Source organism: Rhinolophus sinicus, linkage group LG06 (assembly GCF_036562045.2).
Source record: "Rhinolophus sinicus isolate RSC01 linkage group LG06, ASM3656204v1, whole genome shotgun sequence".
In the NCBI taxonomy this organism is placed as follows: Eukaryota; Metazoa; Chordata; class Mammalia; order Chiroptera; family Rhinolophidae; genus Rhinolophus; species Rhinolophus sinicus.
Genome location: NC_133756.1, coordinates 79,696,805 through 79,840,983, shown reverse-complemented (window position 1 = coordinate 79,840,983; position 144,179 = coordinate 79,696,805). Strand labels below are relative to the sequence as shown.

Genomic DNA, 144,179 nt, shown 5'->3' with positions numbered 1-144,179 from the left:
CTCTAGGTGCTGCATTTCCAATACCTTGGGCCAATAAACAGGCAGATGTCAGCGTTTGGAAGGGGCCTATATTAATCATAGTGAAATACACACCTGTCAAGAATCCAGCCAAGATGCTTCAAAGAGCCCTGGAGGAGAATTGGGGGACCAGGTTGATCCTGGGGCTGACAAGCATGCTGAGGAACTATACAAGAGCATGGAGTCCTCTCTGTGGTCTCAGACCTGTATTGGAGGGCCTCAGGGGGCCATGGAGACAGTATAAAACAGTCCCTGACCTCACCTCATTTATGACCTATATTAGGAGTGTGACACACTGGGCTTTAAAATGCTTGCAAAGCAACATACAGACAAGTGCAGAGTAGTGAATCAGGGTTGAGGAAATGGTGAGGAGAAAAAAATATTAGGTGAGAAGCAGACTTGGGAGGTGGGAGGGTGGGGTTGGAAGAGCCCTAGAGATGGAGTAAAAGAGGAAGTTATGCCCTATTAGTAGGGAGAGAATTGACAGGGAAGAAGGGGAAGGAGAAAGGAGAGGAGGAGAAGGAAGGGGAGGAGAGGAGAAGAGACTTTGCATGTAGTAAGTAAGGGAAGTATTGTTTTATGAAACTTTTGTTTCAGTTTTGCGTGTGTGTGTGTGTGTGTGTGTGTGTGTGTGTGTGTGTGTGTAGGACCCTGATATAAAATTCATTTCCTGCCTTGAATCAGTCTAAAAAGTGTATGCATCAAGGAAGTCAAAGCTCTGGGTGTGAGATCAGCACTGCCACTGACTCCGGCCCACGTAACTTGGGCAAAGGCACTTTGCCTTTCAGAAAGAGTTCACCATCAGAAAAATGTGAATGACAAACCCTGCCTCAGCTCTCTACCTTCCTGAATTTGCTGTGAGGCTGAAACAAGATAATGCATGTGAAAGGGCTTTGTACACTGAAAAGTTCAAATAAGGATAATCCATTATCACTAGGTGAAGTCAATCAGAAACGTATTCAGAAGAGGTGAATTTATATCTGGACTTCGAAGGAGATGATGGTAGTGGTGACCATGACAGCTCACATTTAGATGGTGCCCACTGTGTGTCTGTGCTGTTCTATGGAGGGATGGAAAATGGACTGTGGGCAAGGAGGGCACAGCTCTCCATGGCCAGGGCATTGGGACCAGGCTAGGTAACAAGAAAGCCTGGTTGCTGGGCCAGCAGCTTGTGGTGAATCACACCAAACAGAAATGGTAAGGTTGGGTGCTAGGTGCCCTTGCCACAGGGCAGCTAATCTGGAGTATGAACTGGCTATATTTGGGTATCCTCCTGGGGAGGAGAAGTGTGCTGAAATGTGTCTGTTGGTTCCCTCCCTCCAGGACAGAGAATAGCAGCAGTCTTGCTCTAAAGCATGGTTGTTGGCCCTTAGCAAGTAGGGAAGAAACTGTCAGATGTGAATTACATCTGTCCAGAGATTCTATGGAGATATGTCAGCCTCTCCTGTCCTCAGAAGATCCAAAGGCATCACTCCAGACGTCTAGGCCACCTGGGTCCCAGGAGGCACCTGCTTCATATGGGCTTGTAAAGGAGAAATCCCAGACCCCAGTTAGAAGCTTGTGATCAGGGAGCAGTTGAAGACTTGCTGCAGGAAATTGGAGCTGCCAATCTCCTAATAATTGGAATATTTTTGCACTCTGCATTTCACAAATGTATGGTAAAAGCCTGGAAATCACAAATGTCCTATAAATGCTCTGTATTACAAGTCAAATCCTGTTACCACAAGTACCATAGCAATGAAACTTTCTGTATTGCAAAAGCAGTTTCCATGTCCTAGCCAACGGCGCACTTATTTCTAGCAATATCCAATACGCCAACAGTGAGTTCTCCCTCTGAGCGCTTGGTTCACTGATTGCTCATCTTGCTCTCTGCAACACACGCAGGCAGCATCTTGTGCCACTCACCACTGTCATGCTTATCAGTCTCGCTTTCCCATCTGGATGAAGAAGTCTGTAAGTATGGCTCTGCTCCTGCCCTTGGGTACAGCACGTATGCACATGACGTCTGCCAGGCGTTCACTGGACCCTGCACCAGATGTGTTTTGCTCACCAGGTGTGAGGTGAGCATGCCAGGAAGGTGAGGATGCTGTTTTCCAGGGCTCACAGGCTGACAGGGGGAGCAGACAAGTGAACCGCCAGCAGGACTCAGTATGAGGCCCATCCTGCAACAGGCTCCGAGCTGGGGTCCATGGACGTGTACCTAACATGGACTGAAGAGGTTCAAAAAGACTTCACCCCAATAAATTTAATAAAATAAAATTAAAAAAAAAAAAAAAAAAACTTCCTGGATGATGTGGCAAAATAAGACATGAAAGATAAACGGAGGTTATCTAAGCAGGTGGGGAAGGGGGAGGCTCAAGGCAGTGGTGGGAGCTGGACTAGAATTCCAGGTGGTTGGATCAGCACAATAACAGCAATCTCTCACTTTTATTGAATACTTGCAATTTCCAGGCACAAAATAAAGGCTCTGCAGATATTATTTCATTTACGCTTCACATTAGCCCTACTATCCCCATTCTATAGATGAGGAAACTTAGGCTGTGAGAGGTTAAATATTTTGCTTAAATAATTTGTGCAATCTATGTATTGTCTGTCATAATTACCATAATCATTACTATTACTATTATCTTCAAACTCCAAGTCTAAATTCTCTTCTTCTGGTAAGTAAGGTTTCTGAGTAATCTCACCTAATGACAAGTTTGTAGTGCTAGTAATGGACAGTGTCAGGATTTGAACCCAGTACTTAATAATACTCCATAGGTGAGAGAAAGCACCAAGTTGGGTTTAGAAGGAAGGGCTCACTCTGGCCCAGCATGGTGTAGAAAGGGGTGAGAGAAAAGTGAGATGAACAGGGATGGTCATGAGGGGTATGAGGCCATGGAAAGATAGCTATCTAAGTGGTCCAGGTGAGGAAGGACATGCCAGACTGTGGTTTTAGAAATGTTCCTCCAACTTCATTATAAAGAATGGATTCCAGGGCACAGATGAAAGCAGAGGGACATTTTAGGGTTGTTTTCTCTTCTGAGCAAGAGATGTGGGCAGCCTGAATTCAGGCCTTATGGGCACTGAGAAGTGAGAGATGAGAGAGTATTTTAGGATGTGGACTGGATGCGACTCCAGCCACACAGGTTAGGGGGGAGGAGAAGAAGGAAGCTGGCACAGGCAGGGTGAGGCAGGGAAGAGACCAAGTTATAGAGGCTGGCTCTGGAGGGGTGGAGAAGACATAGGAGGTCTCACTGTCCATGCCCAAGAGGGCTAGAGAGGCAGGAGGGGCTCTGTAGGTGGCAGGCTGGTGGTGGGGTGGATGTTTGGAGGGGAGTTTATGCTTGGAATCAAGAAGTAATGGTCTGGTGGTTCTGCAGGAGCAGTTAGTTCACTGCAGGTGAAGCACATAGTCCCCTGGGGAGGGTAAGGGTGGACATCAGATACAGCCAGGCAGGCTGGTTTCCAAATAGTAGGGAATGAGAAAATGAAGACCAGAACACAAAGACTAACTGGATCACCATGGGCAGGTTGGGGTAGGAAGTGTTAGGGTTGCAATGCCAGGGTTTCAGGTGGTACCTTGCAGGATCCACGAGTAAAGGCAGAACTGGCCTCATGGTATACTCAAAGCAGCTGATGTCCTTCCTGAGAACCAGGGCACCAGTGACTCCATTTGTGTGGGCTGACAGGGGAAGTGTACTTGTCCTCTGTTGTTTTGCTTTCTTACCCAGGGCTCAACCCAGAGGTGGGAACATGGTGAGTACTTGGCAAACATTGGTTAAAATCAGTCCAACATCATGTTTCAATGTATATCCCCACCCCCAATGATTGAAGTTTGTGCTATTGAGTGTGTAGAGTTTGGAAATCCTAGAAGACAGAGTGCTCAAGGGGATTATTCTAAAATAGGTAGTGAGGCTCCCCAACCAATATTTTGTGTGTTGTGGGAAGATAAATATTTCTAAAGATAATGACATCAGAATGCTACAGGAATGCTCTAGAGAGTTTAGCGCCTCTGCGTCTCTTCGCTCTCTCATTAGGAGAGAGCAGTGATGTTTTAAATTCTTTAAAGTGGCTCTTTAGTCAAGAAGGAGTTTAAAAAAATAATTTCTGCAGCAGGGAGTACAGAGGGTGACAGGCAATAGCTGGACATGGTGTTGAGAGGGCCAGGAGGGAAGCCAAGAAGGCTGGAGGCAGGAGCTGGTGGGTACACAAGGCAGAGCTCTTAACCCCAGAGTAGAGCAGAGGAGACTCCACCATGGACAGCAGTGGGCAGCTAGGAAGCCTGGGGAAGAGAGAGCTCAGTAGGCTGATGGCTGGCAGGCTCCCACTGCTGGCCTCTCAGTCCTTTAGGACCAGCACCAGGTAGGTTCACTCCTAGTCCATACAAGGCCTCTGCAAGCATTAGGGAAAGATGCAGCTCTGCTGGGAAACATGGCTCAGCTGTCAGGATACAGCTAAATCTCAGTTCCCCAGTGTCTCTCAGACAGGTGCCCTGATGTAGAAAAAATCTGTACTACTGTTCGTGGCAGTTCAGGGGAGAGACAGGGATGTAGCTTGATGAAGCATTGGAAAGCAGAACCAAAAGCAAAACTGGAAGTCATGGCAACCGAAGAGGAATGAAGGCATTTCAAATGAAAAAAAGATAAAAGTGTAATTTCCGGTCCAGAAGCAGTAGGGGCTCCTGATTAGCCAAGGCAACTATGGGGCTTTCGCGTGTCCAGAAAAATCCCTTCCCCTCCAGAGCAGGCTGTCATTGGCCCTGTGCTTTGCCATGCCTGGTTCCATGACATCAGCACTCATGAAACCTGGTGGCAGGGGGTTTTGTAGAGGAGGAAGCCACAACTTAGAGGTCTCATGAATTGCCCAAGTTCTCTCAACAAGCAAGGGAGTAAATGGGACTTAAACTTGGGTCATCTGACTTCAACCCCAATCCTTTCCTTAGACAGTGTGGTAGGTTGTCTGCAAAGATGGTCACCAAAATGTCTCCAATCTCTGTACATATCTGTCCCTTCCCTATTAAGATGTGAAATTCATTTCCCTACCCCTTGACCTAGGCTGTCCTTGCAATTTGCTTTAACCAATGAAATGTGGCATAAGTGACACCACACCAGGTTCAGGCCTAGGATCCCGCAGCCATGCAGAGATGCACCAGCTGGACTTTAGGTTGCCTATACATAATACTGCTCAGTGGGGCACATGGAGAGGGAGAGGTCAGGCAACCCTCTAGCCACCCAAGGTGCCAGATATGGTAGTGAAGCTATTTTGGGAGTTCCAGTCCCAGCTAAATGCAGTCTCATGAATGAGCCAACCCGACATCTTGTGGAACAGAAGAGCTGCCCAGTGGAGCCCAGCTATACCATGAAATTACAGTATATATTAACTCACTATTGTTTTTTGTTTTGCATAACTGAGACACCCAATTAGTTCCAGACCCTCCCTCTAGGGTCCTGATAGTGGAAGGACTTGCCCAAGCCATCTTCCTGGCTCTAATAACTGAACAACACCAACCAGGATTGATCTATAGAGACTTGGCTGCCACTCATCATGTCCTTGTTTATCTAGAGACACTGCTCTGTATCTAGGATTGTGCCTGCCCTGCCCCTTCTTCCTCTATGTCCTATCACCTACCTTTGGCGGGGAATTCCATGAGGACAAGACAGTGTTTAGCCTCTGCTTTCTCTCCATACTTAGGGACAATTCTCTACGCACAAAAGGGTTTGGTCATGATGTTGGTCTGTTGGTCTGCTTGTTTAACTAACTAACTATTAAGTTAAATGCCCAAATCATACTCCATTGATAATCTACTGGAAGGCACATTCTAGTGGGTGACTTATTTCAGCGCAACAATTGAATTTCATTTCATATTTTGTTGCTAGCCAGGAAAGCTTGGTTCAGCTGAGGTGAGCTGACTTTTTGGCTTTTGCTGTGTTGGTCTTTGCTCCATGGGAGCCATCGTAGGCAAGTCAGAGGTTTCAGAATATCCCTCACCCCCACCCTACCATCCCCTAACTGGCTGTACCTTGTCATGCTCGCTGTGCCCTGGTTAATAATGTGTTGTCATACAAATTAATTACAAAACAACTAAAGTCAATTTCCCTTTCATCAGGGAAGACAGAAGGACTGGGGACCTGGGAGGAGAGAGGAGGACTGTAAATGAAGCTACATCTTTTTCATAAAGAGAACACTCCACAGGACCTGGGCACTCCCACATTTCTCCACCTCTAGCCACCTCTGTGAGCCTCTGCAGGGAGATTTTTCTGCATAATGGAACATTTTCCCATTTTAATCAGATGCAATTTTGCAAGCAGTTTTTATGATTTAGCAAGTCCATTAAAACCGGAATTTGTTCTGCTCTGACACTAGAAAGGGGCTCCACAGAGCATAAACATTGGAAATTACATGTAGAGAAAGACAATATTAAAATTCCCCAGCCTGGTCTTGTTGTCTGAGAAATTCTGTTATCAAGCATCATGCCAGCTACCATCAGAGGCACTTGAGATATATTCTGCTTCCTCTTTATGCACTAGCTGGGGGCACTGGAACTCAGGAAGCAATAAAGACTGGATGTTGTTATCTTTCAGCACTTTTGGCATCAGGAGACAAATGGGTATTACAGGGAACTCGCTGGAAGGGCAGGTCACAAAGCTCAAAATCTCAAGGAAGAGGGTGGGTGAGCCCATGCGTAAGGGTGAGCCTGGAAATTACTTTCCTGCCCACAGTGCATTATAGGGCATATTGGCACATAATTAAGAAGGTCAGTTTATCAATTTCACTTGTAATTAGTGTACTGACAGATGACCAGGGTCAACTGAAAACTCTAATGAAACTCTCTCTCTGCTTCCCATTAGGTTTTTCTTTCCTTATAGAACCAAAAATAGTAGTAGCAGTGAGTCTTTGAAGAGCATTTCCACTCTCCCAATCAAAGAAGAAGCAATAGAAAAGACTCACAAAAGGTAAAACCTAGGAGATCAACTCCATAAAATTATGAATTTATGTGAATAACAAACTAATAAAACACTATTATAAAAAATATCAAAGACTGAAGACAAATATTTGTTTCCAACCATTCAGACCTAGTGTTAATGTTTTAATATAAATAATTGACACATAAAGGAGCATTCTAAAAGTCAAGATGGGTGGGGTGAGTGAGGAGAAAAAACACAAAAGAGGTAATGGATATGATACGACAGAAAGAGTTTTATAAATGAACGTATGTTAAAAAGTGCAACCTCACTTGTAATTAAAGAGACACGAAGATTCGCTACTATTTGGACTTCCAGCTAAACATGGAGGACTGAATATGTGTTTATTTCCTCTCTCTTCTATATGCCCACTAAAATGAAATTGAAGAATAAAAGAATGGCATAAACTTACAAGAACCCAAAGAACAGGAGTGGAGACAGCTGAACATAAAAGATGCTGATCAATAAATGTCACACAGAAGAAGATGGAGGAGTGGTGATTGGTGGAGGAAGCCAAACAGAAAAGACTGACAGGAAGACTGAGGTTCACAACAGAGGGCCAAGGCAGTGGAACTAGAGGACACTCTGGCTCAGGAATGGGCCAGGAAATATTCAGTGGCAAATCAGAGGCTTCATGGGTTGGAGAGAAAGCTCTAAGGGGTCCTAGTGGAATCAAGGTTGAGGAAGAAGGGGCAGGACTTTGGTGGCTTAGCAGTGTGGTGGCCTAGCTAACTAGGATACATGCCCAGGACAAAGACCTAGAAAGGCCAAGAATCCTTTAGATGCCTAACTGACACTTAAGAAAGTAAGAAAATTTACCCAGGAGCCAGACACAAAGAATCTGGAGCAGGGAGCACTTGATTTAACACTAAAGCAGTTGCATGATTTTGCAAGCTTTGGTAACCCAAGCACATAGGATTAGTGCTCATGTGGAGCCCAAGGATTAGGTTTTGGGCTTTCTGAAGAGGAGTGTTAGAACTGGACCTTTGCATAGAGCCTTGACCCATAAATGGTTATACTCCCACCAAAGAATCGGATAAGAAATGTTCTCTGCTAGTCCAGGAATTTGACAAGTTTGTCTGTCTCAGCAAGAGTGTGGTAAAGGTCTCATATCCAAACCGAAAAATTTATAGTGATGGACCAACTCCTCATGCAAAATTGGTCTTTGACCTTACATGGTACAGAAACAAACAAGTTGATAATTTTATATTATAAAGTTGTCCAGAGTTAATGGATGCTTTGGGGACTCCTAACATAAGCAAACACAACATGATATTAGAACATACAGGTAACCCCCATATAACATGGCACTTCTATAACATGGTTTTGTTCTAACACGGTTCGAGAATTGGGGAAAACCCTCATACAACATGGCATCCTAGAACATGGTTTCACTCTATTACGGTTTGAGAATTAGAGAAATCCCCAAACAACATGGAGCGTAATACGAGCTTTTAAGAGCAAAAAACATCTCCTTTAAAATTAGGGAAGTAATAAGAGCGAAAGATATCTCATTTGAAATTAGGGAAATCCCAGAATAACATGGAATGTAATAAAAGCTTTTAAGAGCAAAAGATATCTCATTTGAAATTGTTCACTGGGCCGTGGATATCATATCAGATTTGACTGCAGAATTTTAAAATTTATTAGAATTTTAAATCCATTTTGTTTGTGGAGTATTAAGTTCAGAAGATGAAGATATCTTGTTGAAAATAAAATGCCCTTGCTTAATGGTACTTAGTAGTGATGACAAAGAAAACATTATTTAACACATATTAATATGTTATACTTTTGGTGAAAATTGCTTTAATAAAGATATTTCTCTTAATTATAACAATATAACAGTGTTTTTTTCAATTTTTGGAACATAACCCCCTTTTTTTGTACTAGTTCTTTGTTTCATATAACACGGATTTGCATAATCCGACATTTTTAGGAACCTAACAACCGTGTTATACGGGGATTACCTGTATTCTTGTCTATGATTGCCTAGGATCCTAGAGATAAAATCTTGTTGAAGTTGAGTTTACAATTCAATTTAAAAACACATGAAAGAAAATAAAACACATGAAGAACAGACAATCATGAAGAAGGATTCAAGATGGTGGATTAGGTAAATACTATGTCTACTGTATCTCAGGATCACACTAAAATTACAAAAAAATTATAAAACAATCAACCTCAAGATACATCTGAACACTAGCTGAGCAGAACCACTATGACTAAGGATATAAAGAAGCACCACATCAAGTGGAGATGTGAAACAGGCTGACCCCAAACCCACAGAGAGAGGTTGAATGTTGGGAGGGAAACCTTGGTGGCAAAGGTCCCACCTGAAGAGGAAGGGACCTCTCAGCCCCATGCCGGGCTCCCCAGTTCAGGAGTACTGTACCAGAAAGAGGAGTGTCCATGGCATCTGGCAGTGAAAATCAGCGAGGACTCTGTCTTCCCTTTCAAGTGGGGCAGAAAGTGACTGGAAACCCAGACACCCTCTTGTAGAACTGACAGATGGACTTGCTTACTGGTGGGCACTCACCTGGTCTCTGGTGGAAGGATGGCAGCTCAGGAAGCCCAGGGATATGTGGGGAAGGACTGAACTGAGTGAGGGACTTTGGTGTGGGAACTGGAGAGATGGGAGCCATTGTTTTTCCTGTGTGGAGCCTGCACATGTGTGCCTTACAAGGGTGCGCCATATTTTCAGGGTTAAGTCCTCCCTCTAAAAGCCAAGTCTGGGACTGCATTGATCTGGTGGAATCCACACACATGAACAGTGCCTTGGTGATGCCCTGGGAGCCCACCCTCTATACAACTGGTACTATGTCATCGAGAAACTCTTGATTGCTAGACTGCTGGCTGCAGACTAAAGTCGGCTTAGGGGCTGGGGCAGCCCAGGAAACATTTGCTGGAGGACAAGAAGTCCAGAACTTTGCCATAGCATAGACAGGCAGTGGCTTGGGGGGACTGAAGTGGGCAGTGTCTGGCCAAAGTGTTCTCAGGGGGTTTTTGTGAAGTGGTCACAGGCTCAGCACTAGTCCAGGAGCTGAGTCTGCACTGAATATGCAGAAACTACCCACCACATCCCTAACTCCCTAAAACTCCACACCACCCACCTAGAGTTGCATTGTCAGGAGCACTCTGGGTACCTAGGTGGCTGGCTCTGCCTCCACAAGCTGTGGAGGAAGGTTTTACAGCAGTGGACAATCCACAACAGTCTGGGAAGAATTTTGGTGGTGGAGGTGTCCTAAAACCTTCACCACAGCTACTTGGGGGCAGTCTCAGGAATTTGCAAGCCTGAGGTAGTGGCTGGCTGCAGTGTTCTCAGTGTGCTGTGCAAGGTGATCATAGGCCAGGTATTGGCATAAGAACTGAATCTGCATTAACATTGTAAAAACCAATGGTCATGTTTTGTGACTCAGTTGAACTACACGCAGCCCAGCTACTGCTATATTGCTGAGGGCAGTCTCAACACTGGGTCAACCAGCCTGGCACAAACACCTAAGGAGCCTCTTTAAATGACTGGGCCTTACAGGAAACTGGCAGATGGCAATAGACCTAGGGAGCCCTGGGCCTTTTGCTAAGTTGCTTCAGGCCCACTACTGGTAGCAGCAGGCCTCAGTTCACAGTAAGGCTAACCCCACATACTACAAGATCCAGCAAAGGCAGCAACCAACCACATCTAACTTTGAGGGAACTACCAGGTAGTCACAGCCAGTCACAAGCAAGGCTGAAATTGCCCTGCATGGGAGCCCCACCCAAGAGAACCAGAAGCAACACACCCAGAGACCAGCTCCAGACCACACCAGACCACTACCTGGTTAGCCCCACAAATGGCACACTCAATGGGGGGGGGTCTCAACAGGCACAAGAGCCCACAGGGGCGAAGCCTCTTTTGAACGGTCAGCCCCCACACAACAGCTCATACACTACAGGTGTAACCAATCCTCATAGTTAGTCAGCCTGTGAATCAATTCCATCCACTGACACACCAAAAGCACTCAAGGTTTAACTACAACAGGAGAATACACACAACACAAGGGACACCTCTGGAACACATGCAAAGGAGATTAGGGAGACTGCACAATTCGACTACATAGGACACAAATACATAAGGTCACCCAGCAAAGACTAAAAGAAGTAGGATATTTATATAATAGATAGAACCAAACACAGGGTGTCAGTCAGAATGAGGAAACTAAGAAACATGTCCCAAATAAAAGCACAGAAAAAACCTCCAAAAATGGAACTAAATGAAAAGGAGGAAAATAACCTACGAGAGACAATTTAAAATATTGATTATAAGAATGTGAAGGAATTTAGTGAGAATTTCAACAAAGAGGTAGTAAGCATAAAGAAGGACATAGAGCCCATGAAAAATAAGCAGTCAGAAATAAAGAACACAATAACTGAAATGAAGAATACACTAGAAAGAATCAACAGCAGATTAAATGAAGCAGAGGATCGAATCAGCGATTTAGAAGACAAGGTAACAGAATACACACAATTGGAACTAAAAAAGAAAAAAGAATAAAAAACAATGAAGGTAGTTTAAGAAAACAGTGGGACAATATCAAGTGCAACAGCATTCACATCTTACGAGTACCAGAAGAAGAAGAGAGGGAGCAAGGGTTTGAGAACCTATTTGAAGAAATAATGACCAAAAACTTCCCTAACGTGGTGAAGGAAAATGTCATACAAGCCTAGGAAGCAGAGTCCCAAACAAGAAGAACCGAAACAGGCCCACAACAAGACACAACATAGTTAAAATGACAAAAGTTGGGGTGGCCAGATGGCTCAGTTGGTTAGAGCGTGAGCTCTGAACAACAAGGTAGCTGGTTCAATTCCATCATGGACCAATGAAACGTGTCCTCCACAACTAGACTGAAAACAACAGCTTGAGCTTGGAGCCGAGCCACCGGTGGATGGCTGGTTGGCTCATTGGTTGGAACACGGTGCTCATAACATGAAGGTCGCAGGTTCAATTCCCACATGGACCACTGAGAAGCAACGACTTGAGCTTGGTGCTGAGCCGCCAGTGGTCAGCCAGTTGGCTCAGTGGTTAGAGTGAGGTGCTCATAACGCCAAAGTCTCCACTTCCAGTCCCACATGGACCAGTGAGCTGCACGCTCCATAACTAGATTGAAAACAATGATTTGACTTGGAGCTGAGCTGCGCCCCCCACAACTAGACAGAAAAACAACGACCTGACATGGAGTTGATGGGTCCTGGAAAAACACACTGTTCCCCAATTTTTTAAAAAAATTGACAAAAATTAATGACAAAGAGAGTATCCTAAAAGCAGGAAGAGAAAGACAGCTACTTATTTACATGGGACCTCCCATAAAACTATCACCTGATTTTTCTACCGAAACTTTGCAGGCTAGGTGGGAGAGGCAAGAAATATTCAAAGTGATGAAAAACAAGAGCCCACAACCAAGACTGCTCTACCCAGCAAGGCTGTCATTTAAAATTGAAGGAGAGATAAAGAGCTTCCTAGAAAATAAAAAATTAAAGGAATTCATTACCACAAAGACAGTATTACAGGAAATGTTAAAAGGACTTCTTTAAGCATAAGAAAGGAGAAAACAAACCAACCTACGAAGATCAGAAATACAAATAGTGGACAAATAGTCATAAAAATGACGGCGTGAGGTGAGCCTCTTGAAATATCCCCTGGAATTTATAATACATTGAACAACTATAACCCCAAAATGGACTCACTGCACAGCAGACAGGCAAGACTAAGAGGCACACTACTGAAATAACCTAAAGGAGGGCAAATAGCATGATCAGGGGAGGAAGAAAGGGAGAAGTGTGGAGACAGGGTCACGCAGGCGCAGGATGCAGACCTAGCTCAGTGCCCTGAGCTCGCTGCATTCCAGAACTGAAGCAGCTGGTCAGACTGCTAGGGCTCTGCTTATAACGCACAGTGCTGAGGGCACAGCATATAACACAGCCGAACCCAAAACTCACAGCAGAGACCTTGGAGCAAAGACTGAAGGAAGAGGGCTGAAAATGGTGGTTTAAGCTCTCACTGCTGAGCAGAGAATGGAAGCATAAGGCACTGAGACTAGCTGGTCCTCTCTACCCTCCCAGAGCTCACCCTGCAACAACCTGCCCAGTGCTAGAAGCGGAAGAGTAGCAGTGTCAGATCAAAAGAACAGAATATTTGCAGTTCTGAGAACTGTGGTCCGCAGACAGAGATTGGCAGCCCAAATAGTTCTGGCAAAGGGGAGGGAGCTGTGGAAGGAGGACTGGCTGTGGTGGTGGTCGCCGCCATTGCTCTGGGCCACCTCTCACAATCCACACTACCCCTGTCCCTACCTATCTGGGCGGATCCCTGCAGGAGTAAACAGCTGCTGAAACACACAGGCTCTGAATGAGGTACAGGAAAAGCTTTGGAACATCAGAAGCTTTCTGCATCACAACACAGAGGCGGCGCCTTATGACCTAAGCCAACTGTTCACAGAGGAGAAGCCCACCTTCCAGGGAATGCCCCCATTGTGTGAGAAGACAGAATAGTGCAAAGAAAATATAACACTACAGTGTGAGAGAGGATAAAAGTCTGCAGATTGGATAAAAAAACTAAACCCAACCATATGCTGTCTCCTAGAAACACATCTCAGCTACAACGAAAAGCATAAACTCAAAGTGAAAGGGTGGAAATTGACATTCCAAGCAAATGGTACCCAGAGAAAATCAGGTGTAGCCATAAAGATATCAGATGAAACAGACTTCAAGGTGAAAAAAATAAGAGACAAAGATGGACATTTCATAATGGTGAAGGGGACTATACAACAAGAAGACATAACAGTCATCAATATTTAGGCCCCTAATCAGGGACCACTGAAAATACCAAGCATGTACTAACAGAACTAAAGAGAGAAATTGACCAAGCCACAATTATAATAGGGGGTCTAAATACATCATTGACAGCTATGGATAGATCATCCAAACAGAAAATAAATAAAGAAATAGCAGCCCTAAAGGACACATTAGATGAAATGAACATAACTGACATTTATAGAGCACTTCATCCTAACACATCAGACTATACATTTTCTTGTAGTGTACATGGAACATTCTCAAAGATAGACCATATATTGGGACATAAAACTAGCCTCAGCAACTTTAAGAAGATTGAAATCATATCAAGCACATTTTCTGATCACAAGGTTTTGAAATTGGATATCAGCTGCAAAAAGAAAACAGGAAAAACCACAAATATGTGAAAATTAAACAGCATACTTTTAAAGAATGACCTTGTCAAAGAAGAAATAAGAGGAAAGACCAAAAGATACATAGAAACAAATGACAATGAAAATACATTCTACCAAAATGTTGGGGATGCAGCAAAAGCAGTTTTAAGAGGGAAATTTATATCATTACAAGCCTATCTCAAGAAACAAGAAAAATAAAAAATAAACAACCTAAAGTTACACAGTAAAGTACAAGAAAAGGAAGAACAAATAAAACCCGAGGTCAACAAAAGAAAGGAAATAATAAAAATCAGAGCAGAACTAAATGAAATATAGAACAAAAAGACAATAGAAAAAATTAATGTGACAAACAGCTGGTTCTTTGATAAGATCAATAAAATTGATAAACCCTTGGTTAGACTGACTAAGATAAAAAAAGAGAAGACAATGGAATTTATAGATGGTGTAATATAGAATTGTACACCTGAAATCTATGTAATTTTACTAACAATTGTCACCCAATAAATTTAAAAAAATGCAAAAAAAATAAAAAGAGAAGACACTAATAGCAAAATCAGAAATGAAAGAGGGGAAAGTTATCACAGATGCCACAGAAATACAGAGGATCATCCAAGAATACTATGAAGGACTATATGCCACCAAATTCAATAACCTAGAAGAAATGGACAAGTTCTTAGAAACATATAGCCTTCCTAAGCTGAACCGTGAAGAACTGGAAAATCTAAATAGACCGATCACCAGTAAGGAAATTGAATCCATCATCTGAAACCTTCCCAAAAGCAAAAGTCCAGGACCAGATGGCTTCACTAGTGAATTCTCCCAAACCTTCAAAGAGAATCTAATACCAATCCTGCTCAAACTATTCAAAAAAATAAAGAAGAGACAGTACTCCCTAACTCATTTTATGAGGCCAACATTACCCTGATACCAAAACCTGGTAAGGACAACACAAAAAAAGAAAACTACAGAGCAATGTCTCTGATGAATACGGATGCAAAAATCCTGAACAAAATTCTAGCAAATCAAATGCAACAATACATTAAAAAGATTATTCATCACGACCAAGTTGGGTTCATCCCAGGGCCCAAGGATGGTTCAACATATGCAAATCCATCAATGTGATACATCACATAAACAAAATAAAGGACAAAAATCATACAATTATATCAATTGATGGAGAAAAAGCATTTGATAAGATACAACATTCATTTATGATTAAAACAATAAAATAGATATAAAAGGAAAATACCTTCACATAATAAAGGCCATCTATGACAAACCTCAGCTTATCTCATAAATAACAGTGAAAAACTGAAACCCTTTTCTCTACATTTAGGAACATGACAGGGCTGTCCCCTATCACCTCTTCTTTTCAACATAGTGTTGGAAATCCTCGCCAGAGCAATCAGGCAAGAGAAAGAAATAAAAGGCATCCAAATTGGGAATGAAGAAGTTAAATTGTCATTCTTTGCAGATGACATAGTGCTATATATAGAAAACCCTAAAGACTCCACCAAAAAGCTATTAGAAATAATCAACAAATACAGTAAAGTTGCCGGCTACAAAATCAACATACAAAAGTCCATTGCATTCCTATATATTAAAAATGAAATCTCCTATATCATCTTTTCTTACCGCCGAATAGTATTCCATTGTGTATATATACCACAACTTCTTTATCCATTCATCTATCGAAGAACATTTTGGTTGTTTCCATGTCTTGGCCACCGTAAACAAAGCTGCAGTGAACATTGGAGCACAAGTGAAAAGATGATATAGGAACATTTGTGACAACATGGATGGATCTTGAGAGTGTAATGCTGAGCGAAATAAGTCAGACAGAAAAAGCAGAGAAGCATGTGATTTCACTGATATATGGTATATAAACCAAAAACAACAAAAGAACAAGACAAAAAAATGAGAAACAGAAACTCATAGACACAGACAATTGTTTAGTGGTTACCAGAGGGTAAGGGGAGTGGGGGGTGGGGGGTGGGAGATGAGGGTAAGGAGGATCAAATATATGGTGATGGAAGGAGAACTGACTCTGGGTGGTGAACACACAATGGGATTTATAGATGATGTAATAAAGAATTGTACACCTGAAATCTATGTAATTTTACCAACAATTGTCACCTCAATAAATTAAAAAAAAAAAGAAATCTCAGTAAAAGAAATAATGAAAAAAAGAATTCCTTTTGCAATTGCAGCAAAAAGAATAAAATACCCAGGAACAAACTTAACTAAGTATGTGAAAATTCTATATGTTGAAAACTACAAGACATTTTTATAAGAAATTGAAGGAGACACAAAGAAATGGAAAAATATTCCGTGCTCATGAATTGGAAGAATCAACATAGTTAAAATGGCCATATTACCCAAAGCAATATACAGATTCAATGCAATCCCCATCAAAATCCCAATGGCATTTTTTAAAGAAATAGAACAAAAAATCATCAGATTTGTTTGGAACCACTAAAGACCCCGAATAGCCAAAGCAGTTAAGAAAAAGGAACAATACTGGAGGAATCACATTTCATGACTTTAGCTTGTACTACAGGACAAAGTAATCAAAACAGCATGGTATTGGCAGAAAAACAGACACATAGACCAATGGAATAGAATTGAGAACTCAGAAATAAAACCACTTAAATATAGACAGATAATTTTTGACAACGAAGCAAAAAACATACAATGGAGAAAAGACAGCCTCTTCAATAAATGATACTGGCAGAATTGGAAAGCCACGTGCAAAAGAATGAATCTGGACTGTTCTCTGTCACCATGTATCAAAATTAATTCAAAATGGATCAAAGACTTAAGCATAAGACCTGAAACAATAAATTGCATAGAAGAAAACATAGGTACTAAACTTATGGACCTTGGGTTCAAAGAGCATTTTATGAATTTGACTCCAAAGGCAAGGGAAGTAAAAGCTAAAGTACATGAATGGGACTATACGAAACTTAAAAGCTTCTGCACAGCAAAAGAAACCATCGACAAAATAAAGAGGCAACTAAGTGAATGGGAAAGATTTTTACAAACATTACCTCCGATAAGGGGCTAATATCCAAAATATAAAAGGAACACATGCAACTCAACAACAAAACAAACAACCCAATTGAAAAATGGGCAGAGGACCTGAAGAGACATTTCTCCATAGAGGACATAAAAATGGCCAATGGACATATGAAAAAATGCTCTTTGTGACAACGTGGATGGATCTTGAGAGTATAATGCTAAGCAAAATAAGTCAGACAGAAAAAGCAGAGAACCATATTATTTCACTGGTATGTAGTATGTAAATTAAAAACAACAAAAGAAGAAGACGAACAAATGAGAAACAAAAACTCATAGACACAGACAATACTTTAGTGGTTACCAGAGGGTAAGTGGTTACCAGAGGGTAAGGGGAGTGGGAGATGAGGGTAAGGGGGATCAAATATATGGTGATGGAAGGAGAACTGACTCTGGATGGTGAACACACAATGGGATTTTTAGATGATGTAATACAGAATTGTACACCTGAAATCTATGTAATTTCACTAACAATTGTCACCCCCAATAAATTAAAAAAAAAAAGAGGAAGAAAAAAAAAAAGAAAAAGTGCTCAACATCATTAATCATCAGAGAAATGGAAATAAAAACTGCAATGAGATCACCTCACCCCAGTTAGAATGGCTATCATCGATAAGACAGATAGTAACAAGTGTTGGAGAGGCTGTGGAGAAAAAGGAACCCTCATACACTGTTGGTGGGAATGCAGATTGGTGCAGCCACTATGGAAGGCAGTGTGGAGGTTCCTCAAAAACTTAAAAATAGAATTACCATATGGCCCACCAATCCCTCTCCTGGGTATCTACACCAAAAATCTGAAAAAATTTATCCATAAAGACACGTGTGCTCCTATGTTCATTGCAACTTTATTTACGGTCGCCAAGATGTGGAAACAACCAAAATGGTCTTTGATAGATGAGTGGATAAAGATGTTGTGGTATATATACACAATGGAATACTATTCAGCAGTAAGAAAAGATGAAATAGGATCATTTGTGACAACATGGATGGATCTTGAGATTATAATGCTAAGCGAAATAAGTCGGACAGACAAAGCAGAGAACCATATGATTTCACTAATATGTGGTATATAAACCAACAACAACAAAAGAACAATACAAACAAATGAGAAACAAAAACTCATAGATACAGACAACAGTTTAGTGGTTACCAGAGGGTAAGAGAGGAGGAGGGTGGTAGATCAAAGAGGGTAAAGGGGATCAAGTACATGGTGATGGAAGGAGAACTAACTCTGGTTGGTGAACACAGTGAGTTTTACAGATGATATAATACAGAATTGTACACCTGAAATCTATGTAGCTTTACTAACAATTGTCACCCCAATAAACTTTAATTTTTTAAAAAAAGAAAGTTTGATATTTGGAGTATTCCATTTTCTTCAGCTTGCTTAATTTCTCCATTCCCGTGTTCTGGTTCAGGCATTTACTCTCCCCTTTTTTATGTTTTACTTGCTACAAATATTCCCTGTTGATGGCGGTCGAATAGCTCTCTTTAGTATTTCTTGTAGTGCAGGTCATGTATTTGAAAATTCTCTCAGCTTCTGTATGTCTAGAAAGGTCTTTATTCCTTCTTCATATCTAAAGGATATCTTTGCTGGGTATATTATTCTTGGCTCATAATTTACCTCTTTCAATAGTTTGAATATTTGTTTCCACTCCCTCCTGGCTTGTAGAGTTTCTGCTGAGAAATCTGATGATAATGCACCTGGATTTCCTTTGTAGCTTACCGTCTTCTTTTCCCTGGCTGCCTTGAGGAGTTCTTTCTTTGTCGTTGAAATTTGACAGCTTCAATACAATGTGCCTTGGAGAAGGTCTGTTGGGATTAAGGTAATTAGGTGTTCTATTTGCTTCTTGGATTCAAGGATCCAGTTCTTTCCACAAATTTGGGAAGTTCTCATCAATTATTTCTTTGAATATACTCTCTGTTCCCTTCTCCCTTCTGTTTTTGTTTTTTTTCCCTGTACGTGTTGGGAGAATGTTTTATTTTTCTCTCCGACTGCAGCATTTTTTCCTCTCTCACACTGTATTGTTATGTTTTCTCTGTACTTTTGCAGCTTCTCACACAGTGGGGGGATTCCCTGGAAGGCGGGCTTCTCCTCTGTTAACAGTTCACCTGGGTCATAGGGTGCCGCATCCGTGTGGGTATGCGGAGAGCTTTTGAAGTTCCAAAGCTCCTCCTGCTCCAGATTCGGAGTTCGTGTGTTTCAGCAGTTCTGTTTACTCCTGCAGGGATCTGCCCAGATAGGTGGGGACAGGGGCTGGGTGGGTTGTGAGAGGTGGCCCAGAGCAATGACAGCGACCACCATCACAGCCAGTCCTGCTTCCACAGCTCCCTCCCCTTTGCCAGAATTAGTTGTGGTGTGAATCTGTGTCTGTGGACCACAGTTCTCAGAACTACAAATATTCTGTTCTTTTGATCTGACACTGCTACTGTTCTGTTTCTAGCACTGGGCAGGTGGGGGCACGGTGAGCTCTGGGAGGGTAGGGAGGTGTGGCTTGTCTCACTGCCTGAGGCTTCTGTTCTCTGTGGCAGTGAGGGCTTAAACCACCATTTTCAGCCTTCTTCCCTCAGTCTTTGCTCCGAGGTCTCTGCTGTGAGTGTTGGGTTCAGCCGTATTATATGCTTTCCCCTCTGCCCTGTGGGCCATAAACGGTGCCCAAGCAGTCCAAGTTCTTCTCTCTTCCGCAGCTGCAGTAGTTCTGGGATGCAGCGAGCTCGGAGCACTGAGCTAGGTCTGTGTCCTGCGCTCGCGCAGCTCCGTTTCCGCACTTCTCCCTTCCGTCTTCCCCTGCTCATGCAATTTGCCCACCTTTAGGTGAATTCAGAGTGAGCCTGTTTGTCTTGCCTTTCTGCTGTGCAGGGAGTCCTTTGTGGAGTTATAGTTTGATTTGTTGTAAATTCCAGGAGAGATTTCCAGAGGCTCACCTCACGCCACCATTCTGATGACGTCACTCACTCCATCTGGTTTCTTAGACATCTCTCTCCTTGGGTCAGCTGAGCTCAGCCTTTGGCAATCTTGACCAGGAAACTCCTTGCTCTGAGAAACCCTACTGGCATGAGTTTCATCCTCCTGCATTCTGGTGGGAACTGTCAAGAATATGGATGGTGTCTTAGTCCATTCAGGAGGCTATAACAAAATACCCCAGCCTTGGGGCCTTAAACAACAGATACTTATTCTTCACAGTTCTGGAGGCTGAGAAGTCGAAGATCAAGTTGATGGCAGATTGGATAATGGTGAGGACTCTCTCCCTGGCTTATACATGGCCATCTTCTCACATAGTGGAGAGAGATAGCTCTGGTCTTTCTTCTTCTAATAAGGGAACTATTATTCAGGCTCCAACCTCATGATCTTATCTAAACTTAATTATCTCCCAAAGGCATGACCTCCTAATGCCATTACATTGGCAATTAGGGTTTCAACATACGAATTTTGGGAGGACACAAAGATTCAGCCCATAAAAGGTAGTCTTGGTCCTCCTTAGCAGATTCTTGGGAGCAGGTAAAACCCAATCCCAGGGGACAACTGCTTTTATATCTCTAAGCCCCTCCAACAGACAATTAATCCCTTTTCAAGGGAGGTTTTCCCACTCTCACATGTCTGTGAACCCACAGAACATGAGCAGACAGCATGTGAACACAGGTGCACACACACCTGCACATATCCTGTGTCTTCCAGAAACTTTCTGAGGGTAGGGCCACAATTTCTCTACACCCCCTGTCCCTAACCTCCACCTTGCCTACACATGGCAAGACCAACACACTGGGGGCAAAGATGTTCCCAGATACCCTCGAACCAGACATTCCTTGGCATAGTGGGTTTGTGCCTGCCACTTCTAGGCTGTGTGGCCTTGAGTAGGTCGCTTAACCTCTCTGGGGCTCAGCTTCCACTTCTATAAATTGGAGATAATAATAACACCTGTTTTACCTACTCACGGAGGACAAAAGTTATGTAAAGTAGGATTATAATGATTGTGTTCATCATAATCCTTATAACTGACTGGTCCAGGTCATGGGGGGAGCAGGGAGGGCATCCTCCTAGTTAGAGCTCTGGCCTTAGATTTCTTCAGTCCTCCCTGAGGATTGCAGAAGGAGGCCTTCAGCCTATGCCTACACTAAGGGTCTCTGCCTTCTGCACACACTCCCCAAGCCTGTCTCTGGGATTGGCTGGTCAGCCCCGTTCCTTGTAGGGTAGACAGGTCCAGGATGTGTGCCACGGGTAGACCGGCAGCCAGCAGCCCACAGAGGAGCACCTGTGTCTGTGTTGGTGGAACTGTGGGTGGCTATTTGAGCAGAGCCTCCATTGCTCTGAAATAGCTCTTTAGTGCAACAGTGATAGGGACAAACTAGTACTTGTAGTCTGGGATGAGCTGCCACCTGAGGGCTGCTAGGGAAACCATGGCTGCAAGAGCCCCGCCCCCCAACTCTGCCATTCGTCTCTTTGCCATGGAGAGAGCAAGACAGAAGCAACAAGGATAACAAAATAGGTGGCCCTCACCACGGACTTCGGGAAACGACAGTGGACCCCAGGCCTATAACTGGAGGGAGGGGTGACCTTAGGATCAATTTTTCCATTACAAAACTATGTCCAAATGTCAATCTTTTCTCTTCTGGTTCCGGATTTCTCACCTCCATTTCGTCTATCTCTCTCCTCACTCTTGTGCCTCACTTGTATTTCATGTTAGCGCAACACTGATCTTTGAAGAATGAAATTTGGCAGCAATTGAGTGCCTAACATGACCTCTTCTTGTCTGGTATATTCAGGGAAAGGGCACCTCCTGAAAGGGAGGGGAGTTTTGGGGTGCTGCACAGGATGAGAAGCCAGATTCATGTAGGATCTCTAGATGCAAATGGGAGCCTGTCCACAGTGTGGATGAGGGAGTGAAGCAGCTCTTCTCTTCTGTCAGACCCTGAAGCCCAGTTCATTACCATCGAAGGAAGACCATTAGTATGGGCCAATTCTAGCACTTTCCAGAAAACTTTTCCAACTTTATTTCATAGCACCAGCATTTCCTTTCCCGTCCTTCTGAGGTACCTGGAGGTCGCTGGTTAAAAACTGGGTTCCTACCCAGACCTGGCCTCCAGACATACCTCTACCAGTGTCCAGGACGAATGGCTGCTTCCTTCAGGGCTCACCAAGCCTCACTCACTGCAATGCAAGGCCCTGTTCTGGGGTTCTGGGCTCATCAGAGAGCAAGAGGGTGCTAACCAGCTCCTCAGAATGAACCACCAGACCTATGTGTGAAAAATGACGCTTTCAGTCTTCTCCCCACCATTCCATTTACATTGGTCCTTTCCAATTTTCCAGACCCATAAGACTTCGTTTGTATAGAAATGTTAGTTTTTGATTTTTTTTATGTTTATCATGAGTCATTGGCTATTTCTACAGATATGAGGAGAATTGAGAGCTGTTGACTCTTGGAACTCACCAAGTTATTGGGAATGGTTCCCCTTGTTTGCTCCTTACATTCTGACCTCTCAGCTGTCACCATGCCCAGCCCACTGCCTCCTCCAGCACAGCCCGCCACCCTCAGTTTGGTTCTATACCACACCAACATCCATGTGCCTTCCCCTACCTACTCTGGGTACCAGGTTGTCAGCCAGCACACTCTGCCCTTTTGCCCCACTCCACCCCACCCTAGCCATCTGTCCATCTGTTAAGTTCTCTTACTTGTCCCTGATTTTTTTTTTTAATTTTATTAAATTTATTGGGGTGACAATTGTTAGTAAAATTACATAGATTTCAGGTGTACAATTCTGTATTACATCATCTATAAATCCCATTGTGTGTTCATCACCCAGAGTCAGTTCTCCTTCCATCACCATATATTCGATCGCGCTTAACCTCATCTCCCACCCCCAACACCCTTACCCTCTGGCAACCACTAAACTATTATCTGTGTCTATAAGTTTCTGTTTCTCATTTGTTTGTCTTGTTCTTTTGTTGTTTTTGGTTTATATACCACATATCAGTGAAGTCACATGGTTCTCTGCTTTTTCTGTCTGACTTATTTCACTCAGCATTACTCTCTCAAGATCCATCCATGTTGTCACAAATGTTCCTATATCATCTTTTCTTACCGCCGAATAGTATTCCATTGTGTATATATACCACAATTTCTTTATCCAGTATCCAGAATATACAAGGAACTCATGCAACTCAATAACAAAAAAACAAACAACCCAATTGAAAAATGGGCAGAGGACTTGAAGAGACATTTCTCCAAAGAGGACATACAAATGGCAAATAGACATATGAAAAAATGCTCAACATCACTAGTCATCAGAGAAATGCAAATCAAAACCACAATGAGATATCACCTCACCTCAGTCAGAATGGCTATCATCAACAAGACAAATAGTAACAAGTGTTGAGAGGCTGCAGAGAAAAAGGAACCCTCATACACTGTTGGTAGGAATGCAGACTAGTGCAGCCGTTATGGAAGGCAGTGTGGAGGTTCCTCAAAAAATTACGAATAGAATTGCCATATGACCCAGCAATCCCTCTCCTGGGTATCTACCCAAAAAATCTGAAAACATTTAGAGATAAAGACACGTGTGCTCCAATGTTCATTGCAGCTTTGTTTATGGTGGCCAAGACATGGAAACAACCAAAATGTCCTTCGATAGATGAATGTCCCTGATTTTTTGATGTTTAAGCCATAGGCTATGATAATCATATCTGATCATTAACAATTCAATAATGGAATAGTGATGGGAGAGACACTTGGATAATCAGCAAGCACAGGCTCATTGGTGGCACAGAGCAATCACAGTGATATAATAACAGATCCCAGGAAATTTCAATTAAACCTGGAACTTTATTAGGGTTTCATTTTAATTTTAGCACAGAGAAGGATAGCGTAATTGCAGTCAACTAAAGCCAATGCTTTAAATCTCTTCCAAAAGAGACCCTCTTCCCCTGGGGATGCAAGGAATAAGTACCACTCTTCCTTATCTCCTGTTCATGTTAATTCCAAGCCATTTGATGAACTCTTTCTCTGCCCTGAAGAATGTTCCAATTGAATCCCTGGCTATGCTTAACAACAGGATCACTCTGGCCTTAATGATAAGGACGATGGTGCTCAGGATTAGTGTCCATCGAGAGCTCATGTGCATGGCACTGTGCTAAGTGCTATCCGTGGATCATATCATTTAACACTCACTACACCTTATTGACATACTGATTAATATCATCAGTAGGGTTTTCAGGCAGAAATTACCGCCCGTTCTCAGGAAATTTTTCGCTTTCCTGTTCCTGAATCCCGAGAAAAGTTGGTTGGGAAATCAGGAAAAGCAGCTCCTTGAACCCAGTGATACCCACAATGGGAAACAAATGTACTACTCACAATGTATCTGTTAGACATTTTTCCTATTTAATGCTAGGGTTTCCGGGCAGAATTCCCACTAGTTCTCAGGAATTTTTTTCGCTTTTCCGTTCCTGAATCACAATAAAAATTTGTTGGTAAATCAGGAAAATCGGCTCCTTGAACCCAGGAGGTTGGTAGTATTGCCCGTCACTTTGTGGAAAAGATTCATCATGGAAAACAGAAAACAGTGTGTATCTCAGGATTTGGGAACAGGAAAGTGAAAAAAATTCCTGAAAACAGACGGGAATTCCCTAATCATCATTTTATCTACAATGTCACTGCATCTCAATGTTAAAAAAAGATGCTCTGGGTGACCCACCATGTAAATATTAGTGATGAAGCCAGAACCCCAAGCCAGACCTGCCTAAGTCCAAAGCCATTGGACTTTTGGTCCATTGCTGCTCATTCTCACTCTTTCTTCTCTTCTTTTCTCCTCCTCATCTCTTTCTTCCTTTCTCTCTCTCTCTCTGTCTCTCTGTCTGTCTCTCTCTGGATTAGGTATTGGGGGAGCCTAGAAAATGCTGAAGAAGGATGGGGTAACCCAAGAACAGTAAGACCTAAGCATCTCATGTAGGGTCTTTGGTCTCTAATTGAGGGTGGGCAGCTGGGCAGATTTTTAGAGAAAAGTTTCCCTGAATCCTGCCCCCAAATCAAACCACCCAATCAGAATCTCTGGACATCAGGTCCAGGTATCTACATTTTTCCACAGCTTCTTAGGCAATTTTGAAGACCATGTGTTTAAAACCTCACCCAGTGCTTCTTTTTTTTTCTTTTTCTTTTTATTTTTTAATTTATTGGGGTGACAATTGTTAGTAAAATTACATAGATTTCAGGTGTACAATTCTGTATTACATCATCTATAAATCCCATTGTGTGTTCACCACCCAGAGTCAGTTCTCCTTCCATCACCATATATTTGATCCCCTTTACCTTCATCTCCCACCCCCCACCCCCCTTACCCTCTGGTAACCACCAAACCATTGTCTGTGTCTATGAGTTTCTGTTTCTCATTTGTTTGTCTTGTTCTTTTGTTGTTTTGGTTTATATACCACATATTAGTGAAATCACATGGTTCTCTGCTTTTTCCGTCTGACTTATTTAGCTCAGCATTACACTCTCAAGATCCATCCATGTTGTCACAAATGTTCCTATATCATCTTTTCTTACCGCCGAATAGTATTCCATTATGTATATACACCACAACTTCTTTATCCATTCATCTATCGAAGGATATTTTGGTTGGGTCCATGCCTTGGCCACTGCCCTTCTTGCACTTCAGTTTGACATCTGCAAAATGGTGTCATGTGACAGAAGGCACAACTGGGCTTCACTGTGATATGAGCTTGCTTTCTCCCACTTCCTCAGCTCTATCATCACAGGGAAGGGGTGGAACTAGCTTTCAGAGAAGAGAAGCCATACGATTGTGTGGTGATTGGAGAGACCTCAGAAAGGTCCTTGGACTTCAAAGTAGTAATCTCTCCAAACTTACATGAGACACCTGATCTGCCACCATTGGCAACTTAGAGTTCTGGGTTTAGAGACCATTTAGATTATCAGGGCCTCATTTCCTCATCTGTAAACACTTGTTAATCCTCAGCTGGGCCCTAACAGAAATCTAACCCAGCCCTGCTGTCATGGAGCTCCATTCCAGCCATAGGGACACACATAAACAAAGGTATATGCAATACTATACTAAGTGCTAACTCCAATGGGGTGAGCCCTGGGCAGGAAGAGCCCTGGCCAGCATAGGGCAAATCTAGACACTCAGCATGTGTTCACTCCACAAACTCCTTCCCCTCATTCCTCAACCCAAACAGTGCCGACACCTGCCCTGAATAAAATGTGAGCACTAAGTCTTACCTATTTGGGGCCCGTTTGTGGTAGCTTGTCTAGAGGTTAAGAGTACAAGCTTTGAAGCTAACCCTGACTTAACATTTATGTCACTCATAACAGAGTATTTACCTTCCTCATCTTCAGTTTCCTTGTCTGCAAAATAGGGGCCCTGTAAGGATTATGTGAGACGGTATCTGTGAAGCGCTTAGCAGAGCACATGAAAGTGTTAGCTCTCCAGAACCATTATTTGTAGTGATTTTTTTTCTTCTAATAGAAATTCTAGTTTTGGAATGGCACAGACCTGTATTCAAATGCCAGATATACAACTTGCTGTGCATATGACCTTTGAGCCTTGTGTTCTCATCCATAAAGAGGGGTGATAATAGTGGCCTCTTAGGCAAGGATACAAATGCAAGGTCCGTAATGCTGCCCATTTCCATCCATTGCCTTGGTCTGAGAGGAGGTCCCATGCCCAGCCAGCATAGGGCAAATCTAGACTAAAGACTCTGGGTTTACCTTCTACTCTGCCTCACACCCAGCCCAGAGTGGCCCTTCTCAGATGTTCTTGCTTTTTTGATGATCACTTGCATCATCATCCGGAGCCCCACGTCACTGAAAGGACAGACCCATCTTCCACTGCTGGATCAGGGCTGGCCACTCAGTATGGGCAACATTGCTGCTGACCATAACAGGGGCTTCTGCAGTCCAGAGAGGAGTGACAGTTATCCCAGGCGAGGTCAGGGTGGAGGGCTGTGGGAAGAGGGAGAAGGCAGAAGGAAAGAGAAAGATACATCCCTTCTCTTTTCCTTAATCCCCATTTCCTCCCTGCTCATTTAAACCCACACCAGCTCCTCAAAACCATTCCAGAGGCAGCCATGGCACAGAAGAGAGACCTGGAACTTCCCATAGAAGACATGTGTTTGAACTCTGTTTGTGCAATTGCCAGGTGAACTTGGACCTCCCCGCTCATAGTTGCTACCTCTACGAGGTCTGACAATTAAGTTCATGAACTTGTTGCAATGATGTTACTAACCTTTTTTTTAAAAAAATATATATATATATATATATATATATATATATATCACAGGGAATATTCATTATGAATTTGTACCAGCTGGACAAACAGTTAACCATGTTTACTATTGGGAAGTGCTGAAAAGGCTGCGTGAAAAAGTTAGACGACCTGAACTTTTCACCAACAATTCATGGCTCTTGCATCACGACAACGCACCAGCTCACATGGCACTGTCTGTGATGGAGTTTTTAGCCAGTAAACAAATAATTATATTGGAACACTCTCCATACTTATCTGATGAGGTGCCCAATGACTTCTTTCTTTACCCAAAGATAAAGGAAATATTGAAAGGAAGACATTTTGATGACATTCAGGACATCAAGGGTAATATGACAAGAGCTCTGTTGGCCATTCCAGAAAAAGAGTTCCAAAATTGCTTTGAAAGGTGGACTAGACACTGGCATCAGTACATAGCTTCCCAAAGGGTGTACTTTGAAGGTGACCGTAGTGATATTCAGCAATGAGATATGGTGCACTTTTTCTAGGATGAGTTCGCAAACTTACTTGTCAGACCTCGTATAAAGAGAGGTGGCAAAGCTCTATTCCAAGGGTTACTCTGAGGAGTAAATAAAAAGAGTGAAGAGATGCAGGCTTGTGCTCTTCTTCCCTTCCTCTTCTTTGAACCCACAGCTTTTGAAAAGCTGTAAACTTTTTTATCTCCTCATCCTTCCCACATCTGAGGCCCCTCTCCGCTTCCCCAGCCAGGACACCCTCATCATCACCCAACTGGGTGATACAATAGTGCATATTTTCAGGTGTCATGAGCGCCCCAAAAATAAAGACATTGATAATGTAATCAATTATCCCCTTCTGGGCTCAGGCCAGAGCAGACCTGAAGGCCCCTTTTTCAATGACTGGAGTAGGGAGAGGTGTCTCCTAAAGCAGGAACACTTACACCAGAGAACATGAATGAACACGTAATTCCTCAGAAAGTCTCACCACCCTGTCCCTTGCTCCTGGGCCATGAAATGCCCTCTCCTGACAGCGCTGGAACTGCCATCTCCCTCATCTGTCATTTCTGGCCAGAAGCAGACTGGTCCTCAGTCCACTCTGCAGCACCCCACACTCCATACAAACAAGAGCCTGTCTGAAGCAAAAATCCTTTAGCAATTACTTATAGAAACAGGATGGAGAGTGCTGTAGACAGAAATAATAATTTATTTATTGGTTCTCTGTGCTTTCGTTTAGTTTTTAAATTGTTCTTCAGTGGATAAAGACATCTCTCCAGCAGCTCATCCCCAGATCCTAGCAGCTAATCTGCACCTGGCAAACCAAAATGGCCTCCAAACCAGATGGAGACTCAGAGCCCATCAGGAAAACAGAACCAGTTCTAAGTGAAAGTGGGGATTTAAATATTGGATATGGGCTACCCATGGCAATTTTGGATGAAGCACTTTGCTACCTTGAGCCTCTCCATCTTCCTGGTCTGTAAATTGGGATTACGATATTTATTTCTTAGGGTTTTGATGAAGCCTAAGATAAGGAATGTGAAGCACTGTGCTATAAGCTGAATGTTTGTGTCTCCCAAAATGCATATATTGCAAGCCTAACCCCCAATGTGATGGGATTAGGAGGCGGGGACTTTGGGAGATGATTAGGTCATGAGGGTAGAGCCCTTAGGAATGCTGTTAGTGTTTTCATAAAAGAGGTCCTGGAGAGCTTCCCTGCCCCTTTCACTATGTAAGGACACAGCAACAAGGCACTGTCTATGAACCAGGAACTTAGTCTACCAGCATCTTAATCTTGGACTTCTCAGCTTCCAGAACTGTGAGAAATAAATGTGTGTTGTTTAAGCCACTCAGTCCATGGTATGTTGTTTTGGCAGCCCTAACAGATGGAGACATACCCGGCCCAGTGCCTGGTACTTTGGGAACTGAACAAATATTTGCCCCTTATTTCTTCTATACTTCTCCCCTGGAGTCCACCTTGGGGAAGGGTGTTTAGAGGGGCATGGTGAAACTTGCTTGATAAAAGAGGAAAAGTTCAGTTTGGGTCCCCACACAGTTTGACATAAACTTGACTAATGTAAATTTAATCCCATAGACCCCTGGAAAGTTGACCTCTCATTTCCCCCCAGTCCTCAGGATGAGGGAGCAGAGGAAGGGAGGGACCCCTCAAGCCCTTCACTTTCCTAGAAAGTCCTCTCATGTAAGCTCTCACATTTACTGTGAGTTGAGGCAACGAGAGAGGACAAATGGGAAACGAAAGCATGTTGGAGCTCAGGAGGAGGAAGTGCAGGGTGAGGGGTGGGGTCCGAGACTACAGCTGTGTTCTGTTTCTTGGCACTGCAAAGGACCTGCCCCACAACATCTCATGTCACCTTCACTGCTGGATGAAACAGTAGGCTTGAGGAAACAGGGCCAACCACGGCCAGGTGCTGTCTGCTTTCCTGCTCCTCCTCCTGACCAAGCAGAAGATGGAGACTTCAGCAAGTCCTGACTTGTGCAAATTTCATTTTCTACTCTGTGCTTAAAAGTCTCTATCACCTAAAATTTCTCCAAAGGATGAGTCACTTTGAAAAGCAGGAACAAAAATTAAGGCAAATGTCTTAATTGAAACCTCCCTGCCTATAGCAAACAATCTCCAAGTCGAAGATAATTCTGGTCTACTGCTGAGACACAGCACGGTAACCATCTGGTTTGGGGGTCTGCTTTCCTACTGGAATGGGAGCTCCGAGAGGGAAGCTCTGGTCTTGGATGCCCAGCTCAAAACCTGACCGGTAGTTGGTAGGAAGACAGGCTGGAAAATGGCAGGGAGGGTGGGTGGGAGCCAAGTGCTGCATCCGGTGGCACAGGGCTCGTGCTGGTCCTGGGAAGGATGCAAAGCCCAGGTCATCTATCCAGGTCCAGCCTGTGTGCCTCACTCTGTCGAGCACTCCCTGCAGTAGCCTGCCTTCTCTGCCCTGGCCTCACCTCCTGCTCACATGTTTCTCCGTGGCCAATCCTCTGGGACAGCTGCAACTTAATGAACTGCAGAGTTGCCGAGGCTGCCTCTGATCCCAGCAGTTCAGCGAAGGAAATTGGAAATCAATACCATTAAAGAAGGAAATCTGGGTTGTGATGTGGAGATTTGGGATGCACCTGGTAACCTTCTGGGGATGGAGCAGAGAGGACACAAGGAGAGTCTCCTGGGACTGAACCCAGAGGGGGACTTGACAGGGGCAGTGGTTTCCCGGCCAGAACTGGGTTACGGTCAGAGATCAGAGTGACAACCTGAGAAGGCATAACATGTGAGAAGGGAGAACCTGAGTCAGTGTAGCCAGCACAGTGTAAAGTGTGCTGGAGAAGGGAGAGGGAACAGAGGAGAGGAAGATGGAAGAGGTCTGGTTGGCAGTAAGAAAGCAAGGAAGAGCTCCAGGGAAGATGCTGGCATCCAACAGCCCAGGGACCGGAGCAGCAATATGCACGTGGGAATTAGTGAGCAGGATGTGGCTTTAGCAAATTCCATGCTGATAAGCAATGCAGCCTGGTAAGGAATCTGAAATGGTGGAATCTCAGCAGTGGGCACATTGGGGTCAACTGAGGAAGAACCTGAGCACCACAACGCAGCCCTGAGAGAAGGAAGCAACACAGAGTGAACCATAACATGGTCCTGTTTTGCTCACACGGCCAGCATTTCCTCACCACCCTCCACACTTGGCTGATGTATTTTGTCGCTGTAAAGTTCCCCCACTCAGGGACAGTGCCAGGGCATGGACTTAGTCAGTGTTTGAATCAGCACCCTGGCTCTGTTTTGCCAGGCACGTGTTCTGTCTCTTTTTTCCTGCCACCCTGTAGCTCAACACAATGGTAACAAGGCCTGCAAATAGCTCCTAATGGCAGCCTGTCTACTGAGTAAGACTCTCTCCACCCAACCCTCCTACCCTCCCCCTCCATCTGTGCACCATAGTTGGGATTCAGGGCCATGTACTGCTCTAGACTCATCAGAGAGCCAGCAGGACACAGACTCCTTAGCCCTCCAGCCTTCCTTGTGGGCTCGGGGCTGGGACACAGCTGCTCAGCCCTCACAGGTCTCCTGGTTCGCACATTAGACCCAGAGAGCCCACACAGGAGAGAGCCTATGATTGCTGTGTGGGAGGGAAGAGGCCTACGCAGAGAGGCACACCGGCACCAGGGCCTGCTCAGGGGACCTGGCTTTGGGCCCGTCACTGCTCCTCCCAGGTCCTTGGTTTCCTCACTTATAAGGTACATGGTAGTAACATTTTCCCTGCCTCTTTATAGGACTCAGTGGACCCCTTAAATGAGAACTGAGATATGAAACTACTGCATGAGATGCTGGATATATGCAGTTTTTAATGTCATGAGCCACATTTGCATGGCTTCTTATTCAATCACACTATACAGGAGTTCCTTCCTAGGGGCCAGAATGAATGCTCTGAGAGGCACCTCTGACCCTGAAGGCGTTTATGGTCTAGAGTAGGAGGCATGGCAGAATCAGAGTGAAATCATGGGAGGAAACATCAAAAACATACACAGAAATGTGTGATATTGCTCTGTGGCCCCTCAGTCCCTGAGGGTGGAGTTTCATGGCCCCAACTTGGAGAAACAAATGCTCAGGCTCTGCCCCAGGATATCCAGTGGCCCCCTAGGATAGCAGACACCAAGACATTGGTTGGAGGCTGGTGTCTCAGCCAAGGGGTCTGGTGATATGCTCAGTGTCCTTGGCCTTGTGGTCGGTAGAGAGAAGCAGTCTGGAAAGAAAGGGCCCGTGCACTAGCCAGAGGTCAAGATCACTCTGTACCTTGTCAGGCCCTCAGACGAGGTCTGGGGGTATCCACAACCCAGCCAGGAACACCTAGGTGGAGCCCCATGCAGTGCTTTGCAAGCTCCCAATTCTCACACCTGGAAGAGGCATGGTGAGAGCTTAGTGTTCTGGTACATCCTGACAACAGCATAAAGATCAAGTCTGGGTGTGCAAATGATCTCCATCCCTCATTGCTTTTCCCCCATTGTAGTCACAGTTAGGCACCTTGCTAATATGCAGAAACCACTGCCACCCTGTGCTGGGAAGAATGGGGTTAGGTGTTCCGAGGCTTGGAGCCAATGAGCTGTTCTCAAAATAGGCAGGGCAGGGTTCTGATGTCCAGAAAGGATGCCAGCCAAGGGGATTCATGCAGCTGGGACTTATTAGAGGCAAGTCTTGGCAGGGTTGTTTGCTCAACATCCTGGAAAAGCAGCCCCATCTTCCTCTCCAGCTCCCTTGGGGTTTCCAGCCAAAACCCCCACCTACCCTTCTTAGGACCCTGGGCCCAGGGCCAAGTAATGGCCAGGGAACAGCAGCTCCCTACAGCACCCTCTTGTCATACAGCCCCACAGTGGCAGAGATGACCTCCATTTCTTCTACCCAGCCTCTGAGCATCTTCAGCCTCCTCTCAAGATTCTGGGCCCTCAGCCATAGCCATGGCCAGGGAATCTGCTTTTCCGATTAGCAATGAGAAGGCAGAAAGATTTTTAAAGATATAGTTTTCTCATTGTTTAACCACCAGAATCAGGATGGTCTCGTGGCCAAAGTAAGGCTGTCAAACCTGGAATCATAGCCACATCAAAGCTGGAAGGATCTTTACAGTCATCTGTTGCACATCCTTCATTTCAGAGACCAGAGGGGCAGGCATGCCCAGAGCACAGAGCTGGTAGGGACAGAGCCAGTCCCAGAGGGAGCCCAGCCTGTCTCCAGCCTCTTGCCCACTTGAGGCCCCCTCTTCCTACCTGTCCCTCTGGTTCTTGGGATGGGCATCTGCAAGGGCTGAGTGGTCAGGGGCTAGGACGGACTCCATCTGATGCTGCCGAGTAAACATGCTTCTCAAAGCGGTGAGAGAACCCCCTCGGGACTGGTGAGAGTGGCAAGACTGAAAAAAGGAGCCAGTTGGAGATGCTAGCCCTGGCCAGGGCTGTCCAAGTCATTCTCCCATGAGTTGTGGAGTCACAGAGGAAACACTGGCCTTGAGTTAGGAGATCCAATCTGCTATTTGAAGCTGAACAACCTTGTAGCTACAAGGTATGGAATATCTCCAAGCCTCAGTTTCCTTGTCTGGAAAATGGGCATGGTGTACCTACTTCCTAGACTCATTGTGAGGATACACAAGTGCCCACATGTAGACTGTGTAGCTGATAATAGGCACCTGACTACCATTCGCCTTTTCCTCTTTGCTCTTCCCTTCCCCTCTCTGGACTTCAGTTTCCTGACCTATAAAAGATAGAAGTGAATTAAAATGGTTTCCATTGTATTTATGACCACCATCTCTAACCCCCAAGTTGTTTAAAAAATTTTCTAGTGATTCAGAGCTGGCACACACACTCACATCCCTTTGCCATATTCACACACAAAGACACACCAGGCAAACTGACTCTGTCACAAAATAGAATTGAAAATAGAATTTCAATCTAGGGTTACACATGTCCTGTGAATATAGTATTCATAGGTTCTCAGGAACTTTTCAGATTTATGCTTGCTTATCATCCAAATTGACATTTTTAGAATGAAAGTGTTGCCAGGACAACAGGTATAAATGGGGAATGCCCTGGGAATCCTATGACTACTCCAAGGGGTCTTGACCTATTAGGGTAAAGCAACCTTCTTCCCCATGCTCCTGCTTGGGGCACTCACGACGCTTTGAGTCTCTGCTCTCGGATGTCTCCTGAGCCTCCAAGCAGGTTCTGTGCTCCTCCTTTGACCATCTTGGCACCTCATGCTTTCATCTCTCTTCACAATTAACTGCTATTTCATTATCACCTATTTGCTTCTCTGCCCGTCACACTGACCATGGGCAACTTAGGCATGGGAAACCCCATAGTGGCCTGACATGTAGTAGGTGCCCAATAAATGTGTATGGGAAGAAAAAATGGATGAATGCCCTAGCTAGGAGAGGGAACTAAGGCAGAGTGTAGGTGGATAATGCAGCTCCTGGTGGAAGCTGGAAGAAGTTAGTTTAGCAATAAAATGGAGAGCTGTTGTTTCCTCCCAGGCGAGCCAGAGCAGGCTTCTTCTGCAGTCTCCCTTCCATCCCTCATGCACACATAGAGATGTGTGCAAATAGCACCTGGTGGTTGGCCAGGGAGCTGACATTTTCATGCCTGCAGGTGAAGGGCTGAGAGAACAGAAAGTGCTTTGTTGAAAGGCCTTCAGAGCTGGAGTCTCTACATGCAGAAGAGGAAAAGCAATCAGAACACTTCTGGGACTGCTCCCTCCCCTGCCAGACAGATCTTACCCCATCCTGGGCATCCAGAGTGAGTCTCCTGTGCACTCTAGAAGGTTACCTATGTGTCACCACTTGTCACTTGACAATGGAGAAGGAAGTTTCTCTATTTTTTCGCTCAGATGAGCTTTCGAAGCCTCTCTCCGGCTGTGATATAAATCCATTGAAGAAGTCCTGGAGGGAGCCCCTTGCAAAGCCCTAAATTGGACACTAAAAACAGATAAAAGCCGATGGTTTAAAGGCTTTATGTGAGCTCCATTTGGGGGAAGAAATGAAAATAGGGATTTAGTTTGTTCTCTCCCACCAACACTCTGGGCAGCTGTGGCCTGAGATTTTAAATCTTTTGTGTCCCTGTTGCAGGGATCCCAGTGGCCAATGACCTGATGGCGGGTGGAGCCCTGGAACTAAGACAGCATCACAGGGCTGCTTCCTTGGCCGTTTCACCCCCACCAGCCAAACCCTACTCGGATGGCCAAGTGCAGTGCTTAACCCTGAATGATTGAATGGGTGATTCTGGCCCTGCTCCAGCCCAACAACTGCGCCAGGTCCAGGTTAGCTGCATTTCCTTAGGGTTTCTGCAACCCAAGGCCCTCCTTTCCACAGGTCCAGTCGGGGGAGAGGCATGTTAACTAACAAGATTTTGTTGCCTGCTTGGACATTGCCTTCTTGTACACCACTGTTTTTCATAGCTGCTACCTTGCAGCCTGCAGACTTGGAATTCGGGAAGATGGGAAAGCCAAAATGAAAATTCCAAGAGGTTTTTGGCCTAATACACAGTATTGAGTGCAACCTGGAATTACCAAGGGCACACAGCAATCCTGCCTCCCCTCTTTGGAGTAAATAATGAAAGTGTAGCTGTTCAACTTCCAGGTTATACCCCAGACCAAATGAAATCAGAATCTCAGGGGTGAGACTCTGGCATCAACAATTTTGAAAGAACCCAGGCTATTTCAAAGCACAGCCCAGCGGAGAACCACTGTTCAATTAGCTATACCTACTAATGAGCATATGGAGGTGGGGAGTCAAGGGCTCCCACATTTCTCAAGACCCTTGCTATTCCTGCCTTCATTCCCACTTTTTAAATTAGACCTAAAGTTGAGGTGGAGATGGCTAGCGGGTCGACCAGTGTTGAAGTTCAAGTTAGGAATGCCACTTTCTCTTTCTCCCAGGCCTGGTGAGCCTGACCTTGGTGTGGTCTGCCTCAGGGCTTGCAGGATATGGAAGCAGCCCACAGGAGTTTGGGGTCATGTCAGATCTGAAAGGGAGGTTGCAAATCATACAGGTCCACCATCCCTCTAGTTTTACAGGTGAGGACACAGAAGAGAGTAAGTGTGTGTCCTAACTAGTATCACTGAGCACTTGTCTGAGTTTTAGGCCCTATCCTTTTTATAATAACGCTTATTTCAGGGTTTCTGGCTCTTTGGGACTTCCAGCTCTGCCACTGGTGAGGACCTGGGACAGAAAAAGCTTTCGGCTTCTGGTAACCTCTCCCTGAATGCAAGACAGGGAAGAGAGGAGGAGTTGTGATAGCACCAAGTTAAACTAACTTGTTCTTGAATTTTGGCTCTGCCATTTAGAAACTCTGTAACCTTGAAGACCCTCTCAGCCTCTCTGAGCTTCCATTTTACTCTCCTACAAGATGGGTAAATTAATAACTGTTACACAAGATTGTTAGGTAAAGGTTAAATGAGATGATATATCTAAAGTGCCTGAGCTATATATAGAGTTTAGCAAGTCCTAGTCCTTTCCTAGAATTGAGATGATGCTTCCTGCAGGCAAGATCACTGCCCTTGGCCCCTGGAAGCTGCACTGGCCTGGGCCAGTGTACGATGTATGTCCCCAAAGTGGACAGGATGGAAGCTTAAGGACCTTGCTCTTTCCCCAAGGAAATCCTGTGGATTATAGTAGAATGGGTGGGTCGAGTTCCTTCAGGTTTCATAAGAATGTCCCCAGGAGTTCAGGCCTCTGAGCAGAAGGTTCAGAGTTCCCAGCTGGCCCCTTCAGCCCCAGATGTGGTATCCTTCATGGCCAGTGACCTAATTTACCAGGAATTAAATGAGATAATTAATTAACTAAGTCATCAACAAGTACCATTTGAGCGTCTCTTCTGGACCAGGAATAAAGGAGTGACAAGACAGACATGGTTGCTGTTTTTATGGAGCTTCCAGGTAAAGACAGATGTTAGACAGGTAATTTCATTTCAGGGAGTAAGTGCTATGATGGGGAAAAGAGAGGGCACTTGGGAGCACTAATGAGGGGAACTTACCCAGATTTAGGGGAGGTCAGGAAAATTTCCTGCAGGAGGTGAACATTAAGCTGAAAACTGAAGGATAAGTAGGAATTTTCTATGAAAACACTTAGGGTGCTGCATGATGTTACAGGAAAGGAGAAGAATAAACATGAGTGATGAAAGTCCTAGGTAATAGATAACTTTGTGCCTCTGAAGAGATGATGAACTGTTGAGAACTGCTGAAATGAGCAATCAAGAGCCAGCTCGTGAGAGACCTTCTAGTCTAGTGGTCCTCAAATTCAAGCATGCATTAGCGTCACCAAGAAGGCTTGTTAAGCACAGACTGCTGGGCCCCACTCCCAGAGTTTGTGATTCAGTATGTCTGGGGTGGGACCTGAGAATTTGCATTTCTCACAAGCTCTCAGGTGATGCTGATTTGCTGGGCCCAGTACTGCACTATTCTAGGCCATGTTAAGTAGTGAAGACTTTAGAGAAAAAAGAACAATGAAGCATTTTCAGCTGAGAGGTAGTCATATGTGCCTTTTAGAGATCCCACCTGGTTACAGGGCAAATAATGATTGTTGTGAAGTGAGCGGGTGCTTGCTAGGGGCTACTGAGACCCTGACATCTCCTGTTGTCCCCTATTGCATCAAGGGTAGATTCAGCTCAGAAAGCTTTCTGCTCTAGTTTGAGAGAAGAGCACTCTGTGGGAAGATGGCTTTCCAGTCTTATTTCATTTTTGCATGTCTCGCTATTAACTGACTTTGTTCTGAACTATCTTTTGAAGAATGTCTGTACAGCGAACAGCCTTGGTAGACAGTGTCTCTTTGGAGCAAAAGAAAAGTTAGCTTAGTGTCAGTATAATAAAGATAATGTCGTAGAGGAAGGTGGTCAAAAGGTACAAACTTCTAGTTATAAGAAATAAGTACTAGGGATGTCATGTACAATACGATGACTATAGTTAACACTGCTGTATTGTATGTAAGAAAGTTTTTAAGAAAGTAGATTCTAAGAGGTCTCATTACTAGAAGGAAAACATTTTTTCTTTTCTTCTTATTGTATCTATATGAGATAATGGATGCTAAGTAAACCTATTGTGGTAATCATTTCACAATATATGTACCATATTTTGCTATGTATAATGCACTCCCATGTATAACGTGCATCCACGTTTTTGGACCAAACTTTCAGGGAAAAAGTCTTTCTTTTTAATTTTTTAATTCAAATTTTCATTTGTTTACATTTAGGTACTTGTTTTTTGTATTATAAAGGAATTTAAGCATTTATTTTTAAACGTATTGTGGTATAAGAAATTTTCTGTAACAAATAATTACGAAACACAAGAACAGATACAAGGTACAAGAAATTTTGTGTACCAGTAACAAATTTATGATATTTACGTGTCATAGAAGGCCAATAATTCTTTGTTGTTCTAAGTTTGTTGTAAGTTCAACAAAATCAATTATCGTATTCCAGGGTACTATTTTGCATGCGGATATCGTTATTGATTTCTAGGGCTGCACTTTTAACTCATAAGTATAAATAAAATAATTAAAAGCATCTATATAGATATGGAATTAACACTACCCATGTATAATGTGCACCCTTATTTTTCCCTCACAAATTTGGGCAAAAAAAATGTATTATACATGGCAAAATACAGTAGATCATGTTGTATACCTTAAACTTATACAATGATGTATGTCAATTATTTCTCAAAAAAACAGGGGGGAAAAAGATGTCTTTCTGGGGCAAGAGTCAAGCTGACTTACTTCCTATTATAAAAGATTCAGGTTCCCTAAATTCAGGATTCCTGCCTGGCAGAACAACCAACTGCATGTGTGTTGCCACGCAGCAGCCTGCCCGTCTGTTTCCTTGTACCTGCTCCCAAAGAAAGGAGAGTCTGTGAGATGGATCCTTTCAGGGACCTTGCTTCACCTTTGTGTTTGTACCTTATGTCTCCCTATTTGGCCCCCAAAAGATGGCTAGGCAGCCAATGACGAGTAAGATTCCCCACGGGTGGCGGGACAACTCAAGTCAGGCACAGTCGAGTGGGGACCAACAAGAGAACCCACGGGGTTCATAGAGGTGGGCACAGCCCCCCACCTTCCCCCAGCTAAGGAGAGCCTCTGCCTCTGTGGCTGCATTCCTTCCCAAAACCTGCAAGGGAAGTGATTCAATGGTGTGCTCTCCATCTATTCATATGCATATAGTTTTTTCCCTTGGGGAAGTACATACATCCTGAGACTTATGGTTCTGCTGCCTGCAGGCAAGGGTGATTGGCTTGAATCAGTTTCTTATTATAATGTATGATATTCACAGATCTTGAGATTGACAAGTTTTATCCTCACCTAACTAATAAAAGCTAATGCGTAGGCCCAATTAGGCGTGTCCAGTACTTGAGGCCCGCTTAAACTCTATTCTATGGCTACTGTCTTTTCTTAATCCTGCGCCACCCTCCTCGCTCCCCACAACCCTCGTTGCATGGGACAGCACACATGTGCAGGTTTCACATTGCCCTCTTCCAGTCATCCTGTAGGAACTGGGGCTTGGGGAACCGTGCACATGCTGACACTGCCTGCTGCTATTGCTGTGAGTAATCACCTACATCTCTGATCCAAAAGTTTTGTGTATTCTGCTGGCATCCAGGAAATTGGCAGGCTAACTTGTTAGCTTGCAAGTAGGGTAAAATACAAGACCCTTCACAATTTTCAGTACATTCCCATCCTATTCCATCCTTCTCCATCCTTCTGCCTCTTCTACCACCTCTCTGCTATAAATGAAACTGTACCAGCCCAGCCTCCAATTCACATTCTGGAATTTCCAATGTTGCAGAATCCAAGATTGGAAAGAACCCAAGCGGCACTCAGAGAGTTAGGAGAGTCAGCTTTATTATGCAGGCAGCCTCAGCGGATCCTTTCCAAAAGACTGAGCCCCTAGCAAGGTTTTGAGCAGGTTTTTATGGGTTGGGGACTTCCTTGAGTTGGGGAAGGGGTAGGTGTCGTCTGGTGATTGGCTCGGGGTGTGGCTTGGAGGGGGTTATGCGGAAGTGGGCTGGGGCTTAGGCTGAGGACTTCTCTCTCTGCTTGGGCCACCATTTTAGCTCAGTTCCACATGGCAGAGAAAAATTTTAAGGTCAGTTTCCCCATCATGTCCCCCCCTGTTGATGATCGTAAGTGGTAACAATTTAGAGATCATCATATTGGCTAAGAGGATGATAACCTCATAGGGCAAGGATCTGGGCGGTAGCCCGACGGGTGACAGAGGTCTCTATGAAGTGTATGACAGCGTTAACTATGCATGGCCTGATGGTAGCAAGGAGGAGGACTGTGAGGAGTGGGCCGGCCATGGGTAGGAGCCAAGAGGACCACGAGCTGGGATTGAATCCCCAAGAGCCATGGAGGTCATCTCTGCATTTCTGTATGCAGTTGCGAATTCACGAACTTTAGCGGTGACGATCCCTGACAGGTTGAGAAGTAACAGCATTCTTCTCCTAGGAACAGACAGGTGCCTCCTGTCTCAGCAGTGAATAGGACTAATGCCCGCCTGTTCTGTAGGGCGACTGCTGCGAGGCTGTTGAGTTGGGACTGGAGGGTAGTGAGGGAATCGGCCACTCGGTCCATGTCATTGTTGAGTTCCTGGGAGAGACTGTGATAGAAACTGAGGGAGGATCCGAGCCTGGCAGTCCCAGTAGCAACCCCAGCAAAGATGCCTGCTCTGAGTAGGAAAGGGGTTGCGGCAACACGTTTCTGGCATGGGGTAAGCCTGGCCTCCAGCTCAGAGTCAGTATACAGAGAGGTCTCAGGGGTGAGGAAAATCTGGATGCAAGGATTGGTGAGATTGGTGTCTACACAGAGAAAAACAAGTCCATTACAGAGGAGAAAGATGCCAGGCAAGGCACAGTACGGGACACCTGAGGGAACTGAGAGGTTATGGGAGCATAAGGAGGGCTGTAGTTTACCCCAGGAAGTGACACTGGGGGAAACAACACAGGTATAGTTGGGCATGGGGGCCGGGATTTGGGTAGCTATTGGCCCGAGGGTGTAGGTGACATTGTTTGGGCGGGTATCGTTGTCTGGGCTCCAGTCAGGGGTAACCAGGATCCCAATATAACTGGTCCGGGTGAGGGGTAGGAAAATCCAGCAGGTGGGGGTGGAGGCAGGGTTCCCGGCATTTAGTCAGGTGGTCGCCCACAAGCTATAGGTGGTGTTCAGGAGGTGCCAGGTGAAAAGCGAAGTATCAGGGACTCAGGTTAGTCTCTGCAGGGAGGTTAGGTTGAGACCTCGGTAAAGGGGGTGATTCCCGACAGAGAGGTTGGCAACTTGATGGACCTTGTCTTTGATTAGTTGGGCGAGGGCCAGGTCCTGGACTCCTCCCCCATCAAAGTGACCGATGTGGGTAAGATAGGCCCAACATGCCTGTTGTCCTAGTACGCCCGGGCAGTTAGGGCTAGTGATTTTTCCCGTCCAATAGCGCTTGGAACCATCGTAGTAGACGGAGGCTGTGGTGTAACACTCCGAGGGCATGAGGGTAAAGTACAAGAAGGTTGGGTGGCCAGCAGCTTTTCCCTGGCAGCCTGAGGGACAGCAAGGGGAGGCGGTGTCTCCTCCCTGGGGAAGAGATAGTATAAAGAAAAGCCAAATCATAGTCACTGTCTAAAACAAGTTATGGAGAGGAGGCAAGCAACCCAGAACAGGAAACGGAACCCCAATAGTCCTTTCTCTAGCAGTGACCAGCTCGGTGGAGTGGATGTAATAAGCAAGATGAGGGCTAGAAATACTAGGAGTCCAGTAATAGCAAGGATGGAGGCCGGGCAGATGATGGCGAGGCTCATCCGGGCTGTTTCTCGTCGGTCAGGAGGAGTGGATGGGTTGGGTCAGGCTGAGCGGTCCAGGCGTTGGTCTCTGGCTGGGGTCCTTTAACCCGGGTGTGATGGATCCACGGGACAATGCCTGAAACTTTAAGAGCGGTGGGAGTAATGAGTATTACAGTATGAGGGCCTGTCCACCTGGGCTGGAGGGGTTTGTGTTTCCAATCTTTGACCCAGACCTGATCTCCCAGGGAAGAGAGGGATCTCCGAGGGAAATGGAGGCCCTTTCCAGAATGTAAGCACGTACATCTGTGAGGACCTAGCCTAGCACGGCCATCGGGTTTTGGAGGCTGGAGAACCCCAGCTGGCGAATGTCGCCAGGTTGACTTGTTAGCAGGGAGAGGGCCTCCTGAACATAATTTCAAGGTGAAAATCCAGATTTGCCAGGGATGCAGTGTGCCCTAAGGACGGCTAGCGGTAGGAGGTCCACCCACCCTAGGGAGGTCTCCTGGTGGAGTTTAGCCAATGTCTCCTTGAAGGTACGGTTCATGCGTTCAACTTTCCCTGAGCTTTGTGGGCTGTAAGCTGTATGGAGCCTCCAGTTGATGCCCATAGCTCTGGCTACAGTCTGGAAAAGCTCTGCTCTGAAGGCTGGCCCATTGTCACTGTGTATGGAAAGTGGAATCCCGTAACGGGGAATAATTTCCCTGAGGAGGACCTTAGCTACTTCGTGGCTTTTTTCAGTCCGAGTGGGGAAAGCTTAGACCCACCCGGAGTAGGTACAGATCAAGACCAGTAAATACTTAATGCCGCGGCAGCTTGTCATGTCAGTGGAGTTGACTTCGAGGTCTTCAAAAGGTGCAGCTCTGCTCCTTTCGATCCCGGGAATGGGGCTAGGGCCGGACTTTGGATTGTTCTTTGCACAAGTGAGGCAGTGTTCTCTGATGGACTTGCAAAGAGCTGACAGACGGCTAATGTAGACGTTTTTGGCTAAGAGGCCTTGGAAAGCAGTTTTTCCTAAATGGGTTAACTTGTGGTATTCAGCGGTTACTTGAGGACCCAGCAGGGCCAGGATGAAGAGTCTTCCTTCGGGTAGTTGCCACCACCCTTGTGGCAACCTGGTGGCCCCTTCTGACCTTGCCCATCTGAGTTCTTCTGTGTACTGCGGGAGGGACGTGGTGGTGGTGTCAGTGACCAAGAATAGTTCACTAGGGCTTCCCATCGCCGCTGATTTGGCCGTGGTTTTGTCAAGCCTGTTCCCAACTGCTGAGGGCTCGTTGCCCCTCTGGTGGCCCCGACAATGGATAACCGCAACCTGCTGGGGAAGTCAAATAGCTTGCAGGAGCTTAAGAATTTCTTGTTTATTTTTAGTAGTTTTTCCCTCCGTGGTCAGAAGGCCTCTTTCCTTGTCTATAGCCCCATGGATATGGACGGTAGCAAAGGCATACCGAGAGTCAGTGTAGATGTTGACTTTCTGGCCCTTGGATAGAGTGAGGGTTCTTATTAGTGCCCACAATTCAGCCCTTTGGGCTGACCACCCCGACAGGAAAGCCCCTGCCTCGAGTACCTCGTCTGTGGTGGTTACTGTGTACCCCGCATGACATTTTCTGTCCATCCGGAAGCTGCTGCCATCAGTGTACAGTGTAAGGTCCGGGTTAGGATGTGGGCTGTCCCGAAGGTCGGGTGGTCCCTGGTGGCGTAGACCTCGTCGATAACTTCTGTACAGTCATGTTCTGGATCCCCGTCCTCAGTTGGCAGGAAAGTGGCTGGGTTCAGGGTGCACACAATTTCTAACGAGATCCAAGGGTTTTCCAGGAGCAGCCCTTGATACTGAGTCAGCCATGCATTCGATAGCCATCGGGGTCCTTGACTGTTCATTAAGGTGGGGTACTTTAATTATGAGTCTTTGGCCTAAGGTGAGCTAGTCTGCCTCTTTGATGAGAATCACAGTGGCTGCTAGGGCCCGCAGGCACGGTGGACAACCCACTGCTACAGGGTCTAATTTCTTTGAGAGGTAGGCAGGGGGACAGAGCCATGGTCCAACTGTTTGGGCCAGCAGGCCTAAGGCTATTTTGTCTCTCTCATGAACGAATAAGTGGAATGGCCTCTCAGCATCAGGTAACCCGAGGGCTGGGGCCTGTCCAAGTGAGCTCTTGAGCTGCTGGAAGGCGTTTTCTTGATCTTCTGTCCATAGCATGGGGTCTTTTCTTGACCATCTAGAGCCTCATATAAGGACCAGGCATTGCCTAAAAGCCAGGAATCCAGAGTTGGCAGAAGCCGACGGCCCCGAGGAACTCACAGAGCGCCCTCCGGTTGGTGGACCAAGGGGGAAAGGTGATGACTTTCTTCCACTTGGTGCTGAGGGCCCACTGTCCTTTGGAGAGGACAAAGCCCAAGTATTGTACTTGTTTTCTGCAGAGCTGGGCTTTCTTCCAGGAGACTCTCTACCCCGTCTTGGCTAACTGGACAGGAGTGCCCGTGTCGTGGTTTGGCACTGGTCTCGGTGGCACAGGCTAGGAGCAGATCATCCACATATTGCAATAGAGTGCAACAGTACTCTTCTCTAGGGAAGGTGGCTAAATCTGAGGCTAGCGCTTCCCCAAAGAGGGTTGGGGAGTTTTTGAAGCCCTGTGGGAGCCGAGTCCATGTCAGCTGGAGCTGCCGGCCGGTATCAGGTTCAGTCCATTCAAAGGCGAACAGTGATTGGCTCTGGGGCACCAACCGAATGCAGAAGAATGCATCTTTCAGGTCCAGGCAGATGAACCATCCGGACTCCGGGGGTAGCTGACTGAGGAGAGTATACGGATTTGGGACTATGGGGTGTAGGGAAACTGTAGCTTGGTTCACCACTCTTAAATCTCATACTGGCAGGTGTTCTCCATTAGGCTTCCTTACCAGCAGAAGGGGCGTATTCCATGGCGATTGGCACTCTACAAGTATCCCTGCTGCTCTGAGACAGGCGAGGTGTTTTTGGATCGCTGCACGGGCTTCCTTGGAGATGGGATATTGGCATAGGCATTGGCGTTGAGCTCTGGGTTTTAGCTCCACCAAAATTGGGGCCTTATGTTTTGCCAGCCTGGGTGGATTATCTTCTGCCCAAACCTCCGGGAAATCGGCCCTGTAGGCTTCTGGGTTCTGTTCTACACTGCTGGTCCCACAGAGTCTCCATTCTTCTTCCCTCAGGGTGGTGATAGACAGAATAAATCCTTCCGCCAGAGGCTGCAGAAACATGGTGGCTTGGCCTGATGGTTCGAAGGAGATTTGGGCCCCTAATTTGGTGAGGAGTTTGCACCCCAGGAAAGGAATTGGACAGTCTGGTAAGTAGAGAAACTCATGTGACACGGTGTGGCCTCCTATTTTACAAGTCCTGGCCTGGCAGAACATCCGGCTCTTAGCTTGATCCCCGGTGGCCCCCATTATGGTGACTCTGCGGTCCCTGAGCGGTGCCACCGGTGTGGTGACTACCGAATGTTCTGTTCTGGTATCTACCATGAAAGTCACTGTTTGGCCCCTTACATCTAAGTCGACCGTGGGTTCATGGGGGCCAAGTTCGAATGAGCCCCATCCCCTTCATTCCGACTCGATTCCTGCTAATCCTATGAAGTCGGGCTCCTGGCTAGTTGGGTTGTGACCACGGGGAGGTTGAGGCTTCCCTCTCCGGTGGTTGGGACACTCATTTTTCCAATGGCCCAGTTCTTTACAGTACGTGCATTGGTCTTCTTTTAGTGGGGTGTGGGAGCAGGGGTCTGCCTGCGGCGGGGAGGTCCTTTCCTTCTAGGGCCGTCCCCACCCTGTTGGAGCACAGCCTCAAGGAGTGTTACCTTTTCTCTCATCCTCTTATCGTTAGCCACAACCTCACGGTTTTTATAGACCTTGTTAGCCACTTCCAAGAGCTGGGTGATGTTCATTCCTGTTAACCCCTTGAGTTTCTGGAGTTTTCGGCATATGTCAGGGGCTGTCTGAGCAACGAAGGCTGCGTTTATCATCCTTTGATTTTTGGGGCTTCGGATCGAATGGAGTCTAGACCGGAACACCTCACAGAGACGTTCATAGAAGTCACCAGGAGTCTCTTCCCGTTTTGGGTCACAGCGGCTGTTTTGGACATGTTGGTTGGTTTTTGGGCTCCTGCCCACAGCTCTCGTAGGAGAGTGTCTTGGTATTGGCAGATTGTGCCTTTCCCCACTTCAGTATTAAAGTCCCAATTAGGCGATGCATCTGTAGCAGCCTCGGTCGCCCAGGTGGCAGCATCCAGGACTTCCCCAGGGGCCACTTCTTCTAGCCACTGCTTTGCCCCCTGTATGATCCGTTGGAGCTCTTCAGTGTTGAAGAGCATTTGGAAGAGCTGCTGACAGTCTTCCCAGGTGGGGCGATGAGTGTGGATGACAGACTCTATAATGTCTATCATGGCTTGTGGTTTCTCTTAGTATGCTGGGGTATGATGTTTCCAATTTAACAGGTCAGTGGTGGAGAACGGCTAGTAGTAGATGATTGGGCATCCTGGCTGGAGGGTCCCATCGTCTCCTACTTGGTCTGGCCCTCTGGTCTCTCAGAGGGGCAGCTGAAGTGGAGGCGTATCCCTGGGTCTAAGTCGGCTACCAGGTCCTGGTGAGGGTTGGTGTTGAAGATCAGGCGCCTCCTGGGGAGGGTTTGGGAGGTCGGGTGTCAGCTCAGGGGGTTCGGATGCAGGTGGAGTGTCTGGGAGTGCCGGGGACGTGTTAGCCGTTGGCCATGGAGCATATGGAGGTGGTATTGACTCTTCATCAGGGTCTCCCTGGTATATGGTCTTAGTCGCCTCTCTCTGGGTGCGGGCTCACAGATTCCGTGCAACAAAGATCCTGGACTGTCCCTTATTATTGGAGCAGAACCATACCCAAGGAAGAGGGTTCGGGCTATTTCCAAGCATGAGTCAACGTAAGGGAACTGGTCTGGATATCTTGGGGTCCCAGTGACAACTATGTAGACTCAGAGAATCGTGGGGAGGTCAAGAGTGCCTTCTGGGGGTCATCCCATGTCAAAACCTGGCCATTCCAGCTCACATAAAGCGCAGAGACATCCAGGGGTCATTTTGACCCTGTAGTCGCCTCCGAAACCTTTCCTGAAATTCTTTAACATGCAATCTAGAACCGTGGGCTTCCTGTGTTTCCCTCCCATGATGTTCGGTGTTACACAGACAGGGAGGGGTTTCAATCAGGCACCTCCCTGGCCGTCTCCCTCATGGAAACTTAGGGTATGTCTTGGCTAAGGTGTGCCCATATAAACCCCCGGCCAGGTTGCACTCCGAGAGTGTGAATCACCATTATGCTGTATGACGCTACCGCGGAAATGCAGGCTGGGGCACACTCGGGTTCTGTAGCCGACAGGCCGTGGATCCACATAGAATCCCATTGGGGACCAAGCACACACACACTCATTCAGGGAGGAAAGACGCCCTCCCCAGGAACGGCCCTAACTGGAGTCCGAAGTGGGACTCAGCGGGAGGTGATCAGGCTCCCCTTCTGCCCTTAGGCAGGCCTAACTGGGTCCGGGCCCGGGGGTCTTACTGTGTCTGATGTCCTGGTTGGTTGTCCATCCTTTCTCCCTACTGGGGTCCGGAAGGGAGCCACAGGCTGGAGCCGGCGGGAGGTTGCCAGTCCCGGGCCTGCCGAAATCAGCAGGGCGCTCCTAGCCCGTTCGACTCTCCCACCACCCCTGCTCTCCCCCAAATCAGTGGCTCAAGGGGCCAGTGCGGTTAGGGTTCCCAGTCAGGGAACCAGGATCCCAATATAACTGGTCCGGGTGAGGGGTAGGAAAATCCAGCAGGTGGGGGTGGAGGCAGGGTTCCCGGGATTTAGTCAGGTGGTCGCCCACAAGCTATAGGTGGTGTTCAGGAGGTGCCAGGTGTAAAGCGAGGTATCAGGGACTCAGGTTAGTCTCTGCAGGGAGGTTAGGTTGAGACCTCGGTAAAGGGGGTGATTCCCGACAGAGAGGTTGGCAACCTGATGGACCTTGTCTTTGATTAGTTGGGCGAGGGCCAGGTCCTGGACTCCTCCCCCATCAAAGTGACCGATGTGGGTAAGATAGGCCCAACATGCCTGTTGTCCTAGTACGCCCGGGCAGTTAGGGCTAGTGATTTTTCCCGTCCAATAGCGCTTGGAACCATCGTAGTAGACGGAGGCTGTGGTGTAACACTCCGAGGGCATGAGGGTAAAGTACAAGAAGGTTGGGTGGCCAGCAGCTTTTCCCTGGCAGCCTGAGGGACAGCAAGGGGAGGCGGTGTCTCCTCCCTGGGGAAGAGATAGTATAAAGAAAAGCCAAATCATAGTCACTGTCTAAAACAAGTTATGGAGAGGAGGCAAGCAACCCAGAACAGGAAACGGAACCCCAATAGTCCTTTCTCTAGCAGTGACCAGCTCGGTGGAGTGGATGTAATAAGCAAGATGAGGGCTAGAAATACTAGGAGTCCAGTAATAGCAAGGATGGAGGCCGGGCAGATGATGGCGAGGCTCATCCGGGCTGTTTCTCGTGGGTCAGGAGGAGTGGATGGGTTGGGTCAGGCTGAGCGGTCCAGGCGTTGGTCTCTGGCTGGGGTCCTTTAACCCGGGTGTGATGGATCCACGGGACAATGCCTGAAACTTTAAGAGCGGTGGGAGTAATGAGTATTACAGTATGAGGGCCTGTCCACCTGGGCTGGAGGGGTTTGTGTTTCCAATCTTTGACCCAGACCTGATCTCCCAGGGAAGAGAGGGATCTCCGAGGGAAATGGAGGCCCTTTCCAGAATGTAAGCACGTACATCTGTGAGGACCTAGCCTAGCACGGCCATCGGGTTTTGGAGGCTGGAGAACCCCAGCTGGCGAATGTCGCCAGGTTGACTTGTTAGCAGGGGAGAGGGCCTCCTGAACATAATTTCGAAGGGTGAAAATCCAGATTTGCCAGGGATGCAGTGTGCCCTAAGGACGGCTAGCGGTAGGAGGTCCACCCACCCTAGGGAGGTCTCCTGGTGGAGTTTAGCCAATGTCTCCTTGAAGGTACGGTTCATGCGTTCAACTTTCCCTGAGCTTTGTGGGCTGTAAGCTGTATGGAGCCTCCAGTTGATGCCCATAGCTCTGGCTACAGTCTGGAAAAGCTCTGCTCTGAAGGCTGGCCCATTGTCACTGTGTATGGAAAGTGGAATCCCGTAACGGGGAATAATTTCCCTGAGGAGGACCTTAGCTACTTCGTGGCTTTTTTCAGTCCGAGTGGGGAAAGCTTAGACCCACCCGGAGTAGGTACAGATCAAGACCAGTAAATACTTAATGCCGCGGCAGCTTGTCATGTCAGTGGAGTTGACTTCGAGGTCTTCAAAAGGTGCAGCTCTGCTCCTTTCGATCCCGGGAATGGGGCTAGGGCCGGACTTTGGATTGTTCTTTGCACAAGTGAGGCAGTGTTCTCTGATGGACTTGCAAAGAGCTGACAGACGGCTAATGTAGACGTTTTTGGCTAAGAGGCCTTGGAAAGCAGTTTTTCCTAAATGGGTTAACTTGTGGTATTCAGCGGTTACTTGAGGACCCAGCAGGGCCAGGATGAAGAGTCTTCCTTCGGGTAGTTGCCACCACCCTTGTGGCAACCTGGTGGCCCCTTCTGACCTTGCCCATCTGAGTTCTTCTGTGTACTGCGGGAGGGACGTGGTGGTGGTGTCAGTGACCAAGAATAGTTCACTAGGGCTTCCCATCGCCGCTGATTTGGCCGTGGTTTTGTCAAGCCTGTTCCCAACTGCTGAGGGCTCGTTGCCCCTCTGGTGGCCCCGACAATGGATAACCGCAACCTGCTGGGGGAGTCAAACCGCTTGCAGGAGCTTAAGGATTTCTTGTTTATTTTTAATAGTTTTTCCCTCCGTGGTCAGAAGGCCTCTTTCCTTGTCTATAGCCCCATGGATATGGACGGTAGCAAAGGCATACCGAGAGTCAGTGTAGATGTTGACTTTCTGGCCCTTGGATAGAGTGAGGGTTCTTATTAGTGCCCACAATTCAGCCCTTTGGGCTGACCACCCCGACAGGAAAGCCCCTGCCTCGAGTACCTCGTCTGTGGTGGTTACTGTGTACCCCGCATGACATTTTCTGTCCATCCGGAAGCTGCTGCCATCAGTGTACAGTGTAAGGTCCGGGTTAGGATGTGGGCTGTCCCGAAGGTCGGGTGGTCCCTGGTGGCGTAGACCTCGTCGATAACTTCTGTACAGTCATGTTCTGGATCCCCGTCCTCAGTTGGCAGGAAAGTGGCTGGGTTCAGGGTGCACACAATTTCTAACGAGATCCAAGGGTTTTCCAGGAGCAGCCCTTGATACTGAGTCAGCCATGCATTCGATAGCCATCGGGGTCCTTGACTGTTCATTAAGGTGGGGTACTTTAATTATGAGTCTTTGGCCTAAGGTGAGCTAGTCTGCCTCTTTGATGAGAATCACAGTGGCTGCTAGGGCCCGCAGGCACGGTGGACAACCCACTGCTACAGGGTCTAATTTCTTTGAGAGGTAGGCAGGGGGACAGAGCCATGGTCCAACTGTTTGGGCCAGCAGGCCTAAGGCTATTTTGTCTCTCTCATGAACGAATAAGTGGAATGGCCTCTCAGCATCAGGTAACCTGGGGGCTGGGTCCTGTCCAAGTGAGCTCTTTAGCTGCTGGAAGGCGTTTTCTTGATCTTTTGTCCATAGCATGGGGGTCTTTTCTTGACCATCTAGAGCCTCATATAAGGACCAGGCATTGCCTAAAAGCCAGGAATCCAGAGTTGGCAGAAGCCGACGGCCCCGAGGAACTCACAGAGCGCCCTCCGGTTGGTGGACCAAGGGGGAAAGGTGATGACTTTCTTCCACTTGGTGCTGAGGGCCCACTGTCCTTTGGAGAGGACAAAGCCCAAGTATTGTACTTGTTTTCTGCAGAGCTGGGCTTTCTTCCAGGAGACTCTCTACCCCGTCTTGGCTAACTGGACAGGAGTGCCCGTGTCGTGGTTTGGCACTGGTCTCGGTGGCACAGGCTAGGAGCAGATCATCCACATATTGCAATAGAGTGCAACAGTACTCTTCTCTAGGGAAGGTGGCTAAATCTGAGGCTAGCGCTTCCCCAAAGAGGGTTGGGGAGTTTTTGAAGCCCTGTGGGAGCCGAGTCCATGTCAGCTGGAGCTGCCGGCCGGTATCAGGTTCAGTCCATTCAAAGGCGAACAGTGATTGGCTCTGGGGCACCAACCGAATGCAGAAGAATGCATCTTTCAGGTCCAGGCAGATGAACCATCCGGACTCCGGGGGTAGCTGACTGAGGAGAGTATACGGATTTGGGACTATGGGGTGTAGGGAAACTGTAGCTTGGTTCACCACTCTTAAATCTCATACTGGCAGGTGTTCTCCATTAGGCTTCCTTACCAGCAGAAGGGGCGTATTCCATGGCGATTGGCACTCTACAAGTATCCCTGCTGCTCTGAGACAGGCGAGGTGTTTTTGGATCGCTGCACGGGCTTCCTTGGAGATGGGATATTGGCATAGGCATTGGCGTTGAGCTCTGGGTTTTAGCTCCACCAAAATTGGGGCCTTATGTTTTGCCAGCCTGGGTGGATTATCTTCTGCCCAAACCTCCGGGAAATCGGCCCTGTAGGCTTCTGGGTTCTGTTCTACACTGCTGGTCCCACAGAGTCTCCATTCTTCTTCCCTCAGGGTGGTGATAGACAGAATAAATCCTTCCGCCAGAGGCTGCAGAAACATGGTGGCTTGGCCTGATGGTTCGAAGGAGATTTGGGCCCCTAATTTGGTGAGGAGTTTGCACCCCAGGAAAGGAATTGGACAGTCTGGTAAGTAGAGAAACTCATGTGACACGGTGTGGCCTCCTATTTTACAAGTCCTGGCCTGGCAGAACATCCGGCTCTTAGCTTGATCCCCGGTGGCCCCCATTATGGTGACTCTGCGGTCCCTGAGCGGTGCCACCGGTGTGGTGACTACCGAATGTTCTGTTCTGGTATCTACCATGAAAGTCACTGCTTGGCCCCTTACATCTAAGTCGACCGTGGGTTCATGGGGGCCAAGTTCGAATGAGCCCCATCCCCTTCATTCCGACTCGATTCCTGCTAATCCTATGAAGTCGGGCTCCTGGCTAGTTGGGTTGTGACCACGGGGAGGTTGAGGCTTCCCTCTCCGGTGGTTGGGACACTCATTTTTCCAATGGCCCAGTTCTTTACAGTACGTGCATTGGTCTTCTTTTAGTGGGGTGTGGGAGCAGGGGTCTGCCTGCCGGCGGGGAGGTCCTTTCCTTCTAGGGCCGTCCCCTCCCTGTTGGAGCACAGCCTCAAGGAGTGTTACCTTTTCTCTCATCCTCTTATCGTTAGCCACAACCTCACGGTTTTTATAGACCTTGTTAGCCACTTCCAAGAACTGGGTGATGTTCATTCCTGTTAACCCCTTGAGTTTCTGGAGTTTTCGGCATATGTCAGGGGCTGTCTGAGCAACGAAGGCTGCGTTTATCATCCTTTGATTTTTGGGGGCTTCCGGATCGAACGGAGTCTAGACCCGGAACACCTCACAGAGACGTTCATAGAAGTCACCAGGAGTCTCTTCCCCGTTTTGGGTCAGAGCGGCTGTTTTGGACATGTTGGTTGGTTTTTGGGCTCCTGCCCACAGCTCTCGTAGGAGAGTGTCTTGGTATTGGCAGATTGTGCCTTTCCCCACTTCAGTATTAAAGTCCCAATTAGGCGATGCATCTGTAGCAGCCTCGGTCGCCCAGGTGGCAGCATCCAGGACTTCCCCAGGGGCCACTTCTTCTAGCCACTGCTTTGCCCCCTGTATGATCCGTTGGAGCTCTTCAGTGTTGAAGAGCATTTGGAAGAGCTGCTGACAGTCTTCCCAGGTGGGGCGATGAGTGTGGATGACAGACTCTATAATGTCTATCATGGCTTGTGGTTTCTCTTAGTATGCTGGGGTATGATGTTTCCAATTTAACAGGTCAGTGGTGGAGAACGGCTAGTAGTAGATGATTGGGCATCCTGGCTGGAGGGTCCCATCGTCTCCTACTTGGTCTGGCCCTCTGGTCTCTCAGAGGGGCAGCTGAAGTGGAGGCGTATCCCTGGGTCTAAGTCGGCTACCAGGTCCTGGTGAGGGTTGGTGTTGAAGATCAGGCGCCTCCTGGGGAGGGTTTGGGAGGTCGGGTGTCAGCTCAGGGGGTTTAGACGGAGGCGGAGTGACTGGGAGTGCTGGGGTTGCGTTAGCCGTTGGCCGTGGAGCATATGGAGGTGGTATCAGCTCTTCATCGGGGTCTCCCTGGTATATGGTCTTAGTCGCCTCTCTTTGCGTGCAGCCTCACAGGCTCCGTGCAACAAAGATCGTGGACTGTCCCTTACTATTGGAGCAGAACTGTACCCAAGGACGAAGGGTTTGGGCTATTTCCAACCACGAGTCAACATAAGGGAACTGGTCTGGATGTCCTGGGGTCCCGGTGACAACTACGTAGACTCGGCGAATAGTGGGGAGGTCAAGAGTACCTTCTGGGGGCCATCCCACGTCAAAACCTGGCCACTCCAGCTCACATAAAGCGCGGAGACGTCCGGGGGTCATTTTGACCCTGTAGTCGCCTCTGAAACCTTTCCTGAAATTCTTTAACATGCAATCTAGAACCGTGGGCTTCCTGTGTTTCCCTCCCATGATGTTCGGTGTTACACAGACAGGGGAGGGGTTTCAATCAGGCACCTCCCTGGCCGTCTCCCTCGCGGAAACTTAGGGTATGTCTTGGCTAAGGTGTGCCCATATAAACCCCGGGCCAGGTTGCACTCCGAGAGTGTGAATCACCGTTGTGCTGAACGACGCTACCACGGAAATGCAGGTTGGGGCTCACTCAGGTTCTGTAGCCGACAGGCTGTGGATCCACACAGAATCCCATTTGGGACCAAGCACACACACACACTCATTCAGGGAGGAAAGACGCCCTCCCCCGGAATGGCCCTAACTGGAGTCCGAAGTGGGACTCAGCGGGAGGTGATCAGGCTCCCCTTCTGCCCTCAGGCAGGCCTAACTGGGTCCGGGCCCTGGGGTCTTACTGTGTCTGATGTCCTGGTTGGCTGTCCATCCTTTCTCCCTACTGGGGTCCGGAAGGGAGCCACAGGCTGGAGCCGGCGGGAGGTTGCCAGTCCCGGGCCTGCCGAAATCAGCAGGGCGCTCCTAGCCCCGTTTCGACTCTCCCACCACCCCTGCTCTCCCCCAAATCAGTGGCTCAAGGGGCCAGTGCGGTTAGGGTTCCCAGTCAGGGAACCAAATGTTGCAGAATCCAAGACCGGAAAGAACCCAAGCGGCACTCAGAGCGTTAGGAAGGTCAGCTTTATTACGCCGGTGGGCTCAGCGGGATCGTTCCCAAAAGAGTGAGCCCCTAGCAAGGTTTTGAGCAGGTTTTTATGTTATGGGTTGGGGACTTCCTTGAGTCGGGGAAGGGGTAGGTGTCGTCTGGTGATTGGCTCGGGGTGTGGCTTGGAGGGGGTTATGTGGAAGTGGGCTGGGGCTTAGGCTGGGGACTTCTCTCTCAGCTCGGGCCACCATTTTAGCTCAGTTCCACGTGGCAGGGAACCATTTTAAGGTGAGTTTCCCCATCACAACTGTCACAGTCTCCTCTCTAGGATTTTGCACAGTGTTTTCTGCACCCATGTTCATCTGCAAGTGGCTTGTCTCTGGAAGCTTCCCACCCCGAGGAATCCAGTGCTCAGGGGTAGCCAGGACATTTCCATAATCCCACTTGGATTTGGGCTTTTACAGATTGTTAGGTAGTTTTGCATCTGTCATTGTATTTGACCTTCCCAGTAACACTGTATGGGAGGGCTGATATTCTCCCATTTTTCAGATTGAGAACTGAGATGCTGAGACATCCAGACTCCTCTTTACCAGGGCAAGACCAGCTCCAAGTCTCATGCTCTTTTCAAAATACCACAGTTGCTGCTCATTTTCATGTTTTAATATCAACCTGAGTGATTGGGTACATAAGCCCTGATGGAAGTAAAAAAAAAAAAAAATCCTAGAAAGCCAAAGAAAAATGTTTGGGGAATTACATTATTATTAATAAATTAGTAATTGAGAACTGACTGCCTGTACATTAAAACATTTCCAGGCCTAGCTTTTACCCAAGGCTGGGAACAAGAGTATGGGCCTCATCACATGCCCTTGCACAAGCATGTGGTTGTAGGTAGTGAGTTTTTCCCTTTTAACAATCCAAGAGAAGAAGCTGTGCTTCCCAGGTGGTAGGGGGTAGGCTGTAGGTTCACTCCAAGCAGCCCGATTTGTTTTTGAACTGTAGATTGCCTGGTTTGAATGGAAAGTCAGAAGTCTAGCCAGGCCCCCTGCAGACCTATTTGTGTAAAACTGGTTTCCTCTCAGAGACTGAATAAACACCAGAGACTACCCAGACTGTTGTCAAAGCAGGTGACAATGTCAAACTAAAGCTGAACAGTTGGGGAGCACTGGAACTCTGAACAGCCCCCACCCCCAGCCTGTGTGCATTCAGAATTTTCTTTACATGCTTCCAGGCTGCAACCAGCCATGTGAAACTATTAGCATCTACTACCTCCTCTTCAGCTCCTGTTAAATCCGTTCCTTCTTTCTCCTCCACCACTTCCATTTCCTCTCTAAATGATCTAATGTTAATGTTCTCGTCATTACAGCATTCAGAGTAAAAGAACAGGTTTTGTCCACAGACAGGAGTTGATAAATTAATATAATATTTGTTCAGGATTGATTTCAAGCTGTAATCTCTGCTGTCAGAGAGACCCATCTGTTTAAAACTATCAGACACGAATTACCCAGAGCTCGAGCACAAGAGCAGGATCGAGGAGCATGTCCTGATACTTCCACACATACTTGCAACTTAGCATTGTTATTTATGAAAGAAAAAAGTATCCCAGTGAAGATGGATCTCCCATCCACTTGACTGGCAAAAGTTCCCAGAAGACTAAAGATCAGGGAAGAAATCTGAGGAATTTCTTGATCAAAGACGACCAGGAATTGCATTCAGCATGTGATAAAGGCCACCTTCATTCCAAACTCTCTTCCTCTCACTTCTTTGACTCAGTGTGGACTCCCCACCAAACCAACTCTCTGGTACCAGTTAATAAAGATACCACCATCCTCTGGATAAACCAGTGTTGAAAGCACTGATTCATCTTTGAAAGTCCTCTTTCTTTAATCTTCCTGAATAAGTCCTATGAAGCCTATTTCTACCACTTCTCTCACATCTGACCCTGTACCGTTATCTTCAATGCTGACACCAAAGTACTTGGACAGGAGCCCAGCTCCGGTCTCCACCCACTTCTAATCTGTTACGCTCAATTGTACTGTGATTCATCTGATAGGAAAAGGAAGAGGAAGGTAAGGAGGGGGAGGAGGAAGGAAGAAAAAAAGAAAATCAGTGCAGTACAGCTAATTAAGTCATTCACTTGTTCAAAAACCCGCAGGAGCCCCCAAGTCAACAAATAATTGGATATTTAACACCCTCCAAGCTTTGGCCTCAAGGCATTTTCAGTCTTTCTTCTTCCTACTTTTTTCATTCTGTAAATGTATACTCTGGGGTAAGTGGACTGCTCTCGTCCCCACGTTCACTGTAGACTTTCTTGCACCTTCTCCTTTAAGTCAATTTTTACTAGGTATATGAAAAACCTGACCCAGCTCCCTAATGCTCCTTCCTTCTTGCCACAGCCAAATCTCCCTCCCTTCTCCTATGATACACTCTGGTGTTCTATTTGAGCTCTGCTTTATAGCACCTACAATTTGCTTAATGTATGTACTTGTGTTCCTGTCATATTGGCCCTAATAGACTGAACCCTCCTTTAATTGGTAACCAATACTTATGTGACTCTTGTCCTGTACCAGTATTCTGTATCCTGTTCTGTATCAGGCACTGGGAACTTGGAGTAGATGAAATAGTCATGGTTCTTTTATGAAAAGTACAGTCTTTTATGAAGAGACAGATGATAACTTAATCACTAACTTAGCATTGTGAGAGCACAGACTGAAGCAGGGCCCAGCTGGGCCCCGTGTATTCAGAATGCCTCTGGGATGCCCCAGCCCTGTTCCAGCTCCTTATCTTAGAAGATCACCTTGTAGATGCTTGATAATTACAAACTCTATCACTTAGTATTTTCCAGGTTACTCCCCCAGCATTCCCAACTGATGGCACCACAAGAGATACAATGACAGTGGGGGGGCATCATGAAAGGAGAACAGAACTCTAGGACGTCATGCAGCCTCTGGAAGAGTGCCCTGATTTTCCCTTAAATACCCCCAGTAAGTCTGAGAACGTTAAGACAGTTTTTGGAGGTGTTAACCCGCTGCCTTCTCAGACCACCGGTGCTCTGGTAATAAATCTTTATTCTATGACCCAACTCCTGTGTGGGTCTATTGGCTGAGCAGCGCAGGCAGCATGAGCCCCAGACTTATTTGGCCTCTGGTTACAAGACTAGTACCAAGGAAGAGTTCTGGATTTTAATTGGGAGACATAACTAGACTGGGATTGGGAAATATCTCTGTGAAGAAGCAGGGTTTAAGGTAGGGAACATGTAGTTTGTGTTTTTTATCTGCAAAAAGCAACATGTATTAAGGCCTTTCAGCAATCACACACAAGTTCTAGAAAGCTCCCATTGGAGGCAGTGTAGAGGATGGATACCATGGGAAGTTTCAAAAAGGGGAATGGGAATGCGGGGAGGGCAGTGAGACTGGACACTGGTGACTCAGAAGCCTATCACAATAGTTCAAATGTGAGATAATAATGACCTAAACTCGGCTGGAGAGGAAGGTTAGAATTTCAGACAAATTAAGGAAAAAGAATCACTAGCACTTAATTTCCAATTGACTGTTGGTGGAAGAAGAGGAAAAAGTCCAGGATGGCTCACAGGTTTCTAAGTTCCGGGTGGATGGTAGTGTCCCTAACCACTAGAGAACACGACAGGAGTAAGAGTGCATTGGAGGTAGAGCAGAAGAGGAGTTCCATTTTGGATATATGAATCTGAGGTACTGGAGATGTTAGAAGGAAACCTAGCCCTTTCATAGGACCTGCATGGTATTATTTGTAACAGTTTTATTGAGGTATAATTGACATACAATAAGCTAAGCATGTTTAAAATGCAAAGTTTGATAAGTTTTAATATACGACAATTAAGTTTGTGAACTCATCCTAGAAAAAGTGCTACATGCCTCATAGTCAAGTTCGAAGTACTGCCCTTGGGAAGCTATGCACTGAGACCAGTCCCAGGTCCTCTCGTCAAAGCAAATTTGGAACTCTTTTTCATGGAATGGCCATCAGAGCTATTGTTGGATTACGCTTGATGTCCTGAATGTCATCAAAATGTCTTCCTTTCAATATTCCTTTTATCTTCAGGTAAAAAAAGAAGTCATTGGGGGCCAGATCAGGTGAGTAGGGAGGGTGTTCCAATACAGTTATTTGTTTACTGGCTAAAAACTCCCTCACAGACAGTGCCGTGTGAGCTGGTGCATTGTCGTGATGCAAGAGCCATGAATTGTTGGCGAAAAGTTCAGGTCATTTTCGTCTTTTTCTTTTTCTTTTTTAAATTTATTTACTTAAATTTACTGGGGTGACAATTGTTAGTAAAATTACATAGATTTCAGGTGTACAATTCTGTATTACATCATCTATAAATCCCATTGTGTGTTCACCACCCAGAGTCAGTTCTCCTTCCATCACCATATATTTGATCCCCCTTACCCTCATCTCCTGCAACCCAGCCCCCCAACCCTCTGGTAACCAATAAACTATTGTCTGTGTCTGTGAGTTTCTGTTTCTCATTTGTTTGTCTTGTTCTTTTGTTGTTTTTGGTTTATATACCACGTATCAGTGAAATCGTGTGGTTCTCTGCTTTTTCTGTCTGACTTATTTCGCTTAGCATTATACTCTGAAGATCCACCCATGTTGTCAAAAGTATTCCTATATCATCTTTTCTTACCGCTGAATAGTATTCCATTGGGTATATACACCACAACTTCTTTATCCATTCATGTATCGAAGGACATTTTGGTTGTTTCCATGTCTTGGCCACTGAAAACAAACATGCAATGAACATTGGAGCACACGTGTCTTTCTGTATAAATGTTTTCAGATTTTTTGGGTAGATACCCAGGAGAGGGATTGCTGGGTCATATGGTAATTCTACTTGTAGTTTTTTTTTTTTTAATTTTATTTTATTAAATTTATTGGGGTGACAATTGTTAGTAAAATTACATAGATTTCAGGTGTACAATTCTGTATTACATCATCTATAAATCCCATTGTGTGTTCACCACCCAGAGTCAGTTCTCCTTCTGTCACCAAGGTGCCCTTTTTAAAAGAGGAAGAGACACCGGAGCTCTCTCTGTCATGTGAGGACCCAGCAAGAAGGTGACCATTTGCAAGCCAGGAAGAGAGCTCTCAGCAGAAAGTGAACCCTGCCAGTGTTTTGATCTTTGACTTTTCAGCCTCCAGAAACTGAGAAAATAAATTTCTGTTGTTTTAGCCACCCAGTCACCACAGTTTCTTGATCCAGTCATCTACCAATGGACATTTCGGTTGCCATGTCTTGGCTGATGTGAATAGTGCTGCAATAAACAGGGGTGCATAAATTTCTTTGAATTAGTGTTTTGGATTTCTCTGGATAGATACCTAGTAGTAGAAATGCTGGGTCATAAGGTAATTAGCCATCTTGACTGGTGAGGTGATATCTCATTGTGGTTTTTATTTGCATTTCTTTAATGGTTAGTGAGGTTGAGCATTTTTTTCATATATCTGTTTGCCATCTGTATGTTCTCTTTAGAAAAATATCTCTTTAGGTCCTCTGCCCATTTATTAATTGAGTTTTTTTGTGTGGGTTTTTTTGGTGTTGAGTTGAATGAGTTTTTTTTTATATAAGTTTGGATATTAACCCCTTATCAGATATATCATTGATAAATATTTTCTCCCATTCAGTAGGATCCCTTTTTGTTTTATTGTTGGTTTCCTTTGCTGTGAAAAAACTTTTTAGGTTGATGTAATCCCACATGTTGTTGTTTTTCTCTTACTTCCCTTGCCGAAGGGGATATATCAGTAAAAATATTACTAAGGGTAATGTCTGCAAACTTTCTTCCTATATTTTCTTTTAGGAGTTTTATGGTTTCAGATCTTACATTTAAGTCTTTAATCCATTTTGAATTTATTCTTGTATATCATGTAAGGAGGTGGTCCAGCTTCATTTTTTTTTGCATGTGTCTGTCCAGATTCCCCAGCACCGTATATTGAATAGACTGTCTTTACTCCAACATAAATTTTTGCTTCCATTGTCATACATTAAATGACCATATAGGTATGCATTTATATCTGGGCTCTCTATTCTGTTCCATTGATCTATGTGTCGTTTTATATGCCAGTACCATGGCGTTTTGATTGCTATAGACTTGGAGTACAATTTGATGTCAGATATACATACCTCCCACTTTGTTCTTATTTCTCAAGATTGCTGTGGCTATCCAGAGTCTTTCATGGTTCCATATAAATTTTAGGATTATATGTTCTATTTCTGTGAAAAATGTGCTTGGTAGTTTGATAGGAATTGCATTGAACCTGTATATTGCCTTAGGCAGTATGGACATTTTAACCACATTAATTCTTCCTATCCATGAGCATGGCATGTGTTTCCATCTATTTGTATCTTCTTTAATTTCTCTATTCAGTGTCTTATAATTTTCTGAGTACAGGTCTTTTACTTCTTTGGTTAAATTTATTCCTAAGTATTTTATAGTCTTTGAAGCAATTGTAAATGGGACTGTTTTTTTAATTTCTCCTTCTGATAGTTTATTATTGGTATATACAAATGCAACTGATTTCCAATCTTAATTTTGTATCCTGCTTCTTTACTAAATTCATTTATCAGTTCTAGTCATTTTTTGGTGGAGTCTTTGGAGTTCTCTGTATACAATATCATGTCAACTGCATATAATGACAGTTTTACTTCCTCTTTACCAATTTAGAAGCCTTTTATTTCTTTTTCTTGTCTGATTGCTGTGGCTAGAACTTCCAGCACTATGTTGAATAGAAGTGCAGAAAGTGGACAACCTTGCCTTGTTCCTGATCTTACGGGGAATGGTTTTAGCTTTTACCCATTGAGTATGATGTTTGCTGTAGGTTTATCATATATGGCCTTTTATGTTGATATTGTCCCTCTAGTCCTACTTGGCTAAGAGTTTTTACCATAAATGCATGCTGGGATTTTGGCAGGTGCTTTTTCTGCATCTATTGATATGACCATATGATTTTTATTTTTCATTTTGATAATGTGGTGTATCACATTAATTGATTTGCGGATATTGGACCTTGCATATGAGGAATGAATCCCACTTGGTCATGGAGTATGATTTTTTTAATGTATTGCTGAATTTGGTTTGCTACTATTTTGTTGAGGATTTTTGCATCTATGTTCATTAGGGATATCGGCCTGCAGTTTTCTTTTTTTGTAATGTCTTTGTCTGATTTTGGGATCAGGGTGATAGTGGCCTCGTAAAAATTGCTTGGGAGCCTTCCCTCCTTCTGGATTTTTGGAATAGTTTGAGGAGAATAGGTGATAATTCTTTTTTGAATGTTTTGTAAAATTCACCTGTAAAAACATCTGGTCCAGGGCTTTTGATTTTTGGGAGCTTGTTGATTACTGATACAATTTCCCTTGTAATAATCAGTCTATTCAGGTTTTCCTTTTATTCTTGAGTTAGCCTTGGAAAGTTGTATGCTTCTAGAACATTATCTATTTCTTTCAGGTTGTCTAATTTGTTGGTGTATGATTGCACATAGTAATTTCTTAAAAATTTTTGTATTTCTGTGGTGTCTGTTGTCACTTCTCCGCTTTCATTTTTTTTTTAATTTATTTTTTAAATTTATGGGGGTGACAATTGTTAGTAAAATTACATAGATTTCAGGTGTACAATTCTGTATTACATCATCTATAAATCCCATTGTGTGTTCACCACCCAGAGTCAGTTCTCCTTCCATCACCATATATTTGATCCCCCTTATCCTCATCTCCTGCAACCCAGCCCCCCAACCCTCTGGTAACCAATAAACTATTGTCTGTCTCTATGAGTTTCTGTTTCTCATTTGTTTGTCTTGATTTTATTAATTTGAGTCCTCTCTTTCTTTTGATGAGTCTGGCTAAAGGTTTGTTAATTTTGTTTATCTTCTCAAAAAATCATCTCTTGGTTTCATTGATCTTTTGTATTGTTGTTTTGGTCTCTATTTCATTTATCTCTGTTCTGATATTTATTATCTCCTTTCTTTCACTCCCTTTTGGCTTATTTTGCTGTTCTTTTTCCAGATACTTTAAGCTTAAGGATAAACTGTAGATTTGAGGTTTTTCTTGTTTATTTAGGTTGGCCTGCATTGCTATGAATTTCCCTCTTAGGACTGCTTTTGCTGCATACCATAGATTTTGAGTCATTGTGTTTTCATTTTTGTTTGTCTTGATATGTCTTTTGATTTCTTCCTTGATCTCATTGTTGACCCATTCACTATTTAATAAACATGTTATTCAGCCTCCTTGTATTTGTGTGTCTTCCAGTTGTGTTCTTGTAATTGATTTCTAATTTCATAGCATTGTGGTCAAAGAAGACACTTGATATGATTTCAATTTTCTTAAATTTATTGAGACATGTTTTGTGGCCTAACATGTGCTCTATCTTGGAAAATGTTCCATGTGCACTTGAGAAGAATATGTATTCTGCAGCTTTGTGGTGAAATGCTCTAAAAATATTGATTAAATCCAGCTTGTCAAATGTGTCATTTAAGGGCACTGTTTCCATACTGATTTTCCGTCTGGAGGACTTGTACCTTGTTGTCAGTGATGTGTTGAAGTCCCCTGTGCATAGATGTTTACTAGGGTTATGTCCTCTTTTTGGATCAATCTCTTTATTATTAGGTAGTGACCTTCTTTGTCTTTTAATATATTCTTCATTTTAAAGTCTATTTTCTCAGATATAAGTATTGCTTTTTTCTCATTTCCATTTGCGTGAAATATCTTAATCCAATCCTTCACTTTCAGCCTGTGTATGTCTTTTGATCTGAGGCGAGTATCTTGTATATATCACATGCAAGGGTCTTGTTTTCTTATCCACTCATCCACCCTATGTCTTTTGATTGGAGCATTCAGTCCATTTGCATTTAAGTGATTATTGATAGGTATGTAGCTATTGCTATTTTGTTATTTGTATTTCTGGTCTTCATTACTTATCCTGTGTCCCCCAAAATAAGACCTAGCTGGACAATCAGCTGTAATGTATCTTTTGGAGCAAAAATTAACCTAAGACCTGGTCTTATTTTACTATAAAACTGGGTCTTATCTAACATAATATAATATAAGACTGGGTCTTATATAAATTTTTGCTCCAAAAGATGGATTAGAGCTGATTGTCTACCTAGATCTTATTTTCTGGGAAACACGATAGATTGTTTTCATCTTTCTTCTGCTTACAGAAGCCATTTTAACATTTCCTGCATGTCTGGCTTAGTGGTAACAAATTCCTTTAGCTAATTCTTTTCTGAGAAGGTCTTTATCTCCCCTTCAATTTTAAATGATAGCCTTTCTCGATAAAGAAATGTTGGTTGTAGTCCTTTGTTTTTCGTCACTTTGAATATCTCCTGCCACTCCCTCCTGGCCTGCAAAGTTTCTGTAGAAAAGTCATTTGATAGTCTTATGGGAGTTCCCTAGTATGTAACCTAATGTCTTTCTCTTGCTGCTTTTAGGATTCTCTTTTTGTCTTTAACCATTGCCATTTTAACTATATTGTGTCTTGGTGTGGACCTGTTTTGATTCATCTTGGTTGGAACTCTCTGCACTTCCTGGGCTTGTGTGTCAATTTCATTCACCAGGTTAGGGAAGTTTTTGGTCATTGTTACTTCAAATATGTTCTCGATCCCTTGCTCCCTCTCTTGTCCTACTGGTACTCCTGTGATGCACATATTGTTGTGCTTGATATTATCCCACAAGTCTCTTAAACCATTTTCATTGTTTTTTATCCTTTTTCCTTTTTGTTGTTCCACTTGGGTGACCACTGCTAACTTGTCTTTTCAATTGCTGATTCAATCCTCTGCTTCATCTATCCTGCTGTTTATTCTTTCGAGTGTGTTCTTTATTTCATTTATTGTATTCTTTAGCTTTAACTAGTTGTTCTTTATGATTTCTCTACCCTTCTTTATGTCGTCACTAAGCTCCTTAAACATTCTTATCATCAGTGCTCCAAACTCTGTCTCTGATATGTTGGTTACCTCTATTTCATTTAGTTTCAATTCTGAAGGTTTCTTCTCTTCCTTTATTTGGGACACGTTTCTTTGTTTCCCCATTCTGGCTGGCTGACTGTTTGCTTTGATGTATTAGGTAGATCCCCCTAGGGTTCTCAGTCTTTGCTTGGTGGTCTTATCTAGTATGTGTCCTTTATATTTGAATTGTACTGCTTCCCTATTCTCCTGTGTGTGTGCCCCAGAGGTGACCCTTGTGTTGTGTGTATTCTCCTATTGAAGTTGAGCTTTAATTGCTTTTGGCTTGTCAGTACGTGGGATTGACTCCTAGGCTGACTAGTTGTGAGCATTGGCTATGCCCACAATGGATGAGCTGCTGTGTGAGGGTTGATCCCTCAGATGAAGCTTGGCCCCTATGGCTCTTATGCCTGTAGAGAATTCCTTCCGGGTGTGTCACTTGTAGGTCAAACCCAGTAATACTCTGGTTTGGTCCGGAATTAGCCTCTGAGTGTGTTGAATCTTGTGTCTCCTGGGCTAGGCCCTGGTGTAGGGCGATTTCAGAACACAACAAATCAATAAGCACAACAACAACAACAACAAAGAAAAACTCAATGCACTCACATGTAAAGGCAACCGATAATCAACTCTCAACACACGCAAAAATACAAAAAGAAATCAATATAGAAAAATGGAAAGAGGGAGGAAAAGTAGGGCAAGGAAAATAAAAAAGAAAATAAGGGAGCGAGAAAGGGGAATATATATACACACACACACACACACACACACACACACACACACACACACACACACACCGTGTTTCCCTAAAAATAAGACTTAGCCAGACCATCAGCTCTAATGTGTTTTATGGAGCAAAAATCGATATAAGACCCGGTCCTATTTTAATATGAGACCCCGTCTTATATAATATAATATAAGACAGGGTCTTATATTAATTTTTGCTCCAAAAGACACATTAGAGCTGATGGTCCAGCTAGGTCTTATTTTTGGGGAAATACAGTGTGTATATATACATGTGTGTGTGTGTGTGTGTGTGTGTGTATACACTAAAATGATAATAATACTTAAAAAAAAAGAGCAGCACCAGTCGTGGCTTAAGTCCACCAAACTATCTTCAGGTTGTCCTCTGCTGTACAAAGACTCCTCTGCGTTGTGTGGAAGCAGAGCCACGCGGCCACCTGTTGTCCAGAGTGACCCTGGAATTGCAGTTCTAGATGAATGGGTCTATGGGGTGTGGTTGTTAGTTTTTACAAAGTCAGTGCAGTTTCTGCTCTCACCTGCACATACACACGCTGAGAGCACCACAGGCAGCCACTGGGAGGTTGGCTTATTCCCTGTGCCCAGGTCTCCTGAGTCTTAGGGCTCTTCTTCCCTTGGGGAGCATGGAGGGTGGGAGATTTCTGAGCTGCTGAAAGCCCAGAGCTACCTCTACCACCCACTGCTGTCTCCACAGCTGTAATTACCCTGCCGCAGCAGCCCAGAAAAGGCGGAGGCTGGGAAGGGAGGTGTCTTCCATTTCCCAGCCGAGCAGTTTCACACTCTTACCAGTCTCTTCCCTAGGTCACAGTTGCAAGCTGGCTTTTTCCAGGTCCTGAGTGCTACAGCTCTTCTGTAACCTGACAGTACTCCTCAGTTCTGGGACCAGCTTGAGACTCTGGAAGGGTGGGGGTGGGAGAACTGTGGGAGAGTAGGGGGAGGGGCCAAGGTATGGAGTTTTCTTTTTGTTTTTTTGTCTGACCTAGGGCTCAGCTGGAGATCTCAGCTGAGGTTACTGCCTCAAACACTGGATAAGCTGCTCTCTCTGTGGGAGAGATCAGCTGTAGGACACAGGGAGGGAGTCCATCGCCTGTCTCTTGTGATCTCTGGTCTGCGTCCTGAGGCCCCAGTGGCTCCACAGCTGCAGATATGGGCTGCCTCTCCACTCCGCTCCCTTCCCTCTTCACCTTCTCCCCTGGTTTGCCCACCTTCACGTAATCCTTGTGTGAGTCTCTTAGCTGTTCTGTGTGATGAGCAGAGAATCCTTTGATGGGTTATAGATGTTCAATTTGTGGTAAGTTCCAGGGGAGAACTCAAGAAGCCTACCTCACTGCCACCATTCCTATCCTTTTGACCTTCAATAAATCTTTTTTACCCTTGTAGAGTCTTACACCTGATGAAAAATTCTTTTTATATTCTGTGAACAACCAGGGGTTAATTCTACACCAAAATACCAAAACCTTCCCCTTACCCATTGCAACTGCTTCTTCTAACCCTTCCCCACCACTTCTCCTGCTGGTGCATTTTGTTACTATAGATTGTGTTTTCTAGAGTTTTATGTAAATAGAAGAATACAGTATATATTTTTTTGTGTGTGGCTTCTTTCACTCAGCATTATTTGGAGACTCTCCATGTTGTTCATGTTTCATTACTTTGTTTCTTTTTATCAATGATTAACATTCCATTGGATATACCATAATTTGTTTATGTATTCACTTATTAATTTGTGTTGTTTCCAGTTTGAGACTATTACAAATAGAGTTGCTATAAACATTCATATGCCAGTCTTACACCTGATGAAAAATCATATATTTCCTTTGCTCTTGAGTATTTACTTAGAGCACAATGACTAGATCAAATGTGTGGTTACAGCACTGCAGTGACAATACTGGCACAAACCATCTCGGGGTAATGCAAACTATACAGATTAGGGACACAGTCCCCAATAAGACTGTCCTCACTTCAGATGCTAGCCACAAGTTTGGGGATCACCAGGCCACTTGCATAACTGGCAGCAAACTCGGAGGTTTTACAAACTTTATTTGGTTTTAGAATACACTAGACCAATACACAGAACTCTGGAAAGCACTATACGTACAATTATAATTTATGATAAAGGATAAAACTCAGGACCAACCAAATGAAGAGATACATAGGGAGGGTCCTGAATGCAGAGCTTCAATATCCTCTCTTCCTGCCTCCAGGCACATCGATGTTTTCACCATCCAGGAGGCTCCACTGAGCTTCGGTGCCCAGAATTTTTATTAGGGTTTCATTACATAGGTATGATTGATTGAATCATTGGCCATGTGACTGAACACAATGTCTAAAACCCCTCCCCTCTCTGGAGGAGTTTAGGCCAACATCAAAGCCCCAGCCCTCAAATTACATGGTTTGTCTCTCTGCCCTGACCAGCCCCATCCTGAGTCATCTCCTTAGCATAAATTCATGTGTACTCGAAGGGCCCACCATGTATAACAAAGGTAACCTTTCTAAGGGTTTAGAAGCTGCCTCCCAGGAACCAAGAACAAAGATCAGTCAAAGTTTTTGTTACACAACAATGGGGTTTTATAGTTAATAAATTTTTGTTAAATATATTAATAACTAAATCAATAAATGAAAACATGAATAAATGAATGACCAGCAATAACTCTTTTCAGGTGCATGTGAATGAAAACCATTTCCAACTAATTAAGAAATGTTGGCTTGTAAGGTAGAAAATACCTAAGAGTGTTCAAAGAATGAAGAGCTGTAAGTATCCAACAATCAGGAGCTAGAATCGGAAACCAGGGCACCAGATTATTACTTGTCATTACCCATATCTCATTCCTGTTTGTCTATTTCATCTGCAGAAATGCTTGTTTTCTCCATGTGACAAGGAAGATAGCCTTCAACGGCCCTGATTCATAGCCTCTTTTTTTCCCTCTTAGCACAAATATATAAGTTTCAGGGGAGAATCCAAATTGGTCCTATTTGTATCATGTGCTCAATTCTCAGGCCAATCACTCTCCCAAGGGAGGGGATGACTGTCCAGGTCTGGGTCACATGCTTATCCCTGTGGCCTGCTGTTGTGATTGACAGGCTAATTGAAAGCACCATGGGAACTGGTAGGTCCCCAAAAGAAGAGAGATAAATAGATAAAAATCAGCTATTGACTATACTTTATGTCTATATAATGTTTCAAAGTGTAGAAAGGGTTTTCACATATATTATCTTGTGTAATCCTCACAGTGACTTCTGAAGTAGGGTTGCATTTCACAGATAAGGAAATAAGGTTTGGTGGGATTAAAGGTTCAACTGAAAAATGTTAGGACTACTAGGACTTGGTCTTTTACCGTAAGTCCAGGATAATATACGAGGCTTGACAATTAAGTTCACGAACTTGTTGCAATGATGTTGGTAACCTTTTTTGATATCAGAGGGATTATTCATTATGAATTTTTACCTACTGGACAAACAGTTAACCAAGTTTACTATTTGGAAGTGCTGAAAAGACTGCGTGAAAAAGTTAAGACAACCTGAATTTTTTGCCAACAATTCACGGCTCCTGCATCACGACAATGCACCAGCTCACACGGCACTGTCTGTGAGGGAGTTTTTAGCCAGTAAACAAATAACTGTATTGGAACACCCTCCCTACTCACCTGATCTGGCCCCCATGACTTCTTTCTTTACCCGAAGATAAAGGAAATATTGAAAGGAAGACATTTTGATTACATTCAAGACATCGAGGGTAATACGATGACAGCTCTGTTGGCCATTCCAGAAAAAGAGTTCCAAAATTGCTTTGAAGGGTGGACTAGGTGCTGGCGTTGGTGCATAGCTTCCCAAGGGGAGTACTTCAAAGGTGACTGTAGTGATATTCAGCAAAGAGGTATGTAGCACTTTTTCTAGGATGAGTTCACAAACTTAATTGTCCAACCTCTTATGTCCAGTTTTGTACTTCAGAATCAGGGTAAAAATTTTTCATATTTTTTAATCAACTATTCAGTCACATATTACTTGAGCACCCGTGATACACCAGGGCATACTGAAGTAAAAGAGACAAGCCTTGTGGAGCTTACATTGCGGGGGCAAATGGGTGACAAATAAGTTGACTTTAGCCAGCAATGCTATGAAGAAAATAAAGCAACTCAGTAGGATGGGGTGCTTGGTACACAGTGATCAGGGACGGCCTCTCTGGGGTGAGATCATGGGTGCTGAGAGCTGAATGAACTCCAGCAGGCCATTCCTCCTTCTAGCTGCCTGAGCACAAAGACTCTTTACTCCTCAGTAATAATGCCCACAGCCGACCACCAGCTCACCCAGAACACCCTCAAAGCCTTGACAGTTCCCTTTCTAACTCTTTAATAATGAGCTTGCCAGGTTTGAAATGTGATGAAAATCAGAAAAACACCCAAACTGCAGCTTGAATTATTTAAATGTAACTAAGGGCACTCTTTCAGACTCCTCTGACCAGGAAGTCATGGATCCTCTTTGGCAGTAGGATCTATTTTCACCTGGCTAGGGCATTCCCTCAAGGACCTTGTGTGGACTTTACAGAGGCAGAAGTGTTGATCTAACCACGGTCTGTTCCAGCTCTAACCTTTGAAGCTGTGATGAAAACCAAGTTCATTTCTGGCTTTTGATCCAAAGAGAACATAAAGAGGGCAGAGTCCCCACTCCTTTGGGAAGCTGGTCCTGTCTCCCTGACAGTTAGGAAGCCATGTACTATGTCCATATCAGAACCAATGACTCCTCTGGGAGACTATCAAATTAAGACCCTTCAATTGGAAAATCTAATGCTATTGATTAAAGAGCAGATGCCAAAATCAGAACTCCCCTTGCCCTGGAGCTAGACAGATTTATGTTCTCCCTGACTCTAAATCTTGAGTTAGTACACGCTTGATACCCCCAGGAACTCAGGACTTAGACAATAAGCAGAGCCCTCTACCTTTTTTCTCTGAGATTTCTGCTTCAGCCTTAGGGGGGCTGGGCCTGCTTCTAGGCTCTATTGCCTGAGCTCTCAGTGTGGCCTTGTATCCCCCATCTTTATGAAGAGCAGCTAATGCCATATGCTAGGCATCCCAGAGCACAGAGCTAGACACACTTAAGATATTCATTACCCAACTGAAGGAATTAATGATGTATTTCATAATTTCATATTCTCTGAAGGTTTGGCCCTCATTGCGTTGAGGCAAACACCATGGGAAGCAATTGAAAATGACTTGCTGGTCTGAACAATTTGATGTCATGTCTTCCCTTCTCCTTCTTGACTGACTGTAGAGTGCCTGTGTTTCTTTTGAAGGCATAGTTCAAATGTCACATTTGGTGGTGCCTTCCCTGAGTCCCCAGTCAGAGTCACTCTGTTACCATGGCACTTTGTCCATATAAAGCACTTATCATATGGTCTATAACATTTATATGTATACATTTGTCTTCCCCAAGACTGTGAGTTCCTTGGGAAGAAGTACCATGCTTTCTTATCTCAGTCTCCCCTGTGCTTTGCCCAGTTACTGGCATGGTCTAGAAAGTCAGGAAGTGTTTGTTAAATGAATAATTCAGTGATGGATGAATGGGCTACGTAAGCAGAACAAGGCCTTCCCTAGCTTTGAAATCTCCATGATAGTGGGTTACAGGTTGGAGAACAGTGATGAGAATCTTGGCCTAGTTAAATTGGTAAGATGGTCTCAACATCCAATAAGCAGTTACCCCACAAATCTGTGCTTTCTCTGAGAAGCTGTCTCAATTCCATCACCACTGGGAACTGTACATGATGAAAAGGAGATGCTGTCAGGAAAATAGCCATTTGTGGATCTTGGACCAAAAATGGGATGAGATGCAATGAGATGAATAAAGCTGTGAAGGATATAGGAACACCCCTCCCCCAACACCTGATCTGTCAGACCAACCCTGGAGAAAATGAGAATGAGAGATAACACAGCCAGAGTGGTCATTGTAAAGGCAAATTCATCTAAAATTTTAGGTTAGAGCAATTCATTCCCACAGGAAGACCCCCAGAACTGGGGGAACATGGAAGACAGATAATAGAATTTCCTTTTCTGTAGTTCTTAAAAGAGGCTACTACTTCTCTCATATTACCCTCTCCTCAATCTAGGTGGAGTGGCTGTGGGATGGTCCTGCCTGGAGGCAAAGAGAAAGGGGCTGTGTTCTCCACCAGCCAGAGGATTATGGAATATCCTAGCACTCTGTTGCCAAGATACTGGGCAGACCACCAAGGATGGTGTGGAGGCTTCTCTGAGCCCCCATTTCAGGCACAGCAGTGTCAGTAATTAAATCTCACTCCTTCCTGACACCATCAGAAGTGAGTGTAACTGGAGAGGCGTAGTCTCACACGGAGGGAAGTAAAACTGGGGCTGTTGGCTGCAATCTTTCCCTCCCACTTGGTGTAAGACAAAGCCAGGTGCAGGAAGCAGCTGAACTAAACAGTGTCATGATGATGGGAGGAGGAAGGGATAGTTAATATGAAGGAAATAAATGCTCATTCTGATAAAAGAAAATCAAAGCTCCAAATGACTCTCAGGGAGGAAAGATGAGCCAGAGGGAAGTGAAATGGAAATCACCAACAAACTGGAAATCAGGCACAGAGGTTGAGTGAAGGAACTGAAATGCTCTCAAGTGGGGAGACAGCTCCCCAAAGGGTTGGTCTTTCCGGAGAGAACCTGAGATCCAGCAGGTCTGAACCACATTTCCTTGGAGTTAAATGGAGCCCACAGTTTTGATGCTGCTTCAGCAAGGCAGTGGCCCAAGCTGAGGCATTTCCTGGCCTATGGGAATGTCACTTTAGCAGACCCAGTCACCTGAAAAGATTGGTTGGTTCTTTTGCAAATGGAGATTTCCTGGTAAGGTGAAGGGCCACGTCGGTATCCTTAAAAACAATTTTTATCTGATTTCAGTGAAAGTGCTGGTAGCCAGACACATCTATCCACATGGACAAGGAAGCAGAAGTGGGCCACTAAGTTCCACATCTAAATGGTCCTCTGTCCTTTGAGAGTCTCCTGCACCTTCAGCTATGTCTCCATTTGAAAGAGAAAAGGAACATTCTTACTGAAGGAATATTTTCATAAGACACTGGCTCCTCTCACAAAACCCTCTTTACAGGTTCTTGCTCTAGTTCCCTGTTACCCGCTCCCCACTTCTCCTGTTACTCTCCCTTCTGGCTCTCTCTGGCTTTCCAGCCCCCATCCCCCACCCCCGCCATGTGACTGAACCTCTAGCTTCTGCTTCTCCCCATTAGGAAGGACCTTCTTCTTCTTGCTCTCAGATTCCTCCTGTGTTTTGACCTGCTTCCTCAGAAGCCTTGGCACAGGGCCACCTGGGAAGTTCCTCCACCATTTGTACTTTCTTCGCTGTACCCTTCTGGGGTCCTTTGTGAATGTCATTAAGTCTCTTCCTCCTTAATGAGCCTATCTTAACCCAAAAGCCCCGTGGAGCGCACTGGGGTCTTCTCCTTCTTCTGAACCCCTCTCTAAACTTGGGTTTCTGGGCAGAGTGAGTGCCCCAACAGCTGACCGACTAGATCCCGGAGGTTTGAATGTCACCAGCTAGACAAGGTTGGGGGGTAAATTACTTTGTTGGCAGCAGTTATGATGTCACCTTTATAAACCAACATGCTGGACTCAGAGTTTTCCGTGCTCTCTACTAGATCCCCCAGAAGGTAGGAGTCTGAACTGAGATGGATGTCAAATGTTCATTTCCAATCAAAGGGACATAAAACTGCACATGAGAGGAACAGTTTAAGGAAGTAGCGCTGTTCTCCTGAAGGAGAGAAGCCTTGGGTTTACATGACAGCCAATTTCTAATGTGAACCAGGCTGTCATAGAACAGATATTAGCCTCCATCTTTATGTTCTGTGGGGTTAGAGCAAGAGCTGGTGGGTATCTACTCAGTGTGGACAGACTTCAGAAAAGCCACAGAACCGTTTAGGCATCCCTGAGCTTTAAGACACACTGAGGTTCCCATTGCTAGAAAGATACAAGTGGAGTGATGACCGACTTGTGGAGGAGATTTCAGCATGGAATGGAGGGAGAGGGACGCAGTGGTGGGAAGGGAGGTGAGAAGGGACGAGGCGACTTAAAGTCTCTCCAGGCCTGGAGAGTCATTACTAGAGGACAGTGGCTTCAAACAGCAAGGAATTTCAAAGGCCTTTAGGAACAATTGTCCTATCATGGCATCATAAAGTCTGGAGTGAACTCCAGAAGTTATTTTCTACAACACCCCCTCTCCAAATGACCCGCAACAGCTCTGTCCAGCCGTAAGTTTATCACCAGCATGGGATTTTCACCAGAGCTAGGTGGAATTTCTCCATGTCTGCGGTTGGAGGAGGTGGGGGATTCTATGGCAGAAGGTGGACAGGAGTTCTCCAAGCTAGACATCAAGCTGGGAAACCTTGCGGAGGGCCCCACCATCACTGTGGTGGATCCATACAGTATGATGCACTCATCATGCTGGAGGGAGAGAGATTTCGAGGGAGCTCCACTCAGTTGAAAGCAGTAAAACAAGCTTCATTCCACTGGTTCCATTTTTTGAGCTGCCTCGTCACCTGCTGACAAGGGAGGGGTTTGCAGACAGATTGAACCTATGTAGGGATAAAAGTCGCTCTTCCTGAGCTTAAGCTGTTTGGAAATTCCTGTCATGTGCCCCTCAAACAAAGAGAAAGGAGGCAAGCAGGAAGTGGTGGCTGCCGATGGAACTTGGGCATGTTTTCTTAAGGTTGGCAGTGCTCTATAGAACTCTCCTTCTTCATTACAGAAGCTTCCTTTCAAAGTAATTGAGGGATGGCATGACTCACGATGGCATTGCATTCATACCCAAAGGAACAAGACGCTAGTGGGGCTTGGCTGTAGGGTGACTGGTGAGATCTGCCTGTCAGGAGGGACATTACTAGGCCCCTATGATATAGCCTTGTGCTGGCTAATGTGGGCCAGCACCCCTGTGATGCCAGCCATCTGTAGAAGTGGTTGGTGTCCTGTAGGCACAACCACAGGATCTGGGAGTGGCCCAGGCCAAATTGTCATCTTGATAGTAGAACAATATTAACTGAGCTGGGATGCCATTACAGGAGAGTCTGTGATGTTGGTTAACTCCTGTGGGTTAATCCTTCAAAATCTGCTCTTCTGTCATCTCCTCAGCCTCCCACCACCCCTCACCCACACCCCCACCACCAGTCTGGTTAGATGCTGCCTCTGGGTCCTTATCTCCATCTCTGGTTATCATATTATGCAGTCTATGTCTATTTACGTTTCTACCTCACCCAGAAGGTTCTGAGATCTTTGAGGATCCTGTCCAGGATTTGTTAAACCAAGTGAGTCTGCACTCGAGACAGAGGCCTGAGACAGAGGCCTGAGACAGAGGCCTGGGACAGAGGCCTGGGACAGAGGCCTGGGACAGAGGCCTGAGACAGAGGCCTGGGACAGAGGCCTGGGACAGAAGCCTGAGACAGAGGCCTGGGACAGAGGCCTGGGACAGAGGCCTGAGACAGAGAGAGCCAGTGAGGCATCCACTCTAGGGCTCCTGTAAGCGCGGGTTAGCATCTGAGGAAGAATGCCTCCTGAAAATGCCTTAAACTACCAGGCTGGGCTCACTATTCTTCTGGCTCTGGGGCACAGAAAAGGAAAGAATATTAATTCTTGAAAACCAACCATACAGAAGCACTACGCTATTTCATTTACTCCTCAAAGCAACCCTAAAAAATAGGTGCTGACACTCTTATAGTAAACATGAAGAAATTGAAGTGTGGAGGGTGGGGGGTGGGAGATGAGGGTAAAGGGGAATCAAATATATGGTGATGGAAGGAGAACAGACTCTGGGTGGTGAACACACAATGGGATTTATAGATGATGTAATACAGAATTGTACACCTGAAATCTATGTAATTTGACTAACAATTGTCACCCCAATAAATTTAATAAAATATATTAAAAAAATAAAAAAGAAATTGAAGTGTGGTACAGTTTTGTATCTTGCTGCTGTTGGTCTTCAAACTAATATTATAGAGGCAGAACTCAAACCCCAAGTCTTCAAATGCAGAAAACCTTGAACTCTGCACTGTACCGCACTGCCTCCAGCAACTGCATGCAGCCGCCAAGCAGATCAGTGCGGGCAGCCTGAGGGGAGCTCTCTGGGGCTTTAGAGGTTCATGCTAACCCTGAGGGGACTGAGGCCTCACAACGCCGGTCATGAAGAAAGCAGTTGCTCAGGCCAGGGCTTCCAAATCCTGATTCAGTAGGTGTGGCTAGGGCCTGGGGATCTCTGCATTTACCAAGCTCTCCGGGGGATTCTGATCCACCCGTTTGAGGTGAGGCCCATTGCACGCACTTCGTGAAGCTCCCTTCATACCACCTGGTGGCATCTCACTGCCTCTTTGGACCAGGAAGTCCTCCCTTGAGTCTGCCCTTATCACAAGCTTTGTGATGCAACCCCCTCCCCTCTAACCCAGGCCTCCACAGAGACCTGCAGGAGCCTCCTGCCCAGAGCTGTACAGTTTGCCAAGTTATGCTGTTGCTCAGGTGGGACCCCAATGAGAGCAATTTGTGTTCCTGTTGCTGCAGGCTACAGAAGGGGTCTGGCCCTTCAGAGGGCTCTGCAGAGACTCAGAGACAGCTGAGGGGCAGGCAAGAGTGGAGAACTTTGTCAGAAGCCCTCCTAGGCCTGAATGGTTCTGCATCCCTCTACCCCTCGGTGTCCCACTGTTACCTGTGCATTCTCTTTCCACAGTGCATCACCACTGAGAAGTGGGACCAGACAGGGAAGAGCAGGATGCACAGAGGAAACTACTGAGGGGAGCAGGTGCTCAGGTCAGCCTGGGTGGGTCACCCCCACAAGCAGAGCCCCTGCAGTGGCAGACCCCATGACTATCAGGCACCCAGCCATGCTCCAAGTTTCCACGGTGGAGAAAAAAAGATCTAGTGCTCAGGATAGATTCCAGGGTGGTGAGATCAGCAGGTGTCCCAGCTTGGAGCCAACCTGTCTACCCTGATGAAGAGAGCAAAGGCCCATCCAGGAAATAGAGCTCAGGAGAGGACTTTTCTGGCCCCTCATAGCTGCCACCATCCTTATTACCTCTTGCCTGACCTAAGTCCTCAGGTTAATAGTCCTCAACTGACCTTGCCCCATAGGCTGCCTCTAGCCCAACCTACACAGCATCACATATTTATCTTCCCAAGCACAGTTCCAGCCAGGTACTCTCACTGCCAATACCTTGCTCCTATTGAACTGAGAACAAGCCCTTCAACTTAGCATTCCTGGGCATCCATGGTCTGGCCCAGCCTTTTTATCCCACCTTGTCTGTTCACAGACCTCCTAGAGGATTCTATGTTGCTCCTCCAACACACCCCACATTCCCCATCTCCCACCATGTCCTCTGCCTACTCCAGCCCCCTGTGCTTACCTCCTCTGGTTCTATTCTTCATCTGCCAAAGTCTGACTTATCTTCAAGACCCATTTCCAATGCTGCCCCCTCTTCCTTCTCTTATCCCTTAAAACTTTGACCTCTTGGTACTCTTGCCTGGTGCTCACCTATAGCATTTGCATCTCTTTCCATATCCCACCCCCTACCACCCTATGAATCTCTAAGTTCCTTGAAGGCAGAGACTCTACTGTCCTCATTGTTGTACTTCTCCCTACCCCCACCTGACCTCTACTGTCCCCAGCAGCTCCTCAGTACACAGGAAGTTGTTAATAAAACTTAGTTGAGTGAATTCAGATATGAAACAGTCTTTTTGTTTATGATACAGCAGAAGGCTCTTTCTTCAGCTGACCTTTGTAGACAGGAAGTTCTGTCTTACATCTAGCTTAATTCCACCCTGCTTGACATTCGTTTTCATTCCTCAGTGGAGATGGAAAGCAGTGGATTATCTTCCCCTAAATAATAACACTTCTTAACATTTAAGACTATTATTAAATCGCCTTTGAGCTACCTTTGCTCTTCAGGGTGAATAATCCCTGTTCTTACATGTTCCTTTAAAATGTTACTCCCTGCCGTGTAATTAGCTTGGAAACACTTCTGAATTCTCTCCAATTTCTCCATACTTGAGAGGAGAACAGAAGGAACTAAACTGATGGCCTACTATGTGACAGGGACTACCCCCCACACATGCACACACATACACTAAATTTGTTCTTCTGAGAAACCAGTGAGGTAGCTGCTCTTCACCCCATTTTACAGATAAAGAAACAATGGCTCAATATGGTTGACAGGGTTGCTTGATCTTGGTGCTATTAACAGTTTGGGCCAGATAATTCTTTGCTGTGTGGCTGTCCTGTGCACCGTAGGATGTTTAGCAGCCTCCCTGGCCTCTACCCACTTGACACCTGTAGCACACTCACCCTCCCAATAGTGATCACCAAAAATGTCTCCAGACATTACCAAATGTCCTCTGGAGGGCAAAATCACCTCAGGTTGAAAACCACTGGGTTAGGGGAATTTTCCAGAGATCACTCAACTCCTAAGTAAAAGAGACTAAACTCAAATCTGACAACTTCAAAGAATTTTCTTTCTACCCCCATACAATTCCTAAGACAGAGTCTCACCTGGGAAAATAATGGGAGGATGTCATTATTTTCTCTACTGTTATCACTACCTTCCAAATATTTAATCTTCTATGTATGTCATGGGATCAACTAATAGATTATTCTGCTCTAAATCTAACCCTACATTTTCCAAGTTTACTCTTACTCAATTTGAAAGAATTAGTTTGGGTTCACTGTGAACACAGGAAACTTTTAAAAAAAATGTTCAATCAATTTCTTAGTATCACTAATTTCAGGCCTGCTGTAGACATCTAGGAGCAAAGAAAATAGAAAACATATCCTCCCAGAGGACAAGGTCTAACCTGTGAGCTAGATGTTCATATGAGAAGTTCCAACACTTACTACAGAATGTGCAGACCATTCTTGTACCACTCCTAAGCAACCTGTTGCAAAGTAGGAACACCAAGTCCACTGAGCAGTTGCTTAGACTAAAGATGTCAAGCAGTTAGTTTAAGGAGTTAGCTGAGACCAGTCTTTGGCACAGTGAAGATGCTGCTGTAAACTGAAGCAGACAAATACTGTGGACTACAACTTGTGATGATGACATGTGTACTGATGGAACACAGAGTAATGAACCAGGTGTCTGCATGCTGCATTTGATATTTCTGTGCTCCACACAGGCCTGGGGGCCATGTTCTGCTCTGAGACAGATTTCATATTCCCAGTTTCACCTCTACTGTTCCTGGTGGCAAGGGTAGGGGAAAAAAATGCCAGGTTTGTACAGGTGAACTTTTTCACTTGTTCTCCTAGACATTCATCTGAAGCCACACAAGACCTTATTGCAGCTACTTCATTTCTCTCCACCTATCAAATTTAGACTTATTCTTCAAGATACATTTAAATGGCCCCTCCAGTCTTCTCTCCTTAAACCCCACCACCTACTCTCTAGTCTAGCCAAATCAGTCTGTCAGTCTTACCTAAACACAACTTGCAATTTCCCATGGACTCTCCTTTTTCTCATTCATTCTTTCAACATATACCTTTTTTTCCCCATTCCCCACCTTCCCTGATGCAGCTCACTGGCCCATGTTGGTATTATGAGCATTGTGCTCCACCTGGCTGAGGCAGTCAGTCACTGGCTGGCCAATGCTCATGGCCGCCCATGGCTGCCCACGCCAGCCGCTCATGGCAGCACAGCTCCAGGTCAAGCCGTTGTTCACAATCTTCGCTGTAGAAGGCAGGGCTCACTGGCCCATGTGGGAATCGAAGAGAGGACCGTGGTGTTAGGAGCCCAGTGCTCCTACCATCTGAGCTACCCGGCTGCCCCTCAACATATATCTTTTGAGAATCTACTCTGTGCCAGGCACTATTCTAAGAACTGGGGATATGACAGCTCACAAAACAGACAAAAATCTTCTCCCTCATACTTAAGGAGAGAAGCTGACATTCTGGTGTTATTATTCCTACCTGAATATGTTGGCCTCATGCACTCCATCTTAAACTTCAAAAACCCAGCCCATAGGTCCTACCTCATCTCCTCCATGAAGCCCTCTCTCTTCATCCCAAACAGCATCACTCCTCATTCTGTATTTCTTTCTATTGCATTTACTGTGTAAGCCATGCATTTGGCATAAATCAGACATGACCTTTTATTATCTGTGTGCATCATCCTATCTCCCAAATATAATGTAAGATACTCAGAGGGAAGGAAATACATCTGTTACTTCTGTAGTCCTGCAGCACTGAGCAGAGTGTTTGGCACAGAGAAAGCAAAACAGAATATTAGAAAAATAATAATAATAACTAGTACCGATTGCAGGCTTACAAAGGACCAAGCATTGTTCTAAGTACTTAATAAGTATCAGCTCATTTGATCCAGACAATAAGTTTATGAGGATGGTGGTGTAGAAACACAGGTGGAGGTGACTATGGAGGCAGTGGCAGCAGCAGAACTGATAATATTATGTACCAGGAGGAGCAAAGCAAGTGGTTGCAGAATGTGGCCTTTGGAGCTAGACTTGGACTGGAGGTCGGCTCCATCACTTACAAGCTGAGTGACTTTAGTCAAGTGACTTCTCTTCCATTGGCTTCTGTTTCTTTTACTATAAACTGGGGATAATTACAGTACTCACATTATAGAAGTGGATGACAATGACATGAACTAATGCAGATAGAGCACCTTCAGCATAGTACCTGACACATTGGAAATACCCAAAAAATGGTGCCTGCTATCATCATCATCATCATCATCATCATCATCATTATCATCATCATCATATTTTCATCCCCCTTCCAAGAATCGCCCACACCTGCTGCCTATCCTATCCTGATCCAGTTCCCCACCGCCCCCTATATACCGCCTTCCACATCCTCAATCAAGCACAGAAAAATTTTAGTACAATATATTGAGAAGAGACTCTTCAGTGGCTATTTTATTTCCTCTTTCAAAAAATGAGCCCTGAAACAAATAGATCCCAGACATCATAACTCATTTATAATAACTCAGGCCCTTGGGATCACAGAAAGGATAGAAACTCTGCTTGGGTATTGACAAAGCATCCAGGACTCAAAGATACAAGAATCCAAGGGGACAACTCGGGAAGCCATGTACAAATGAGATGCTATCATTTCTTCCTGGTTACTACAGGGATTGGCTTGAGCTCTTTTATTAGAAATCTGATACTGTTGTTAAAAACAAAAAACAACAACAAAAAAAACACAAACTAAAAAGCACCTCCTGGGGGAAGCAGCTCTATTTATGTCAGCTACTAATACTAAGGGCTCATTCATCCACTGTCTCTTTGAGTTATTTAGCTCCACAGCACATTGACCTTTGGTGAATCCAGCGTACCAGGAGTTGAAAACCCTTGACATTTCTTATATTTCTATAGCAGTTAAGATCTATGGCAGCCTCCTTCTCCCTGGCTTTCCTCTGTGCATCCCTCCATTTCTGCCTGAAGTAGTGAAGCATCAATTATACACTTCAATTATGTGATTATACATATTTCCACTAATTAATAATAATTCTTGCTATTCATCCTGATAAGTCTTATTGGAAGACCTCAGAGGGCATTCAAGAGGATAACAAACAGCTCTGATACCCAGGAGAGAAAGTGCAAATTTTGTAGACTTTCTGGGGGTGAAAAGGAAACAGAGACACCACATGGTACCTCCTCCAAGTCTGTGATAGTGATAACCACTGAATCTAAGACTTGACTTTGTCTTAATAGATTATCTGTCCAAACATATGGGCCTGCTGGGTGGTGCTGCCTGGAGAAGTGGCAGGAACAAGAAAGCAATTTAGCCCAGGTGTAGTATTTTGTACCTGTACATGGACCAACTCCTTCTGCCCAGCTGTCATTAAAGTAAAAGTTCCTCCTATTTACAGGAATCTGGATTTTTTTTGGTTACATATAATACTATGACCTCCCCTCTTGAGATCTATAACTTGGCCCAGCCTATTCATTTTTCAAAGGCAAAAATCTGAAGCCCAGTAAACTCTAAGTATATCTCAGCATCGTGTCCGTTGTCAAACCTAATCATCAAAACAATGCTGTGAGGTAAATTTTACTGTCTTCGTATTACAGAGGAAAACAGGGTCTTAAGAGAGACCTGCCCAGGGTTGCGCTGCTTATTAGTGACAGAACTGTGACTAAACCCAGGTTTCAGTACATTTCAAAACCAGTGACTTTTTCACTGTGTTATGTTAATAGCACAGTTAACTAGCGGCAAAAGGCTTGAGCATGCTGATGCATACGGCCAATCCGTGAACTCTTGGAATAGAAGATAAGCCAAAGTGACAAAGAAAACAAGACATTCCATCCTTAAGGTGAGTCTTCCTGAAGTCAATTTCATTTTGATTGGTGCAGTCAAACAGCAGTCCTAGCCACTGGAAAAAAACATCAATCAAAGCAGGTTTCAGACTGAAGAGACTGGTCAGTGGATAATTCTGATGAGTTCAGGTCCAGCAGTTCATTCAGGCTGAGTTAAAGCTTTGAGTAATGTCAGGATTATATCTGTGGGTATAATTCTGCAGTGGAAACCTCACAGAACTTGGTATAGCCACCAGTGTACATGGACCTCTGCTGCCCAGCTACCTAGGGCCATGACCAACAGGGAGAGCTGGACATGTTGGTACTTCTGCTCTGCCCCCCACCACAATGAAGAGACAGAGGGTCAGGACCTGTTCATATTGACATTTGCAGCCAAGGGCAGAGCTGGCTTCAGTGGACTTGGAGAGTTGAGGCAAGCTCAGAACTTATGCCCAGAGAACAAGCAAACCCAACAACAGATGGTGAGGCCACTCTTTCTATCAATTATCCACCCCACAGGTATCTGCCTAGCAGGGGAGCCCAACAGAGAGGTTAGCCACTAGCCAAGCATTGAACCAGTCCCATCACAGAAATAAGTTTGAGACCCCTACTCGTCACTTGCCCCAGCTGCTTAGTCCTAGGAAAATGACAAAATCCCAGCATTCCAATTCTAGCTCAGAGATCGGATGTGAGCTCCCCTCCCTCTCACACCACAGCTTTCTATCCATCCTTTTCATGGAACTGATTTGCTATGCTGTGAAATATTTTTCTGTATACTCCTCTATAAGAGGTTGAAAGTGTTGGTATTAAGATATTATTATGTACAAAAATATGTACGAATGGCCAATAAGTACATGAAAAGATGTTCAACATCATTAGTCATCATGAAAATGCAAATGAAAACCACAATTAGATACCACTACACACCCATTAGAATGGCTAAAATCTAAAAAAAAATGAAATTCCGAGTGTTGGAAGAATGTGGAGCAATCATGTGCACTGTATGGCCCCATGAAGTGGGAGTGCAAAATGATATAAAAACCACTTTGAAAAAATAGGCAGTGTCTTAAAAAATGAAGCATGCACTTACCATAAGACCCAACAACTCCACTTCTAGGTACTTACTCAAGAGAAATAAAAACATGTATTGACACAAAGACCCATACATGTATGTTCATAGCAGATTTATTTATAATACCAAAAACTGGAAACAACCCAAATGTCCATCAACAGATGATTGGATAAACCAATCATAGTGTAGCTATACAATCAATAGAATATTACTCAGGCACTAACTACTTATAAAAGCAACAAAATTGATGAATCTCAAAAAAAATGCTTTGTGAACGAAGACAGACATGAAAGAGTATATCCTATATGATTCCATTTATGTGAAACTCTAGAAAACATAATCTATATAATGTATAGTGATAAGAAAGCAAGTGAGTGAAGAGGAAGTTGCCCAGAAGGGGCACAGGGGAGACTCGGGGGGACGGAAACGTTTATGTCATGATTGTGCTGGTGGTTACGTGAGGGTAAATATTTGTCAAAACTCACCAAGTTCTATACATCAAAATAGGTCTATAAATTACATCTCCATAAAGTTGGGGAAAGTGCTATTATATAAGATTATTATGAACAACTTTAATTTTGGATTTAAATGACACCTTTAGTTAATACCCTTTAAATCTAACCCAAACTTAGAATGAAAAGAACAAACGTCAAATACGTGTTCAAATAAGAAGCCACACACAGACACACACACACCTATACATACACATGAAGATGCTATTATTAAGGACTGTCCTAGGGACCCAGGAATACATGAAAGCTGCCCCTAAAGATGAAATATATTCAAAGGAGGAAAAGAAAAAAAAAGAAATAAGTTTTTCTATCAGCCATAGCTTTGTCCCCAAACCCCACCGCAGAGCTCTAGTAAGCTAGACTGGACCATGTGATATGTTCCATTTGCTAGGCAAGATGGCCTTAAATGGTATAAAACCATATAAGCCCTACCCCTGCTCCTGGTCTCAGTGCCCAAATCCAAGTCTCAGAATCTGCCCTTCCTGTGTAAGCCACACCCACCAGCACCAGAGGAAAAGGAGCCAGAGAGAGGCATTCACCCACTCAGGTTTATTTCATTCCTTACAGTGTCACCCACTGGCACATGCAGCCTAATTCATGTTTAGTACATCCTTACTCTAAAATGGGATTCACAAATTCAAATTTCTACAGGGACCTACCAGATAAGGTAAAATAAAATGAGTGAAGTGAGCCCACTGTGAGACAAAAGGGAATGGATCCATACACATACAAGTCCTGTGTGAATGGAGCACAATTCTTCAGAGCCAGCCCACTGTTGGTATGTGGGAATGTATGACCAGTGTTTTCAGACTTTCTGATTTTTTAAAAGAAGCCAAAAATGCAGACTGTGACTGTCTCAATTTTAAATATTGGCAACAGATTTTTAAAAATTTAAACATGGTATAGGCCAAACAAAACATGCTCTGGCCAAAGCAGTGAAGATTCACCAAGTTATGACACCATCTTACAGGCTACCATCCTCTTGGGGCAGGGACCAAGGTGGTGTCCAAGGGCTATATTACCTACTGAAACTATTTGGTTTAATCTCCCAGTCAAGGCACAAATCCTCTATTCATCATTTTCAGCAAGTTGTTTTCTAATCAATCCTTAAAATCCCCAGTGACTGAGAGAGTGAGCATTCCATCATGGAACGGTGTCCTCTCTCCTCTACCCCCTCCAGCTGGCTTTGACCATTCCTTCAGGACTCAGCCTAGTTGTTATCTACTCCAGGAAGCTTTCCCTGGTCTTCTGTACCTAGATTGGATACTCCTCATTTATGCTTCCGCGGCTCCTTAGACTTCCTTGTCTCTGTGTTACTTATCTGATACTCGCTAAGAGCTCCAGAGAACAGGGGCTGTATATCCAGTGATTAACTCACTCAGTGGGTATATCAGCTTGCCCTTTCTGATTGTGAATGACAAAAATCCACCAGATTTTTATCTGTAGGTACAAAAGATATATGCTCCATAAAAATGACCAGGAATGCATAAGGCTGGATTGAGGCATGACTAAATCAGGAATTCACACAATGTCAGCCATGCTCCATCTCGCTCCAACTCCCAGCTCTGCACTCCTCTGTATGTTGGCCTCCCACTCCGCATTCATGTGGTAGCAAGATGGCAAGCAGAGAGACAATCCTAAGTGTATATACACATAATTATTATCCCTCTTATATGGATGAGGAAACGGAGACACAAAGGTGTTAAGTAATTTGCTCCAATCACACAACTATGAAGTGAAGAAGGAAGGAAACAAAGAAATCTGTTTCTATAACCTGTGTATTAAATACTATATAATCCTGTCCCTCAAGGTATGCCTTTATCTTGGTCACTTCCATGTGTGGTCTATTATGGTCAGGCAAACTTTGTCTAAATTATACAGTTAACATCCCCTACCTGCCCCCTGCAACATCAATAGTACACAATAATGGACAGAGAACAGAATAATCGCAATAAAAAAGAGAATGGTAAACAACATACACAAAGGGTATAGCCCATAGGACACACCACTCCCAATGCCTGGAGGAGAGTGAGGTTGTTGGTCCTTCAGTATGTTTTCTGAGAGATCTCCCTAGCCTACTCTCTTCCATGGCTACGTTTGAGATGGGCACTGAGGAAGATGCAACCTCTGGAAAGCAGCTCTCTACTTAATGAGGTAGTGGGAACCTGAAGACTACCTTAAATGATGGCATCTTACATAGATTATTTAATAGATTGGGTGTTTCTCTTGTAGAATAATTATCTCAGGTCTTTAGTAAGCTGTTGGTGTTTGCTTCTGGTCTGCTCTATGGGTTCTTTGCCTGAAGCCAGAAATCTCACTGAGGCACATCAAGAGTCCTTGAATGTGCAACTTGGCCAGTGCTCATTTCTTTAGCCAACAAGCAACCTGGCCTCCATCCTCCACCCCGGGGGTGGGAGGGGATTATGTGGCTCCTTGGCCTCATCTGCATCCCCTTCGTTGAGCAGGTGCTCATCACAGGAGGTGACTAAGAAGGGCCTAAGGGACCAGTGTGCTCCCAAGTCCCAATCTGATTTCTGCAATTTGAAAAAGATAATTTCGCTTTCCAATCCGGCAGGCCTCCACATTTCTGGATCCTCAGCTGTTTTTGGATTTCATGTCATAGGAAGGAAGTGGCTCTCTTAGTCGAGCCTAATTAAATGCCTTCTGCTTTCAAGCAAGCTAGTTTCAAACTATGCTTGTCATTTTCTAGTAGCACCTTGCGGAAGATCACTTCTATGTAACAGGAACTCCAACCTTTCAGCAAAGCCACCTGAGTCCTTACTGCCCTGCACCCTCCTCCACTTAGTGTGGTCTGTCATTTGTATACCCCCACTCCTGGAACTAACATCTGTATCAGTTTTGTTTAAGAGTAACAAAAGAAACAAAACTATCTTAAGTGTTGGCTCATAGATCTGGGAAGCCCAGGGTCTGGCTCCAGGCACAGCTGTTTTCAGGGCCTCAAATAGTATCATCAAGACATAGTCACTCTCTGTTTCTTAGGTCTGCTCTCTTCCACCTTTTGTTTTCGTTTCAGATTCCCCATGGTTAGCAACATGGTTGCCCAATTTCAGACCTATATTCTCACCTGTTAATGTTTAGCAGGCCAAAGTTACAGCTTTCCTTCTCCAATATGCAAACAAAAACCATGAGTTCACTCTTATTGGCCCAGATTTGTCATGTGTCCATCCTTGAGGTAATTACATTGTCCTGGAAATGCAGTGCTCTGATTGGCCAGGCCTGATCACATGCTTGCCCTGGAGGTGGAGTCAATGCTACCTAAAGAAATGGAATGAGGAAAGGGGATTTCTTCAGAGAGAAACTGGAGTGCACCTACCTCCTCCAGTGTGAATGAGGGCTGGGCCACCAAAACAATAGAAGCCCTTACAATTGATGTTCAATATACGTTTATCAAATGCTGAACCAGAGTGGGAAAGTATTCTGGAAACAAATGACATGTTTGTTTTCTTCCCTGTTCAAGGAAGTCTGAGTCAGCCCAAAGAAAAAAACATTGTGTCCCTGAGAACCTGTTTACCATTTTCAGTGAATTCCCAATTATCTATATGTAGCAGATTCTTTCTGGATTATTCAGGTCATGTGTTTAACCACTGCAGCCCCTGGCACTGCAGGGTTCCAAGCAGAACACAAGAGGCCAAATTAAATTGCTTTAAAGTTTCCTTCGTTCAACAAGGCCCTGCCCCATTGCTGTAGACTGAATTGTGTCCTCCCCTTATGGATATAATTAAGGTTAAATGAAGTCATAAGGGTAGGGTCCTAATGGGATAAGATTAGCATCTTTATAACATGAAGAAGAGACCAGAGCTTTCTGTCTCCACATACATGCACCAAGAAAAGGCCATATGAGCACATAGCAAAAAGGTAGGCTCTCACCAGGAACTGAATCTTGCCAGCACTTGATCTTGGACTTCTAGAAATGTGAGATATAAATGTCTGCTATTTACACCACCCAGTCATGGTATTTTTGTTATAGTAGCCCAAGCGGACTAAGTCACTGTGGGGACAGAGCCAGGAGTGCAGTTTCCAGGCTCTCGGCCTCACTTGGAAAGGTGCTCACTCAGGTAGTAAATGGCCATCAACTGTGATTGGATGGCCATCAGCTGTGGCTAGTTGGCCATCAGCTGTAACCAGTGAGCCATTGGCCACTAATATAACTACTGTGGCTACGCTAGCAGCAAAATGGGAGACTGGCAAGAGGATGGTGGCTGGGCTGGCGGGAGCAGATTGCGGTTGGCATGGCGGATTGCAACTAGCGGGTGAGGTTGGTTGACAGAGAAGCGGACAGCAGGTTGCAGGTTGTGTGGATCCTGTTTCCTGTGTCTCCAACCCAGTCACCAGCGTGATTATAGTAGCAACTCCCCTATCTATGGCTCTGTGGCTGTTCATTTTTGTCCTAACCATATCCTGCGTTCTCATGTGGGGAGCAGGAGCTGAGACCTCACATGACACTCTGCATGACACATGGCACAGTGAACAGGTATGGTGCTGGCCAAAGCTCTCCAAAGGGTGGTGGAGCATTTTGTGCATATGAACACTCAGTCTCAGGAAGACCAGGAGGAGCAGCTGCCAGAGAGCTGGACCCCTGTCCAGGGTGGGAAGACATGGACAGTTCTCTGACCAGCATAGGACGGAGAAAGCGAAGGTTGTTGTGGCCCTGTGGGCTGGGAAGTTCTTGCTGAGGCAGCCCGGATGCAGGACTTGTAGTCCCACGAGGAAACACTTGCTGAGTCCTCCGTGGGAGATGAGGGTGAGGTGAAGGTCATCCCTCACCCCCAGGACAGCCTGGCGAATGACTATGGACTATGTGGAATTGCCTTCCATCCCTAATTTAATGGACCGCTTGACTGTTTGGTGTTACCACCATGTAGTGGAACTGGCAGATGTTTGCTTTTGTGTCTTGACCAGCTGCCATCAAGAATATGTAAGCACCTTGACTGTGAGTTGCTGTTGTTCCAGCAAGGTACCCTGAGAGACCCAGAGAGAGTGGCAGTGCCCTGAGAGCACTGGCTGAGTCCAGGAAGTCTGGCTGTGCCCAGAGAGAGTGGCAGTGACCTGAGAGCCCTGGCTGAGCCCAGGAAGTCTGGCTGTGCCCAGAGAGAGTGGCAGTGACCTGAGAGGCCCTGGATTTGCCTGGGGAGACTGGTGATACCCTAAGAAGCCCAGGAAGTCTGGCTGTGCCCAGAAGGACTGGTGGTGCCCTGAGAAACCCTGGCTGTGTCCACAGAGCCTGGCTGTGTCCAGGATACTGCATTCACCTCCAGGCTCCTTGCACAGGGCCCCTTGTGGAGGATGCTTGTTGCGTAGATTGTGAGGTGAGACCCTGTAGGGATGGAGTGTGGGGACAGAGCCAGGAGTGCGGTTTCCAGGCTCTCAGCCTCACGTGGAAAGGTGCTGGCTCAGGTAGTTAATGGCTATTAACTGTGGCTAGTTGGCCGTCAGCTGTAACCAGTGAGCCATTGGCCACTAATATAACTGCCGTGGCTACGCTAGCAGAAAAAAAATGGGTGCTAGCAAGAAGACGGTGGCTGAGCTAGCAAGCACAGATTGCAGTTAGCATGGCGGATTTCAGCTACCAAGTGAGGTTGGTTAGTTGACAGAAAAGCAGACAGCAGGTTGCAGGTTGTATGACACCTGCTTCCTGTGTCTCCAGCCCAGCCGCCAGCGAGACTACAGAGGTATGACTTTTCTATCTATGGCTCCGTGGGTGTTGCTTTTTGGCCTCACCATATCCTGCATGCCTATGCGGGGAGCGGGACCAGAGACCCCGCGTGGCATCCTGCATGACAGACACCCATATTCCAGGCATTAGACAGTATGTACTCAGGGAATGTAAGTTCATTTTAATGTCTGTCCAAGCAAAGCAGACATAAGAAAGCGACTCCATGTTTGGCAGGAAGAGGCAGGGAGTGCAGCTGGGGTGTAAGACTGTGACAATCCTCCCGAACCGAACCAGGCCTGAGTCGCTGAAGATGCACATCCATGCACAGAACCTGATATAAACTAAGAGTCAGTAAACTAACTGCAGCTATCAATGAACCTCTTCCAAATTTTCTTAGGTGCTTAGGTTAGGTTCCCTAGAAGCCAATTCTGGGAATAGGAAACGTGTGGTTATTAGGAGAGTTCTCCAGAGAAACTAATCAGGTAGTGGGGGCAGTTAGAACAGAGAAGGGGAAGAAACCAAGAAAAGGTGTGATTTCAGGTGATGTCTCAGTCCCAGCCTGATCCCATGGAAAGCTCTGGAGTATAAATTACATTGCAGAATGTTTTTTCACCTTGAGGCTAACGTCCTGGGCTTCTGTACCCCTGGCCCAGAAGTGGTGGGTGAGGGTGAGGAGGGTTGTCAACTTCCAGCACATCCAGGTGAGGTGACTCCAGGAGTCCCAGAGGAGTCCTCCAAAGGCTTCATGTGCAAGCTATGAGCAGCAAAGCACACAAGCAGGTACGTGAGTGCACAGAAGCATAAGAGGGAGACAAAGGGACCTAGGCAGGGCACCTCCTGTGTCCACTACTGATGCAAAAGCATAGAGATGTGTTAACTCACCTGCCCTAAGACCCAGAAGAGCAGGCACAGAGTAGTGGGGCCTTCTGGTCCTGGGTTCCTAACTTTGAGGTGTTTCCCTCCAGCTCCTCACATCACTCCCTTTCTGGTGTGTGGCCTTAACTTGGTCCTAATTCTCCAAACTGCTCCAGGCTGGAGACACCAGGGGTGACTCTCTGAAAACTGCTCTCCCTGTCCCTCACCCCCAGCTCAGGGCCCCACTGGCGAGCAAGGCAGATTTCCCTTGAATTTGCTGCTCTGCCACCACGTCCTTCCCAACAGATGGATTGTAGCTATTTCATTTTCCATATCAATCATGTCACAAATCATTAAGCATATTGACACAGAGTGGAGCTGGACTGTGCACTTGCAAAGAGGCAGGTGCTTTTCCACTGCTGAGAGAGAAAGTGTTATTGTCCTGTCCTTAATTATCAAGAATCCCACACCCTCCAGGGGTCAGAGGCCAGCATCCCACCCTGTTCTTTAGGCTCACAGGATGGATAGCGTTCACTGATTTAGCTACATCCTTGCAGGGGCCCTTGCACAGGCCACAGCTTTGCTCAGCTGGTCTTTAGAAGCTACAAACAGGAGGGCCTGCCAAAGGGCAATCCAGCTCTGAATTCATCCAACAGCAAAAGTTGGTTGAATATGTATATACTCAGGGTCTCAACATGTGTAGACTCAGCCCCACCTTCAAGAAGCCCACGTTATTTCAAGGTCGTCTCCTCCAATCCCTGACTCTGGGTAAGAACACATTTTCAGATATCATGAGAATCTCAGTGCTTTCTAACACTATCTCATAATCCTCACCCAAACCCATTTGGTTCTTAGTTTCATTGGCATTTTATAGAGGATATACAGAGAAGTCCAAGGTCACCCAGTAAAAAGTAACAGAGGCTGGGTTTCAAACCTAAATGGGTCTGATTTCACAGTCAGTACTGTTAACCACCAAGCTGTGTTCTCTGCCTTTCAACTGAGGTTCCCCCCTCTGCAATCTGCTAAATGGTGCTCAATACAAGTGCTATCTGATACCTAAAGCAACGCCCTCTATTTCACTTAAACCCACTTTCTCTCTCTCTTATACAGTCTACCTTCATAAATTAAGCTTCATTTACTAGTAGACAGATCTTTATTCAACCTACTGTCCTTCCTTTTCCAGATATACTTTTAATGTGGTGTTTTTGTTTTGTTTGTGTTTGTGTGTTTTATAAAACACATGAGGGAAGAATGAAGATGAGAGAGGAGGGGAGGGAAGGGGAAAGAAGAGGAAAGGATTGTGTGGTAGACAGAATAATGCCCCCCACCCCCAAGATATCCCCATTCTCGTTCTCAGTAGCTGTGAATGTTACTTCACACAGTAAAAGGGACTATGCAAATGTAGTTAAGGATCTTGAGATGGGAAGATTCTCCTGGATTATTTGGACTGGCCTAATATAAGGGCAAGTATAAGAAGGAAGCAGGAGGGTGACAATGGAAGCAGAGGTCTGAAGGAGAGATTTGAAGATGCTACCTTGCAGGCTTTGAATATGGAGGAAGTGACCTCAAGCCAGGGAATGACGGAGGCCTGTAGAAACTGGAAAAGGCAAGGAAATGGATTTTCCTGTCAGAGCCTTCAGAAGGAACACAGCTATGCTGACACCTTGACTTGAGCCCAGTAAGATTGATTTTGGACTTCTGACCCCCATAACTGTGAGAGAATAAATCTGTGTTGTTTAAGCCACTCAGCCTGTCATTATTATTTGTCACAGGAGCTATAGGAAATTAACATGGGGTAAAATAAGAACATTGCCCAAACATTTAGGAATCTACTCGGGTGGCAAATTTCCACAGAATTGGAAAATCTGGGTGCTGAAAATAATCCTTAGAAATCACCCAACACCTGAAATCTATGTAGTTTTACTAACAATTGTCACCCCAATAAATTTAAAAAATAAAAAAAAGAAAAAGAAAAAAAGAAATCACCCAACCCTACATTCTCATTTTATACAGGACTAAACTATAATATTGAGAATTCTTCTACCTCAGTTGTGTTCATATATAAAATGGACATATCAATGGCCACCTCTCAGGAGTAAATAAAAGATTGTTTACCTAAGCTATGTCACCTAAAAGATATGTCACCTAAGCTGTCATCACAAGAATAAGAAGCCCCAAGAGGTTAAGATTGACCAAGATCACACATCCAGCTCTCAACACAGCTAGGCCACTGACTCTAGGATCAGTTACCCTCTCCAGTGTTCTCCACACTTCACATTCCATTCCATCAGCCAAGAAACAGATATTTGTTGAGGTAGGAGCCTGTAGCAAAAGGGAGTTGGAAAAGCTCCTCAAAACATTGCTATGAGTCGCCCTAGAACCAGCTCCCAGGAGCCCTGACCTGCATCAGCTGAGCTTGAACTTGCAGGCTTGTGCAGCTATTGCTGCCCTGCAACAGGAACATGCAATGAACCCACAGGTAGTGTATTACACACACATACATACATACGAGGTCTGACTATTAAGTTCGTGAACTTTTTGCAATGATGTTGCTAACCGTTTTTGATATCAGAGGGATTATTTATTGTGAATTTCTACCAACTGGACAAACAGTTAATCAAATTTACTATTTGGAAGTGCTGAAAAGGCTGTGTGAAAAAGTTAGGTAACCTGAACTTTTTGCCAACAATTCATGATTTTTGCATCATGACAGTGCACCAGCTCACACAGCACTGTCTATGAGGGAGTTTGTAGCCAGTAAACAAATAACTGTATTGGAACACCCTCCCTACTCACCTGATCTGGCCCCCAAAGACTTCTTTGTTTGCCCAGGAACAAAGGAAATTTTGAAAGGAAAACATTTTGATGAGATTCAGGACATCAAGGGTAATACGACGATAGCTCTGATGGCCATTCCAGAAAAACAGTTCCAAAATTGCTTTGAAGGGTGGACTAGGCGCTGGCATCAGTGCATAGCTTCCCAAGGGGAGTCCTTAGAAGGTAATCATAGTGAAGGTAACCAGCTCCCAGGACCCCTGACCTGCATCAGCTGAGCTACAACAGGAATGAGGTATGCAGCACATTTTCTAGGATAAGTTCATGAACTTAATTGTTCAACCTCATATGTGCACACATATAGGCATGCAACACTCCCTCTCCTCTGCCATAATTCAAATAGCTCCCTAAAACCATTCCTGCCTGGTCCTCCAGGAAGTCTTCCCAGATAGATAGAGGAGAGTCATCTTCTCAATCTTACCTTCCTGGACTGGACACTGCTATGTTACCTTAAACAATCTCCACATTCTGCTGCCTGTTCTCTGCACATCCTCACCCCATCTTTTGTCTGTATCACAGATTTGTTGAGGGATTGTGTGCCAGGGTCTAAGCCCTTGGTGCCCCCTTGGCACAGAACCTAGTCAACACCTTGTGCAAATTAGGAGCCACGTATACAAACCAGAGACTGACACCTCAAGTTCTATCCCCAAGGTGCCTCGCTTGCATCAAGCTATTCCAGGCCTGTTGGATGGTGTGTGACCATGCCCCTGTCATCTTCCCATCTCCCAAGTCCTCCTTCACAGTTGCCATAGCTTTACCTGTTCCTGACCCCTCTCACACAGAGCCATCCATCCCTCACTCCAACTACTCCCACCCTCCATGGAATCACCCTCACTAATGCAGGAAGCCCCACACAACCCTCCCTGACAACCTCCCTTGATTCCAGGTGCCCTGGGTCTGAGAGCAGAATCCTACTTCTGCAGAAGCCACCATGGAAGAATAATTGTTTTATGATTTTCAAAGGAAATTGAAATCCTTTGGAATTGAAACTGTTTTCTAAATGAACCTTATAATTTTTCCTTGTCTGCAACATCCCTGCATATTGCTTCCTCTATGTCTGTGTGTGTGTGTGTGTGTGTGTGTGTGTGTGTGTGTGTGTGTGTGACAGAGAGAGTACTCAAGCTCAGTGCCAGTGAGCAGCCAGGCTGGGCATGTGCCTCTGGTGTATCAGATAAAGGCCCATCACCCCATTAGGGCTAAGTGAATGCTCTGTGGTGAGGAGCCACAGCCACACAAAGCAACCTTTCCCCACCCCACTATTTCCCTCAGATTGGAGCCTCTGAAATAGAAGTGGCTTGAAAACACCCAGGTAGATGGGACTAGCCCAGGCTGTCAGAGGGAACTCAAGCCTGGAGGAGGAAGAAGGCCAGCCCAGGGGAGGATGTGGCAGGGAATTCTGGGAAGTAACTGGGGGGAGAGGTGTGGATTAAAGAGTGGGAGAAAGGTCTTGGGAGGCCAAGAACAAAAGGTGGCCCTAACAGAAAAGTCACAGAAGAATCTAGAAAAGCATCAGGGAAGGGGCAGGGAGGAGGAGAAGGAGCCCAGGCCAGGGCAGCATGGGTGATGGGCACATTGACTACAACTGCAGCATCCGACCCTCCAGAAATCCATGACCCTCCCCATGCCTTTCTATTTACCCATGGAGGGTGGAAAATCAGGGACCCATTTCATCACTCAGTGGGGACGGGGAGAGTTGAGTCTAGGCAGAGGGTGAGCCTAGGCCATCCCTGTGCCATGAGTAGCCAGCCAGTCTCCAGGTATCCTTCTCGCTCTGGGGGGAGGAATAGCAGACCACCTCCTGCCCACTCCAGGCCCCAGGGCTGCAGGCAGGGAGGAAAGATTAGTTTATTTTTTTTTTAATTAAATTTATTGGGGTGACAATTGTTAGTAAAATTACATAGATTTCAGGTGTACAATTCTGTATTACATCATCTATAAATCCCATTGTGTGTTCACCACCCAGAGTCAATCAGCAGTGAGATTTGGAGTTTTAGACTTGATTTTCTTAATAATCAAAAAAAAGTCACAGAATCTGCCCAAGATGTTATCAGCAGACAGAAAAGGGAGAGTCAAGACTGCAGTTGAAAATAGTGACTTGAGAAGATTTTTTAAACTAAACATTTTGTGTTTATGCCAAACTGAATTGAGCCTGAGTGATGAGCCAGCTGTATAAGAGACAGACTCCCTTAGATGAGCCCACTTGTGTGCAATTGTGTGTGTGTGTGTGGGAGGGCGAGTGTGTGTAAGGAGCCATACCAAATCATAAATACCAGCACCCCAAATCCTACTTACGGGACCACACTTCCCAGATAGGGGAACTGACGGGTTGCTCAGGAGCTGAGACTGTCCAGTCATCAGCCCCTGGACACAGCAGAGCTTGGTGGTCAAGATTCAAAACGTGGCTTTGCCACTAACTGATTGTGTGAGCTTGGGAAAGCCATTAAGCTCCTCTGTGTCTCAGTTTCCTCATCTGTCTAATGGGAGAGTAACACCTATGCGTGGGATGGTTATGAGGATTACATAAGTCAATATATGGAAAGTTCTTAGAAGAGTGCCTGGCTTGAACATTTTCTTTCCCTCTGGTGTCCCATCTGTGAACAAAAAAGAGACTATACAGCAAACCTAACAGACACCCCAGGAGCTGCCACACTCCATAGTAGGGATCCAGGGTGGCTCCCTCCCTCCCATATCATCTCTTTCCTATGCAGCAGTTTGTGCTTCCCCAAGTCCAGGACCAAGGAGAGACTTCAGGTCCTTGCTCACCTTCCTTCCTTTATTCCTTCAGCAAATGAACTCCTGCTATGTGCGAGGTGTTCTCTCCCCAGACTTGCCAGGTCTATCTTCAGAACACCCCTAACCTCCCAGGATTTCTCAAGTGCCACTTTGCTCTTCTAGAAAGCTTTTCCTGCCTTCTCCCCTGCAGCTATCACTCCATCCTTTGTGCCCCCTTAGAGGTCATGTTTGTGTCATCATTTTGTTAGCTTACTTACATATCTGTTAAACTGAGTTCCTTGATGGCAAGGATCTTGGCTCATTTATCTCTATATTCTGGCCCCTTATTTAGGTCTATATTCTGTCTCAAAAAAAAAAAACTTTATAAGATGAATGACTAAGTAAGGACCAAAGAAGTTTCACTGAAGACATGGAACTTCAAGAATAAAAAGATTTAAATAGGTAAAACTAGAAAAGGGAAGACTTTCACAGGGAACAAGATGGGCAAAGGCAGGGAGATTGGAACGGGGGGTGGGGCATGAGATGGGGCAAGGTGGTCCTGGCACAGTGAGACCACTGACGCAATGAGAGGGCGGGGGTATGCAGGGAGAACGGAGGAGAGTTATGCCTCCTCCAGGCCTGCCTATTGCTTTCCCTAACCTGCCTACATCTTTCCTGCACTTTGCCACTTCTTCCATCTGCCAGTGGGCTCCTACCTCCCTACCCTCCCCACCCTACCCCCAAGTCCTCCCTGAGGCTGCTGTCTTGATCACTGCCAAGAATTTATTAAAGCCCAGTGTGGATCTAGCTGGTCTGTGTCAGGACTGATGCTGGAGATTATCTGAGGGAGCCTGAGCTCTAAGCACCAGAGCCAGCTTGCAGATTGATTGGCTGTCTTTATCTAGACAGCAACAGAACAGCCCTTGCCAGGAGCCCTACTGGAAAACTGCCTTCTTGTCTTGTCCTTTCAAGTTCTTGGGAAGCCAGAAGTCCCGTCTTCCTCTGGGTGGCAGCTCCTCCTCCTAGTACCTCCAGTGTCATTCTGGAGTCTTCTCTGATGTCAATGATGGAGGGCTCACTCGTTGAAGGCTCATTTACTCCAGATCAGGCAAACAAATTTTGTCACTGGCCTCAAAGAAAAGAAGCCTAGAGACCTTAGATAAATTTTTGCAAATTCCCACCACTCCATCCTATTCCTTCTTGGAAGATATTTCATGGTGTTTTGCCATATTTTTCAGTTCTCAGATTATCTCTTCTGCCCCAGCCACTCACATAGGGACTCAGTGGAGTGAAAGTGAAGACACTACACATTGATTGAGCTCAGAATAAATGCTACCTGCCTAGTAACATCATCTCACTTAACCTATTAGGAGGTGGTCTGAATTCCCTCAGGTCATCCTGAGGGAATCTGGCTACTTTCCTGGCCATCAGCTCTCAACCCTGGCTATAGGCAGAATTACCTGGAGAGACATCTGCGTTATGAGATGCACAGGCCCCTCCCCTATAGGTGGGGGTGGCTAAGTTTGGATTTGCCCAGGCATCCCCAAGTGATTCTGATGCATCCCAAAAGTTGAGAACCTCTGTTATGGCAGGTCCAAAAAACCCACCATTGAACAGATAAGGACCCAAGGATCATAGAAGAGAATTGACTAGCCCCAGGCCACCTAATAAAGGAGGCAGACCTAAAGGCCCATCCTCTTGGCTTCTTGCCCCCATGCTCTCATAGTTCCTTCATGAAGGCTTTGCAAAGGTCCTGTCTTCTCCACACCAGCTTGACTCGATCAGCTCTCAGTAGAGAGGTAAAATGTCATAGCTGGTTTCTATGCACCCCCTTCCCTCTGCTGCGTGCTCTTCCACACTCTCTCCAGCCCCAGGCTGCTGCAGAACAGAATAGAACAGTGGCTCCCATTCTCATAGTTGGCCTTTATGCCAGCATTGTATCGCTTTCCTGCTGGGCTCATCACAGACTGTGCAATGCTAAGAGAGAAGAGTTCTATCAGACTCTGTATCCCCAGAGCCCAGCACTGGCCTGGTTATGGAGAAGGAATTCAGGATTTGTTGCTATAGTCTACTGAGGGGCTGGGTTAATGTCTTTATTACTATTCTTGTAGGGATTTTTGTCCTTTATAAGGGCAATGCTTAATGCAAAGGCATAACATATTAGTAGTGGGAGTAGTTTGACTCTCCTCAAATCACCAGTGGTTAGGGTTACCCATGCTTCCAATCCTCCCCTCGACCACACCAGTCAGATGTGTCCTGAGACGTTTTCACTTTCCTCCTCACTTTTTCCATGTGGTTCCAAGTGATCCTCCTTAAGTAATGGACTCATGAGAAAGAGGGGTGCAGACAGACAGGAGAGGGACATCGACGGTGATCCCAGCTACACTAAGTGGAAAAGGCTGTGGAAATGTTTTCAAAGTGATTGATTCCAAGGAAAGATGCTGGTGAGAAAGGAGGAAAAGCCATTTCCTGGGCCCATAGTCTGCATTGTGAGTCACACACATAGTTGCACAGGTCCCAGAGCCTTCACAGCACCTGCTATGGAGTAGCCCTCACTCCCTAAGACAGGCTCTCTGGCCCCTTAGCTCCTCTGCTTCTTAGGGGACCTTGGAGTCTTTCCACCCTGCCTGACTTCCTACTGAGAGACTTATGATTCCAGGATTTGAAAACCTCAAGCTCCTAGATCTTCAGAAATGACTAGCCAGTATTACCTGAGAGCTACAAGTGCTGAGCTCTTACATCATTGCTTCTAATCCCTTCCACAACCTTGAGGTGGGTTATTCTCTTTTCAAACAACTGAGGCAACTGAGGCAACTGAGGCAGTTAAGATCAATGAAAACAGCAGAGCCAGGAATCCAATCTAGGTCTCAGTTTCCACCCTGCTGTTTGCCTCTGTGTGACCAGAGATTCACCCACAGGCCAGCTCTGGCCCAGATTGTCCCTCTTTTTTCTTCCTCCAGGCTCCTGAGGGCTCAGCAGCAAGACAGGCGTGGGAGGGAGAAATCAACTTAAATCTTTTCTAGAGCAAGATGGAATATGAATCAATAAAACACTGCCTAGCTGAGAGAAAGTAGAGACATTCTTCATGAGGCCTGAGAAATGTGTTGGGGTTCATCTCCATGGGTTAAATAGTTCTAGGCATAAGACTATTTTTTTCTCTCAACTTTTCACTATGAAAAAAATTTCATACATAAGGAAGCTCAAAGAATACAGTAATAACCTATATACGCACAATGTACATTATATAATTAATATTTTGTCAAATTTGCTTTATCTGTTTTTCTAGACCATTTGAGTATAAGTTGCAGACTTCAAAACACTACACTCCTAAATACTTCAGCCTGTATCTCAGGAAGAAGGACATTCTCCTACATAACCAAAAGGCCATTATTACACCTAAGGAAAATTAACAATAATTTTCTAATATCTAATATCCAGTCCATACTTAAATTTCTACAGTTGTCCCAAAAATGTCTTCTATGGCTGTTTATTGTTTTTGTTTTTATTTTTTTTTAATTTCTTTTTTATTTTTTATTTTTAAATTTATTGGGGTGACAATTGTTAGTAAAATTACATAGATTTCAGGTGTACAATTCTGTATTACATCATCTATAAATCCCATTGTGTGTTCATCACCCAAGGTCACTTCTCCTTCCATCACCATATATTTGATCCCCCTTACCTTCATCTCCCACCCCCCACCCCCCACCCCCCTTACCTTCTGGTAACCACTAAACTATTGTCTGTGTCTATGAGTTTCTGTTTCTCATTTGTTTGTCTTGTTCTTTTGTTGTTTTTGGTTTATATACCACATATCAGTGAAATCACATGGTTCTCTGCTTTTTCTGTCTGACTTATTTCGCTCAGCATTACACTCTCAAGATCCATCCATGTTGTCACAAATGTTCCTATATCATCTTTTCTTACTGAATAGTATTCCATTGTGTATATATACCACAACTTCTTTATCCATTCATCTATCGAAGGACATTTTGGTTGTTTCCATGTCTTGGCCACCGTAAACAAAGCTGCAATGAACATTGGAGCACACGTGTCTTTATCTCTAAATGTTTTCAGATTTTTGGGTAGATACACAGGAGAGGGATTGCTGGGTCATATGGCAATTGTATTCGTAATTTTTTTAGGAACCTCCACACTGGCTTCCATAATGGCTGCATCAGTCTGCATTCCCACCAACAGTGTATGAGGGTTCCTTTTTCTCCACAGCCTCTCCAACACTTGTTACTATTTGTCTTGTTGATAGCCATTCTGACTGGGGTGAGGTGATATCTCATTGTGGTTTTGATTTGCATTTCTCTGATGATTAGTGATGTTGAGCATTTTTTCATATGTCTATTTGCCATTTGTATGTCCTCTTTGGAGAAATGTCTCTTCAGGTCCTCTGCCCATTTTTCAATTGGGTTGTTTGTTTTTTTGTTGTTGAGTTGCATGAGTTCCTTGTATATTCTGGATATTAGGCCCTTATCGGAGGCACTGTTTGCAAAAATCTTCTCCCATTCAGTTGGTGGCCTCTTTATTTTATCGATGGTTTCTTTTGTTGTGCAGAAGCTTTTAAGTTTCATATAGTCCCATTCATTTATTTTAGTTTTTACTTCCATTGCCTTTGGACTCAAATTCATAAATAGCTCTTTGAACCCAAGGTCCATAAGTTTAGTACCTGTGTTTTCTTCTATGCAGTTTATTGTCTCAGGTCTTATGCTTAAGTCTTTGATCCATTTTGAATTAACTTTGGTACACAAATAGCAGTCCAGTTTCATTCTTTTGCCCCTGGCTATCCAATTCTCCCAGCACCATTTATTGAAGAGGCTGTCTTTCCTCCATTGCATGTTTTCAGCTTCTTTGTCAAAAATTATCTGTCCATATTTATGTGGTTTTATTTCTGGGTTCTCAATTCTATTCCATTGGTCTATGTGTCTGTTTTTCTGCCAATACCATGTTGTTTTGATTATTGTAGCCTTGTAATACAAGCCAAAGTCAAGAAGTGTGATACCTCCATACCTCCATTATAGTTCTTTTTTCTTAAGATTGCTTTGGCTATTCGGGGTCTTTTGTGGTTCCAAACAAATCTGATGATTTTTTGTTCTATTTCTTTAAAAAATGCCATTGGGATTTTGATGGGGATTGCATTGAATCTGTATATTGCTTTGGGTAATATGGCCATTTTAACTATGTTGATTCTTCCAATCCATGAGCATGGAATGTCTTTCCATTTCTTTGTGTCTTCTTCAATTTCTTTCAAAAATGTCTTATAGTTTTCAGCATATAGGTCTTTCACATCCTTGGTTAAGTTTATTCCTAGGTATTTTATTCTTTTTGCTGCAATTGCAAAAGGAATTGTTTTTGTATTTCTTTTTCTGAGATTTCATTGTTAGTATATAGGAAGGCAATGGACTTTTGTACGTTGATTTTGTAGCCAGCGACTTTACTGTATTCGTTGATTGTTTCTAATAGCTTTTTGGTGGAGTCTTTAGGGTTTTCTATATATAGCATCATGTCATCTGCAAAGAGTGATAATTTAACTTCTTCATTCCCAATTTGGATGCCTTTTATTTCTTTCTCTTGCCTGATTGCTCTGGCAAGGACTTCCAACACTATGTTGAAAAGCAGAGGTGATAGGGGACAGCACTGTCGTGTTCCTGAATGTAGAGCAAATGGCTTCAGTTTTTCACCATTAATTATGAGATTAGCAGAGGGCTTGTCATATATGGCCTTTATTATGTTAAGGTATTTTCCTTCTATACCTATTTTATTAAGGGTTTTAATCATAAATGGATGTTGTATCTAATCAAATGTTTTTCTGCATCAATTGATATAATCATATGATTTTTGTCCTTTATTTTGTTTATATGATGTATCACATTGAAGGATTTGCGGATGTTGAACCATCCTCGTGCCCCGGGGATGAACCCCATTTGGTCGTGATGAATAATCTTTTTAATGCATTGTTGTATACGATTTGCTAGAATTTTATTTAGGATTTTTGCATCGGTATTCATCAGAGATATTGGTCTTTTGTGCTGTCCTTACCAGGTTTTGGTATCAGGGTAATGTTGGCCTCATAAAATGAGTTAGGGAGTACTGTCTCTTCTTCAAATTTTTGGAAGACTTTGAGCAGGATTGGTATTAGATCCTCTTTGAAGATTTGGTAGAATTCACTAGTGAAGCCATCTGGTCCTGGACTTTTGCTTTTGGGAAGGTTTTGGATGACTGATACAGTTTCGTTACTGGTGATTGGTCTGTTTAGATTTTCCAGTTCTTCATGGTTCAGCCTTGGAAGGCTATATGTTGCTAAGAACTTGTCCATTTCTTCTAGGTTATTGAATTTGGTGGCATATAGTCCTTCATAGTATTCTTGGATGATCCTTTGTATTTCTGTGGTGTCCGTGATAACTTCCCCTTTTTCATTTCTCATCTTGTTAATTAGTGTCTTCTCTCTTTTTATCTTAGTAAGTCTAGCCAAGGGTTTGTCAATTTTGTTAATCTTTTCAAAGAACCAGCTCTTTGTCACATTAATTTTTTCTATTGTCTTTTTGTTCTCTATTTCATTTAGTTCTGCTCTAATTTTTGTTATTTCCTTTCTTCTGCTGACCTTGGGTTTTACTTGTTCTTCTTTTTCTAGTTCTTTAAGGTGTAACATGAGGTTATTTATTTGGGAGTTTTCTTGTTTCTTGAGATAGGCCTGTAATGAGATAAATTTCCCTCTTAAAACTGCTTTCGCTGCATCCCAAAAATTTTGGTAGGATGTATTTTCATTGTCATTTGTTTCTATGTATCTTTTGATCTCTCCTCTAATTTCTTCTTTGACCCAGTCCTTCTTTAAAAGTATGTTGTTTAATCTCCATGTATTTGTGTTTTTCCGCTTTCTTTTTGCAGTTGATATCCAATTTCAAAGCCTTGTGATCAGAGAATATGCTTGGTATGATTTCAATCTTCTTAAATTTGTTGAGACTGATTTTATGTCCCAATATATGGTCTATCCTTGAGAATGTTCCATGTACACTAGAAAAGAATGTATAGTCTGATGTTTTAGGATGAAGTGCTCTATAAATGTCAATTATGTCCATTTCATCTAATGTGTCATTTAGGGCTACTATTTCGTTATTTATTTTCTGTTTGGATGATCTATCCATAGCTGTCAATGATGTATTTAAGTCCCCTAGTATAATTGTGTTTTGGTCAATTTCTCCCTTTAGTTCTGTTAGTAGTTGCTTGGTATATTTCGGTGCTCCCTGATTGGGGGCATAAATATTGATGACTGTTATGTCTTCTTGTTGTACAGTCCCTTCACCATTATGAAATGTCCATCTTTGTCTCTTGTTATCTTTTTCACCTTGAAGTCTGTTTCATCTGATATCATTATGGCTACACCTGATTTTCTCTGGGTACCATTTGCTTGGAGTGTCAATTTCCACCCTTTCACTTTGAGTCTATGCTTGTCCTTGTAGCTGAGATGTGTCTCTTGGAGACAGCATATGGTTGGGTTTAGTTTTTGATCCAATCTGCTACTCTGTGCCTTTTTATTGGTGAGTTCAGTCCATTTACATTTAGGGTGATTATTGATATGTGAGGATTTCCTGTCATTCTATCTTTAGTTTTCTGGTAAGGCTGTGTCTCCATTGTTTCTTTGCCTTTTTGTTGTTGTCTATTATTTCTGTGTGGTGGTATTCTATGATGTTTCCCTGTTTCTTCTTTTATTACAGTATATATTTCAGTTCTGGATTTTTTTGAGTGGTTACCCTTAAGTTTATGTAAAAGAAAGTTTGATATTTAGAGTATTCCATTTTCTTCAGCACGCTTACTTTCTCCATTCCCATATTCCGGTTCAGGCCTTTACTCTCCCCCTTTTTGAGTTTTGGTTGCCACAAATTGTCCCTGTTGATGGTGGTCGAATAGCCTCCTTTAGTATTTCTTGTAGTGCAGGTCGTGTATTAGAAAATTCCCTCAGCTTCTGTATGTCTGGAAAGGTCTTTATTCCTCCTTCATATCTAAAGGATATCTTTGCTGGATATATTATTCTTGGCTCATGATTTCTCTCTTTCAATAGTTTGAATATTTGGTTCCACTCCCTCCTGGCTTGTAGAGTTTCTGCTGAAGAATCTGATGATAATCTAATGGGCTTTCCTTTGTAGGTTACTGTCTTCTTCTCCCTGGCTGCCTTGAGGATTCTTTCTTTGTCGTTGATTTTAGACAGCTTCAATACAATGTGCCTTGGAGAAGGCCTGTTGGGATTGAGGTAACTAGGTGTTCTATTTGCTCCTTGGATTCGAGGGTCCAGTTCTGTCCACAAGTTTGGGAGGTTCTCATCGACAATTTGTTTGAATACATTCTCTGTTCCCTCTCTCTGTCTTCTCCTTGTGGTATGCCCATTATTCTTATATTGCTCTTTCTGATGGAGTCAGAAAGTTCTTGTAGATAGGTGGGGCCAGAGGCGGGGTGAGTTGTGAGAGGTGGCCCAGAGCAATGGCGGCGACCACCACCACAGCAGGTCCTGCTTCTACAGCTCCCTCCCCTTTGCCGGAACTAGTTGGGCTGTGAATTTGTGTCTGTGGCCCACAGTTCTCAGAACAGCAAATATTCTGTTCTTTTGCTCTGACACTGCTACTGTTCCATTTCTAGCACCGGGCACGTGGGGGTGGGGTGAGGTCTGGGAGGGTAGGGAGGGGGAGGCTAGTCTCAGTGCCTAAGGCTCCGTTCTCTGCTCGGCAGTGATGGCTTAAACCACTGTTTTCAGCCTTCTTCCCTCAGTCTTTGCTCCGAGGTCGCTGCCGTGAGTGTTGGGTTCAACCGTGTTATATGCTGCCCCCTCAGCCCTGTGGAGCCCTAGCGGAGCCCTAGCAGTCCGAGTTCTTCCCTCTCCTGCAGCTGCGGTAGCTCCGGGAAGCAGCGAGCTCGGAGCACTGCGCTAGGTCTGTGTCCTGTGCCGGCGTGGCTCCGTCTTCGCACGTCTCCCTTCCCTCCTCCCCCGCTCGAGCGAATCTCCCACCTGTAGGTGATTTTCGTAGTGGGCCTCTTCATCTTGCCTGTCTGCTGTGCAGGGAGGCCTTTGTGGAGTTATTGTTGTTCGATTAGTTGTAAATTCCAGGGGAGCTTTACAGAGGCTCACCTCACGCTGCCATTTTTCCGGAAAACCCCAAGATTTTATTCTTTTTTATAGCTAAGTAATAATCCATTGTATAAATGTACCACAGTTTCTTTATTCAATCATCTATCGATGGGCATTTCAGTTGTTTCCATATCTTGGCTATTGTGAATAGCACTGCAATAAACATAGGGATGCATATATTTTTCATATTAGTGTTTTGGATTTCTTTGGATAGATACCCAAGAGTGGAATTTCTGGGTCATAAGGTAGTTCTATTTTCAATGTTTTGAAGTACTTCTGTACTATTTTCCATAGTGGCTGCACCAATCTGCAATCCTACCAACAGTGCACATCCTTGCCAACACTTGTTTGTTGATTTATTCATGATAGCCATTCTGACAGGAGTTAGGTGGTATCTCATTGTGGTTTTTATTTGTATTTCTCTAATGATTAGGGATGTTGTGCTTTTTTTCATGTGTCTGTTGGCCATTGTATAGTCTCTTTAGAGAAATGTCTCTTCATGTCCTCTGTTCATTTTTTAATAGGGTTGTTTGTTTTTTTGGTGTTGAGTTGTGTGAGTTCTTTTACAAATTTTGGATATTAACCCCTTATCAGATGTATCACTGGCAAATATCTTCTCTCAGTCAGTAGGATGCCTTTTTGCTTTACTGATGATTTCCTTTGCTGTGAAAAAACTTTTTAGTTTGATGTAGTTCCACATGTTTATTTTTTGTTTTGCTTCCCTTGCCCAAGGAGATATATTGGTAAAAAATATTACTAAGGGCAATGTCTGTGAATTTACTTCCAATATTTTCTTATAGGAGTTTTACAGTTTCAGGACTTACATTTAAGTCTTTAATCCATTTTGATTTTTTTTTTCATGTGTCTGTCCATTTTTCCCAGCACCATTTATTAAATAGACTGTATTTACCACAGTGTAAATTCTTGCTTCCATTGTCATAAATTAAAAGACCATATAGGCATGGATTCATTTCTGGGCTCTGTATTCTGTTCTATTGATCTATGTATCTGTTTTTTTACCAATACCATTCTACAGCTGTTTTTTAATAGAAGACTCCAGAGGCAAACCATTGTGTTTTGTTGTTATGTCTGTTCAGTCTTATTCTATCTGAAATAGCCCCCCTACCTTTTATTGTCATGACATTTACTTTTTGAATGATTGAGTTGATGATCTTGGAGAATCCCACTTTTGGGGCTTGTCTGATTATTTCCTTATGGTACTATTTAACTTGCTGTATTTGTTGTATTTGCCATCAATTGGACATTAGATCCTGCGCTTGATTAGATTCAAGTCAAAGATTTTTGGTAAGAAAACATTTGAGGCAGCCTCCAACATGGCCCCCAATGATCTGGTCCTCTTGGTATTCACATTCTGATATAGTCCCCTCTCCTTGAGCAGGGGCTGGACTTCGTGACTCACTTCTAATAAATAGAATATAGCAGAAGCAATGGAATGTTACTTCTGAGATTAGATTATCAAAAAACTGTGGCTTCTGTGATGGGTTTTCTCTCTCATTTACTCTTAGATTGCACATCCTGGAGGAAGATAGATGCCATGACATAAGACAGCACTATGGAGGGGTCCATATAGCAAGGGACTGCGATCTGCCAACTACCATGTGAGTGGGCTTAGAAGCCGATCTCCCAACCCAACCCCACCCGACCAAGTCTTTAGGTGAGACCACAGCCTCACCTGATAGCTTGACTGCAGCTTCATGGGAGACCTTGAGCCAGAGGCCACCATTTAAACTGTGCCTGGATTCCTAACCCACAGAAACAGTGATGTAATAAATATTTATTGTTTTAGGACACTAATTTTTAGGGTATTTTGTCATGCATTTCTGTGGACTAAATTTTGTCTCCCTTCCTACAAAATTCATATGTTGAAGCTCTAACCCTAATGAGACTGTATCCTAACATAAGGTCATTAGGAGGTAATTAAGGTTAAATGAGGTCATAACGGCAAAACTGTGGCCTTATAAGAATAGGAAGAGGAGAGATCTCTCTCTTTCTCTGTCTTCCATGTGAAGATGGCAAGAAGGCAGCCATCTCCAAACCAGGAAGAGAGCTTTCACCAGAAACTGAAACAGCCAGCACCGTGATCTTGGACTCCCAACATCCAGAACTGTGAGAAATCAATTTCTATTATTTTTTAAACTACCTAGTCTGTGGTAATTTGTTACGGTAGCCTGAACATAATGATACATGCATCAATAGATAATTAATGCAACATAATAGGTTATGCTACCAACTTCATATTTCATCACATCAGATACACATAATGCCAGGTTGTGCCATTAATTTTCATTACTTGAGGAAAGTGACCCCTGCCAGATCTGGCCATTGAAGTTTCATTTTCCCTTTTCTATAATCAGCAAGTAATCTGTGGGGGCTATTTTGATCCCCTGGAATATCTTGTTCATTAACAACCTATCACCTGATACATTTAATATTTATTGATGCTCTTAGCCTGAGTCAGTTATTTATTTGAATATTTCAAAATGATGATTTCAAAAATTCTATAATTCTTTCTATATTCATTGGCTAATGTTCTTCCCAAAGAAGGGATTTTTCTCATCAACAGGAATGAACTACAAGTCCTCCTAAAAAGTCAGGGTAAATGCTTAATTTTTTCTTTTTAATTAGTAATTTCCTGAATAAAGAATTGGTTCAATAGTCACCTTCAATGGTGGTAAACGAGTCTCTCTCTCTCTCTCTCCATACAGTTATCTATCTATCTATCTATCAATCTATCATCACCATGATCTGATGAATATATATTTGTTCAATGTTTCACAATCACTGTACTCATTATTCTTTTCAATGCTCAGAATATCCCAGATTTTGCCTGTGCCAGCCATTCCAAGCTGGAGGAACTCAATTTTAAATTCCCGATCCCTAAGGAAAGGTCTCCCTCCAGCAGTCCACCCATCATTCTTAGAAATCTTTATTAGATACCATGGATGAGCAGGTGAGGTGAAGGGAAAGAATAGTGAGAAAGAACGGGGAGTGATTATTTAAGCAATTATTCTATTTAGTGAATGAGGTGTCCTGAAAAGAGCAAAGTAGAAATTGGGCATCCAGACCCCTGAGTAGTAATCCTAGTGGCCTTACCAGCTTGCTTGTGATGGGCTTCTCTGTGCCTCAGCATGCAAGTTTGCTGTAAGGCCTGGAAGAGATGCTCCATGCAGCAACAATGAAAGGTAGAACGTACGGTAGTCATGTAAGATGACATCCCTAGGGCCTGTGCCCCAGAAATCACATACCAACAAGAGAATAGGGAGGTGGAGAAGAAAGGCCAGGTGTCTGAAATGTCTTCCCCACAGCTGAGGGTTTAGTTGGGAGAAAGTGGTAAAAGTCTTAGTACTGCAGCATGGGAGAGAGAAAATAAATGGTCTGAGAAAGCTCCCAACCCCCTCCAAGGAGGTAGGAGATGGTAAATTCAGGTTCTTCTGAGCCATTCAAGCCTCTGGGACTCTTGGACTCCAGGCCTGCAGCCCATCTATACAGCCCAGCAGGTATGAAATGAACAAGAGTGCATCTGAATTGTGTAGAAGGAAAACTGTCTTTGATGTCCCCACAATCTCCAAAGCTTGTGTCATGCCCACACTCTGCTGTAATGGGCTGAACATAGCTGAGTTCTGAGCTCACATCCCAGGCCTCCCTCCTTCTGCCTGACTCTATTCCTACTTTTGACTTAAACTTTCTAAAAGGCAATGAGTAAGCTTAAAGATCTGATTGATGAAAACGATTGCTTACTCCTGAGCCTTCTGATATTAGCGCATTGCGAGAATGCTGTCTTAGCCTCCACTGAGAATAACAACATGACATTGGGCCCCATTTGGGAGGCATTGGAGGCTCTTTACACATAGTTGCTTCCATTGTTTACCTGCTTCTCAGGCTCAGCCTTCCCCCGCCCCCCCCTCCCCGCCCAGCAATCTCTCATCTCCATCCCTTTTGTTCTCCCCTTGGTACCGAATGTCAAGGTTCTCCAAAAGCCCATGGGTTAAAATGTTGGGGGCAAGCATTTCACATCTGTATTACAAAGATGATAAAGCTGCACCTCAGGGAAGTACTTTGTCCAGACCCCGTTGCCTCATGCCCACAGCAGAGCAGAGAATGGACAATGTGTGAAAACCAAAGAGAAACCCAAGAATGCAATAGAGATACTAGGTATTCTTACACAATAAGCTCTTCCCAGAATAGGGGCCCTCACCTGTGTGGGAGCTGTGTGTGTGTGCATGTATTTTGCCATGGATTGGCCTGTTTTTTCTGTCCCACAAATGTTCACAGCAATTGTTTACAACAATAGGCAGAAATCTCTGTAGGGAAGACAATTGTCACCCAGACCCCTCCTTGGCTCTCTCAGGTGATAGGGAATAGTATTTCCCTGCATTACACTCTCCATTTGAGCACACATATACACATGTCTATCCTCTCATAGGTGAACCCTGTTATGTCTACTTCTGTCTCTCATAACCACTATGTACACAGGAAGAAAACAGCCCACAACTTCCCTTTTGTCCTTTGCCAAGCTCTCACCTGGTCTGAGAAAATCAGGCTAACTTCTCAGATTGCCTCACACTTGCCAGGTACTGTGCTGTTGCATTTTAAGCAACTGATGCTCAGCTGTGGCAGTATCATCTCTCTTCCTCTCATCCTTCACCAGACACAAGGCAGGCACTCCTGTTGTCTATTCAGGTCAACAGACTTACTTTGATTTACCTACATTTATCCAGACTCTAACAGATGTCAGAAATATGAAAATGAATAAGGCAGGCCCCTTCCCTAAGGAGCTTAAAATATAATGTAGAACATATAGATCAGAGATATAGAATTAAGAATTCAGATATAAACCCTCACATTTACAGCAAATGATTTTCAGTAAGGGTGCCAAGACAATTCAATGGGTAAAGAATAGTCTTTCCAACAAATGGTACAGAAACAACTGGATATCCACAATGAATAAAGTTGGATTACTACCTCATACCCTGTATAAAAATTAGCCCCAAGTGAATCAAAAGCCTAAATGTAAGAGCTAAAACAATAAAAATCTTAGAGAAAATATAAGCATAAATCTTCATGACCTTGGATTAGACAATAGTTTCTTAGATAGCACAAGCAGCAAAAGAAAAAATAGGTAAGTTGAACATCATCAAAATTAAAAACTTTCATGCTTCAAAGAACACCATCAAGAAAGTACAAAGACAATCCATGGAAAGGAAGAAAGTCTTTGCAAATCATATATCCAGTAATGGAACTGTATCTAGAATATATAAAGAGCTATTATAACTCAATAACAAAAAAGGTACTCTAATTTAAAAATGAATAAAGGATCTGAATAGACAGTTCTCCAAAGAAGATATACAAATGGCAAATAAGCACATAAAAAGATACTAAACATCATTAGTCATCAGAAAAATGCAAATCAAAACCACAATGAGATATAATTTCACACCCACTAGGGCAGCTATAATAAAAAGAACAGATAATATGAAGTATTGATAAGGATTTTGAAAAATTACAACACTCATGCATTGCTGGTGGGGATGTAAAATGGTGCAGCCACTTTGGAAAAGACTGTTAGTTTACCATGATTACCATATAATCCAGCAATTCCATTCCTAGGTATAAATGCAAGAGAAAGGAAAGCATATATCCAAAAACAACTCACACAGAAATGTTCATGGTAGTATTATTTACAATAATTAAAAGGTATAAAGAACCCAAATGTCCATCAACTGATGAATAGATAAATAAAATGTAATATATCCATATTATTCTGCAATGAAAAGAAATTAAGTGCTGATACATGCTATGACATTGATAAATCTTGAGAAGACTATGCTAAGTGAAAGAAACGAGTAAAAAAGGACTATATACTATATGATTCCATTTAAATGAAATGTCCGGGAGAGGCAAAACTATAGGATCATTAAATCTATAGAGATAAAAATACTACCCTTCGAGAATGAAGGGGAAATCAAGACATGCTCAGATGAGGGAAAACTAAAATAATTAGTCAATAGGCGACCTACTCTAAAAGAATGACTAAAGGAAGTTCTCTAAACAGAAAGAAAATGATAAAAGAAGGAATCATGGAGTATCAGGAAGGAAGGAAGACCACAATAAGCAAAAATATAAGTAGGCAGGGTAGGCTTCCTTTTCCTCTTGAGTTTTTAAAATTATGTTTTATGGTTGAAACAAAAATTTTAACATTGATGTGGTTCAACATGTATGTGGAAAAAATATTTAAAGCAATTGTATTTTAATGAGAGAAGATAAAATAATGTAAATCTACATTTACAGAACATTTCATCCAACAACATCAGGAAACATGTTTTTTTCAAGTGTCCACAGAACATATACCAAGATAGACCATATTCTAGGCCATAAGAGAAGGTTACAGATTAAACAGAACACAAGAGAAGTGAAATCATACAGAGTGTTTTCCAACTACAATGGAATCAAAATAGAACCCAACAACAGAAAGATAACACAAAACTTTTGGAACACACTTCTAAGTAATGGACAAGTCTCAAGACAAATTAAAAAAATACACTGAACTGAATGAAAATGAAAATACAACATATAAAAATTTGTGAGATGCAGCTACAGCAGTACTGAGAGGGAAATTGATAGCACTAAAATGCATACATTAGAAAAGAAGTAATGTTTCAAATCAATAATATAAGCTTGGGGCCGGCCCGGTGGCTCAGACAGTTGGAGCTCCGTACTCCGAACTCTGAGTGCTGCCAGTTCGATTCCCACATAGGCCAGTGGATCTCAACCAGAAGGTTGCCTGTTCAACTCCTCGAGTCCCACAAGGGGTGGTGGGCAGCGCCCCCTGCAACTAAGATTGAACATGGCACCTTGAGCTGAGCTGCTGCTGAGCTCCTGGATGGCTCAGTTTGTTGGAGCGTGTCCTCTCAACCACAAGGTTGCCAGTTCGACTCCCACAAGGGATGGTGGGCTGCGCCCCCTGCAACTAGCAATGGTAACTGGACCTGGAGCTGAGCTGCGCCCTCCACAACTAAGAGTGAAAGGAAAACAACTTGAAGCTGAATGGCACCTTCCACAACTAAGATTGCAAGGACAACAACTTGACTTGGAAAAAGTCCTGGAAGTACACACTGTTCCACAAAAAAAAAAAAAAAAAAAAAAAGAGTCCTGTTAAAATAATAATAATAATAAATACTAATCTAAGCACACACATCAAGAACCTAGAAAACGAAATGCAAAATAAACCTAAAGCAAGAAGAAGGAGGGGGGCAGCCAATTGGCTCACTTGGTTAGAGCACGAGCTCTGAACAACAGGGTTGCCAGTTTGATTCCCACATGGGCCAGTGATCTGTGCCCTCCACAACTAGATTGAAGACAATGAGTTGCCACTGAGCTTCCGGAGGGGCAGCTGGATAGCTCAGTTGGTTAGAGCGTGAGCTCTCAACAACAAGGTTGCCAGTTCAATTTCCTCCATGGGATGGTGGGCTGTGCCCCTGTAACTAAAGATAGAAAATGGTGACTGTACACCCTCTACAGCTAGATTGAAGGATTACTTGGAGCCGATGGGCCCTAGAAAACTCGCTGTTCTCCAATATTCCCCAATAATTTTTTTTTTAAAGGAGGAAATATTACAGATAGAAGCAAAAATCAATAACTTTGAAAAGAGAAAAAATAATAAAAATCAATGAAACAAAGAGCTTGTAATTTTGAAACGATCAATAAAATTAACAAACCTCTAGCAAGACTGCCCAAAAAAATTACCAATGTCAGTAATAAAACAAGAGATATTACTACAGTCCCCACAGACATCAAAAGGATAACAAAGAAGTACTATGAACAAGTCTACATACATACATTTGACAACTTAGACAGAATAGACCAACTCGTTGAAAAACATAAACAACCACTACTCACCCAAAATGAAGTAGAATTTCATTTGAATAGCCCTGTAACTACCAAGAAAATTGAATTCATGATTTTAAAACTCCTAAAAAATAAATCTCTAGGCCCAAGGGGCTTCACTGGAGAATTACACCAAGTTTAAAGAATTAACACAAATTCTATACAACCTCTTCCAGAAAATAGATAAAGAGGGAATATTTCCCTTTTTTTTTTTTTTTTTTTTTGAAGCTAGGATTACCCTGATACCAAAGCCAGACAAAAACAGCACACACACAAAAAAACAAAACAAAAAAAAAAACAAAAAAAACTGCCGACCAATATCCCTCATGAATTTAGAAGTAAAAATCCTTAACAATGTTAATAAATAAAATTCAGCAATATTGAAAAGGAATTATGCCACAAATGAAGTGTATTCTAGACAGGCAAAACCAGTTCAATATTTGAATATTAATCAGTACAATCCAAGATATTAACAGATTGAGGAACAAAAATCAGGCGGTTCTATCAATCAATGCAGAAAAGGGATTTGATAAAATTCAATACTCATTAATGTAAAAAAAGTAGTCTCCACTTTGTCAGAGATGTCATCAAAATGGTGGAGTGAGGTGAGCCTCTGTAAATCTCCCCTGGAATTTACAACTAATCGAACAACAATAACTCCACAAAGGCCTCCCTGCACAGGAGACAGGCAAGACGAAGAGGCCCACTAGAAGAAAAATAAGCTGCAGTTGGAGAAAAAATAAAACATTCTACCAACAAATACTGGAAAACAAAAGAAAGAGTGCTTCCTATCAACCTGTTGCAGAAGCCACTCCTGTAGATGTCTAGGAAAAGAAATAGTAAACCAGTAATTGCCATGAATAACCAGGCAACAAGACGGCTCAGAAAGAAACTGAAAAATCTCCAGAAAAGGCACTTAAAGACACAGAAATATGTGACCTAAATGACATATTTAAGAGAATTCAAGATTGCAGTTCTGAAAAAACTCAACGAGATACAAGAAAACACAGATAGGCAGTTAAATGAACTCAGAAACACAATCAAAGAACAGCATGAGCATTTTACGAAAGAGATTGAAATCTTAAAAAAGAACCAAATAGAATTTCTGGAGATTAAGAACTCAATAGAAGAAATTAAGAACTAAATAAACCGCTTAGGTAATAGAGTGGACCAGATGGAGGAAAGAATCAGTGACATTGAAGATAAAAACCTGAAAATTACACAGATGGAAGAAGAAAGAGACTTGAGACTTAAAAGAAATGAAAGAACTCTACAAGAACTTTCTGACTCCATCAAAAGAGCAATATAAGAATAATGGGCATACCAGAAGGAGAAAAAAGAGAGAAGGAAACAGAGAATGTATTCAAACAAATTGTTGATGAGAACTTCCCAAACTTTTGGACAGAACTGGACCCTCGAATCCAAGAAGCAAATAGAACACCTAGTTACTTCAATCCCAACAGGCTTTCTCCAAGGCACATTGTATTGAAGCTGTCTAAAATCAATGACAAAGAAAGAATCCTCAAGGCAGCCAGGGAAAAGAAGACGGTAACTTACAAAGGAAAGCCCATTAGATTATCATCAGATTTTTCAGCAGAAACTCTACAAGCCAGGAGGGAGTGGAACCAAATATTCAAACTATTGAAAGAGAGAAATCATGAGCCAAGAATAATATATCCAGCAAAGATATCCTTTAGATATGAAGGAGGAATAAAGACCTTTCCAGACATACAGAAGCTGAGGGAATTTTCTAATACATGACCTGCACTACAAGAAATACTAAAGGAGGCTATTCGACCACCATCAACAGGGACAATTTGTGGCAACCAAAACATAAAAAAGAGGAGAGTAAAGGCCTGAACCGGAATATGGGAATGGAGAAAGTAAGCGTGCTGAAGAAAACGGAATACTCCAAATATCAAACTTTCTTTTACATAAACTTAAGGGTAACCACTCAAAAAAAAAAATCCAGAAGTGAAACATATACTGTAATAAAAGAAGAAATAGAGGGAAACAGCATAGAATACCACCACTCAGAAATAATAGACAACAACAAAAAGGTAAAGAAACAATGAAGACATAGCCTTACCAGAAAACTAAAGATAGAATGATATCAATATCAATAATCACCCTAAATGTAAGTGGACTGAACTCACAAATTAAAAGGCACAGAGTAGAAGATTGGATTAAAAAATTAAACCCAACCATATGGTGTCTCCAACAGACACATCTCAGCTACAAGGACAAGCATAGACTCAAAGTGAAAGGGTGGAAATTGACATTCCAAGCAAATGGTACACAGCGAAAATCAGGTGTAGCCATAATGATATCAGATGAAACAGACTTCAAGGTGAAAAAGATAACAAGAGACAAAGATGGACATTTCATAATGGTGAAGGGGACTGTACAACAAGAAGACATAACAGTCATCAATATTTATGCCTCCAATCACGGAGCACCGAAATATACCAAGCAACTACTAACAGAACTAAAGGGAGAAATTGACCAAAACACAATTATAATAGGGGAATTAAATACATCATTGACAGCTATGGATAGATCATCCAAACAGAAAATAAATAATGAAATAGCAGCCCTAAATGACACATTAGATGAAATGGACATAATTGATATATATAGAGCACTTCAGCCTAAAACATCAGACTATACTTTTTTTTCTAGTGTACATGGAACATTCTCAAGGATAGACCATACATTAGGAAATAAAATCAGCCTCAGCAAATTTAAGAAGACTGAAATCATACTAAACATATTCTCTGATCACAAGGCTTCAAAATTGGATATCAACTGCAAAAAGAAAGCAGAAAAACACAAATACATGGAGATTAAACAACATACTTTCAAAGAACGACTGGATCAAAGAAGAAGTTAGAGGAGAGATCAAAAGATACATAGAAACAAATGAAAATGAAAATACATCCTACCAAAATTTTTGGGATGCAGCGAAAGCAGTTTTAAGAGGGAAATTTATCTCATCGCAGGCCTATCTCAAGAAACAAGAAAACTCCCAAATAAATAACCTCATGTTACACCTTAAAGAACTAGAGAAAGAAGATCAAATGAAAACCAAGATCAGCAGAAGAAAGGAAATAACAAAAATTAGAGCAGAACTAAATGAAATAGAGAACAAAAAGACAATAGAAAAAATTAATGTCACAAAGAGCTGGTTCTTTGAAAATATTAACAAAATTGACAAACCCTTTGCTAGACTCACTAACATAAAAAGAGAGAAGACACTAATTAACAAAATCAGAAACGAAAAAGGGGAAGTTATCACGGACACCACAGAAATACAAAGGATCATCCAAGAATACTATGAAGGACTATATGCCACCAAATTCAACAACCTAGAAGAAATGGACAAGTTCTTAGAAACATATAGCCTTCCAAGGCTGAACCATGAAGAACTGGAAAATCTAAACAGACCGATCACCAGTAACGAAATTGAATCAGTCATCCAAAACCTTCCCAAAAGCAAAAGTCCGGGACCAGATGGCTTCACTAGTGAATTCTACCAAACCTTCAAAGAGGATCTAATACCAATCCTGCTCAAAGTCTTCCAAAAATTTGAAGAAGAGACAGTACTCCCTAACTCATTTTATGAGGCCAACATTACCCTGCTACCAAAACCTGGTAAGGAAAACACAAAAAAAAAGAGAACTACAGACCAATATCTCTGATAAATACCGATGTAAATATCCTAAATAAAATTCTAGCAAATTGAATACAACAATGCATTAAAAAGATTATTCATCACGACAAAGTGGGGTTCATCCCCAGGGCACAAGGATGATTCAACATCCGCAAATCCATCAATGTGATATATCACATAAGCAAAATAAAGGACAAGAATCATATGATTATATCAATTGATGGAGAAAAAGCATTTGACAAGATACAACATACATTTATGATTAAAATACTTAATAAAATATGTATAGAAGGAAAATACCTTAACATAATAAAGGCCATATATGACAAGCCCTCAGCTAATCTCATAATTAATGGTGAAAAACTGAAGCCATTTGCTCTACATTCAGGAACATGACAGTGCTGTCCCCTATCACCTCTGCTTTTCAACATAGTGTTGGAAGTCCTTGCCAGAGCAATCAGGCAAGAGAAAGAAATAAAAGGCATCCAAATTGGGAATGAAGAAGTTAAATTGTCACTCTTTGCAGATGACATCATGCTATATATAGAAAACCCTAAAGACTCCACCAAAAAGCTATTAGAAACAATCAAAGAATACAGTAAAGTTGCTGGCTACAAAACAATGTAAAAAAGTCCATTGCTTTCCTATATACTAACAATGAAATCTCAGAAAAAGAAATGCAAAAAACAATTCCTTTTGCAATTGCAGCAAAAAGAATAAAATACCTAGGAATAGACTTAACCAAGGATGTGAAAGACCTATGTGCTGAAAACTATAAGACATTTTTGAAAGAAATTGAAGAACACACAAAGAAATGGAAAGACATTCGTGCTCATGGATTGGAAGAATCAACATAGTTAAAATGGCCATATTACCCAAAGCAATATACAGATTCAATGCAATCCCCATCAAAATCCCAATGGCATATTTTAAAGAAATAGAACAAAAAATCATCAGATTTGTTTGGAACCACAAAAGTCCCCGAATAGTCAAAGCAATCTTAAGAAAAAAGAACTATAATGGAGGTATCACACTTCCTGACTTTGGCTTGTACTACAGGGCTACAATAATCAAAACAGCATGGTATTGGCAGAAAACAGACACATAGACCAATGGAATAGAATTGAGAACCCAGAAATAAAACCACATAAATGTGGACAGATAATTTTGACAAAGAAGCTAAAAACATACAATGGAGGAAAGACAGCCTCTTCAATAAATGGTGCTGGCAGAATTGGATAACCACATGTGAAAGAATGAAACTGGACTGCTATCTGTCACCATGTACCAAAGTTAATTCAAAATGGATCAAAGACTTAAGCATAAGATCTGACACAATAAACTGCATAGAAGAAAACATAGGTACTAAACTCATGGACCTTGGGTTCAAAGAGCATTTTATGAATTTAACTCAAAGGCAATGAAAGTAAAAGCTAAAATAAACGAATGGGACTATATAAAACTTAAAAGCTTCTGCATAGCAAAAGAAACCATCAATAAAATAAAGAGGCCACCAACTGAATGGGAGAAGATTTTTGCAAACAGTGCCTCCGATAAGGGGCTAATATCGAAAATATACAAGGAACTCATGCAACTCAACACCAAAAAAACAAACAACCCAATTGAAAAATGGGCAGAGGACCTGAAGAGACATTTCTCCAAAGAGGACATACAAATGGCAAATAGACTATGAAAAAATGCTCAACATCACTAAGCATCAGAGAAATGCAAATCAAAATCACAATGAGACATCACCTCACCCCAGTCAGAATGGCTATCATCAACAATACAAATAGTAACAAGTGTTGGAGAGGCTGTGGAGAAAAAGGAACTCTCATATACTGTTGGTGGGAATGCAGACTGGTGCGGCTGTTATGGAAGGCAGTGTGGAGGTTCCTCAAAAAATTACGAATAGAATTACCATATGACCCAGCAATCCCTCTCCTGTGTATCTACCCAAAGAATCAGAAAACATTTATGCATAAAGACACGTGTGCTCCAATGTTCACTGCAGCTTTGTTTACGGTGGCCAAGACATGGAAACAACCAAAATGTCCTTCGATAGATGAATGGATAAAGAAGTTGTGGTATATATACACAATGGAATACTATTCGGCGGTAAGAAAAGATGATATAGGAACATTTGTGACAACATGGATGGATCTTGAGAGTGTAATGCTGAGCGAAATAAGTCAGACAGAAAAAGCAGAGAACCATGTGATTTCACTGATATGTGGTATATAAACCAAAAACAACAAAAGAACAAGACAAACAAATGAGAAACAGAAACTCATAGACACAGACAATAGTTTAGTGGTTACCAGAGGGTAAGGGGGGTGGGGGGGCGGAAGATGAGGGTAAAGGGGGATCAAATATATGGTGATGGAAGGAGAACTGACTCTGGGTGGTGAACACACAATGGGATTTATAGATGATGTAATACAGAATTGTACACCAGAAATCTATGTAATTTTACTAACAATTGTCACCCCAATAAATTTTAAAAATAAATTAAAACAAAATATTTAATCCATTTATACACTGGCATTTTCTTCATGGCATTATCCCCATAAACTTGGACTAAACCTGTGCCTGATTTCACTTCCACTCTTGCAAAGTTTAACAAGAAATTTAATGTTTGTTCAATGCTCTAATTCAAGCTTAGATATTCTTGTGATCACACACAAAAAAATGAACAACAACAATAGTAATGAACGCCACTCAGCAAGACACTGCCACATGTCAACATGCACACAGTTGTGAGACACTGACATACCAAGGTTATGGAACCTTACTGAGCTGTCTGTACAGTGTTGCCAATGTAAATGCATGGTGACAAGATCGCAAATTTAATTGTCAGACCTCATAAGCCTCGATCCCCCTTTCTATCTCTGAACCTCTCATACATGTGGGGTCTCTGCCTCTCTATGTATGTGAGATTCCCATACATATTAAATTTGGTAATTTGCTTGTGTTAATCCACCTCATGTCTATTTGATTATGAGACCGAAAGAAATTTGAGGATAGAGGAAAGAGTCTTCCTCACCCACACACCATCTTAAGCTATAGATAAGGAAGAGGGGTTGGGAGCTTGAAGGGGAGGAGGTTAGTTTTGAGAAGGTGTCCAGTGAAAGTATGGTAAACAAGGGTTGTTTAGTAGTGTGTTTTGCAGATTTAAGTCAATGCCTTCTCCTTTGATAAGAGCTGTTTTAAGAGTCTCCTCTTTCTGCAATAGGAGAGGGAGATACTTCTACAAATGGAATTATCAGGGTAAATTTCCTTCACAAAAGGGAAACTTATGCTCTGTGTTATAGCTTTTTCTGCATTTGCTGTTCCTCAATGGCCTTCAGTCCAAGATAGCCCGTGTGCCATATTTTTGTCTAATGTATTCTGGTCTCCTTCAATAGTTAAACAGATACAATCTATTGTATACCTGCCCATTGTTTATCCATCAAGATAAACAAGACCTAGTCCTCAAGGCTTTGACAGCACCATTTTTCATACATTGTTCATCCTGACATTACCTGGTAACTGGAATTTCAGTCCTCATTAGCTTATTGGCTTTATCCAGAGGTAAAGCAAATTCCTTATAAGACAGTAGGTGGTCTTTCAAATGGGAGGAAGGCACCCACTAGTTAAGCTCCCACCCTCCCCAAAGAACTGGGAGAGACAGGCACTATCTGTTTTGATGAGTACATTTCAAAAAGGTGGTTCCCAGTCCTTGAGGAAACAGTTGTGAGGCTGGCAAAATACTTACTTAGTCATTAAAAAAAATTTTGTACAATTGGAAAAGACAGAGAAAGAAATTCTGAAAGAAAAGGGAGAGGGGGAAGACACCACTTCTCATCTCTTCAACAGGGTGAATTAAGCTATGCCTCTTATTTTAATTTATATTTACCCTTCCAAGACCAACAGGCTCAAAAGTAGCTAGGTCCTCATGGGAAAAGCACTGATCTCACATCAAACCTGTTCGAATCTCACTCTTCCTTGTGCTGGATAAGTAAGTCAACTCTCCTCTCTGACTTGGTTCCTCACCATTGAAATGTGGATTATAATTGCTACCTCATAAGATCATGATAAATAAATGAGGTAATATTTTAAAGTCACCTAGAACACAGAGGGCACTTTGAAATGTTAATCTTTGAAATTAAAATGTACAATATCATGATGGTTGGAAGGGTAGGATAAAGAATATTTCACCAAATTCTAAAACACAGCAACTGGAGGATTCCTTTAACAGCAGCATGATATGGTTATGCGGCAGATCAGAGGGGAACACTCCTCCCAGCTGCTGGAAATACATTAAAGTAGCTCATTTTCCTAAGAGGTGTCTGAAAATATAAGTAGGTTAGGGAAGGGTTTAGGTTGCTTGTGAATGCTATCTGTAAACAGGCTGTCAGGGAAGTAGAAGGTGTTGGGGCAAGACCATAACTCTGAGGTTGACAGCTTTCAAGGTAAAGCCTTTCCGATGAAGTCGTCTTGGTGACACTGTCACAGGCAGTCTCTATCACAGGTTTGGACTTAGGGGATAATCCTGCTATTTCTGTGCTCTACATCCCACAGGTCCGCCAAGCCCCCCAGGATGACAGGCTGAATTTGCAGTAGTACCATCTTTACTACTTCCTTGCCAAAAAGCAGCATCGTTCAGCCTCCCACCCCACCACCAGACACCTGCCCACCTGTGCTCAAGATGGGGGAAGGAGGGAATAGAGAGCCACAGTGACCAAATTACATGCCCCTCTGCTCTCTTCAGCCCCCACTGCCACCCCCTGCATCTGTGGGGGCTGCCTTGCTGTTGCCTCAACAACAGGATTCCAGGGAGGCAGGTCTCATCCTGAGTAGCTGCTAGTGGTGCCCTCATGTGTTCTTAAGATTTCTCTGTGCTTCCTAACGCCAGATGGCACAGCCCCCACCCCCACCCTCCACAACCACCACTGGGGCTACTGAAGGTAGAAGGAGAGATGTCCTGTAGTGAAACTGCACTTTTTTGAGTTTTGAGTAGTTGAGGCCGGGAGAGGTTGAGAAGAGCAATAGACCATGGTGGCCTGAGCTTTCTGGGCTCTTCCCAGCTTGCTTTTCCCACCTTAAATGGCACCTGAGGAGAATCTGGAGGCTGAAAGGAGTAGAGCTCCCTCCTGCCTCTCCTATCTTCTCACTACCCTTACCGCCTGTCTTCTGCCAGAGTCATGAAGTGACTAGCATAGGGCCAGCCAAACACATGGGTGGTAAAATCTGATGCAAAGGAGGGCGGTGGAGAAAGAGACCAGCCAGAGTGACAACAGGAAGTCGATTTTCACAGCAGGGGTGGCTGGGGCTGGTGGGGGTGGAGTGAGGGGTGATGGGGGGAATGGAGTAGACGGCAGGCTCAAGGCAGGGTGATGGGGGTGACAGGGCCCTTAGGGAGGGCTAGATCAGAGCTAAGCCTGGCCCTGAAGTATGATTGAACAGCTCGAAGGGATTGAAGCCAGAGACAAAGGATTTGCTGGAGCCAAGAGCCCTGATGGAGCATGGTGGCCGCTTTGAGGCGGGGGCGGAGGGGGTTGATTTAACACTTTGGAAGGCAGGACCGGTGCTTCCGGACAGAACTGCGGACTGAGCTCATCCATCCCGGCCTGCCGAAGGCACAGTGACTGAGGAGGCAGGCTGAGGAAGGGGTAGCAGCTGCGCGGAGGAGAGCAGAGCTGGCTGGAAAACGCAGCCGCAAACACATTTCACCCGCAACACGCAAACAAATTCCAGGGCAGCTTTTCTCCTGGAAAAGAAAGCGTGGTTCGAACATACTGAATTCGCTGAAATAAATAGCTAATTAGTTCCAGATCACATCAGAAACTCAGATAGTAAGCAGGTGCAGGGTGGTGGGCCAGCAACCTCCTCCCGCCTCTGCTGGACCTAGCCTTCTCCAGGGTGCAGGGCGCCCTGGGATCTGCCGGAAAGGGAGTCCCAAAGCAGAAGTCTCAGAGAGCAGCTTGCCCTGACTCTGCTCCTTAGCTGTCTGGACGGCCTTATGACTATCACTGAGAGACCTGGTGGCATGAGGGAAAGAACAAGGCATGTGGAAACAACACATGAGAGATTTCATTCAGTCCAGTCTCTGTCTCTGTCACCTTAAACACCCTGATTGATTTCTCTAAGTGTCAGTTTTCTCAACTAAAAGAGATAAAACAAATGCCTGCCCCGAGTGCTCCCAGGGATTTTTCAGGAGTCAAATGACAAATGAGAAACAAAAACTCATAGACACAGACAATAGATTAGTGGTTACCAGAGGGTAAGGGGGGTGGGGGGTGGGAGATGAAGGTAAGGGGATCAAATATATGGTGATGGAAGGAGAACTGACTCTGGGTGGTGAACACACAATGGGATTTATAGATGATGTAATACAGAATTGTACACCTGAAATCTATGTAATTTTACTAACAATTGTCACCGCAATAAATTAAAAAAAAAAAAAAAAAGAATCAAATGGGAAAAGGTTATGTCACAAACCCTGGCCATTGTTATCCATTAGACACTAACTTCCACGAGGGAAGAAGGTCTCTTTTGCTTGCTTTTGTATCCCCTGCATTTAACATAATGACAGGTACAGTATTTGTTGAATGTTGTTGAAGGTGGACTATTCACTACTCCAGTCATTTACAAATGGACTGAACCCAAGAAAGTTGGGGGGTCCAACCTAGGGCTATTTGGTTGCGACACTGCCCCAAAGCCATCCCCAAATGATGTTTGGATTGGTCATCGTTTTGAATTAGCCATAGCTCTGTTGTCCTGAAAGACAGAGGATGGGGAGTTATTTAAAATTTGGTAGAGAGGGGTGGGCCATGAACTAGATTTCCCCTCCATGGTCCAAGAGCCTCATGTCAGGAGCAGTGCTGGGCTCCTGCCCCAGGAACTCTCTGTCTCCAGTCCCTCTTCAACTTTCTGATTCAGAAGCAGAGATGGGGAGGGACAGGGTCACTTTATGACCTTCATGTGCTATTCAGTCTGATATCTGGAGGTCACACAATGTATCAATCATCTTAAGCTGCATACACATTCCACACTAATTGTAATTTAGATATAACTAGGAGTTTAGTGACAGTTAACTAGTTGATATGTTTTATAGACATAATCAAACATCTATTAATTTTGACTTCACAGTTTTCTTTTGGCATCAATTCTTTGTCAGGTATCAAACACTTATGGAGGTCCTTACGAAGTTCAGAGGACTCAGGCACCAAAATAGGAGGGGCAGTCATGGTGTCAGGACACTATGCTCTCCTAGAGAAGGAAGAAGCAGCATGGTCTGTGGCTTCAGCAGTTTCCCAGGAAATAGAAGACATACATCTGTGTCCAGAAATGGTCACTATATAAGGTCAATTAAGTCCATGAACTCATCCTAGAAAGAGTACTATATACCTCATTGCTGAATATCACTATGGTCACCTTCGAAATACTCGCCTTGGGAAGCTATGCACTGATGCCAGTGCCTAGTCCACCCCTCAAAGCAATTTTGGAACTCTTTTTCTGGAATGTCCAACAGAGCTCTTGTCGTATTACCCTTGATGTCCTGAATGTCATCAAAATGTCTTCCTTTGATTATTTCCTTTATCTTCAGGTAAAGAAAGAAGCCACTGGAGGCCAGATCAGGTGAGTAGAGGTTGTTCCAATACAGTTATTTGTTTACTGGCTAAAAACTCCCTCACAGACGGTGCCGTGTGAGCTGGTGCATTGTCGTGATGCAAGAGCCATGAATTGTTGGTGAAAAGTTCAGGTCGTCTAACTTTTTCATGCAGCCTTTTCAGCACTTCCAAATAGTAAACTTGGTTAACTGTTTGTCCAGTTGGTAAAATTTATAATGAATAATCCCTGAGATCAAAAAAAGGTTAGCAACATCATTGCAACAAGTTCCCAAACTTAATTATCCGACCTTATATGCTGTGATCTTGGGTAAGCTGTGTGACTTGTCTGGGTTGCAACTTGGAAGCCCTTGGAATAGGGCTTGAGAAACAGGGATGGAGGCTACAGGGCAGAGGATGGTAACCAAGCTTTCTCTCCCCCAAATCAGAACACGTGGCTGAGAGCATGCATGGGGGGCCCAGGGCAAGGTGATCTGGATACCTGAAAGCTGAGCTGAGGGTATACTTGTTTCTCTTTGGGAGGCAGAGATCCTTGCCAAGTGGGACGAGCTAGCCCTCCTCTGCCTTGCCGTTCCTGCAGATGAAGAAGAGGCTCAGTCAGACCCCAGCCTCAGTACATCAGTGTTTGCCCCTCTCCTTATAGGTCAGTAAAAACAGCACCAAGAAGAGAGTCCTTGCTTCACAGTGGCTTATCCTGAGCACTTTGGGGAGAGAAAGGGGAAGGAATAACAAAAGACAACATTTAATCAAAACTCATTGTGAACCAGGCTGTGCTCTAAGCATTTTATGTATATTAACATGTTTAATTCTCACAACAACCATAGGATGTACGTACTATTATTATCCCCATTTTACAAATGAGGAAACTGAGGCACAAGATGAGAAGTAACTTGCTCAGGATCATGCAGCTATAAAAACAGCACTATTTCTGCTTTCATGGAGTTCACAGTTTAAGCAATGCGTAAGAGTGAATTGAGCACCTAGTATGTACCCAGCTCTATACTAGGTACTAGGAGATAAGAAAAAAGGCAAGATATTGATCCTGCCTTTCAAGGAGTCTAATTGGGAAAGTAAGACAACCAGTCCCTAAATTCCATGAGGTAGGGACACATCTGTCTGATTATTTCCCCATCTCTAATGCTGGCATGATACCTGTAATAAATATTTCTTGAATGATTTATTGGAACAAATATATGTGTTAATTTCATATTGCTGCTGTAACAAATTATTATAAATCAAAGGATTTAAAACAACACGAAGTTCAGAGGACCCAGGCACCCAAACAGTTTAATCATCTTATAATTCTGGAGGTTAGACGTCCAAAATGGGTCTCACCAAACTAAAATCAAGATATCGGCCGAGCTGCATTTCTTCTGCAGGCTCTAGGGGAACATTTGCCTCCTTCTGCACCTTAAAGAAGCTGCCTACATTCCTTGGCTTGTGGCCCCTTCCTCCATCGCCAAAGCCAGCAACATAGCATCTTCAAATCTCTCTCTGACTCTGACCCTAACTCTCCTGATTCACACTTTCATTTATAAGGACCCTCGTGATGATATTGGGCCAATTTAGATAATCCATAATAATCTTTCCATCTCATCAGCTGGTTAGCAAATTTAATTCCATCTGCAGCCTTCATTCCCCTTGCAATGCAATATAACATATACATAGGTTCTGGCATTTAGAATATAGACATCTTGGGAAGGGGGCATTTTCTGTTTACCATCATAGGGTTATAAATGTGGCAAGTTAACTCCTCTGACCCTTAGTCTTTTCCTTTAAATTAGGAATAATTTTATTTTTCCAAATGTTCCAACAGATCAGAAATATCAGTGTTACACATAATATGCCCATCTTCTTCAGTCTTTATCTCTGGTCCTTCATCAAGTCCTGTCCATTTTACCTCTCAAATGACTCCCAAGTCTTTCTCTCCATTTCTGTTAACAAGTCCCAGATCATCCTTTAATAGCCGCATACCTGGTCAACTGAAGTGACCTGTCAACCTGTCTCCCAGGGTCTATTCCAGCCTTCCTTAACCTTTTCCACGACTGACAAGGCCACCTCTCCAACACAGTCTCATACTATCTCTCTCACTCACAGAATCCCAGGCACTCTGGCCTTAATGGGTGTGTTCCTCAAACTAATCTCATTTCTTCCTCTGAGCCATTGCTCTTGCTGTTTTGTTGCTTGGAACCTTCTTATCCTGGCTCTACACATGGCTGGTTTTTTCTCTTCCTTCAAGTTTACTTCAATGGTTACCACATCAGAGGGGCCTTCCCCAAACACACTTTCTATGACCCTGATCAGTCATTTTCTATAGTTATTACCCTGTTTTATGTCAGTCTGGGCACATAGGTCCTGGGAAGGCTGGGGCTCTGGCAATAAAATGTCTTCTTTCTGATACAAAATGTGTGTGGTTTTTTTTTCATATCACAACCAATTCTTCAATTCTCTGACACCAACTAGGTGTCCTACAATTCAATCCTGTCCTGACACTAGCTACCCAGAGTTAGCGTCACACCCCACAGGTTTAAGGGCTCAGTCCCACAAAACTGCCCCACTTCAGATTCTAGTAGTAGGTACCCACACTTTTGACTGGCCAACTGTAATTTAGGGGTTCTCACAACCTCCTCTCAGGTACAATAATTCCACAGAGCAACTCACAGAACTCAGAAAAGCACTTTATTTATGTTTACCAGTTCATTATAAAGGATACAACTGAGGAACAGCCGAATGAGAGCTGCATAGAACAAGGTATGGGGGGCATGGGGGCAGAGCTTCCATGCCTCTCCAGTGCCACCTTCCCAGCACATCAGTGTGGTCGCCAACCCAACAGCTCTCTATGCCCAATGAGTTCAGTGTCTTGTGGAGGTTTTATTACATACACTAGATTGATTAAATCACCATCCATTAGTGAATGAAGTCAATCTACAGCCTCTCTCCCCTCTCTGGAAGTCATCAGGATGGGAGTGAAAGAACTAATCTGCTAATCATGGTTTAGTCTTTCTGGCAACAAGCCCCTATTCTGAAGCTATCTAGTTTTCCTACCCCACCCCACCCAACTGGAGTCATCCAATTAGAACACAAAAGACACTCATCGCTCAGGAGATTCCAAAGGTTTTAGGAGCTCTTTGCCAGGAACCAGTGGCAAAGACCAAATGTGTATTTTTTCTTATACCACAGGCAACTTGCTATATTACTCAGTAGTCCTTAGAGGGAGGAATAAGTATGGGCTGAACTAGAGTTTCTCAAAGATCCCTCCTTGTTGTCATGTAGCAACCTACCCGTCTGTCCCCTCGTACCTACCCCTAAGGAAAGGAGAGTCTGTGAGACTAATCCTTTCAGGGACTTCACTTCACCTTTATGTTTACAGCTTATGTCTCCCTGTTTGGCCCCAGGGGATGGCTGGTCAGCCAATGATGGGTAAGATTCCCCATGGGGGAACTACCTAAGCCAGGCACAGCCACGTGGAGACCAACAGGAGAACCCACAGGGTTGATAGAGTTGGGCATAGACCCTCACCTTCCCCCAGCTAAAGAGAGCTTCTGCCTTTGTGTCTGCATTCCTTCCCACAACCTGCTTGGGAAGAGATTCAATGATGTGTTAACATCAGTTCTCCATCTATTCATATCAGTAAGTTTCAGCATAAAGATTTCGTTCCTTAGGAAGGTACGTCCTGAGACTTACGGTTCCGGCTGCTTGCAGGCAAGGGTGATTAGCTCGAATCAGTTTCCTAGTATCGTGTATGAAATTCACAGACCACGGAGAAAACAATGCTACTTCCTTGTATGTGAATCAATAAAAGCCACAAGGTGGCCCGATTCGGGGCTCTCAGTCCTTTGAGGTCGTGAGACCCTTGGCCCCCTGTTTCATAACTTTCTTGATTTCGGTTTCTTTCTTAACCCTTAGCTGCCCCTTCTCGTTTGCTCAGTGCCTGTGTTGCACTGGACGCAACACCTCCCAATGGACATCTGTGAGTCACCCAGCAGAGCCTGGGTTCCTTTGTGTGGGATGGTTTCTAGGTCAGCGCCATCCTGCACATCACCTTCATAATCAAGCCCTAAGAGAAAGACCTGGAGAGACAAAAAGTTGAACAAAGATCCTCTCTCATGTCCTTTAAGCTCCTTCATCGAGGATCTCCTCCATTTCCCAGGCTGAATCTTTGTGTATGGGGAGCAGGACACAGGCCTTCTTTGGTAATTAAGAGTCCTAATCCCCATTTTTCCAAGAGCTCACTTGGCTTAGGCTTGATCAATTTATGATGAAGACTTCTTTTCCTCCCCCTCCTACCCAAACATGCAAACATCTCATCTCTCCAGAGGGCAAAGAAGCTATAACAAGTTTCTCAGGTGTGTAGACAGAGAGATGAAAACAAACTCTGCCCTAGGTGATTTTCTTCTCTGGATTATAAACCAATGTAGTTTCTGAGTGAAATCAGATCCATTCTGATTCATTTCACACTGGGAAAGGTTTTGTGCATAAGAGAGATGGAGATCCCAGAGGCCCCTTTTAGTTGATTTAACAATTCCCTTTCAAGCTTCTATTCTTTCATTTGGAAGCAGAAGTTGCTTGTTCCCCAAGCACACACATATGCCAGGCACATGTGCACATAACCCACTGGTTTCAAATTTTGTATTTCTCCAAGCCCTGAAGACTGAAATATCCCCATGAACCAAGAGTTAGGGGACAATTTCCCCATCTTCTCCATTTAGCATCTGCTGGGAAATGCCTGAAAAGGAGTCCAGGGAAAATCTACAAGAACCAGGAGGAAGGAGGCAAAGTGCTCCTCCTGCCCAAGAAAGCTGGCATTCCTGCAATGTCTAGTTCAGAAGGACCGCTGTGGCTCCAGACCCACTTCTCAAGTCTGAGTTTAATTTCGGTTTTGGTGGGAGGCCCCTGAGCTAAGAATAAAGACCCACAAGGTATGGGATAGCCGTGAGACAGGTCACTGGGCAGGACCTCATCCGTTCTCTGGGCAGGACTTTAAAAAGGCATCTAGGACAACCCTTCATCCCAATGCCAGACACAGCAGGAGGTAGATGGAGCAGAAATGGAGTATAAAGAGCTTAGCTGTGGCCCCAGCTCCCCTGTTGTGTGACCTTGGTCCAGTCACTTAACCACTGCACCTTGTTTCCTTGCCTGTACAATGAGTGTAATGAAATCTGATTACCTTACAGGAACAAAAGAGAGTGGATGTAAAGATAGTTTGTAAACTGCCAAGTCCTATGGAAAGGTGAAATATTAGGGGTACCTATCTTGGATGATGTTCGCAACATTCCTGTTTGTAAATGTTTTCAGGGCAAGGGGCACTCCAACAACAACTGCCATTGTCTCATAACTATTTGGGAAGTGCTTCCTAGCATTCACCTGAATTACTTTTGAAACAACTTATGTTTTATGTCATAAGTGGACCTAAGCATGTTTCACTGTGATGACCCAGCTGTGTTTACTGTCTGTGTGCATGCACTCCATGTGTGTCCCACTACAGGATTATGAGCTGGGCGAGGGTGAGGAAGCCATGATGCTGGGAAGTTCTGCCCTCTGAGGCCTGGGCCACACAGAGCTTTGAACAGCACAACACCTCCATTGCCCAGCAAGTCAGAGTGAAGTTGGACTGCTGGAAGGGTCTCTGTGCTTTCCTCATCAGAAGTAAAGGCATCTGAGCAGCTTTGTTTTTCAAATCAATGGGTGTAATAATCTACCCAGAATTTGAGTTTTGAAATGTGTCATTTTTATCTGTGAAATTTGCACCCACTGACCTCATAACCTTCCTGATAATGGGGGACTTTCTCACCTTCTACTTTCAATTTAATCTGCATCTGATGCTGGCCGATCTCAGGCTCACGTGCATCTTTTAGAGCCATTCCCTTCCACTTAGGAGTAAATGATAATCCCAGGGAGCCCTGCTGAGGGAATAGCACTCAGCCTGGTGGGGTGGCACTCCTTCTCTCTTGCTCTTTTAGGACACTGCCTAGCAAACACAGAGGCTCCAGTGTGCTGGGATTTGAAACCAGCCTCGGTCTGAACCCAATTTCAATCACACAACCCTGTCTGTGAGCATAAACACTGGTTTTTCTCTCCTAATGACTCCCTTAACTGAGCTGATGGCTGTCCTCTCTCAGGGACCTGTCAATAAGAGTGACAGAGAAAGATAACCCCTAGCCTCTGTGTCCCTCTGCCCCTCCTCCCCTCTGTCTTTCTGAAGCAGAAATGCCCAGATGGATGCATTCTTTGGATGTACCCAGAGCTAAATGAGAGGAGACACTAGTCTGAGAGACAGGAGTTGGGCTGCATGGTCTGCACAGGGCTCTCTCTCTCCTACCAGGTCCTTCTCAGTTCCATTAACTTTGCCCTGCATGCACTGTGTTAATGGGCTGGGAAGGACAGATCACCCTGCTTGCCTGCCGAGAGGAGGGGGATGCCATTTGTTGCCAACTTTAGCATTGATGTGGGTGATGGGGTGGAACAGGGCTCAGGACCCAGGCAGGCCCTGGCTTGTGAACTGGCCCCCCAATCATTACCTGACTTCAGGAAGAAGAAAACAGTTCTCACCCCACCCCAGAGTGACATGATGGGCATCTGTGATGCTGACGGAGCTGGAAGGAAAATTCCTCAGGTCCACTTTCCCCTTCATTGATCCTCAGAGCCCTCCCTCAATACCAAGGGACACTCAATCATGTAAACTTCCTAAGTGCAGTAAAAGGGTCTGTGAATATGAATCCTTTTTATTTTAACTCTTCCATTTCTGCTATTGGATTTCATAATTCACTTATATGTTTGCTAAGCAGAAGAGGCTGCATGGTGAGGCTCCACTGAAGCAGATGGAGAAGCAGCTTGGCAAGGTTGAATGTCACAGGCCTGAGTAGTGCTGACACCCACCCTCATTGTCCCCATGCTGGACTTTGTTTGCAACCTCCTGAGTTGGAGAGTTCTTCTTGTCATGCTTCATCATGCCATCTCTCAGGATGGAACTTGACACAATCTTATCAACTGAGGCAGATGGTATACTGGGAGACAGGAGCCCAGAGCAGAACTAGATGGGGCTTAGCAAAGACTGTCTCCTATATAGAACCACATGACCTAGACATGAAGGTGGGTACCTGATAAGGGCAATCAATTCATAGGCTGACCAGGGTCCCATGAAATGCCAGACACATAAAGCAATAAGCTAAACTAATAAGGGTCTCTCTCTATATATATATGGAAAAAAGAAAAGAATAAAGCCATTGGCATGGGAGTGAAAAGTACTATGAAGAAAATTAAGTCAAGGCAAGAAGGTGTATCATGACGGGGTGCTATTTTTATGGGGGGGGAATGGTCAAGGAAGGTCTCTTAGGAAGAGGTATAGGAGTCAAGTACCCCATTTCTTACCTCCCTACTTAGTGTATCAGTTCCTCTGGTGTCCAAAACAACAAGCCCTGAGCTAAGCACCTCCTATTAGGAGTAATGAGCAAAAGAGATGTCTATGAACCCCAGGGCCTGACTATCTCTGAGTTCAGAGACACGGGGGAACACTGAGAAAGTGAAGAGAAAGCCACTGCCTTCAGGGAGGTGGGGTGATTACACAAGAAAGGGCATAGGCATGTACACAGAAGCAGAGGAACAAATGCCAATTAGTGTGATGCAAAGTGACCATCTGTCAGGCAGTCTGCATGAGGGGAAGGGGCATCATTCGTCTCTATGATATTCTCCATACAAGTGCAATCTGAATGTCACAGGTTTCCCCAGCTGGGAAATAAAAAGGTATTTCCACTTACCTGAATGTCTAAATTTTGATGCGCCAGCTGTGTGGTGGAAGGAAGTCCAGTCTTTCAGGGGAGTCCCTGCTCCCATATATTCCTGCAATTCTTCTGGGAAGTCCCATGTGGACACAGAGCACCCTGGCCTTATTTTGCTCCCACTATCTAAGTTCCAGGCTCAACAGCATCCCTGAGGTATCACATCTAGTGCTCCATTCTATTACCAGTATTTTGCCACTGCCAAGCCTATTGCCACCGTGGTGAAGCCCAAAGTCAGTGACTATAGACGATGTCTGATTTTGCCACCACTGGCAAAACTGAAACTCGTTATGGTCATTCTTGAAAAGGGGAAATGCTCATAGCACAAGAGTAATACAAAGGTTGGTACTTAAAACGTTATCCAGTTAGTCAAACAACTCATCCACTCCCCTGGACAGGTTGCTGGGAAGGCCTCCACCATGGCCCCCATCCCTGATGGCCATGCCAGAGCTTTCACAATCCAGGACATGCACTGCTCCAATGAGCCCTACCACCTGTTTCTACTCCAAGAGCAGCTCTGAGTTTGCAAACAAGGAGAATGCTTCCTCTCACTCAGTCAAGGAATGTCACATAGCAAGGATTTCTGAGCAGGAGCAGCCACATGTTACAGATAAAGGGACACATATGCCCCCTTTATCTCAAGCCTCATCAAGGAGTTAGGTCACAAAGATGTGATGCATCAACACTCCCCTATGAAGGATGTAGCCTGTGATCTGCTCTGGCTTACTCTTCCAGCCATCTTTCTCACTCAAGTGAGTTCTTTTTGAGAGTCCCTGTCATTCTCCCATGTGATTGCTTTCCTTTGGGTCTCATCCATCCCACTGTTCAGTCCATCCCACCATCTATCAGACGTATTTGTGTCTGTGTCCCAGTAGTAGATGAGGTTTGTCCTTTAATCCCAGGAAGCTCCCTTGTCCTTATGTAAATCAGTGCATGCATGTTGGGCAAAGTAGTGACCAACAACTCCAATTATTAGGAATACCCAACACACCATTTTCTGGTCAAGATAGTGGAGTAGATAAATGCTGTTCTTGTCTCTTCTCATGACCACATCAAAATTACAACTAAACTCCAGAACAACCATCATTGAGAATGGCCTGAAGTCTAGTTGAACAGAAGTCCTACAACTAAGGACATACAGAAAAAGCCACCTTGTGACTGGTAGGAAGGGTGGAGATGCAGAATGAGCTGGTTCCATACCCGCATGTGGCAGTTAAAAATTGAGAGGGATATCTCAGCTGTGGAGGTCGCCCCTGAGGAATGAGGGGTCCCAGTCCCACACCAGGCTCCAAGCCCAAGGTTCCAGTCCTGGGAAAAGAACTCTCCACAACTTCTGGCTGTGAAAACCAGCAGAGATTGTGGCTGAGTGAAACAGAGAGCTGCTGGAGTCCTAGGGCTTGCACATGAACTTACTCACTGACAGACTCACTCACTCTGAGCTCCTGTGCTGGGGCAGCAACTCAAAAGATTCCAGGGACAAACAGGGAGGAACTGAGTTGTCTAGCTTCAGGGCAAGGGCTGGAGGGGCAGTTTTCTGCCAGACAGAAGTGCTAGCAGAATCCACTATTTCTTTTTTGAGACCTCACCCATCCTGGCATGCAGATGCAGATGGCTGCCATATCTGAGTCTCCATCAACCTGACTAACACCATTCGCCCCACACTGGTGATTGCCGCATCCAAATTGTGGACCCACCCAAGCCACTTCCAGTAGCTTTTCCATACAAACAGCCTGTCTTGGTTCATGCTACAGACTTTCCAAAAATCTCTTAAAGGTTCACAAACCCCAAACAAGCAGCATCTGGCCTCAGTGTGACCCATATCTCTTGCATAGCAGCCCAAGCCTGGCACTAGTGGCAGCCAGCCACAAATTATGGCTTTGCCTCTTGCAAGCACCTCCATGCCCAGTTCAGATGGCTGCCATCTGGGGATTGCTTTGTGGCTCATGCAGGTGGCCTGGGGCAGAGCACAGGCTGCAGCTGAACTTGGCGTACAGCGGGACCCCTCACAGGCAGCCCTGGGATCAACACACCTGGTGGCCAGCTTTGGACTAAGCCAGAGCACCACACAGCTGCCTCTGTGGGCAACACACCCAAAGGGCAGACGGCGCAGGCATCAGAGACCCGCGAAAGTGAACCCTGCTCTGTAGGGTCAGCTCCTGCATCACAGCACCTCCAATGTGGTCACAACCAGTCCTCACAACCAATCAGCCCAAGGGTGAATCTCTCCCATTGATGTGCGAACACCAACCAAGGCTTGACTGAAACAGGAGGGTACACACAACACACACAAGAGACATGCCTGGAGCATCTGGCTCAGATGACCAGAGAAAATGCACCACTGGGCCCCACAGGAAACCTACTATATAATGCCACTCTACTAAGACTAGGAGACATAGCAGCTCTAACCTAACACATAGAAACAAAAACAAGGAGGCAGCTAAAATGGGGAGACATAGAAACATGTCCCAAATGAAAGAAAATAACAAAGCTCCAGAAAAAGAACTAAACAAATTGGAGAAAAACAATCAAATAGACACACAGTTCCAAACATTGTTTATAAGGATGTTCAATGAACTTAGGGGAAGAGTAGATAAACTCAGTGAGAAATTTAACAAAGAGATAGAAAACATAAAAATGGAGATAAAAAACATTTAAAAATAAAGAGTCAGAATGAAGAATACAATAACTGAAATAATGAACACCTTAGAAGGAATTAGCAGTAGATTAGGTGAAGCAGAGGATCAAATCAGCAATTTAGAAGATAAGGTAGCAGAAAACACCAAAACAGAACAGCAAAAATAACCCAACAAAGTGAGGAGAGTTTAAGGGGCCTCTGGGACAACATCAAGCATACCAACATTATCATCATAGGGATACCAGAAGGAGGAGAGAGAGAACAAGGAATTGAAAACATATTTGAAGAAATAATGATGGAAAATTATCCTAACCCAGTAAAGGAAATAGATATACAAGCCCAGGAAGTGCAGAGTCCCAAACAAGATGAACCAAAAGAGGGCCACACCAAGACACATCATAATTAAAATGCCAAAGCTTAAAGACAAAGAAAGTTCTGATGTGATACAGAATTGTACACCTGAAATCTATGTAACTTTATTAAAAATTGTCACCCCAATAAACTTTGATTTAAAAAAAAAAGACAAAAAGTTCTTAAAAACAGCAAGAAAGCTCTTCCATCACCATTTAAAATCCAGCTCCACACAACACTCAGCCACCACTGCTGCCAAGACTCAGACTGCACACCAGCAACCCCCAGTCAACAACTCCACCACCACGGAGGACATAAATGAATACAGCAACATAAAGAAATTTCAGAGGGATCCAAGATCAGCGCAAGCAAGAATCAGTAGAATAATGGTAAAATCTTTATTGGAGGCTTGAGATGGGACACAAGTAAGAAAGATCTCACTGAATATTTGTCTTGATTTGGGGAAGTTGTAGATTGCACAATTAAAACAGAACTAGTCACTGGAAGATCAAGAGGATTTGGACTTGTGCTTTTTAAAGATGCTGCTAGTGTTGATAAGGTTTTGGAACTGTAGGAAAACAAACTGGATGGCACATTGATAGACCCCCAAAGGGCCAAAACTTTAAAAAGAAGGGAAGCTCCCAAAAAGGTTTTTTTTTGGATGGATTGAGCTCAGATACTTCTGAAGAACAAATTAAAGAATATTTTGGAGCTTTTGGAGATATTGAAAATATTGAATTTCCCATGGATATAAAAGCAAACGAAAGAAGAGAATTTTGTTTTATCACATATACAGATGAAGAGCCAGTAAAGAAATTGTTAGAAAGCAGATGTAATCAAATTTGTTCTGAGAAGTGTTAAATCAAGGTTACACAACCCAATATATAGATGATGTATTACAGAATTGTATACCTGAAATCTATGTAACTTTACTAACAACTTTCACCCCAATAAACGTTAATTTAAAATAATAATAATAGTAATAATAATAATGCTTCAAAGTTGCACAACCCAAAGAGGTATATAGGCAGCAACGGCAATGACAAAAAGGAGGAAGAAGTGCTGCAGCTGGTGGACAAGGTGTTTACTAGGGATTGTGGCCGAGGTCAGGGTCAAAACTGGAACCAAGGATTTAAAAACTATAATGATTACGGATACAGAAATTACAATAGTGCCTATGGTGTTGATCAAAACTATAATGGCTATGGTGACTATGATTATATTGCGTATAACTATGGGAACTATGGATATGGACAGGGATATGCAGACTACAGTGGACAATAAAGCACTTATGGCAAAGCACCTCAAGGGGGTGGCAATCATCAAAACAATTATCAGCCATAATAAAGGAGGATACTGGGGAGAAAACAGGAGGAGATTGTTAAAGTAACCCATCTTGCAGAATGACATTGAAGATTGGCCTTCTGTTGATCTAAGATGATTATTTTGTAAAAGACTTTCTAGTGTACAAGACACAACTGTGTCCAATTGTATATAGCCATCGATTAGTTTTCTTTGTTTTTACTTTGTCTTTTGCTCTCTGTGTTATGACTCAATGTGGACTTGTGTTTATACAAATTTTATTTGTATGAATTCATGTTAAACCTTAAATAAATGCTTGCTTATGTGAAAAAAAAAGCAAGAGAAAAGCAGTTATTTACAAGGGAGCTCCCGTAAGACTGTCAGATGAGTTCTCAACAGACACTTTGCAGGCCAGAGGGATTGGCATGAAATATTCAAAGTGATGAAAACAAGGACTTGCAAACAAGATTACTCTACTAAGAAAAACTATAATTTAGAATTAAAAGACAGATTAAAGAGCTGCCCAGACAAGAAAAATGTAAAGGAATTCATCACCTCCACACAGTATTACAAGAAATGTTAGAAGGACTGCTTTAATAAGAAGAAAACAAAGAAGATAAAAAATATGAATAATAAATTGGAAATAACTGCATATCAATCAACAATTAGTTTAAATGTAAATGTATTAAATGCTCCAATCAAAAGATAAGGTAGCATAAAAATTAGGGATAACGTTATAGAAATGGTGGTGTGAGGTGAGCCTCTAGAAATCTCCCCTGGAATTTACAACAAATTGAACAACTGTAACTCCACAAAGGACTCCCTGCACAGCAGACAGGCAAGACAAAGAGAAGCGCAACTAAAAGCATCTAAAGGTAGGCAAATTGGTTGAGCAGGGGAGGAGGGAAGCAGGAAGTTTGGAGACAGAGGCCACGTGGGCGCAGGACACAGACCTAGCTCAGAGCTCAGAGCTTCTTGCATTCCAGAGCTACCACAGCCATGGGAGAGGGAAAAATTCGGACTGCTACCGCTCCCCTTAAGGCCCACAGTCACACCTGAGGGCTCAGCATATAATACGGCTGAACCCAATGCTCCTCGGAGCAAACTGAAGAAAGGAGGGTGTAAACAGAGGTTTAAGCCCTAACTGCCAAGCAGAGGACAGAAGGCTTAGGTGAGGAGCCTAGCCAACCCCTCTCAGCCCTCCCAGAGCTCGCCCCACCCCCACCCACCCAGTGCTAGAAGCGGAAAGGTAGCAGTGTCAGATCAAAAGACCACAATATTTGCAGTTCTGAGAACTGTGATCAGCAGCCACGGACTCGTGGCCCAACCAGTTCCAGCAAAGGAGAGGGAGCCTTGGGTGCATGATGAGCTGTGCTTGTGGTCGCCAACATGGCTCAGAGCCAATTCTCACAATCCACCCCACCCCTGCCCCTGCCTATCTGGGCAGATACCTACAGGGGAAAACAGAGCCTCTGAAATTCAGGATCTGAATTTGGTGCAGGAAGAGCTTTGGAACTTCAGAAGCTTTGCACATCCCCCAGTGGAGGCAGTACCCTGAGACTCAGGCATCCTGCTAACAAAGAGGAAGCCCACATTCCAGGAAATTCCCCCATTGTGAGAGAAGCAAGAACAGTGCAGAGAAAATATAAAACTACAGTGTGAGAGAGAATTAAAGGCTGCAATTGGAAAGAAAATAAAGCATTCTACCAACACCTACTGGAAAGCAAAGGAAAGACCACTTCATATCAACTTATTGTTGAACCCACTCCTATAGATGCCCAGGAAGACAAATAATTTAGTGATTGCCATGAATAACAAGGTAACAAGGCAGCTTAGAAAGAAAATGAAAAGTCTACAGAAAATGAACTTAAAAACATGGAAATATGTGACTTAAATGATAGAGAACTCAAGATTGCAGTTCTGAAAAAACTCGATAAGATGCAAGAAAACACAGACAGGCAGTTTAATGAACTCAGAAACACAATCAAAGAACAAAACGAACATTTTACCAAAGAGATTGAAATAAAATAAAATAAAACAAATAGAATTTCTGGAGATTAAGAACTCAATAGAAGAAATGAAGAATGAAATAGCCAGCTTAGCTAATAGAGCTGATCAGATGGAGGAAAGTATCCGTGACATCACAGATAGAAATCTGGAAATGGCACAAATGGATGAAGAGACTCTTGAGAGTTAAAAAAAAAAGTGAAAGAATATTACAAGAACTTTCTGACTCCATCAGAAAGAGCAATATAAGAACAATGGGGATACCAGAAAGAGAAGAAAGGGAGAAGAGAATAGAGAGGAAACAAACAAAGAGTGGACGAGAACTTCCCAAACTTGTGGAAAGAACTGGATCCTCAAATCCAAGAAGCAAATAGAACACATAATTACTTCAATCTGAGCAGGCCTTCTCCAAGGCACATTGTATTAAAGCTGTCAAAAATTAATGACAAAGAAAGAATCCTCAAGGCAGCCAGGGAAAAGCAGACAGTAACCTACAAAGGAAAGCCTATTAGAATATCATCCGATTTTTCAGCAGAAACTCTACAAGCCAGGAGGGAGTGGACTCAAACATTCAAACTAATAAAAGAGAGAAATTATGAGCCAACAATAATATATCCAGCAAAGATATCCTTTAGATATGAATGAGAAATAAAGACCTTTCAAGTCATACAGAAGCTGAGGGAATTTTCTTTTCTTTTTTTTTTTTTAAATTAAAGTTTATTGGGGTGACAATTGTTAGTATAGCTTCATAGATTTCAGGTGTAAAATTCTGTAATACATTTTCTATATCTCACATTGCGTGTTCACCACCCAGAGTCAGTTCTCTTTCCATCACAATATATTAGACCCTGTTTACCCTCTTCTGGAACCCCCCTGCCTGCTTACCCTCAGGTAACCCCTAAAGAATTGTCTATGTCTATGAGTCTTTGTTTCTTCATTTGTCTTGTTCTATTTTTGTTTTTAGTCTTATATAGCACATATCAATGAAATCTTATGGTTCTCTACTTTTTTTGTTTGACTTATTTTGCTTAGCATTATAATCTCAAGATCCATTCAAGTTGTCACAAACGGTATTATGCAGCGAAAGCAGTTTTAAGTGGGAAATTTATATTGTGACAGGCCTATCTGAAGAACCAAGAAGAATCCCAGATAAATAGCCACATGATACATCTTAAATAACTAGAAAAAGAAGAACAAATGAAACCCAAGGTCAGCAGAAGAAAGGAAATAACAAAAATCAGAGCAGAACTAAATGAAATAGAAAACAAAAAGACAATAGAAAAAACTAACATGACAAAGAGCTGGTTCTCTGAAAAGATTAATAAAATTGACAAACTCTGGGCTAGACTCACTAAGATAAAAAGAGAAAAGACAAAAATAAACAAAATCTGAAATGAAAGAGGTGAAGTTATCACGGATGCCACAGAAATACAAAGGATCATCCAAGAATACTATGAAGGACTATATGCCACCGAATTCAATAACCTAAAAGAAATGGACAAGTTCTTAGAAACATATAACCTTCCTAGGCTGAACCATGAAGAACTGGAAAATCTAAACAGACCGATCACCAGTAACGAAATTGAATCAGTCATCCAAAACCTTCCCCAAAGCAAAAGTCCGGGACCAGATGGCTTTATTAGTGAATTCTACCAAACATTCAAAGAGGATCTAATACTTGTCCTACGCAGACTCTTCCAAAAAATTGAAGAAGAGACAATAATCCCTAACTCATTTTATGAGGACAACATTAATTACCCTGATACCAAAACCTGGTAAGAATAACACACAAAAAAGAAAACTATAAGGGGGTGGGAGATGAGGGTAAGGGGGATCGAATATATGGTGATAGAAGGAGAACTGACTCTGGGTGGTGAACTCACAATGGGATTTATAGATGATGTAATACAGAATTTTACACCTGAAATCTATGTAATTTTACTAACAATTGTCACCCAAATAAATTTTAAAAATAAATTAAAAAAAAAAGAAAACTACAGACAAATATCTCTGATGAATACAGATGCAAAAATCCTAAACAAATTTCTAGCAAATCGAATACAACAATGCATTAAAAAGATTATACATCACAACCAAGTGGGGTTCATCCCAGGGGCACAAGAATGGTTCAATATAGGCAAATTGATCAATGTGGTACACCACAGAAATAAAATAAAGGACAAAAATCATATGATTATATCAATTGATGCAGAAAAAAACATTGACAAGATACAACGTCCATTTATAATTGAAACAATAAAATAGGTATAGAAGGAAAATATGTTAATATAATATAGGCCATGTATGACAAATCCTCAGCTAATATCATCATTAATGATGAAAAACAGAAGCCCTGTGCTCTACATTCAGGAACATGAGAGGGCTCTCTCTTATCACCTCTGTTTTTCAATATAGTATTGAAAGGCTTAGACAGAGCAATCAGGCAAAAGAAAAAAAACAAAAGTCATCCACATTGGAAATGAAGTTAAATCGTCACCTTTGGCAGATGACATGATGCTATATATAGAAAACCCTAAAGACTCCAGTAAAAAGCTAATTACTTTCTTGTATACTAACAATGAAACCTCAGAAAAAGAAATAAAAAAAATCAATTCCTTTTGTAATTGCAACAAAAAGAATAAAATATCTAGGAATAAACTTAACCAAGGAAGTGAAAGACCTATATACTGAAAACTATAAGATATTTAAAAAAAAAAATTGAAAAAGACAAAAAGAAATGGAAAGACATTCCATGCTCATGGATTGGAAGAATCAACATAGTTAAAATGGCCATATTACCCAAAGCAATATACAGATTTAATGTGATCCCCATCAAAATCTCAAAGGCATTTAAAAATGCTATAGAACAAAAAAATCATCAGATTTGTACGGAACCACAAAAGACCCCGAATAGCCAAAGCAATCCTAAGAAACAAGAACAAAGCTGGAGGTATCACGTCCCTGATTTCAGCTTACACTACAGGGCAACAATAATCACAACAGCATGGTATTGGCAGAAACACACACACACAGACCAATAGAATAGAATTGAGAATGCAGAAATAAAACCACAAAAAAATGGGCAGGTAAATTTTTTTTTAATTAAATTTATTGGGGTGACAATTGTTAGTAAAATTACATAGATTTCAGGTGTAAAATTCTGTATTACATCATCTATAAATCCCATTGTGTGTTCATCACCCAGAGTTAGTTCTCCTTCCATCACCATATATTCGATCTCCCTTACCCTCATCTCCCACCCCCCTTACCCTCTGGCAACCACTAAACTATTATCTGTGTCTATGAGTTTCTGTTTCTCATTTGTTTGTCTTGTTCTTTTGTTGTTTTTGGTTTATATACCACATATCAGTGAAATCACATGGTTCTCTGCTTTTTCTGTCTGACTTATTTCGCTCAGCATTACTCTCTCAAGATCCATCCGTGTTGTCACAAATGTTCCTATATCATCTTTTCTTACCGCCGGTAATTTTTGACAAAGAAGCCAAAAACATACAATAGAGAAAAGACAGCCTCTTCAATAAATGGTGCTGGCAGAATTGGAAAGCCACGTGCAAAAGAATGAAACTAGACTGCTATCTGTCACCATGTACCAAAATTAACTCAGAATGGATCAAAGAGCTAAATATAAAACCTAAAACAATAAACTGCATAGAAGAAAACATAGGTACTAAACTTATGGACCTTGGGTTCAAAGAGCATTTTATGAATTTGACTCCAAAGACTAAGGAAATAAAAGCCAAAATAAACGAATGGGACTATATCAAACTGAAAAGCTTCTGCACAGCAAAAGAAACCATCGACAAAATAAAGAGGCCACCAAGCGAATGGGAAAAGATTTTTGCAAACAGTGCCTCTGATAAGGGGCTAATATCCAAAATATACAAGGAACTCATGCAACTCAACACCAAAAAAACAAACAACCCAATTGAAAAATGGGCAGAGGACCTGAAGAGGCATTTCTCCAAAGAGGACATACAAATGGCAAATAGACATATGAAAAAATGCTCAACATCACTAATTAACAGAGAAATGCACATAAACCACAATGAGATAACACCTCACCCCAGTCAGAATGGCTATCATCAACAAGACAGATAGTAACAAGTGTTGGAGAGGCTGTGGAGAAAAAGGAACCCTCATACACTGATGGTGGGAATGCAGACTGGTGCAGCCACTATGGAAGGCAGTGTGAAACTTCCTTAAAAAATTACAAATAGAATTACCATATGGCCCAGCAGTCTCTCTCCTGGGTATCTACCCCCAAAATCTGAAAACATTTATCCATAAAGACATGTGTCCTCTAAAATTCATTGCAGTTTTATTTATGGTGGCCAAGACATGGAAACAACCAAAATGTCCTTCGATAGATGAATGGAAAAGAAAGTGTGGTATATATACACAAAGGAATACTACTCGGCGGTAAGAAAAGATGAAATAAGACCATTTGTGACAACATAGATGAATCTTGAGGGTATAATGCTAAGTGAAATAAGTCAGACAGAAAAAACAGAGAACCATATGATTTCACTGACATGGGGTATATAAATAAAAAATAACAAAAGAACAAGACAAACAAATGAGAAACAAAAACTTATAGACACAGACAATAGTTTAATGGTTACGAGAAGGTAAGGGGGGCAGGGGGTGGTAGATGAGGGTAAAGGGGATCAAATATATGGTGATGGAAGGACAACTGGCTCTGGGTGGTGAACACACAATGGGATTTATAGATGATGTAATACAGAATTGTACACCTGAAATCTATGTAATTTTACTAACAATTGTCACCCCAATAAACTTTAGTAAAAAAAAAGAAAAGAACAAAATCCTGCCATTTGAGACAACATAGCTGGAACTTGAGGGCATTATGTTAAGTACAATAAGCCAGAGAAAGACAAATACTGTATGATCTCACTTATATGTAGAATCTAAAAAAAACAAAATCGGTAAAAAAGTGAAATAAAATAAAATACATAAAAAAGACAAAAAACAAGCTCATAGATACGGAGAACAGATTGATGGTTGTTGCTGGAGTGGTGAGGGGAGAAGATGGGTGAAGGCAATACCTATCCAAAAGGAACAAACTTCCAGGTATAAGATCAATAAATCCGGGGGATGTAATGTACAACGTGGTGACTATAGTCAACAATACTGTATGCATATTTGAAAGTTGCTAAGAGTAGAACTTAAACTTCTCACACAAGAAAAAACAACAACAACTGTGTTGATGGATATTAACTAAACATATTGCGATAATCTTTCCAGCACAGCTCTGTACAAGGTGAGAAGATGGAACTTACAAATAAACCCCTGGATTTGAGACAAGGCTGAAGTCTTATTTGAAAGGCTTTGTTTTCCATTTCTTTTCTTTTTAATTTATTGAGGTGACGATTGTTAGTAAAATTACATAGATTTCAAGTGTACAATTCTGTATTACATAATCTATAAATCCCATTGTGTGTTCACCACCCAGAGTAAGTTCTTCCATCACCATATATTTGATCCCCCTTACACTCATCTCCCACCCCCTCCCCCCTTACCCTCTGGTAACCACTAAACTATTGTCTGTGTCTATGAGTTTTTATTTCTCATTTGTTTCTCTTGCTCTTTTGTTGTTTTTGGTTTATATACCACATATCAGTGAAATCACATGGTTCTCTGCTTTTTCTATCTGACTTATTTCACTTAACATTGTACTCTCAAGATCCATCCATGTTGTCACAAATGTTCCTATATCATCTTTTCTTACCGCCGAATAGTATTCCATGGTGTATATATACCACAACTTCTTTATCCATTCATCTGTCGAAGGACATTTTGGTTGTTTCCATGTCTTGGCCACCGTAAACAAAGCTGCAACGAACATTGGAGCACACGTGTCTTTATGTATAAATGTTTTCAGATTTTTTGGGTAGATAGCCAGGAGAGGGATGGTTGGGTCATATGGTAATTCTATTTGTAATTTTTAGAGGAAACTCCACACTGCCTTCCGTAACAGCTGCACCAGTCTGCATTTCCACCAACAGTGTATGAGGGTTCCTTTTTCTCCACAGCCTCTCCAACTTGTTACTATCTGTCATGTTGATGATAGCCATTCTGACTGGGGTGAGGTGATATCTCATTGTGGTTTTGATTTGCATTTCTCTGATGATTAGTGATGTTGAGCATTTTTTCCTATGTCTATTTGCCATTTGTATGTCCTCTTTGGAGAAATGTCTCTTCAGGTCCTCTGCCCATTTTTCAATTGGGTTGTTTGATTTGTTGTGGTTAAGTTGCATGAGTTCCTTGTATATTCTGGATACTAGCCCCTTATAGGTGACACTGTGTGAAAAAAACTTTTCCCATTCACCTGGTGGTCTCTTTATTTTGTCGATGTTTTCTTTTAAATCTTTTCCCATTCACTTGGTGGTCTCTTTATTTTGTCTATGGTTTCTTTTGCTGTGCAGAAGCTTTTAAGTTTCATATAGTCCCATTCGTTTATTTTAGCTTTTACTTCCCTTGCTTTGGAGTCAAATTCATGAAATGCTCTTTGAACCTAAGGTCCGTAAGTTTAGTACCTATGTTTTCTTCTATGAAGTTTATTGTCTCAGGTCTTATGCTTAAGTCTTTGATCCATTTTGAATTAATTTTGGTACATGGTGACAGAGAGCAGTCCAGTTTCATTCTTTTGCACGTAGCTATCCAATTCTCCCAGCATCATTTATTGAAGAGGCTGTCTTTGCTCCATTGCATGTTTTTAGCTTCTTTGTCAAAAATTATCTGTCCATATTTATGTGGTTTTATTTCTGGGTTCTCAATTCTATTCCATTGGTCTATGTGTCTGGTTTTCTGCCAATACCATGCTGTTTTGATGATTGTAGCCCTGTAGTACAACCAAAGTCAGGAAGTGTGATACCTCCATTATTGTTCTTTTTTCTTAAGATGGCTCTGGCTATTCGGGGTCTTTTGTGGTTCCAAACAAATCTGATGATTTTTTGTTCTATTTCTTTAAAAAATGCCATTGGGATTTTGATGGGGATTGTCTTAAATCTGTATATTGCTTTGGGTAATATGGCCATTTTAACTATGTTGATTCTTCCAATCCATGAGCACGGAACA

The 144,179-nt window shown here is 43.7% G+C and overlaps 1 pseudogene; it reads left to right on the top strand.

The window, feature by feature from the left end:
- Window positions 1-53,679: 53,679 nt before the first annotated feature.
- Window positions 53,680-135,095, top strand: LOC109438787 (heterogeneous nuclear ribonucleoprotein D-like; annotated as a pseudogene).
- Window positions 135,096-144,179: the final 9,084 nt, after the last annotated feature.